This window comes from Amia ocellicauda, chromosome 11, assembly GCF_036373705.1.
Source record: "Amia ocellicauda isolate fAmiCal2 chromosome 11, fAmiCal2.hap1, whole genome shotgun sequence".
In the NCBI taxonomy this organism is placed as follows: Eukaryota; Metazoa; Chordata; class Actinopteri; order Amiiformes; family Amiidae; genus Amia; species Amia ocellicauda.
The window spans coordinates 1424968-1557196 of NC_089860.1; the positions used below are offsets into that span (position 1 = coordinate 1424968).

At 39.8% G+C, this 132229-nt stretch overlaps 2 protein-coding genes across 3 annotated transcripts in view; one reads left to right on the plus strand and one right to left on the minus strand.

The window, feature by feature from the left end:
- LOC136762822 (protein phosphatase 3 catalytic subunit alpha) overlaps window positions 1-32301 on the minus strand; it is a 237348-nt gene extending 205047 nt beyond the window's left edge. Inside the window, exon 1 of the mRNA XM_066716361.1 lies at window positions 31973-32301. Coding sequence (XP_066572458.1) covers window positions 31973-32027 — 55 coding nt within the window. The 5' untranslated portion in view covers window positions 32028-32301. The remainder of the gene's footprint in view (window positions 1-31972) is intronic.
- A 19408-nt stretch (window positions 32302-51709) lies between these two features.
- LOC136762823 (nuclear factor NF-kappa-B p105 subunit) lies at window positions 51710-111348 on the plus strand. 2 transcript variants are annotated; one of them, XM_066716362.1, is made up of 13 exons: window positions 51710-51822; window positions 53399-53442; window positions 53826-53913; window positions 55969-56015; window positions 56166-56264; window positions 61858-62006; window positions 65112-65233; window positions 67696-67854; window positions 69627-69731; window positions 76791-76882; window positions 86759-86897; window positions 101870-101947; window positions 110532-111347. In XM_066716362.1, exons 3-13 carry the CDS (start codon window positions 53874-53876, stop codon window positions 110609-110611), a joined length of 1110 nt encoding a protein of 369 aa, XP_066572459.1. In that variant the 5' UTR covers window positions 51710-51822; window positions 53399-53442; window positions 53826-53873; the 3' UTR covers window positions 110612-111347. The 2 variants fall into 2 exon arrangements, with proteins under 2 accessions (XP_066572459.1, XP_066572460.1); XM_066716363.1 differs by lacking the exons at window positions 51710-51822; window positions 53399-53442; window positions 53826-53913; ... (1 more) ...; window positions 56166-56264; window positions 61858-62006 and adding an exon at window positions 62035-63793 and having other exon boundaries at window positions 110532-111348.
- The last annotated feature ends 20881 nt before the right edge of the window (window positions 111349-132229 follow it).

A 132229-nucleotide genomic window follows, 5' to 3' on the forward strand; every position in this document is an offset into this window, starting at 1 on the left:
TGTATGTGTCATTTTGATGCAAAACAACATTTTGGAAAGAGATAAAACAGTTTTGAATGCAGTGTTTGCTTTTGCTAGAGATTTGTAGAATTTTGCATTTTGTGTTTGTGGTTTTGTGTTTTATGTTTAGAGTTTTGGGAAAATGAGCCAAAGATTCAGCAAATGTGTGTAAACAATTGGGAAAAACTGTAATAATGCATAAACCAACCAGAGACGCATGATTCGTAACACATAATTTATGCCAGTGGCGGAAGAAGCTGCCCGTAAGGAACAGTTAATGACAAACAACATTTCTATCCAATCTATATCATTGCATTAACTCTCCATCATCATAATATTGCTGTAACACATCTTTCCTTTCACGGAAGGTGAGCTCAGTCATCTTCTCATTGCTGCCATTTTCCAACTCCTAACGAATTATTGACCTGGTGAGACCATATTGTTACTAAAGTGTCTCTCTCTTTGACAGACCACTATTTGCTGCTGATTTCGCTAATTTTTAATCAAAATTCTCCTCACTGCTCACGTCTCTGCTGGAATTTTAAAAATGGCGGCTGAACTCCAGCAAATAACTTTTTGTGGAGACGACTTTGCCTCACCCCCCAGCCCCTGATGTCATGGGTTCCTTGGTTCCAGACCAGCAAGTTTTTGGTGCCCGAAAAGGCGGCTCCGTGCCGGCCTGGAACCAGTGTTTTTGCGGTGGAGAAGCTCGCAACGGTTCCAGATTAGACACCAGCTCCGAACCAGCACGGGCACCATGTTGGTGGAAAAGCGCTATGTGGGCCATCCCTGGTCTAGTATATCATATATAAGGGGGGTGTTTCCATGCATGACACATTTGGTATTAGTTTAAAGTTTTACACATAACATAAAGGTGGGCTGTGTTACCTTTCAATTTTAAAATGAGAAAATGCACTCACCAGTGAGAAACATCTTATTCCAGATGGGTTTATCCAACAGAAGGGCAAAGGTAATGCCGGCCAGTATCCATTTTTATTAGGGCAGCATACATATTGTTGTTAAAATATATCAGCCAGCAGTTCACAAGTTGCGCATTCACTGTCACTCACATCCAGATACAGCCTAGAAATCTGTGTAAGTATCTTTCTTACAGTGTTTCTGTACCCTAGAAGCCCGTGCAGTAATGCACTCACCACAGATTGAGTGTGTATCTAATGTATATCTAATGTGTGCATTTTGTAATCGAAGTTCAGTTTTCAATAATTCATGCATCTCTCTATATGGACTGAACGCAACTTTTAAGAGACAAACACTGCATCCAGTGACTGCTGTCAAAGCAGCTGTAGCGTAAACATACATTGCAATGATTAATATTTACACGGATAGGTAAAGCATGGAGACGTCTGGATGATATTTATGGAATATTGTTACAGGCATATATGGTTGCGTAACCTGCAAGCCAACACTTTCATTGTAAGAGGTTTGTGCACTGCACATTGGGTGGATTATATAAATAAATACATAAATAAATAATCTGTTGCACAACATAGTGGATACATTTAGGATTGGAAACAAATATAGTCTTAGAAGAAAAGTAACTATATATGAACAGATAGTCTTCTAGGGGGTGGTCACCGTTTTGCCTTTATCCCAGGCACATTATACGAAGTGGAAGTGATAAATATACATGTTACATTGACACACACACACACAGCCTCACATCTTACAAGGTGTATTGTAAAGAGTATTTATGTATGGAAATGCAATTTAGGGAATGGTACAAGTGTAAATATATCTGTGTAACACGATCATATATGAATGATCATGGCATGTAATAGGCATTTATATCACACCATCGTCTCCAGAAGTGGCGTATTTAGAGGGAGGAATGGTTGCCATGGCAATTTTGAAAAAATAAAGCGGATGGAGCTCCCCACTCTGGACTCGAATCAGAAGCTCAGACACTCAGAGCTCCGATATTGCACTCATGGTTACAAATGCTCAAGTGGAGAACAAATAATGATGGGGGCGATTTGACGCGGGGATTAACTGTCATGGGGATTAATTGTTGCCGGGGCGAATTGTCAAGGACGAACTGACGTGCTCCCCCCAGAAATAAATGGATCATATGGTCATTGTTGTCAAAAATTAGGGCACAGATGTTACTGATCCCCCAAGAATGTAGGGATCATAATAGAGGGGGTACAAGTCCTCCAGGAGCTCCAAGGAGCTTGTGCCCTGCTGTTTGGGGTCATCTATGATTTGAACTTGAGCTACCCATCAGACCTTATGTACACTTTTGAATTTCTTCAAAAGATCCTGATGGAAGTCGATGCACACAGGTTTTCAGCCAAGGCCCAGATGCTCAAATACAAACGTTTGGAATGAATGCATCCATCTTTATTCCTGAGCCATGTCAACTTTCTGATGTGCTGAAAAATGTGGCTTTGTTTACTTGTTTACATAAGCTGTTGCTAAGCTGTTTACTTGCAGTAATTGTTGAGAAATGTTTGCTTTTCAAGGCAACAAATAAGTGTTAAGTGCTTCTAAGAACAACTGAAGTTCTCAAAGCAATAGCCATGGTTAATATTGGCTACAAAGACAAGACATTCATTAATTGGGTTGATAGTAAGGAACACAATTTTACTGTGATTGGGGTTCTAGTTGACAAACAAGACAGCCGAGAAAAATATGCATGTACAACATAAGAAACTAAATTCAATCCATCTGTCATTGCTTGGAGTGACCATTACTTTATTGACTCAAACTCTGTTTAAAATTTGTTTAAGCCTGAATAAATCCACTGGATTTTTTTGGAGAAAGTTTTGTGATCTTTTTTATTTATTTTTGTTTCTCGAACAACAACATTCTCTATTTATCAGTATCAGGCATTTTCACAAGACAAATTAAACTCAGTTAATTAAAACTAACGTAACTAGATTAGATAACTTTAATGTATTAACTGTTGCATATATATATATATATATATATATATATATATATATATATATATAAACTTTAATAAGTTGAACATAACCATATTAAGTTAGATGAACCTACACATAATGGGTAAACCTGAATGAATCTGATTAATTTGCAGTTATTAAATTCACTGTTGTATAATTTATTTTAATTAATTAAGTACATTATTAAATCAAGTAATTTATAAGTTACACACAGTTCCACGTAACTTTTTTAAGTAAATCTTTATTTCATCCTTTTAAATATTTCATTTTTTTGAGTATATACATTTGTCACAATGTAAGAATCAAATATATAGTTTGTATGAAAAGCTAAGAATCATTGTAAAAGGGAATGCAAGACTGTTTTCTTAAAATTAAGGTGGCACTATTTAGATTCCTCATACTTTTGAAAATCAAATGTTATACTGCAGTTGTAAAATGTGTACAAAGGAAAATTCTGAAAAGTGAAGAAATTAATTCTCTTTTACCACTTTGACTTACTGACACAGTGATTACATTTGTTTTTATTAAGTCAGCTGATACATTTGACAGCCCTGATTTGATCAGCTGTGGAGCTGTACTGCGAACTGCTGTATTTAAAATGTTACTCTTCATATTACCTTATAGTATTTTACCATAAATGTATTAATTATTAATAGTTTTTAATATAATTCTGAATTTAAATATTGACCTCCCCCTGCCACAAAAAGACGCACAGCCTACTGCTGTGCCTGTCCAGTGATTAATTGACTGCCCAGCCTGATAATGTGGGAAACTGTATGGTTGGTTAATCAGTATTATCCCCCTTATCAGGACACATACCCTTTTTAAAATATACCTTCCAGCACTTTTAGAGGAAGGGTGGAGATCAGGACCAGAGAAAAAATACTGTCTGCCTGTTTTGTATTGTTTATAAAAGTAATGGCAATTTGACCCAGAATTAAAATAAATAACATACCTAAACTACTTTTTTTTACAGAAGATAAAGTCCTTACATTGAGAATTATATGATAATTGTGTGCTTGTATGGTTTTCAAAATTATTTCAAAATGCTAGAAAAGTATCTTAAAATGTTTTGGGATATAAATACACCCATAGACATAGAAAGTTTTTTTAGACTGATCAGCTAAATTACATAAACACATAAATTACAGCATATTCAGTCAAAAACAAAAATATTCACCCTCTTGCAATATAAGATTTAACATATAAGTTGTCATAATGTACTACACTTTAGCTCAAATGCATTCCAAAACCCTAATCTCCAGCATGAACACAATATAATGGGTAGACAGTCCAACAAAACCAAAAACCAAATTTGTTATTATATTTTTATATATTTTATATATTATATATTTTTTCAAGACAAGATGCCAATCTTTCTTGAATAACAAAGTAATTGTCTTGAAAGTATTGAAACAGGGTTCTGAAATAGTTACAAAGTCACAAAATGAAACTTATGTAGTTTAAGTATTTCTAGATAATGGACCAATTCACATTTTTGTATAAAGGCTTAATTTATATCTGTTTGTGTTCCCCTGCATATTTTCTGGGGAAATCTGGTTTTAAACAATTGTCGTGTAATTGAGGAGAAAGGGTTAATGTTAATATGTAAATGATCTCTGTCTATGGCCAATTTTATTTCCACATGTAGCTTTAGTTTCAAAGGCAAATAAATGTTGTTTACACAATGGCATCCCGGGGAAATCTCTATCTGATTTATTAGTCCATTATTCCAGTATTTCCAAAAGCACTGTGTAATGTTGTTCCCCACATATATATTCAAACAGATGGCAATTCGTCTCCTAATCAGTTCAGCATGCATCGCTTAGACATAACTAGCACAAATGGCATGAAAATAACGTTATACATACTTCAATCCCTACTTTAGTTTCAGTACAATATATCTTTATTGTACTTTCCAATACATGCCTTTTGAGAGGTAATTTGGAAAGATGTCCAGGTCATAGCCGTTTCTAGGCATATGCGACATAAGCGTCCGCTTAGAGACACTGTCCGCTAGTGGGCCCCCTAGCAAAAAATAATAAATAAATCAAGTGATTCGGGGTTGCAATTTAGACAGGATGCATAGGATGGAGACCTGTATGGACATGACAGTGCCGGTGTTCGTACGAATTCAGTGACCACTAGGATTGTTGTGACCAGGTGGATGTGCGCATGCGCCGGCAGCAATCCCCACCTATCTGCCTACGGGAGCGTGTGATCACTCGCTCACGGGACAAAGCGAGTCATTGTAAACAGTGCATGCGTGCTGCTGCAAACAGCGAGTTTAGTGCTTCTGTTCTCTGTGCAATTGTACACGCTGAATTGTTTAAAAACAACAGCAACTATACAGATTGTTTATTGAGATGTGTACACATTAGTTACACTTACTATAGGATGTAAGTATATGTACTCTTACTGTAGGTTATCGAACTGTATATACATTTAAAGTTGCACTTCTTAGTACTGAAGTTAATCTGTATTTGATCTGTTCTTACTGTGAAATATATATTTTGTGTAAGTCGCCCCGGGTAAGGGTATCTGCCAATTAAAAAAAGAGAACCTAACGCAACGGATTCATGTAGGTAATTAAATTTATGTATTGTACGATTTACGTGAATTTTTCACAGACCACAAGAAACGTATTGAGACACTCTCGTTTATATTAGTTTATTATTACTACACAAGCAATACCACTTGTAAACGTATGCAGACATCATACTTCAGTGACATGAATGCAGTATGATCTTCTAAATGTTTATTTACTTATTTATTTGTAAGTAATTTAATTCCTGACAGCTATCACACACACGTGAAGCAATAACATAAACTTTTAACTTTAAAGGAGATTATAATGGTAAATTATTTGCCATCTGTATGCATAATCAACCACTTTTGGTGTGTATTTGCTGTCACTAAGGAAGGGGTCTCCATTTTTTCCAAGGGGCACACATTCTTACAGCCATCGGAAAATTTGGTGACCCACCTTTCTCCAAAAGTGCCCAAACATTTACTGCTAGTATGTCTCTCTCTCACCTGAATAATCAACAACTTTTTTGTGTGATCAAATATATTTATTAGAGGAACAAATAATGAAACATGAACAGGAACTTTGCCCTTTTCATTCCCCCATAATATCATGACTAATTAGAAGCTTCTGTAGTATATATGATAAAATGGGATTCAGGCCAAACCAATAAACACTACACACAATTTAATACTCTTAGACCTGTCCTCTATCATTTATTTATCTTCTGCCTCATATGATAGATGTGTAAATTCATCATGCACATTTATTTGTTCTTAAACATGCAACTAATCATTATTTGGTAAACAATCATTCCAGAGAACACTAACCTCTTACTGGCCATCACATATTGCAGTCTCTCATTTGAGAAATAGTTAGAACATCACCACCAGACTGTTTCACTACTGTAGATTATGTAGTTTGTTGTTCATGTATGCATTTAACTTAAATATTTTGCTTCATAAATATATATATATATATTTTTATTTTATTATTATTATTTTTTTATTATTGTGTCACATCACTATATTGTACTGTGGACAATACAAGATTAACATGGCAATGATGCTGCTCACCCAAAAAAGCACAATTAAGTGATCAATTCATATGCAATAAACATGGTTTAGATTTAACAAACTCACACAACTTTAACTGTATTGTCAATTTTGAGAATTTGAGCTAAACCTAACTTTTTAAAGGCAGCTTCATGAACTGGCCCCTAAATTAATTTGTGCAGTACATTACAGATTCATTATCACTGCCTGCCTCACAGTTCCAGGTCGAGTCCCGGCTTGGGGTGCCTGTCTGTGTGGAGTTTGCACGTTCTCCCCTTGTCCGCATGGGTTTCCTCTGGGCACTCAGGTTTCCTCCCACCGTCCAAAGACATGCAGGCTAGGTTAATTGGCCATGCTAAATTGCCCTGTAGGTATGTGTGTGTGTGTGTGTGTGTGTGTGTGTGTGAGTGTGTTGCCCAGCAATGGCCTGGCGTCCCGTCCTGGGTGTATTCCTGCCTTGTGCCCTATGCCTGCTGGGATCGGCTCCAGCTTCCCCGCGACCCTCACCAGGATAAGCGGTTTCAAAAATAGATGCATGGATTATCACTGCCATCTGTATTAACTTTCTCATACTGTCCTATTACCCTATATACCTGATTCTTCTACCTGATGGCTTCCAGATTATGGTGATTATATATATATATATATATATATATATATATATTACACTGGAAAATTTGGTGACTGTAAGCAGATCAAATACAGATTAACTTCAGTACTAAGAAGTGCAACTTTAACTATGTATATAAAGTTTGATAACCTACAGTAAGAGTACATATACTTACATCCTATAGTAAGTGTAACTAATGTATACACATCTCAATAAACCATTTTTATAGTTGCTGTTGTTTTTAAACAATCCATTCAGCATGTACAATTGCACAGAGAACCATGCGCCGTGCAGAAGTATGGGCTCAAATTAGTGCCATAAGTAACAAATTCAAAAAAGAAAAATATTGTAAACAAAAAAAACTAAAGTTGAGAAAAAATTGATGTTCACATTTTGCTTTTTATTTTTTTATTTTTGATCTGAACATCAATTTTTTCCTCAACTTTTGTTTTTTGGTTTACAATATATATTTTTTGGAATTCGTTACTTATGGCGCTAATTTGAGCCCATACAGAAGCGCTAAACTCGCTCTGTTTGCAGCAGCAAAAAAGTTATAAATTGAATTGCATGTTAATGAGGGAAATAAGTATTTGATCCCCTATCAATCAGCAAGATTTCTGGCTCCCAGGTGTCTTTTATACAGGTAACGATCTGAGATTAGGAGCACTCTCTTAAAGGGAGTGCTCCTAATCTCAGCTCGTTACCTGTATAAAAGACACCTGTCCACAGAAGCAATCAGATTACAAACTCTCCACCATGGCCAAGACCAAAGAGCTGTCCAAGGATGTGAGGGACAAGATTGTAGACCTACACAAGGCTGGAATGGGCTACAAGACCATCGCCAAGCAGCTTGGTGAGAAGGTGACAACAGTTGGTGCGATTATTCGCAAATGGAAGAAACACAAAATAACTGTCAGTCTCCCTCGGTCTGGGGCTCCATGCAAGATCTCACCTTGTGGAGTTTCAATGATCATGAGAACGGTGAGGAATCAGCCCAGAACTACACGGGAGGATTTTGTTAATGATCTCAAGGCAGCTGGGACCATAGTCAACAAGAAAACAATTGGTAACACACTACGCCGTGAAGGACTGAAATCCTGCAGCGCCCGCAAGGTCCCCCTGCTCAAGAAAGCACATGTACAGGCCTGTCTGAAGTTTGCCAGTGAATGATTCCGAGGAGAACTGGGTGAAAGTGTTGTGGTCAGATTAGACCAAAATCGAGCTCTTTGGCATCAACTCAACTCGCCGTGTTTAGAGGAGGAGGAATGACCCCAAGAACACCATCCCCACCGTCAAACATGGAGGTGGAAACATTATGCTTTGGGGGTGTTTTTCTGCTAAGGGGACAGGACAACTGCACCGCATCAAAGGGACGATGGACGGGGCCATGTACCGTCAAATCTTGGGTGTGAACCTCCTTCCCTCAGCCAGGGCATTGAAAATGGGTCTTGTTAAATTTGTTAGAAACTCCTGTCAGTAATGAAAGATTACACAGTGCTGAAATAGCCTACAGATGTCTGCTGTGAATTTGTTTATGACTTAATCGTTTCTCAAGATAGGCAGAAATTGTTTCTGTTAATGAGCGATTGACACTAGGTAAATGACGACCATGGGATCGCATCTTCCTAGTGCACATCAAAGACAGACATCTGCTTTTTGTATCCATCACCTCTTCATGGGAGGACAGATCGTAAACGGACCTGGACCTGTATCTTCTGATTGGATGAACGGCCATAAGATGTTACGTCATTTTTCCTATAAAGCTGCACTCATGTTGGTAAACATTAAGTTCTCACTGATGGAATTATTCCTGACGTGGGGCTTCCGAGCGGCTTGATTAAAGTTCTATTTGCTATATCTCCACGACTTCTCCACTTATTTCCGAGACGGTTCTACAGTGTGCGTTTATATTATTATATATATTTGCATATAAATGATAACATTTTTAAAATCCTTTTATTATTGTGAGTGTTATTTTATTATTACTTTTAATTGTTCAATGTTTTCTGTGGTATTTCCGTTTTCTTGTTTTACTCTGATATTATAGTTATTTTTCTCCACCTCTCTCCCTGCATAGTTTTTTTTAAGCCTACTGCATTTTTGTATTTAACCATTTGGAGAAAGGTTAAATACTTTTTTCTGTAGTCCTATTAACAAAGATACCTAAACATATGTTATGTAATGCATGTGTGAACCTGTACTGTAAGTGTTGCTGATCACTGTTAAAAAATAATGGTACATTAAAATGTACATTGGAACAACGATAACACTAAGTACAGTTGTTAATGACAGCATTTATTCTATTCAAACTGTAAATACATAAAATTGTATATTTCACAAAATTCCAGCATAACGCTCGCGTTATTGTAGCGCAGATCTGTAGAATCCCACCACTCCTATTGGTGGAGCTGCGCAGATCCGCGCAGAACTGCGAAAATCTGCGCAACAAGAATTCGACCTACTTTTTCCAAATAATGGAGAAATCTCTAAAATAATTCTAACCTGTCAAAGGCTCTCTATGGTCAATCTGTTTAGTCTCACCTTCAACCAGAAGTAAATGACCCAATCAATGAACTAAGGTTTTGAAAACTTCTCTGGTGGCAGAACGTATGATGCGTGTGATTGGTTACTTCCCTTTAGGAGGCGGGACATATAAGACGAGACCTTCATTTTGAAAGGCTAGAATTATTTTAAAGAAAAACCTGTGATGAATAATACTGTAGTTATGCAAGTAGGCGATTTGTTGTAAGATCTTCATCATCAAACAGTGAAATATAACAGAAGAAAACACTGAACTATCTAAAGTAATAATAAAATCACAATAAAATATGGAGGACAATAAAAAAAGGTTTAAAAAAATGTTAGCATGTATGTATCTGTGTATATATGTATAGACCTATAGGTGTGAGTGTGTGTTTGTGTATAGATAACTGATCAAGTACAATCTGAATGCTGTGCACACCATTCAATGTGTTCATTATCACCAAATGGATCCCAGAGTGCTCCAGCTAACAAATGTCTTGTAAAAAGAAATTACAGTACACAAGGCTACCTAAACTAATTTGCTAACTGAAAGCTAATTAACCATGGTATCATTTTCCAGTCATGCTGATAGCTCTAGCTATAGTTCAAGTAGCCATGTAGACTGTTAACTTTATGGGGTGTAACTGCAACAGTTTGTGCAGGACAAATAAAATCTTGACTTGAGAAAATGGCTAACTAGTTAGCTTAATCACCTGTGATTAATTGGATTAGCCTAGTGACTAGTTTTTCCATGTGGTTAGCTCATAGCCACATAGTTCAATGTACACACTTACTTGTATTTAATATTATTCATGCATTAAGCAGAGTCTTTATTTTTGTTCACATCTGCATATTATTTCATTACATACTATATATATATATATATATATATATATATATATATATATATATATATATATATACAGTGAGGGAAAAAAGTATTTGATCCCCTGCTGATTTTGTACATTTACCCACTGACAAAGAAATGATCAGTCTATAATTTTAATGGTAGGTGTATTTTAACAGTGAGAGACAGAATAACAACAAAAAAATCCAGAAAAACGCATTTCAAAAAAGTTATAAATTGATTTGCATGTTAATGAAGGAAATAAGTATTTGATTCCCTATCAATCAGCAAGATTTCTGGCTCCCAGGTGTCTTTTATACAGGTAACGAGCTGAGATTAGGAGCACTCTCTTAAAGGGAGTGCTCCTAATCTCAGTTCATTACCTTTATAAAAGACACCTGTCCACAGAAGCAATCAATCAATCAGATTCCAAACTCTCCACAATGGCCAAGACCAAAGAGTTGTCCAAGGATGTCAGGGACAAGATTGTAGACCTACACAAGGCTGGAATGGGCCATCGCCAAGCAGCTTGGTGAGAAGGTGACAACAGTTGGTGCGATTATTCGCAAATGGAAGAAACACAAAATAACTGTCAGTCTCCCTCGGTCTGAGGCTCCATGCAAGATCTCACCTTGTGGAGTTTCAATGATCATGAGAACGGTGAGGATCTTGTTAATGATCTCAAGGCAGCTGGGACCATAGTCAACAAGAAAACAATTGGTAACACACTACGCCTTGAAGGACTGAAATCCTGCAGCGCCCGCAAGGTCCCCCTGCTCAAGAAAGCACATGTACAGGCCCGTCTGAAGTTTGCCAATGAACATCTGAATGATTCAGAGGAGAACTGGGTGAAAGTGTTGTGGTCAGATGAGACCAAAATCGAGCTCAAGAACACCCCAAGAACACCATCCCCACCGTCAAACATGGAGGTGGAAACATTATGCTTTGGGGGTGTTTTTTTGCTAAGGGGACAACTGCACCGCATCAAAGGGACGATGGACGGGGCCATGTACCATCAAATCTTGGGTGAGAACCTCCTTCCCTCAGCCAGGGCATTGAAAATGGGTCGTGGGTGGGTATTCCAGCATGACATTGACCCAAAACACACAGCCAAGGCAACAAAGGAGTGGCTCAAGAAGAAGCACATTAAGGTCCTGGAGTGGCCTAGCCAGTCTCCAGACCTTAATCCCATAGAAAATCTGTGGAGGGAGCTGAAGGTTCGAGTTGCCAAACGTCAGCCTCGAAACCTTAATGACTTGGAGAGGATCTGCAAAGAGGAGTGGGACAAAATCCCTCCTGAGATGTGTGCAAACCTGGTTGCCAACTACAAGAAACGTCTGACCTCTGTGATTGCCAACAAGGGTTTTGCCACCAAGTACTAAGTCGAAGGGGTCAAATACTTATTTCCCTCATTAACATGCAAATCAATTTATAACTTTTTTGAAATGCGTTTTTCTGGATTTTTTTGTTGTTATTCTGTCTCTCACTGTTAAAATACACCTACCATTAAAATTATAGACTGATCATTTCTTTGTCAGTGGGCAAACGTACAAAATCAGCAGGGGATCAAATATTTTTTTCCCTCACTGTATATATATATATATATATATATGCATTTTTTAACCCCTACTTACATAGTATTCTTGTGTATTAAATTGTACACAAGGTTAAATTGGGTATTTATGTGGCTAAATACACAATTATTTAAATTATATAGGACCAATAACTACAATCAGAACAAAACAGACTGATTAAAAAAGGGTTATGTAATTGGAGTGGTTTATTGTCCGAAACGTATAGTAGCTTATATATTTAACAAATGATGGGGCACTTCGGTCCAGGGGGTTGGGGGGGGGATGTTGCTGACGAAGTGCGGTTTAAGGTATGCATGTATATGAAGTGTGTTGGTTTTGGAGAAGAAGATTTTTGTAGCATTTCACAATTTCGCCAGTAATCGCAATATGGTGATAGCACCATGTGACCGTAGTTTTGACTGCATTTGTAGATATAAGTGGTGTCTACAACACTTGCGAGTTTCGTGAGTTTTAATGTATGTATGAGCGTTTTGGCGGAAGGAAAAAAATACTAATAATAACTAGAAGTTGCATGCAACTTTTAAGGCTTCCATGTTGTATCAGTAGGTTTCACATTTGAGGAGGCATTTGTAGTTTAAATGCATGTGTTATTAAATCTGTAATTTTCAATTTCAATCCACTGTAGTACAGATTTGCGGTTTTCATTTTTTTCACTTTAAGGATGTATTCTAAGTCAGTGGACTTTAATTTCAATTTACTCATTGCTTGCTTCAATGATTTAAGGTACCATTGTATTTTTCACTTAATTCTAGCATATATTTTAAGTTTTCATTATTGTGTCATTCAAGATGCAGAATGCAATTCCCAAGTTTGACCACATGATGGAGGTAGAGGTCTACATAAGGAAAGTCATGATGTGGCTGACATGTGAAGCTTTCATTTTGGTTGGCGTACAGCAGCCAGGTTTTGTGTCTTATCAACTTGGCTTCATCAACATTGACAGATCTTTCTACTAGTTTAATCACTGACAATTTAATTTCATTAGGCTATAGGTCTGAATATATTTGCTGTCATAAGTGACATATTGTAACACAATTTGGTGAGTTTTTGAATTTTGCTGATAGGTTTTTCTGGGGTCAATTTCATAATAAATTTAATAAATATGCGTATTTTGGAGAAGAAGATTTCTGTTGCATTTCACAATTAAGACTCCTATCACAATATTTAGCAACACCATGACACCAGCATGTGCAGTTTTCACTGCATATGTAGGTATACGTGGTTTCTACAACACTTGCGAGTTTCGTGAGTTTTCATGCTTGTATGAGCATTTTAGGGACATTTTAAAGTTTCAAGTTTTCTGCATTGAAGATAAAGAATGCAAATTCCAAGTTTGTCCACATGATGGAGGTAGAGGTCTACAAAACAAATGTCAATATAAGGATGATACTGTCATTTTCATTGGTGTACAGCAGCCATGTTTTTTATCCAATCAACTTGGCTTTTTCAACTTTGACAGATGCTTGTCCTAGTGTTAATTTCTGAAAATGTAAGCGCCTTAGGCTTGACAGTTCTTTAGATATTCACTGCTGCATGAGACATGGCCTTCAGCATCGTTACCACCACGCCATGTCCCCGTTGATGACAAAACTCACTACAATCAAGCATAACATTGGCATTTATTATTGTACCAAGTTTGGTGAGTTTTTGAATATGGCTCATGGGTTTTTTCTGGGGTCAAAATTCATGCGTTTATAAATACGCGTATTTTGCATACATGCACAGTCATTTGCTTGTGGCTGCCATGTCTTTGCATGCAGTCACTTCCCTCTTGCACATTTGATAGATAGCAGTGTTTATGTAATACATGCAAAGCTTCAGGGCACTGGGCTTTATCGTTCCGGAGTAGTAGCCATTTTCATATTCGGATGCTGATTCATGTTAATTGCAACATTACGGCTTAACCGTGTACCCCAGAAACATCATTTTCTAGTTGTATGTTCAAGGTATAGTCTTAAACATATGTGCAGAGTTTCATGTGTGAACTGCATTCCAGTGTGCAGGAAATGTGTAACTTGTCTGAAGTGGTGCGTAGGTTTTTTTTCATTGGCCCACAGCACCCATGTTTTTCACTGGGGCAACTCGCCTTTAACAACCGTCATGCATACCAATTTGTGGCACAGTGGGTATAAGTGGCATGGAGTAGAAGGCACTAAAGCTTGAATCAGAAAACGCAGCCTGGCGGACAAAGCGTGAGACAGAGCAACTTCTGATGAACAAGCATAATAGTGGGGCATAAGGTATGCATGTGTATGAAGTGGTTTTGGAGAAGAAGATTTTCATAGCATTTCACAATTTCACCTCTAATCGCAACATGGCAGCGGCACCATGTGACCGACACGTGTAGATTTCACTGCAATTGTAGGTATAAGTTGTGTCTACAACACTTGCGAGTTTCGTGAGTTTAAATGCATGTATGAGCGTTTTAGGGGCATTAGAAGTTTTGGCGGAAGGAAAAAAATAATAATAATAATAATAAAAATCCTTACAACAACAGTAGGCTTCCAGGCATCCTGGACCTGGAAGCCTAATAATAAAATACCTTACAACAACAATATGCTTCGAAGCATCCTGGACCTGGAAGCCTAATAATAAAATACCTTACAACAACAATAGGCTTCCAGGCATCCTGGACCTGGAAGCCTAAAAATCCTTACAACAACAATAGGCTTCCATGCACTGGACCTGGAAGCCTAAAAATCCTTACAACAATAGGCTTCCAGGCACTGGACCTGGAAGCCTAATAAAAATCCTTACAACAACAATAGGCTTCAGGCACTGGACCTGGAAGCCTAATAAAAATCCTTACAACAACAATAGGCTTCAGGCACTGGACCTGGAAGCCTAATAAAAATCCTTACAACAACAATAGGCTTCCAGGCACTGGACCTGGAAGCCTAATAATCTTAACAATTACAATAGGGTTCCAGCAACTTCGTTGCTTGGCCCCCTAATAAATAGTCATGGTGTCCCCACAGAAGGACAAGAATTTTTGTTAAACATCATGTTATGGACAAAGTCAAATTAAAGGAAACAAAAGGCTGGAATACACATGAGCAGCACCAAGCACAGAGACTGGTGGCTTTACAGCCCTGACAGCCTGTGAAAACAGTAAGTATGAGACAGACAGCCTGATGTAAAATCCAGGCAGGAGAATGTAAACAGTTTAGTGACATATTATAGTCTTTCAGAAAATTTTTGGTTATTGGTGCCTAGCATAAAATACCTGAAATAAAAGTTAAATTAGACCCTGGTTTTGAGATGAGTGATGTAGTAAAAGGGTAAGAATTTTAAGGATGGCATAGAAGCATAAGATTACAAGTTTAGAAAAAGTGAGCTCAAATAATATTAAATAATTTAAAGGAGAAAAGTAAGGGAAAAAAATGAAAATTGTGTTAAGACAAATTAGAAACATTAGGAATCTGAGGAAACTGCAATAATTCAGAGAAGAATTCCTAGAAATATGGGAATCATTATTGAGATCAATAAAAAGGCTTTCTTTAAAAAAAAGTGAATATTTTAATTCATAAGCTAAAATAGTGGTGTGAAATATATGTATAAATAGTAATAATACACATAAATTAGGGGAAAATGCATTTCCCATAAGACATTAGGGATAGGAGAAAGAACAGCTGTTGGGATGACAGAGTGATGTTAACCACGCATGCAGTTTACGAGGGTTTGAAAATTGAAAAGGCTTAAAAAGCTAAGAAAGGGAAGTTTGGTATGTGTGAAAGGATTGTGCTGCCACGTACACACAAACACATGTATATTCACTTTCTTGCTAAAATCACTATTTACTTTTACTTTTGGTACTTGAGTACACTTGAAAGTAGATACTTTTAATAAGTACTGTTTGAAAGTTTTTGATAGAATATTTTTACTTTTACTCAAGTATGACTTCCGACTACTTTTTACACCTCTGCAACTGTGTCACTGTGCAAATATTTATGGGCTTAACTGTAACATTGTAACATTGGTTCTTTACATGACACTGTTCTTTGAGCTATTACAAATATTTGTAGGTTTCTCCCCAGTTTATCCCTTCTCATTTCCCCTGATGGGACTAAACAGATGGGCAGGCTGGCCACACATCATAGTCCTGAGGCTTAAGGCAGACAGTGCACTGTGCTGAAGCTATCGGAAAAGACAATGATGGCTACCACACCAAAGCAGAGCAGATCGACAATATTGTTTGTTAAAAGGACATCCTATTTTTAAAAATAATTGCAACATACTGTCTGTTCATGGTAAGAAGCCCTCCAACTACATGCATCTGGACACAGAATTCACTGGGACTTTAATCTGACAGCAGAACCATTCTAAAGCATACTGTATTTGGGGCTTTACCCCTAAGGGCCATGATAATTTCAAAATTAAATTAGCTTGGTAAAAAAAAAAAATCAAGACCTGATTTTCAACCTGCCCAATTCCCCTCATTCACACACCAGCTTTACTATATTTTCCTCCATGGAAAATATGTAATTTTAAAATTCTCCAATCAAGCAAAGCTCTTTTGAAGTGCCATCCTTAGGAGTTTTTGCTCAGTCTGAAAAAGCACATTTCTGATATGCTCACAGATGATCTACTGTGCTGTTTTCACATTTATTCCAGACAAAATATTTGATTCTGACAGAGTATTTAATAAACTAGAACATAAAATCCAAAATCTCATAATCTATGGATTTAAGTGTTTAAATTTGGCTGGAGTAATTGGTTTGCAATACAAAAAAAGACCTGAATAATCTTACATTCTCTTATTTGAACTCTTAAATTATTTAAAAACTGCTAATGGCAAACTACAAACCTGTACATAATAGTGGTTACATTTATTAGTAGAAGAAAATACAATTTTACTAAAAATGAAGCCGTCACTGAGTACAGTATTGCAGTTTTATATTAGTGAGTGGGTCAAAGTGCTAAATCAAGACAAAGGCTGTATAAATAAGTTACTCAAAAGTAGTATTGATGGGATTAGGTTGCCTTGTGACATTGAACAAATACCAATCCTATGTAATCCTGTCCTTTCTTACTATATCATTCTGCATGAAACCTCTACATTACAAGGTATACATTATTACCTCCATTATTTTTCAAAAAAGAAATAATGGTTACTTATTTCTTATTTCCTTCCCTGCTAACACACAACGTTGTCGCAATGTACTTTACGTATTGTTTCAGAATTTTAGTAGATATATACACTCACCTAAAGGATTATTAGGAACACCATACTAATACTGTGTTTGACCCCCTTTCGCCTTCAGAACTGCCTTAATTCTACGTGGCATTGATTCAACAAGGTGCTGAAAGCATTCTTTAGAAATGCTGGCCCATATTGATAGGATACCATCTTGCAGTTGATGGAGATTTGTGGGATGCACATCCAGGGCACGAAGCTCCCGTTCCACCACATCCCAAAGATGTTCTATTGGGTTGAGATCTGGTGACTGTGGGGGCCAGTTTAGTACAGTGAACTCATTGTCATGTTCAAGAAACCAATTTGAAATGATTCGACCTTTGTGACATGGTGCATTATCCTGCTGGAAGTAGCCATCAGAGAATGGGTACATGGTGGTCATAAAGGGATGGACATGGTCAGAAACAATGCTCAGGTAGGCCGTGGCATTTAAACGATGCCCAATTGGCACTAAGGGGCCTAAAGTGTGCCAAGAAAACATCCCCCACACCATTACACCACCACCAGCAGCCTGCACAGTGGTAACAAGGCATGATGGATCCATGTTCTCATTCTGTTTACGCCAAATTCTGACTCTACCATCTGAATGTCTCAACAGAAATCGAGACTCATCAGACCAGGCAACATCTTCAACTGTCCAATTTTGGTGAGCTTGTGCAAATTGTAGCCTCTTTTTCCTATTTGTAGTGGAGATGAGTGGTACCCGGTGGGGTCTTCTGCTGTTGTAGCCCATCCGCCTCAAGGTTGTACGTGTTGTGGCTTCACAAATGCTTTGCTGCATACCTCGGTTGTAACGAGTGGTTATTTCAGTCAAAGTTGCTCTTCTATCAGCTTGAATCAGTCGGCCCATTCTCCTCTGACCTCTAGCATCAACAAGGCATTTTCGCCCACAGGACTGCCGCATACTGGATGTTTTTCCCTTTTCACACCATTCTTTGTAAACCCTAGAAATTGTTGTGCGTGAAAATCCCAGTAACTGAGCAGATTGTGAAATACTCAGACCGGCCCGTCTGGCACCAACAACCATGCCACGCTCAAAATTGCTTAAATCACCTTTCTTTCCCATTCAGACATTCAGTTTGGAGTTCAGGAGATTGTCTTGACCAGGACCACACCCATAAATGCATTGAAGCAACTGCCATGTGATTGGTTGGTTAGATAATTGCATTAATGAGAAATTGAACAGGTGTTCCTAATAATCCTTTAGGTGAGTGTACAACACCATTACAAACACATCAATACAATAACATATGACAATACTTCACGAGCTGACAGAGACACAATTGCCAAATGCAATTTTATCGATGTATGAAAAATAAGTAATGAGAATTGTTGCCTTCGTTAATAATAACAATGTACTGAGTCACACACTATAACAGATTTTTCATTTTATTTTTATTATGAAGGCAATGTAAAACAATACAGAATAACAGGGACGAAAAGCACCATTACATTATTGCTCTGTAATAAGTGAATGGTTACAAATGCTCAAGTGGTGATCATATAATGATGGGGGCGAATAGTCGTGGGTTCAAATTGTTGGCCAGTGTGAATTGTTATAGGGCGAATTGACGCGGGGACCAATTATTGCAGGGACGAATTGTCACCGGGACCAATTATCGCGGGAGCGAATTGACGGGGACGAATTGTCATGGACCCCACTGCTAGGAGATCCTTGTTGATAGGCTGTCATTTGTCCTGATTCTGTAAAAATACACAAGGTTTTACACAACGTGTTCCAGACTGTGAGTTGAGCAAAAAGTTGATCATCTGGATTAAGCACAGGATTAAAATTCAACCAATACAATCATGCACAACATACACCTCCCAAAAATAATATGCATGCAGCCCATACGTATTTGCTAGACAGGAGGAGCTAAATAGAGGACATATGTATCATAGAGGTTAAGCTTAACAATATCCATGCTTCACTCAGTTTTCTAATAACATTTTTAACATAGCATTCATTATATTTATTTTACATTAAATATATGTGATGTCCTTGCAATAATAAAGTTACATATTATTTTACTATAAAGCAAGATTTTGTACATATGCAATACAAGTACAGATTAATGATTTCTATGTGAATGCATTCTTATTGCTGCCAAAAAGCTCTAGAAGATGTAGGGAGTTAAATAAATAAAGGTGGAATACAGAGAAAGCCACAAATGTCAAACTATTATTTTATCTCTCTTTCTGCCTTTCTACCTTTTTCATTGGTTTCAGTCCTTTAAAAAGTGCAGAATAACAGCTGTGGGTTGGTCCCCAACAGCTGTAGGCTGTTTTACCTTCCTACCGGAGACATATGTTTCACTGCCTCTATCACAGGACTGAGTGTTTTTGTTTTGAGTGTGAATTGGAGGCTGTGAATTAGTAACCTCTTTCGCGTTCGATAATGATGCTTGATTTAGTCTAGCTCAAAATCTCAACATGCAAACTAATTCTCCAAATAAAGAGTTTCCAATTTTCCCACTTTGTAAGTGCTCATGCTAGTAGTTTGTAACATAATGTCCAGTTAATCAAGCAAAATGATTTTTTTAACATTGTATAGTTTATAATGAGTCTGCTACCCAACTGAATTTTCAACGGTATGCAAGTCCCTGAATCTGGGGTTTGATTCAATATGTTACACATTTAGAGTCAATATCATTTTTTTGACACAATATATAAATATATAGAACACATCTCTTTTGAATATTAGTCAAATTAAGCATGATTATGTACTAGGAAAGTTCATGCAGCTCATTCCACTACACGACAATGCTGTCAAGACACTACATCTCCAATTCTGGTATCTTGTGGCCCCAGAACTATCATATTAGAATAAGCAAATGTGATATTCTCAGATATTCTAAAAAACACAAGAACAAGACTAGATAATATAGAAATTAATAGTGTGCAATAGGGTTGTCTGTGTTTATTTATTGAAGAACAAGCACAGAAATAACCTGAATGTAGAAACAGATCTGATGGTGAAAATGCAAGTTGAAAGCATTTCCACAAAAAGTGATATATAATCACTTGTTGTTTAAGGATAGGGTGCTTCATTTTACTTTATTTGGTTTCATACAATGATTAGCAAGCACTTATACACAAACAATGCATTGTCGTCATAGATGCTCATTAGAACCAATAAATGCAAAGCCCAGTCCACTGACACAATTTTCAGTATCTTGACAAGTTTTCATATACATCTTTGTGGACATTTTCCATTCATATAATATGACATGGTTTACATATATCCTTAGAGAGAAGAATGTTCACTATTGTCTAAGAAGCACCACAAAACATATACACTGAAAACATATAACTATAGAACCCTGCAGGCATCTTAATAAAATGGTACAATTTGAATAATCGACTGCTGCACTTAGGCCCACTAGTACTAACACAGATACTGACCCAGAATCACAGTTAGAAAGTAGGCCACTGACAACCTTGACTGTTCTGCCTCTCCTGAAAACTAGCCTAGAATTTATCAAGGTTATTCTGAGTATGCAGAATTATCCAGCATTTCGGAATCAGAAAGTCCACATACTCATCCCTTTCACCCACCCAACACCATTAAACCACATACAAACAAAGGAAAATGAACAAATGTTCATTTTCAGAGATGTTGTCAAATGCTCGTTGGCCTGCATTCCGTCAGTTAATTGCAACAGAAGAGCCCAGAGAAGATGCATGGAAAAGCCAATGCCACTGCCACTCACCTTATATATATATTACAAGAAAAGTGATCAACTTTCACATCACTCAATCTGTGTGTTATATATTTACTGTGGTCTCAATGTTTTTAGGGCCAGTTTTTGATATGTGTAACTTACAAACAAAGGTATAAATATGTCAATGTATGTATATATAGATAGTTCACTATCTGTTAATATAGCTATAACTGGATTGTGAATACTATAAATTGAATCAATAATTCAAAAAAAAGTTTAGGATTAATATAACCATAACCTTGCTTTTAAGAGGTAATCAGTTCAAAAATTAATAGTGTGACACTTACTATTTATACTCTAAGTAAGTATTTAAAAAAGACTAAGTAATTATTTAAAATGTTTGCATAGGGTAATGGTAAATCATACCATTTAAGTCAAGAGTTGAATAAGTGTATATACTTTCTATTATTAAAGTCACTGTGGGGAAGAAAAAGACATTTACATTTAAAATGTTACCTACTACTACACCTACAATTAATACCACTACTACTACTACCACTACTAACGCAGCTATGAAGCCTTAATTCATGATTTACATAACAATAACAACCATGAAATCAACCAGCCTGGCATTGAGCACTGCCTTTCGTGGAACAATAATCATAATCATTGCGCTGTTGACCTCACAAGATCTGTATTACAGGATTGCTTAATGTGTAGCTTTTGCGCACCTGAGGGGTGATCCTGCTTATTCACCATCTGTCTCTCCTAGGAGAGACGATATTGCGATTTTATGAGAGGAGTGATATTGCTGACCTGACGAACATCACTACAGTACTGAAACGGCTTGCAGTGCCCCACTCTGCCTCCATGTCTGACCACAGACTGACCCTTTGTCAGCAAAGTCTACTTTTGCCTAGTATAATAGTGTCAGATCCTGAGACAGCTATGGACCTTTTTATTATTATTTTTTTTATTTCTTGGCAGACGCCCTTATCCAGGGCGACTTACAACATAAGTGCAAAAATACAGAGAAGTACAAGGCATCAATCATTACAAAAAGAGAAAATGACACCCGGCCTTGGGGCAGAGAGAGGGGAACAGGTAACACAGCACAGGCACACATGCACCACAGGATGTTTCTGCCTGGTTTCAAACCAGGGACCTTTCACATGTGAGGCAAACATGATAACTACTACACTACAGAAACTGACATACCAACACCTTGCTAAGAGAGCTACTCGCTACCTTGGGGTATATTGGTCTGCTTAACCAAAAATTAACTATACATAATACAAGCTTTTAAGAATAGTTCACATTTGTGTCACCATCCCAGATCACCTTATACTGTGGTTTACATTTCTGGTGGTATATATATTAAATATATACTCTTTTGCAAATGATTAACTGAAGTCACACTGAACCTTCATTACAACTGATGTATGGATGTCAAATTACTGGCAGGTCACTCTGCTTGACAAAATTAACAAAAATGCCAGTGTGTATATCTACTGGAAAGAAATAAGGATAGGGTATTGTTCAAAGTTACTACATAGGAAAGTGTGATCTGTTAAATACAGTCTAGGTTTAATTTGAGTTAGCAGGAACTTGCGCTGGTCTGACCTATATGTAATGAAGGGGGTTTCTAGAAAATGTTTTTTAAAAAAAATAATATATATATATACACATATTCTAAATCTAATGCCTCTACATATTCTAGCTTGGCCAACTCTCCTTATGACCTACATTAACTACAGTACGATCTAGAAAAAAAATAAAAACACAGTTGAGACTGCCAAACTCATTTAAACTAATTGAAGCCTAAGCTCTAGCTAGTGGCCTCACAATGAAAGGTACAAAAGGGAATGAAATGATACCTGACTGGCTCGCAAATATATATTATTTTCAGTTTGATGTGTATATACCTTATTTGCAAGAATATCTACTGTAAAAACTACTGAACTCATACAATTTTGTTCTGTGTTGCTTTGCGGCTGCAACTGACCCAGATATGCTTTTCAATTTGGCGTGTCTTCATAGAAAGGTTTAAAAAGGCGTTTGAAGTTCTGCAATTAATGCAGGCTTTGCTCATGAAAGATCATCTATACACAAGAAGGAAAAACAATGAAATACCCTTGACAGCTAGTCCTAATTAGGAAGACTGCATGGATGAAACCAGCAAAAGATTTCATTTAACTTAGATCAAACCTATTCCTGTAGATGGAAATATAAAGAAAAAAAAACTAAAAATAAAATCTTGCCTTAATCTGACACTGCAGGAAAATATTATGAGTAAAATATTATACTCCATGCTCAGCAATTTGTTTGTTTTACGAAAGGGCCTGTGCAAAAAAATAATTATATTCTAAAAATAGAAGCAGATGGTGTGTGGTAAAATATTACATATAGTTCCTGTCTATGCAATATTTATTTCTGTATATTGACCAATGATGGTCAAATACATAGGGCAAAATGGTAAAATAGGCCTCAATGTGGATCATTGTGTAACAAGGCTATTTAGATTATTGAACAGTAGTCTGGTAAATTATTTGAAATAACATCAAAATGTATTCTCTACTGGTTAATTATAGCTGTAGTTACTATACACAATTGGAAATCAAGTAAATATGATGGGAATTACTCAGTAACAACCCTTTAAGAAGTTAGATACTATAGTATTTGGTCTCAGGAATGGATTTCCCTATACTCCATTACTGATTTTATTTTTTAGTTCATACATTTAATTGGAAATACTGTAGCAGTATCTTTGTATTTTACATGTTTCTTATGTTCCTAATAAAGAAAACCTCTTGGACTGTGGAAGCTGACTGCTGTCTTTACCCTGGTGACATCTGTTACTGTCATTCAGAATCAAAGAACAGGTCTGTGAAGCTAGCAAAATGAAAAAGGAGCATGTATTTCAAGTCACATTTACTCCACATGGGCCTGAGCAATAATGAAAAAATCATTGTGGAGTAAATTTACACATTTAAAAAAATCTAAATTATGATGTCCTGCTTCATTCAATTTCTGAAAATAATTAAAAAGACACCTAGAGCATGCCAAATAATTCAGGTCAAAATTACATCACTTTACAAATTACAGATATTTGTCTTGATCTTCACCCCCCTCAGTACTTGGTAAAACCACCTTTGGCACCAATTACAGCTGTGAGTCCTTTGGGGTAAGTCTCTACCAAGTTTACAAATCTGGATTGTGCAATACTCACCCATTCATCTTGGCAAATATTTCAAGCTCCATCAAGTTGGATGGATATCGTTGGTGGACAGTAATCTTCAAGTCTTGTCACAGATTCAAGTCTGGCCTTTGACTGGGCCACTCCAGTGTCGCTTTGGCTGTGTGCTTGTGGTTATTGTCCTTTTTGCAGACTGAAGCAGGTTTTCATTTTCATTATTTAAATAATAATAATCATATTAAATCATATGGAAAACTTGACAAGTTTGCAAAGGTACATAATATTAAACTGACAGATTTATATGGACTCTTTAATACACTTATAAAAATTAGATTGTAAGCAAGTCCCCCAAATCAAGTTGAAAAAACAATCCACCCTAGTCATGACTCAGTACTCAACTACTGGGTGAGGTAAAGAGGTCTCTTTGGATCCAGATGACATGCAGAATGGTAATGATGCAGCACATTGTGCTTTTGGATCTGCCTCTGCTGGGTCTGCCATTTTATAACAGCTCTAAACCATCTCCAGAGGTAGTTTTGTCGCCCTGGATAAGGCGTCTGCCAATACATAAATAAATAAAATACAAATAATAAATAGTTAAGTGCCTTATCTGGGCCACCACAATGTGGAAAGCTATTATTGTACTGCTATAGTGGGGGTGTGAAAAAGGCAATCTCTCCAAACAACTGCACTACTTCTATTTGTGTAACTGCTGATTATTTGTTTAAGGGCTCAAATGTTTCCAATACCATTATCTGAAAATGATGTCCTGAATGTATTTACATTGCATTTAATCAAGGGCAACAAGTATGATACCCAGTAGTTCTTTAGTCTACATTAATAGCTTCTATCTCCATAAATATAAAACATTGTTTTTGTTTTTTTAAACTCAAAAGCTCACTGCACTAAAACTTGCAAAACAATTACATCTTGGAAAGAGAGTTATAATTACATATTTTTTCAATGCAATAAATCACAATAAGTTCATATCACTAATTAAACATGATAGTAATCAAGTAATTAAATGTTTTCACCATATTAAGTATACAGTATCTGAGCCAGTTTGTTTATAATAAATAGCAGATTTCTTGTATACACTTCAAAATACAGGTACATTAACGACACTGTACTTCCACTATTTAAAATAACTCTAACCTGTCACAAGCTCTCTGAGGTCTGATTGGTTACTTGCCTTTGCAAATATTGTATTGTACTATCATGATGATACACATTGTAATTACATTAACAGATGTCTATCCGTATGGGGTACTGCTGGTGTGTAGCTTTTGTAGAGGAATATGCTTCATATCAGTGCATTACACATCCACACGGGCAGCAGTGTGCAGAAGCGGTCAGGAAATTTACCTAGATTGCTCCAGTACAAACCCAGCTGTATAAATGGGTAACTAAGTATAAAACAGTGGGATATAGTGTAAGTTGTGGATGAGAGCATTTAAAAAGAATCATAATAATACAATTGAACAGAGGTTAAAGATACAAGGTTTAAATTAAAATGGGGTTAAACAAGTTTTCATCGAGAGGTGATATACTTTTGCATATAATCTGAGGACATTTGAAAAGTGGAATTCAATATTGTTCAAATCACTAATTAAACATGATGGTAATCGTGTAATTAAATGTATTCACCACATTAAGTACACTGTATTTACAGTGTACCTACACCAATTGTTTTTTAAAGAAATCATAACATAACTAAGTGTAATGTCATGTTGTTATATGTAGTAATAGTACAGTGTAATTACTGGCCTGGTTATATGATTTAAACGGTACTTACATGCATACACTATGTATTTAATAATGTAATCAGAGTGTAAGTACAGTGTAGTTAATGTACCTGTATTTTGAAGTGTATCCGATTTGTCATAAAGAGAGAATCAATATTTGCTAATCAGATGCAATTTGTGTTATTATTATTACTAGTAGTAGTGGTGGTAGTAGTATTAGTAGTAGTATTTTTTGTTGTTGTAGCTGTAATTGTAGTATTGTATGTATCTTAGCTTTTTTCAGTACAGATCTTTATGTAACACTATTCCTTAAAAGATTCATCATATAAGATTTGTCTCCACAAAAATTGCATAAGTCTGAAAGTGGCACGTATATCAGTAACTTACAAAACAGAAGCTGGCACTCACTCAAAAAATTCCTTCAGGCAAAAACCTATTTATTTATTTGGCAACTCAAGTATTCAACAGCATGTTGAAATATCAAAGCCTTTCTCAGTGTTCTATATACCTATGCATTAGGCTATACGTTATTGACTTGAATGCCATGCTTTTGTAACTAGAAGACTCTAGAACAATACCCTTCTGATTTAATTAAACACTTGCACCTCACTAGTAAAGCGGTGTCTCAATAATCTCCTATCATTTTCCAAATTATTTAAAAGCAGTAAGAATCATATATGACAAAGTGGGAAAAGCTCCCACACACTATGAGAAGCATTATGGCAGTTTAAAAAATAGCTTTCTTTTTACATAGATTTTTGCTTTACTCAAGATGCTTTGTCAATGTTACACTTGATTTGAAATGTATATGTACAACGAGTGCTGTTTAACTTGTGCTTCTTTCCCCAAAGAGTGGAAAAGAATACCACATAATGTTTCCCCCATAATGGTAGTATCTGCAGATCATAGATGAGTCTTACAGCTCACAACTTCAATACATTTTCATGTGTTTCAAAAACACGTATGTGAAAATACAACTTAACTAGCAGTGTCCTTTAAATTATAAATGGATATACATGGCTAAGGCACTTTTGAAAATTGTATAAGTTGCACATTTTGAAAACAAAATAATTTAAATACTGACAGATAAGCCAGAACGTAAGTGTTAAGTGTACGTCTGCACCTAAATGCATAATGTAAGTACAGCATTCTTTATCCATTTCCAGGAGGTTTCCAAGCTGTTGAATGTTGATGGTCTGATCATAAACTCACATAGAAGTTCAATAACTACTGGAGTTACGATGCTGGTAGGTCCTGAAGTTATTGACTCTGCAGCAGAAGCAGTATATTCTGTGCATAGTGCCTCAGGGTCCTGAATCCTGATCCTTAGGACCCACTGTGTGTTCTGGTTTTCATTCCACCCCAGCTTGATCACTACAGATCAGACCTAAGTGCTATTTTAAACCAATAAGATAATTCTGCATTAGAAAATAGCATTAACTCTGTACCAAATGATGGGATTTATAACTGTGCAAATTATGATGAGTTGTGTAGGATGCCTACAATTTAACCAGCTGAGCCCAAACAATGCTTGTATTGGGACTGTACTGAGACGGTACTTACATCATGTTGTAATCTTAACTTTAAAACACTTAAATTCACATGTTTGAATTGCTAGCTTCATCAGTGACATGAAAAACCACTCGGGAAAGATTGGTAAAAAAAGTATTAAACCACTTTACGTGAGGCACACGCCACAGCTGCACACTGTTAAATTTGAACAAGTTGTCATATGACAGCCATGGATTCCATGATGAAATGTCTTGAGTAAATGCATGTAACCAGCCTCTCTGGTATTTTCCTGCAAAAACTGCATGAGAGCTGTACTAGAGTAAGGTTAAAACACACAAGTGAACTCTGCCATAGATGCCACCAGCAACACTGAATATACATTCACCTTGCAATATGAACACACGTGATCTGAGTCTGAGAAAACACAGAAGTGAACCACGAAACAAACCCAAGTTCCAACTCAGCGTGTTTGTACACAAGGCAAATGTGAACAGCGAGCACACTGATACATTGTTTCAAAGTAAACGAACCGAACCCAGTTTGTTTGAAATAAACCCAGTGTGAATAGGGGCCATGTACCGTCAAATCTTGGGTGATAACCTCCTTCCCTCAGCCAGGGCATTGAAAATGGGTCGTGGATGGGTATTCCAGCCCAAAACACACAGCCAAGGCAACAAAGGAGTGGCTCAAGAAGAAGCATATTAAGGTCTTGGAGTGGCCTAGCCAGTCTCCAGACCTTAACCCCATAGAAAATCTGTGGAGGGAGCTGAAGGTTCGAGTTTCCAAACGTCAGCCTCGAAACCTTAATGACTTCTTCAAAGAGGAGTGAGACAAAATCCCTCCTGAGATGTGTGCAAACCTGGTGGCCAACTACAAGAAACGTCTGACCTCTGTGATTGCCAACAAGGGTTTTGCCACCAAGTACTAAGTCGAAGGGGTCAAATACTTATTTCCCTCATTAACATGAAAATCAATTTATAACTTTTTTGAAATGCATTTTTCTGGATTTTTGTTGTTGTTATTCTGTCTCTCACTGTTAAAATACACCTACCATTAAAATTATAGACTGATCATATCTTTGTCAGTGGGCAAATGTACAAAATCAGCAGGGGATCAAATACTTTTTTCCCTCACTGTATATCAAAACTAAGTTGTTTAATTAATAATCATATTTACTGTATGGAACTTTACCGATTTTATAGTTCTCACACTGGTGCAGGTCGCCGAACATGTCGAACAATCATTGCATCAATGAACGCCATCTCTAGGGATGGCTTATGAGCTATGTAACTGTCCAGCTCATGCTTGTTTGTGAAACACATTAGGTCTGGTGACTGAATATCATCACACATAAGTTCATGCTCTTTGCAGTAAATGCATTCATGGTAATTTTTTCACTAAGTGAAGTGATTCAGTGACACAAATCAGGCTTTACATATCTTCATGACTGATTTCTTATGTTGAAAATCATACTGTTAATAAGAACTACATATGTGCTACATTTTGCCACTTAATGCAAAAAAGATACAGAAACTGTGGACGACACGAAGGAGCATGGAAAGGTGTATGCTTGGAATAACAAGAACAGATAGAAAAGGGAATTAATTGATTCAAGAACAAACCAAAATATGTGACATAATTGAAAGAGTAACAATTTTAAAATGGCAATGGACTGGACACATTGCAAGAAGAACAGATCAAAGATGGACAAAGGAAGTTATTGAATTGATCCTAAGAGATGAAACAATGAAAAATTGTGTAGAAGATGACCATATAGTAGATAGGAAAATGAAATCATACACCTTGTAGGCGTGAGATAGAAAATAGAAGCTGTAGATCGAAGCAAGAGGAAACATTAAATATAAATGCAGGGCAAAAGAAAAACTGAGCAAGCAAATATAAATTAAGTGGGAAAGAAAGAGCACTGAAATTGAAAGTCTGTAATGTCTACCACCAAACAATGAATGCTCTGCAGCACTGAGTGGTTAGAATGAAAACAGTTATTCAAACAAAGTGGATAAAATAACACTTGGACTTTGAGGGCTCTGTAGCTCCTATCATATCACTTAATGTCATTATGGAACAGCATCATGACAAATGGCCCTGTGCTATTACATTTCATTAATGAAATTGCAAGACTAAAGAGATCTGTTATTACTAGTATTACTATTGCAATTGCCAGAATAGTGTTAATAGTAGTAAATTAGTTCATTTATAATGGCAGGTATATATTCCAGAAACAACCTTCAGAATGAGTTACCTCAAACAGCCATATACGTAACAAAGAAGCAAGGTAATCCAAAAGAGTGTAGAAGTAGCAGAATATCTCCTAACAGCTAGCACCAAAGATTCATTGTTCCAGCACAATAACCACTGAAAAACTTTCAGGTAAAACTAAATAATGTTGATTATTGTTTTAGGAATAATTTTATGATAATATATGCCTTATATTCAACACAATATATGTTTTACATACAATCGGGACAGATATGTTTAAATCTCATGTTGCTAATATAAATTATCTCTGTGAAATATATATGAAATGTCTGTTTGTGAATATAAAATGAAGAGTAGCTGAGGCTGGTACAACATAAAGAACAAACACAAAAAATTTACATCAGATAATTTATTAAGTTATGACCGTAACATATGTTCAGCAAAGTCTAATGGTATTGATACCTCCTTCGTTTCTACATTGTAACTACATCTCAAACAAAACATAAATTAAAGCTTTTGGACATAAATACATTTTCCAGAGAACAAACAGTTAACATCTTGCCTGAAAGGATGGTCTTCAATGTGCATTGCTGCTCCATTTAGTACACTGTTCAGTTGCTTTGTTAGTCATGGCCAATATACTGTATTTCAGTTACATGGATTATTCTCCAAATGCAGTAAGAAAGAAAACAGAGCCAATTACATTACACCACTACCTCATATACTATATTTATATATGTATCTCTCTCTCTCTCTCTCTCTCTCTCTCTATATATATATATATATATATATATATATATATATATATATATAGTATACATACATACTCGATGTGAATTCTGCTTTCAATAATAAAAATAATAAAAAAATAATAATAATAATAATAATAATTATTATTATTATTATTATTATTATTATTATTATTATTATTATTATTATAAAAATAAACATAGATGCAATACATATCTGATGCACAGTATGTGCTGTATTGAACCTCCGCCATACCCCCTTCTTTGCCCACCCACACATATGCATAGGCATATCAAATATTCCATAAAAAATGCATTTGGAATTGCATTAACAGCACTGTACTCGGCTTCAAATACTGGGCAGTGTGCAATATGCTAATACTTAGCTTAGTATCTGAAACTCCATTTTCCATTGAATTAGCAGTCAGTGTACTGTGGACCTAATAACTTATCATTGTCTACGTTTTAATAGATGCACCAGTGTCGTTTAGGCTGAAATATGTCACTGTTGCTGAACGTTCGTGGGCTCATAAATAAGTCAAATAAAGACCGTATATATAAAAAGAGAGAGAGTGTGTTCAAATCTCAGTTTCAAAATCAGAGGTAGCCACTGTATACCACCGAGGCCAAGCTAAAAATCAATATTAGGATTACCCCCATTAACTTGTAACCTAGGAACATAAAACATACAATAAATTATACTAATCAGATTTCAATTAACCCTGCAAATCCATTTTGTTGCTTTCCATTACACGCTAGTATAGCCTACCATCAAATCCCTCTCCGGTGTAGGGATCGCTTCGACTTGTTCTATAGGCTGTAGCAGCTCTTTCAGCGAATTACATTGTTTTGCTTAGTGTGCGTCCGTGCATTTATAAAAAGAGATCCCGATAATTAAAGTCCAGCGGGTATGCGCAAAGCTTCACCTGAGTAAAACATCTGTTCATGTCTGAAACTGTTTTTTTTTTTTTGTTCTTTTTTTTGTTGTTGTTGTTATTATTGCATCTCAATACTGTCGGTAAATTCTGGATTTGACATGCTGTGGTGAGAGCGCATCCTTCCGCAATCGCAGGAAATTCCTATTAGGAATCCAATTCCCCTCCATGGAAAAGCTGCTGTCATTGTCAGCAGACACAAATATGTCTAATCACAACAAGATGCCAGCTGCAGCTCTCCCCTGCCCAGCGCTGCTCGGCGGATCTCCATGGCATCAGCTCATCCAGTGCCATTCTGGTTAAATCGTGCTGCATCACTGCCAGCGCAGCGGCCGGAAAGGACCCCCCAAACAACCATTTGCTTAATTGAACATATATATTCGTCGGGGACATAAAATCGGTAAATAATGAAAATGGAATGTAACAATTAATACCATAATATTTAAATAAAATCGCTTCCCTTATTACACCCATTTTGCTTCTGGTCCACTAAATATGCAGTCTGTAGGCATGCCATGTTTATGCTTATTTTCATGAGGAAGAAGGAGACATGGAAGCAAACCCTCAGACTGTTTATCTTTCCAAATCCACGAAGCATAGCTACTCATGTCACAAACATCCCCCCCCCCCCAAAAAAAAAAAATACAATCAAATGTGAATAAATGTACTTACATTTGACCACCCTGTCGGTGGTGTTTATGACCATGTCAACGTTAGACATCTTCATGAGCAGGTTCTGTGTTTTATTCCTATGAGCAGCGTGGTTGTGGTGGAGGACGCGGTTGGTGCAGGAGCATCACTCGGTGCGTGTCTCTGTGTCTCTCCGCCTGGGCTGCTCTGCTACCCGGAGCGGGGATGGATGCTGCCGTGTGGGGGAGGATGGATGGATGCTAGGAGATCCTCAGCCACTGCGCCACCCTGACATGGCGAAGGAGGGAACTCCCACGCAATCGCTTCCAGGGACTGCCTCATACTGCCATCAGGTGGAGGCAAAGCCGGGGTTTCCCAAGCAACGCGACTTGTTTTCTGATTGCATGCTGCTGGCAGTGCTGCCCATCTGTGTGCTGCAGGAGCAGGTTACAGCTGGAGGATCCATTTGTATGAGGGGCCATTCAATTAAAAAATAACAGAAAAAATAAATCATATACCAAAGTGGATATATCATATGGCAGAAAAAATAATTTATATACCAAAATGGATACATCATATACCAAAGTGGATATATCATATTAGTAGAAAAAATAATTTATATACCAAAATGGATATATCGTATAGTAGAAAAAATAATTCATATACCAAAGTGGATATATCATATTAGTAGAAAAAATAATTAATATACCAAAGTGGACATATCACACAACAGAAAAACAAAAACATCATATACCAAAATGTATATATCATATGGCACAAAAATATAAAGGATATACCAATGTGGATATTTCATATAGCAGAAAATAAAAATCATATACCAAAGTGGGTGTATCATATACCAGAAAAAATATGTCACTCTGCAAAAAATATATATACCAAAGTCACGTTTTGGAGATGGGTTTGGTTGGACATGCGCAGTGTGTCCAATTGGTTAGAGATGAGAGGATCCTTCATGGGTCACAGGCATTAGAGCTGAATGAGGGAGACATCGATGTGGACATTCATGTGCAGGCATTAATCAAGATACCACTCATGAAGCCTAAATTAAAGTTTACAAGTGTACACTCTGAGGCTAGTGTATATGTTGTTTGCTATGTTTTATTGTATGCTGTAGTTCTTATTAATAGATTATGTTTTTATCATGTTGGCATTTTCAGAAGAAGGGTCATTATTACCTAAGGTGGCGGACTCAAAATGTCACTCACATTGAATTCAAGATTCATGATAGGACATCTAATGCATCAATGTGTTCATTTCTGTGGTGTAGGGCCAGTCCCTGAACCATGATACTGACACGCCATTGTAAGAAAGAGAAGCTGTGTAAACGCTTTATTAATCCCATTATAATTATACGTTCTACTCTGTTACCATTAAACACAGGGAAATATATACACCGATCAGCCATAACATTATGACCACCTGCCTAATATTGTGTAGGTCCCAACACAGCCCTGACCCGTCAAGGCATGGACTCCAATAGACCTCTGAAGGTGTGCTGTGGTATCTGGCACCAAGCAGATCCTTTAAGTCCTGTAAATTGCGAGGTGGGGCCACATCAACATTGAGGACAAAATGTTCACTTGCTGCCTAATATATCCCACCCACTGACTCACAGCGCTGTTCATAACCGCCGTGCCAACAGACATGAGGATTGATTAGTTGTATATTATTGAATTATGGGAATCTCCAATTAATGTATTAATTCAGAAAAAAACTAAATATGTGTGTACATATCTATATAGCCTACCTATATGTATATGTACTCTATACACAGCTATTGCGTAGATTGAAGTAACTATAGTTAATTCAATATAGACTATAGCTGTGTATAGAGTACATAAACACAGCTATAGCTATAGTGGCAGACACTTAATTGACAGTTTGATCAAAATACCTATGCAAGGGCAGTAGTGTACAGTCATGAAACTAGATTGGTTTCACTATTCGGATTGGCTTGCCTTGATTTTGATTATAATTAGCTGATATGTTTTGTCAATGTGATGCTGCCTCCATTTGATATGCACTTGAACAGCATCACATTGGTCATACATCGACAATTCACCACCAAATTACATTAACATGACAAACAGAGCTATTAATACATCATAAATAACAAATACAGTTGGTACAGGGACCTGAATGTATGCCACTGTTAACATTCTGTATATCTGAAATGTAGCTAAGCATGTCAAGGTTTTGAGTAGTATACAAAATGCATTACTTGACAATTACTTAGAAGTCAATATTGTGTGAGTGTGTCGTGTGTGTGTGCGTGCGTGAGTGCGTGTGTCTATATAAGCTACTGGATGGACTGATTTTGATACTCTATTTACTTCTTTACAGACATTTCACAATCAAAAGCGGACAGGCCAATGCAGCCTCACTAGAGGATCTTCCCCAGAACAATGTGTGGAACCAGGAGGAGGGCATTTACTGAGCTTACAGGGCATCTGCTAAGAAATAAATAATAATAATGAGTCCAGGTACAGAGACAATTTCTGGCTTGAGTGCTCTATAAGCAAAGACTTATACGCATGCCATCACTTTTCCTTTCCCAATGTTCCAGAATCTCCTTTCATGTCCAAGTCAGGCTCCTGTAACTGGAAAAAAAGCCTTGTGTCGGGATGGTGGCTTTAGAGATAATTTTAAATCTGAGCACCAATGCAATTTTTGCATGGAAAGTGCACCAAATCCATGAGCAAACCAGTTTCTCCATGCTCAATTAAATCAACAAGGAGAGGGAGTGGGGGAAAACTGAGAACCGTGCATACATCAAAACTATTGCAGATGTTCTCCTACTAACCGCCACACAGAATATTGCACAAAAAGGTCTTCAAGAATGTGAGGAGTCTCACAACAAAGGGAACTTGGAAATAGTTAAACATAACCATCTAATACAGAAACAAATGGTTGGGTGTGGTAACACTAAGTACACTAGTACAATAATCCAAAATGAAATACTGGATTGCATAACAGAGATGGTGCAGGGTGAGATTATTAAAGAGGTTAAAGAGAGTGAGGTCTTCAGTGTTATTGCTGATGAAACCAAAGATCTTAAAAAGTGTTCTTCAGGAGAAGCTCGGGGACTGCTCGCACAAATTTATCTGAATTTCATTGGCTTCTGTAGTGTGCCAGTCCAAGTTATTGTCGGATATGCTACAATCTCCTTCATTGATCTGACTTACTGACAGACAGGAAACAACATGTGTGTCTGGGTAAGCACAAATCAAATATACTGTCCCTCAGCACTGGAGTTGCGTTCTCTCTCCCCTGCTCTACTCACTCCACAGCAATGACTGCACCTCAAAGGACTCCTCGTGATGCTCAGGTTTGCAGATGACACAATGCTGATTGGACTCATACACAATGGCCACGAGTCAGCATACAGACAGGAGGTTGAGCAGCTGGTGTCCTGGTGCAGCCAAAACAACCTAGAGCTAAATGCTCTGAAGATGGTGGAGGTGATAGTTGACTTTACGAGAAACCCCCCCTCAAGGCTCAACAGTCACCACTGTAGGGTCATTCAAGTTCCTGTGAATTACAATTCTCAAGTGTGAGGTGAACATCAATTCCAGTGTAAAAAAGGTACTTCCTGCGGCAACAAAAAAAAAATCTATTTGCAGCAGAATTTGATGGTCCAATTTTACACAGCCATCAGTGAGTCCATCCTCACCTCAGATATCACTGCCTGGTTCGGGTCAACCACCACATGGGACAGGGCCAGACATCAACGCATCATCCGGTTAGCAGAGAGGATCATTGGCTATAGCTTGCCCACCTTCCAGGACCTCTACAATGCACGGACTAGGAAGCGTGTTTCCAAATGTTATCTCAAATTTAATTTACATTAATCACAGTTTTATAGATATCTACAAGTTTGCAACTTAATTCACTCCAAGTTTGCTACCTTTCCTTCTAAGCCTCCTGAATCTACAGTTGAACCCTGATCTAAAAGGATCCGTTTCTAAAATGTATTCAATTATCTCTTCTTTAAATATTCCCTCTCTATCAGCATTAAAATGGTTGTGGGAGCAGGATCTTGGTTCACAGTTTTCAGAGGAGGAGTGGAAATCAGTTTTGTTGCGAGTCCACACTTCTTCCGTTTCTGCTAGGCGTGCTCTGATTCAGTTTAAAATTGTTCACCGCTTGCACTGGTCAGAGGTGAGGTTGTCAAAGATCTATCCTGAACTACACCCAATCTGTGATAGATGTAAGCAAGCTCCTCGCTCTCTGCTTCACATGTTCTAGTCTTGCCCAATGTTAGTTTATTTTTTGAGTTTTATATTTGATTGTTTCTCTCATGTTTTTAAACTCCATATCAAACCCTCCCCTCTGACCACTTTGTTTGGAGTAATGCCTGCTGATGTCCCTTTGCCCAGAACTCAATCTGATGCAATGGCTTTTTCTGCACTTCTAGCTGGACGATTGAGTTTGCTTAAATGGAAGCAGACTGCCCCACCCTCTCACATTCAGTCTATGATTATGTGTTGTGATACTATTTTATTATTTCACTAAAAACCAATACAATTATAATACAATACTGGTATGTCCCTTATGTAGCCAGACACAACGCCAGTGCATTTTTAAATTGTAACTACAATAATGGGTAGAAACGTTTCCCAAGAATGAATGTTTGTTTACCTTGGGAAGATAACATTTTAGCAGTTATTAATGTATGGTGGGCAAGTGCCACACAGTATCAATTGCATGGAGCAGTAAGACATTTTACAGTGTTTGAAAAGATCGCGAAAATCCTGCTGGAGAAAGGACTGCATCGGACTGCAATAGTGTGCTGTGACAAAATACATTCACTTTTGCTTGCTATAAATACACACAAACACGAAAGACTACGTCCTGGATTTCAATTAAATGTATTGATGTCTTGACAATTTACTCAAAATAGTTTAAATGTCCCAGTTTTTAGCTTTCCCCTGTGTACACTCACTTAAAAATAGAGGCATATTTTTATGTGATCAATCACATGAAGAAGTGAATATTTTCATTCTGTTGGTAAACCCTCATTACTGGTAACTATATGTAACTACTACTAGCATAATGGTTATCATAGTATAGATGCTTCACCGAATGCAGAAATACATCACTACCTTGAAAAACTAGCAATTAATACAACCCCTATCATTATGGTGTCAGGAGAAGGTATTTTTAAAGGAATCACATTAAAAATAAAAGTTGAGGGTTATGTAGGTTATACAGAAAAAAAATGCTAATGCTTGAGTTTACGTGTGTTGCTGATTCTCCCGATTCTCCCGATCCCGATCTGGAAGATCAGCAACCTGTTCGCATCCTTAGTGACACTGGTGCAGCGCAATCCTTTATAGTGACTGATATCTTTCCCTTGTCTGATGATTAGTTCTGTGGGTCAAGTGTGTTGGTTTAAGGCATTGAAATGGGTTTTGTGCTAGTTCCCCTACATTGTGTGCATTTAAAATCCGACTTGTTAGCAGAGTTTTCAAGGTAGGTGTGCAGCCTAACCTGCCAGTGCAAGGTGTCACTTTCATATTGGGGAATGATATTGCTGGAGGTAAAGTGCTGCCTGTATTAGAAGTATTAAAAGTCTGACTCGGTTCTTGCCCCGGTTTTAATAAATGATAGCTTGAGCTCCCCCTTGTGTTCTAATAATTAATCAAATGTGGAAGGATGGCTTGCTGAAATGAAAGTCACAGCTTTACAGTTGAATGTCACCCATGAACAGCTTGTTGTCTCACAGAGGGCGGATTCCAGCCCTGCTAAGTATTTTTCTGCTGCTGTTGCTCCAGAGGGAGTTATCAAGCAAAACATGGATTATTTTGTTGATGACAGTCTCTTGATGCGTAAGTGGACCTGCCACGTCACTGCAGAGTGATTGGACTGCGGCATATCAAGTCGTTTTCCCCACCGCCTATCATCAGCATGTTTTATCCCTTGCTCATGATTACCCATGGTCTGGTCATTTAGGGATCACGAAAACATATGAGTGGGTTCTTACGTACATACGTGCCTGTACGTGTACTTGTGTTTGTGTTCTGTTGTCCTCCCCATCCCTATTGTACGCAGGTGTCCGGCTGTGATTGGTTCACATCCATGTCACTCAAACTCCACTGTTTCGTGTTCCTGTCCAATCCAACATCTCTGACTACTGTTTAAATGCCCTGTCATTTCTCCATTTCCCCAGCCAACAGACAGCAATGCCATTTTATGTTGCTATGTTTGTTATTACCTTTGCTATTGATTGTGTTTCCTTTTGTAAATTGCCTACTGTTCTCTTCTCTGTTTTGTTTCATCACATTGTAAAACTGTTAGTGACTCTAAGGGGAAAACAGGTAAATAGGTGAGATACCCATGGGTTTACACTGTTGGACTTAGACTTATTTGTCTAGCACATTAGGTACAGTGAGGGAAAAAAGTATTTGATCCCCTGCTGATTTTGTACGTTTGCCCACTGACAAAGAAATGATCAGTCTATAATTTTAATGGTAGGTGTATTTTAACAGTGAGAGACAGAATAACAACAAAAAAATCCAGAAAAACGCATTTCAAAAAAGTTATAAATTGATTTGCATGTTAATGAGGGAAATAAGTATTTGACCCCTTCGACTTAGTACTTGGTGGCAAAACCCTTGTTGGCAATCACAGAGGTCAGACGTTTCTTGTAGTTGGCCACCAGGTTTGCACACATCTCAGGAGGGATTTTGTCCCACTCCTCTTTGCAGATCCTCTCCAAGTCATTAAGGTTTCGAGGCTGACGTTTGGCAACTCGAACCTTCAGCTCCCTCCACAGATTTTCTATGGGATTAAGGTCTGGAGACTGGCTAGGCCACTCCAGGACCTTAATGTGCTTCTTCTTGAGCCACTCCTTTGTTGCCTTGGCTGTGTGTTTTGGGTCATTGTCATGCTGGAATACCCATCCACGACCCATTTTCAATGCCCTGGCTGAGGGAAGGAGGTTCTCACCCAAGATTTGACGGTACATGGCCCCGTCCATCGTCCCTTTGATGCGGTGCAGTTGTCCTGTCCCCTTAGCAGAAAAACATCCCCAAAGCATAATGTTTGACGGTGGGGATGGTATTCTTGGGGTCATAGGCAGCATTCCTCCTCCTCCAAACACGGCGAGTTGAGTTGATGCCAAAGAGCTCGATTTTGGTCTCATCTGACCACAACACTTTCACCCAGTTCTCGTCTGAATCATTCAGATGTTCACTGGCTAACTTCAGACGGGCCTGTACATGTGCTTTCTTGAGCAGGGGGACCTTGCGGGCGCTTGCAGGATTTCAGTCCTTCACGGCGTAGTATGTTACCAATTGTTAAAATACACCTACCATTAAAATTATAGATAAATTATTTATTTGTCAGTGGGCAAACGTACAAGATCAACAGGGGATCAAATACTTTTTTCCCTCATTGTATGTAGGTAGGGGCAGTAATCTCCCTTCTGTATTAGTTGTCCCCCCTTCAGAGGTGTGGTGTGGACGTAAGTGAGGGACCCATTGCAATGTGTGGCACTTTGCGTCGAAATCGCCGCTCTCTTGGAGAAACACACGATCCGCGAAGTGCCCCTCTGGGGCAGCACGAGGGATTCTATTCCCCTTACTTCCTTGTAGCCCAAGAAAGATGGCAGTTTCCACCCCATCTTGGATCTGAGGTACCTGAATCGCCATCTCAAGGTGTTGCGTTTCAAGATGCTCACCCTGCGCGCCATGTCTCAGGCTATCAAGCCTGGAGACTGGTTCACCTTGTTGGATTTGAAAGATGCCTACTTTCACATCCCCATTGTGCAGGCGCACAGGAAGTTTCCCCGCTTTGCCTTCGAAGGCGGAGTGTTCGAGTTCGCTGTTCGGCCTGTCTCTAGCCCCTCACACTTTCTCCAAGTGCATGGATGCAGTGCATGTCCTCAATTATCTAGACGACTGGCTGGTCTGTTTGAACTCCAGGGAGCAGGTTCAGAGCCACACGAGCCTGATCCTCGACCGCATCTCTGAGTTGGGCCTTCGGGTCAACAGAGAGAAGAGCTGCAGGCGCAGTTCCTCGGACTGCACCTTGATTCCATTGCCATGCTGTCCACGCTGGTGCCAGAGAGAGTTGCCTCCATGAATGTGTGTCTCTCCCTTTTCTGGTTGAGAGCCCGTTTCAGGGTGCCCCTTTGCCAGAGGCTGCTGGGCTTTCTAGCGTCTGCGTCCCAAACCCTCCCCCTCAGCCTCCTTCATCTAAGGCCTCTGCAGTGGTGGTTCGGGTCCCGTGGGATGCCGCGACATAGCATGTTGAGTGCTAGCCACTCCGTTGGTGGCGGAGCCTTTCGATTTTAACCCTCGGTGTGCCCTTAGAGTCAATCTGCCACTGAGTGGTTTTGACAACAGACGTCTCCAAGCAGGGTTGGGGAGCTGTCTGCAATGGACAGGGAGTCCGGGGCAGTTGGACGGCACCCATCAGGGCCCTCCATATCAACACCCTGGAATTACGAGCTTTGCTCCTCGTTCTCTGTCACTTCATGCTGGCACTTTGGGGCAGTTATGTTTTAGTGCGGACAGACAACACAGCGGTGGTTGCCTACATGCCTACAACAGGCAGGGAGGTCTCCGGTCGCACACACTGTAATTCACCTCAATGTAGATGATGACTTTAATATCCGTGGCAACATCCTTCCTATCATTAAAGTGGTATGTGTTCAACTCTGCAAGACGTATTCTAATTATTATCATTTTCCTCCTGCCATTCCCCCTTATTGTTTTCTTCTTCATCGGTACATGGAGAGCCATCACTGTGTGCATGCTGGCCTTCGTCCTTGACACCTACACTGTACTCTTCCTCCTGTACAGCATTATAATTACTAATATTATTTTAGGAAATATAAATATAAATATGTTCATTGCATATATCGTTACATATCAAATGATTAAACAAAATGCCCTTGTGGACCCAGTGCTGTATATCCTCCTCAGGCCTCATGTCAGGAAAATACTGGGCTCTCTCCCCTGCTGTCAGAGGCTGTTCGCACTGACCAACTACTGGACACCCAGACCAGAGCAGGAGGAGACAGATAATACTGCCACAGTGTCTTGAACTGTCACCAGTGTCTGAGAGACACAGGGGTTTACAAGCTCTGCTGTCTCTGGAAGTCAGTTCAAGACAACAGATTTGTAAATGGTGCAGAAACCTCATTGTTATCTCTGCCAAGTACACAAGTCTCTTAAGAGAGAGACACAGGGGTTTGGCAAAGCACTGTAGTACCTGGAATCAATCTCATCTAATTTCTCTCCTTTATATCATGTTGGCTTCAGGAAAAATAAAGGGGACTATCATTTTGGAATCCAAAGCCAATACATATTCATATTTACATGCATATCATTATTAAAATTATTAAAATGTGTCAACCTTTATGCCATTGTTGTTATAACCTTGCATATGAATGTAATAACCTGTGCTTATGTTATTAATTACTGTTATAACATTATTCATGATCTGATATTGATAATGTATTTAAATTTGTATATGCTCAATGCTTGATAAATAAAAACACATATTTATGCATACTTATATTGGAAAGTAAGATTGCCTTCTGCTTTTTAAAGAGATGAATGATGATATGTAAGTATTTCTAGTCACTGAAATGGTCAACAATTCCTAGATTGAGTCAAACCTCCCACACATCAGTCAATCAATCAGTCAGTTCAGGACTCCAGGTCCTTCACTTTATGTTGACCAGAGACTCCTCCAGCTGCCCAATGGACAATGTACTGGGGCGGATGTGTGTGATTGGCAGAGGGAGAGGGGTGTGAAGTATTGATTTAGTCTGACCCTGGGTTTATTCTACTACTGTGTCAATCCTGTACATCTCCTTTAAGTTCCAGTGACTGATCAAAGTTATGTTGTGTCTGCCATTTATTTCTAAAATATTAACTAAACTTACCTTTGTATTAAAAAAAAGTGCTTACATGTCATTCGCAGAATAAAGTTATAAATCTTTCATCATTGCCTTGTCTCTGCTATGTGCTTTTCTTCTAACTGATACAGATTCATTCAGTCCAGTAAACTCTTTCTTGTGTCATCAGGGAACTCCATCCAGCCATTCATCAGCACCCCTGGCCTTCACAGTCTTGCAGCTCTTCCAGGAGACTAAAGGGTCCATAACCACAGACCTGGAGAACATGTCAGAGTCTGCCAGTTAAGCAAATGATTATTGTTGTGTTTTACTGTAACAATTATATTGCATATTATGTAGTTGGGCATACCACAATTTATCATACACATCTGGAATAAACCAAGTTAGAATATAATACAAGAAGGGCAGTGGTGTAGTCTAGTATGAAGTAGTGGGTATACTGTCCATTTACCAAGCCACCCTCCTATCTGTGCCCCCTGGCACACCCCCTCCTGCAAATGCGAGTGGCGCACATTATTATTATTATTATTATTATTATTATTATTATTATTATTATTATTATTATTATTATTTTTATTTCTTGGCAGACGCCCTTATCCAGGGCAACTTACAACATAAGTGCAAAACAAAGTGCAAAAATACAGTTCAATAAAGACATCTATCATTACAAATTCAATTTACATAAAACATAGCAATTCAAAATATAATACATTTTACAACTTCTAATTTACAATTTACACAGGCAAGTACAGTAAGTGAGGTCCTACATCCTGGATGGTAAAAGCTAAGTGCTGTCAAGATGTAGGGTCACAGTCAGGGGCTACGGGAAAGGGAGCAAGGAGGAAACAAATTACGAGGAGGAAACAAACACAAGAAGCATAATAACAATCTGTGAAGTGCTATCTGATGGGGGTTAAAAGGACTAATATTATAGGTACTGTTTGAAAAGATGTGTCTTGAGTAAGTGCCAGAATGAGGTCAAGGACTCTGCTGTTTTGTTTCGTTCCATTTGGGGGCCAGGGATGAGAAGGAGTGGGCTCTGGAGGGAGGGGAGCGGAGAGGAGGTAGAGTGAGTCTTCTGGCACTGGAAGATCACAGAGTTCTGGAGGGAATGTATGGAGAGACGAGTGTCTAAAGGTAGCTTGGTGCAGTGTGGTTGAGACAGCGGTAGGTGAGGGTCAATGTCTTGAACTGGATGCGTGCCGGTATCGGGAGCCAGTGGAGGGAGCGGAGCAGTGGAGTAGTGTGTGCGAATCGGGGGAGACAGAATACCAGACGAGCCACAGAGTTCTGGATGAGCTGGAGCGGGTGGGTAGTAGTTGCAGGCAGGCCGGCCAGGAGGGAGTTGCAGTGGTTGAGCTTGAGGTGGTGTGAGTGCATCCAGGCGGAGATAGCAGACAAAGCAGGAAGAGATGCGAGTGGGAATGAGAGGGTCAGAAGAGGGAAAAGACTGGAAGATCTGGGCATCATCAGCATAGAAGTGGTAGGAGAAGCCATGGGATGCGATGAGGGGGCCCAGGGAGCGAGTGTAGAGAGAGAACAGGAGCGGGCCCAGGACAGACCCTTGGGGTACGCCTGTGAGGAGAAGTTGGGGGGGGATGAAGAACCTCGCCATGTCACTTGGTAGGACCGGTCTCTGAGGTAGGAGGAGAACCAGGTGAGAGCAGTCCCAGAGATTCCAAGGTCAGCGAGGCAGGAGAGGTGGATGGAGTGATCGAGGCTGTCTAATGCTGCAGAGAGGTCAAGGAGGATGAGGACTGAGGAGAGGGAGGCCACCCGAGCACAGCTGAGGGAGTCAGTGACTGCCAGGAGAGCTGTCTCAGTGGAGTGAGCTGTGCGGAAGCTGGATTGCAGAGGATCAAGGAGTGAGTGTTGGGACAGAAAGTCAGAGAGCTGACGGTGGACCACCCGCTCGAGAGTCTTTGAGAGGAAGGAGAGTAGGGAGACAGGGCGGTAGTTCTGAGGAGAGGTGGCATCAAGGGTTGGTTTCTTGAGGAGTGGGATGACAGCAGCTTGTTTAAATGCCGAGGGGAAACAGCCAGAGAGGAGTGACGTAGGAGGAGAGTGGAAACTTCAGCATCTGAGAGAGGTGAGAATTAAGAAAAGGAAGCTTGATCGGTGGGAGGTTTGGGTGTGATGGGAGAGGAGGGGGGACTGTTGAAGAGCCTGTGGATGTCTGCAATCTTGGAGGAGAAGAAGGAGGCAAAATCATCAGCAGTGAGAGATGAAGGAGGAGGAGGGGGAGGGGGGCAAGGAGGGAGGAGAAGGTGGAGAAGAGTTTGCGGGGGTTGTTGACAGTGGATTCGAAGAGTGATTGGAAGTAAGACTTCATGGCTGAGGTGAGTGAGGAGGAGAATGTAGACAGTAGAGAGCGGTAGACTTCGAGGGCAGCTGGGAGTTTGTTCCTTTTCCACTTCTGTTCGGTGGCATGCAGACTAGTTCGGGTTGAGCGGAGAACAGCAGAGAGCCAAGGCTGAGGAGGGGAGGGACGGGCAGGACGATATGTGAGAGGACAGAGAGAGTCAAGGGAGGAGGTGAGGGAGGAGAACAAAGAGGAGGTAGCACAGTTTTCAGATAGATGGGAAAATCATTAAATGGAAGGTAAAAGAGTAAGGGCAGTGGAAGCAAGGGTGGAGGGGGAGACAGAGTGGAGATTACGGCGGAAGGTGACAGAGGGGGTGGGTGGAGTGGGGAGGGAGGGGAGGGAAAGGGAGAAGGAGATGAAGTGGTGGTCAGAGATGTCCATGGGTGTCACGTAAAGTGTCGAAGGGGAGCAACCTCTAGAGAAGATGAGGTCTAGCTGGCGGCCAGCCCTGTGAGGTGGGAGAGACGGGGAGAGAGAGAAGTTGAAGGAGTGAAGGAGAGGAAGAAATCTGGCACAGTGGGAAGGATTGGAGAGGTGGATGTAGAAGTCTCCCAGGAGGATGGTAGGTGAGGACAACGAGGGGAGGGAGGAGAGAAGAAAGTCGAATTCATCCAGGAAGGAGGCGAGTGGACTGGGAGGACGGTACAGAACTAGAAGAAGAGGTGAGAGGGAGAGGTGAGTTCCACTGCATGGAATTCAAAGCTGTGGGTCGTGATAGAGAAGAGAGAGTGGGGGACAGAGAAGAGGAGAGAAGGGGAGAGCAGGAGCCCTGTTCCTCCTCCCCGCCCGGTAAGACGAGGAGAGTGACTGGTGGGAGGTGAAGGCAGAGATGAAGTCGGCCTTGTTGGAAGCTGAGTGGCAGTTCCATAGGCCTCCAGAAAGGGGAGTAGAGGGGAGGGAGGAGGAGGGGAGAGGCAGAGAGATGAGGTTAGAGGGATTAGGGAAGCAATGGCATGCAGGTGCACGCCGAGAAGACAGAGAGAGCAGGATGGGAATCGGAGAGATCGTCATGGTTGCCTGTTGTTGCTGTGCGGCGTCTCCTCGCCATCTTCTCTTCACTGGAGACCCACAGCTAGAGTCCCTGCCCTTTGGAGACAGGGCCCTTCGTAAGGGGGGCACTGAAGGCTGCTGGCGCTGACTGCTGGTGCAGGGGTCCAGGGGGCTGTTAAATACTTCACCTGTAACTAATTACGTAGGATAGCGCATACCTGCATTGCGTTGAATGAGACTGGTCAGGATGGCCCTCCCTCCCATGCAGGACTGCTAATAGCACAATTAATGTCCGTTTAATATCTGAATACAGACAAAGACAGTGCCAGACACACACAGTTACACTGAACAATAGCTTGTAGCAATGCTAAATAAATGCTAAATAATCACAGCCTACAGTGTGTAGCGTTATGTTGGGTGTATTTGGATAAGAGCATTTGGGCTCTGAGCTGAAGCACTGATCTAAAGAAAACCTCTCCCCACCAAAGTTATCAGATTCCCTTAGCTCATCAGCTTGGAACTGGTTTGCATCAAAGTGATAGTTTTGGGGAGGATGGCACCAAGAAGAGGCCAAATAGTTTGGAATTCTGCTATGAGATGTCTGGAGAAAGCGGCCTGTAGGTGATAAAAACTCTTTGAAGTGGACGAGAGCCGAAATCCCGACATAGAGCTACGAACCCGGGCAAACCGGCATTTCCAAAAGATGGCATGGATTGACATCAGTCATAAATCAAGCCCCCCTCCAATAGGACACTGGGGGCTGAAACCGAAATCCAATCTCAAGAACTCAGGAACCAATCACCTATTGATCTGACAGACTATAAGGAACAGCGGACAGTCAGTCTTTCTCTCTCTCTCACCTGAAACAGTAACTCGCTGCCACAGCTCAACCTGTAGCTCTGTTGCCAGAACCGGAACCAGAAACCAACCAAGTCTTTGCCGTCAACAGAAGAGTTAAACTGGGAGAAGGAGATTGAGCCGTACGAAGAATTCTTTTAAAGGACTTTATTAAATAAAGAACTTTACAGACTGCGCTGCCCGCCTGTGCCCACCTGATCAGTGGAGTTTTACAGCTGGACAATTGACTAAGTCGACTGTATATGAAAGTGTCAGTCATTTAAATAGCTATTTGAGTCTTAAGAAACTTGACCCTTGGAACGAACAGGGCCCTGCTTTCTTCAAAGACTTTGTCTTCAAATAAGTACGGTGAGAGACCCTGCTTGCCAAGAAGATTTTGTGCACAACCTTGGAGCCTTCAAACCAGTGGAAAATCTGTTTGGAAACGACTCTACTTTCGCGAAACCCCAACTTCCAGGTGCATCGACTGAGTGGAAGTTCTTGGACAAAGCCGAACCGGACTGCCTTTGTTCCAAAACACACGGACCTCGTGCCGTGTGCTGTTATCTGAGCCCGAAGACAGAGAGGCCTCTCTGCGACGAAGTTCAGATAAGTTTAACAGTTTGGAGTTCATGATTCATGACATTTGAGAAATCAATTAGAAATGTTAATCTGTGATTCATAACTCTAGAATGTGTAATATCATTTAGTTTTCTTAAATATAAATGTGTGTTGCATTAAACTGTTTTGTTGATAATTTTAGAAATAAAATCTGTCAACGCCGAGAAATATCTTCTCATTCCTGTTTAACTGTTTAGTCTGAAATTGACACAAGTTAATAGACATTAGATTATTGGTGGCCCTGCCTATCCTTAATCATTGAATAATAATCAGTTAAGGGAAATTGTGGTAACAAGTAATGATAGGATCTTTCTCGGCACCTAAACGTGAATGAGACTGATATATATATAACGAGAAGTTACCTGACATAAATACTCACCTGCGTAGTTATTTAATGTCTGACTAATAATACTAACGAGAGACTCACCTTCGTCTTACTAACCAGTATTGTAGTCAATGTGTTTATAACCTTTTTTGTTTAACGATTTGTGTTATCATATGCGATCCCATGGTCTTTGATTTGGTCACGGAAGTGATTTGTCTTTGATTTGTTGATCTAGAGTTGAATTTTAATTAGTTTTTCCCTTTTGTATAATTAGTGTAGTGCTACATTTAGTCTTTGTTTTGAATAAATTTGACAATTTATATCTTTGGAATTGGTGTCTGCGTCCAATTATTACAGAAATTGAGTTTTACAAGATTCCAGGATTCGTGATAAGGTGATACTATAAATTCACTTCTTTAATTGAAATTTATAAGTGTACCTTACGCTACAAGTGTAATGCTTCTGGTTACAGACAGGGCGTGTCGAGTGTGCTCTGTAAGTTGCTAAATTAACTAACAAACAGTCGCTGCTCTTACTACAATACAGGTGCAAGATATATAATTTGTAGTTAAACAACTAACCACATAAACAATCAATGTAACTCTTAAGTAATCTAGGAAACGTGAGAGAAAAAGTGATACTTAACTGCGGCGACTTGTATTCTTTTTTGTATAAAGAATAAAGTTACAAGAACAGAACACCCATCAGTGCAGTTTCTTATTGGTGGTGCACTCTCTCTTCAACACAAAACATAAAACAAGCGAAATGTCTATAGTATCTTGCTCTTTTGTGTCGTCTCCTGGTAATGTCACCAGTGACACTAAACACCCTCTCTGAAAAGTTCTGCATAGATCTGCAGAATCCCACCAATTCCATTAGTGGGGCAGCGCCAATCTGCGCAGAACTGCAGAAATCTGCCCTACATGAACACAGCCAATGACTACCAATGAGTCTCCCTAAAGTAATTTACAACTGATAAAGTAATAAAATACTGATAATGTAATAACTCTACATTAACATAATAAATTGCAGTTTATAACATTATAATACTGATAACGTAATACATTTACAGATAACATAATAAAATGTCCCTACTGAAAATGTAATAACTTTTTACCGATAACATAATAACTTATTACGTTATTGACATTTATTATGTTATCTGCATGATTTTCATTTATAACATTAACATAATAATTATATTGATACTGTAATAGCACACAATTGCCATCCATTTACATTTTTATTATCTAATGTGCTACATGTGAAAAGGTTGGTCATTACTTTAAATAAAATTAGATGTTACCTGTTATAATCCAATTATCATTATTTGCCTTTGATGAATTATCAATATGTGTAAATAATTTAAATCTGTCTTAAAGAGAGGAATCCTATATAACTAGTTTACTTTCTTGGGAGGAAAAACAATTGTACATTATGAATAGTACAGAAATACATAACATTGTTCATTGATACTAGGTGTATTGCTATTTAGGCCTAAATAGGAAAGTATTTCTTCCTTGTCCAATATACATTTTCAAATGAATGCATGAATTCTTGATAGAGTGACTACAATCAGTTAACACAAGTTGTGTAGTTAACACAATTGTTTTATTGTTTCTATCTGAATAAGAAATATATTACAAACACAAATCATAAGGCTACAGCCCAATTTTCTGTAGAATCCAAAAAGAACCATATATTGAATACAAGCATTGCTTATACTAACATACCCCCCCCAAAAAAAGTTATAAATAAATATATCTTAAACATTAAGAATTAGAATGTTTTTAAACCTGCCATGCAATTGGTCAATTTCCATAAAGGAAAAAACAAATATATTGTTTAGCTCTGACAAACTACCAAAAAAGTATTTTGTCCCATAATTTAATCTGGAATTTGTGCCACTGATCAACATAGAAAATGTCCATAATGTCTAAGTGAAAAATATAATCAGCAACTTGTTCCAAATGAATTACAAATTTAAAACAGAAAATACTTGAATGCATAAGTAATCACCCTTTGCTATGACACACCTGATTGAGCTGTAGTGAAACCAATTGTCTTTAGAATTAGTTTAATGGAGTCCACCTCAGTTAAGGTGTGTCACATGATTTCAGGTTAAATACACCTTCAGTACGATTCCTAACAAAAACTAGATCACAAAGACGAAGGAACATTCAATGCAAATCTGGAATAAGGTTCTTCAAAAGCACCAATCAGGGGTATTAAATATCCCCCAGAGTACAGTAAAGCCCATTATTAAGAAATGGAGAGAATATGGCACAACTGTGAATCTGCCTAGATCAGGCTGTCCTCAAAAACTGAGTATCCAGGCAAGAAGGGCAGTAATCAGGGAGGCCACAAAGAGGCTTATGGCAACTCTTAAAGGAGTTACAGTCTTCCATGGCTGAGCTGGGAGACACTGTGCATACTGCAACAATAGCCAGGGTGCTTCACAAAAAACCTCACATCAAATCTCTGCTAGAGTTTGCCAGAAGGCATGTGGGAGACTCTGAGACCAAGTGGAGGAAGATTCTATGGTCTGATGAGACCAAAATAGACCTACAGGGCTACATTTGGTGCAAGCCTAATGTCACAGTGGGTGCCAGAGGTTCTGTGTGTTTCTCTAAATTTTAAAATCTTTTGTTTCTTAATTATGTTTGATTGTTTTTCTTTTAATTATTCGCTTTGATTATTATTCTATTATCACTGATTGGTTTATTTGATTGGTTTATTGTTTTCACTTCACATTCATGCGTGTTTCTTTGATTGCACGGGACACTGAGAGCCAATGTATCCCACCTGTTTCACAGCCATTACACCTGTTCGCATTTAACATGGACTTCCGGTATAAAAGCCTGCCCTGGTTAGATAGAGAGAGAGCGGCGGAGAGACAGAACTCGGCAGCATTCGATGGAGCAGGAGTAACTGTGCATAATTGGAGCCCGCAGGACCGTGGAGAAGGCAGCACGGTTGGGATGCGGATTACAAACAGACCGGATGTGAGGATACCAGCCAGTTGAAAGTCTGAGTGTGAAGGAGGGCTCCAGTGGTGGACTGTTGCATGGCGAACTTCTTTGTTTGACTCTGTTCTCCGGGTGCTGCCTATATGTCACCTGCAAACAACGGAGACAAATAAAAGGTTTACACTAACACTGTGGCTCGATTCCAGTAAATTGGGACTTACCTTGCAGGGCTGGTGTGACGAGGTCCCTCCGTGGCAGACAGCGTTCCAGGTTCTGGACTGGGCAGCAGTGAGACAGAGGAGCGCAGTACAAGGGTGAGGAAGGGATGTGTCAATGAACATCTTCGGAGTGTGTGTGAGTGATCAGCACTTACACTGAGCCCTTCCATTTCTTTCTCTTTCTTTCTCTCTCTCTCTTCTTTTCTGGACGGTTGGCTGCACTGACGATTAGGTCCGACTTGGGACAAGTGCTGTACAAGAGGATCTGTGCCCCCAGCCCAGGATGGGAGCCACAACAGGCCAGCACAAGCCTTTCACATTTCTAGCTGTTGGATCGCAGATTGGGACTATATATTTTCCTTTTTGTTCTATTCTATTGGGGAATACAGGTGGCTACAAGTCCCCATCTCGCCTTAATAAACGTGGGTGGCATAGTTTGGATCTGGTTTTGCGTTCAGTGTTCACCGTCACCTGTGACACTAACACCGCACATCATCCTGAGAACATCATCCTATTGGGATGCCTCAGGACCTGGAAACCTTGTAAAGATAGAGGGTTGTAAGATGGATGCAGCAAAGAACAGATCAATCCTGGAAGAAAACCTGCTGAAGTCTGCAAGAGACCTGGGACTTGGGAGAAGATTAATCTTCCAGCAGGACAATGACCCCAAACATTGGAGCTTGATCATTTTTTGAAGAATGTGCAAAAATTGGAAGGGTCAAAGTTCTAAGATTGTTGTTTCACAAGAACAAATCTGGCCCCTTATGGCATGATATATGATGACTGTGATTCATTTTGCAAGCTGTAACCCTGAAAAACAAGAAAATCACATCTGACCTAGAAGGAGAGGTAAGAGGTCAAGTTCAAGATTATGCATGGATAGAGCACATAGTTTCCTATATGTGTTCTATCGATATCAACATCTGCCACCCGTAACGTGTTATAAGCCGTCAAATGTCAATTCGTTTTTTGGCAATATCCCATGACCCATAGCTTGGAAAATGTATAGCATTTTTTGGAAACTTCATACAGTTTCTTATCTATGTTCCATAGTAAAATTGGTAGTAAAAGCATCCTGGAAGGAGTAATGAGATGTTCAATATCTGACAGTAAATTGCATCAGAATAAATGTACAGTGTAAAGGTCAAGAAAATGAAACTGAGTAAGAACAAGATCTGCATTTTACAATGCAGATAATAATACAAGGTTGCAAGCAGCACATTGTCACTTACAGTTTCATGAAAAAAATGCATTGCATTAAATTGTGATCAGTGGGTAAACCCTCCCTTCTGTCAGAGATTGATGATGTTCTATGAAAACTTGTTCATAAGAAGAAATACTTCTTTCACCATCTTCAGAATTTGTAACAGCTTACAAATATCTCAGTGTTAAATTGGAAAATATTTCTTCAGATTTAATTCAAATACATTTTCAACTTGTACATCTGTAATCAATTCCAAAATGTTATTTTAACAATACAGAATTTGTTGAAATATGCATTTCATTTTCCACAAAGCCTATGTCCTTCCTGGTTTACATATTACTCAAGCTGATGTTTCGGTTACAAGAGAACGTCAGTACTGTTTCTCTCAAATTTTAGTTTCACAAGTAGTAAGTTGGGTGAAGACGATAACCACTATACATTGGAACGAATGTAGGGAAGTTGAATAAGGTAGGTACTTTTCTTTCTTTTATCCTTTTGTTCTTTTAATGAGTAAACATTTTTCAAATAATAATCATCATCATCATCACCATCATAATCTACATCTAACATCATGAAAAATGAATACAATACAGATATTTCATAAAAGACTGAGTAACAATATCAGAAGCCTGAAATAAAAAATTAAAAAAATACAAGCTAACAAAGACATTTTGTAAAAAAATTTTTTTATGATAATAACTGTTGTTTATGCATTGTTTAATTGTTTATGGATGTAAAATATAGAGTGTGACATGCCAAATAAGTACTTACTAATTACAACTCCCTTTGTTTTGCATATTTTTTCCAATGGCTGATTTTGCTGTTGTGGCTGTTGAAGTGACATACACATTTGGCTCAGGCCTGACAGAAACTGCGTATGCCAGTAAATATACCTTTGACATTAAGCCACCTGGCATTATAAAAAGTCTATAGCTTTCTAACTGTGTAAGGCATAATTTAAAATAAAATGTATAATCAATAATTAAAAAATATATATAAATTAAAAACTTGACTTTTTGATCTGGTGATTTTAAAATATGATATTACATCCATTTAAAAAATATGTATAAATATCCTCGCTTGTTATTGGTTATAAAACATAATACAGGGCCATACTTGCAGTGTACACTTACCATTTAAAGGAGACACCTGAAAACACAAGCAACAGTACTGTTTAAAAACAACAGTTTCTTACAACAAAACAACTTCCTTTCTGTTGTGCGTTGCTACACAAGTTGCTTTTTTGGTCTCAATAAATAATTTCACAGATAGACTTTCATATAGTCAAGCTCCCTTGTGGCATACCAGGTGTGGGTAACTGCATATTTTCACTTCTGCTTTATTGGTCATATTAGAATTGTACACATTAACGGAATTCATCAGAGCTAAAGAGAAGCAATGCTGATTCAGTGGAGGGAAAAAATATATTATTTTCAATACATTGTTTCAGGCATTAAAATAAGGTAATGTTTTGTTTGCCATTTGTGGAATTTCAGTTTGCTCTGATACAGACAACAAAAAGGTAAAAACTAAAAAAGATAGACTTTGAAATCCTTATCAAATCTTGTTAGATTGAACCATCCACTCATCCCATCCTGTCATAGCATCTTGCATTCTGACCTTATTAGATCTTAGATATTAAGCAAAATACTCACTAGAAAGTAATAAATATACCTTTAAGAAAAACACAGACAATAAACCAATTGTTATGGTTGTTTTAAATATATAGTGATTAATATAATCATAAGTATTTCTGTCAATGTATGATCTGTGCTTTGGTTAAAATATTTTTATTTTGTTTCAGAACAGCTTTATTCTGGCATGGTACAAAGTGGAAATGAAAGACAGTATCAGACAAATGTTTGCAAATGAAAATAATATAAAACATGAAAATACATTCAAAATAATGTTCAACTAAGTTAAGCTGCTGTTGTTAACCAACGGTTGAATTAAATATGCATATTTCAAACCCATTTGAATAAAAATTTGGAGCAATTGCAATTGTTAAAACTTAGTACTGATGATTGATTTCTGTGTTCCACAGGCTTCTTTATTCAGCTTCTGTCAAATCCTGCCTTTGAAATTTGGGTAAGTTGAAGTTTTGGTTTATCCATTCCTGCTTCAATTAGTATTCTGTCAATAAAGTATTAGTATCTTTAGTACAAACAGGTAATACGATTTCCTGACTAGATTACAGTTACATTTTGAGATAAAACTATAGCCATCATAGTTGTTCTTGGTTTTCAGGTACATAACAAAGGTACTTACAACTTTTTAAATGTGACAAATGAAATATAGTATTTTTGCATATAGGTTCAATACAGTACTTTATTTTCTGGATATTGTCCTGTCTGATGTAATAAAATGTTATTGTTTTTCAATGACCTAGAACAGATAATCCTTCGAGTCTACCATTGTGATGAATCTATAGAAACTACTTCTGGGATCACATTTATCTTTACTCTCTTTAGATTCATTTTAGCCACAGTAGCAAACTGGACACTGATTTCCTTCTGAAGATGGAGAGAATTAATTATTTAGATATTACTCCTCACACAAGTAAGTTGATCTTATATAATACATACATATTTTAAATGGGTTGTAATGGTATTGAAATGTCTCTGTGAAATAAGAAGCATAACACCTAACATACCTCTTAATGAGCTTGTGCATTGCTAATTTTTGTAAAAACAGACCCACACATTTTCCAAAGGAAATAAACTACTACTCAACACAACACTACTTTAATTATGTGTGTATCTGACACATTCTTGCAAGTCACATAAAATAAATGTTAAAAAATAAAGTGGCTATTGTTGTGTGTTTGCTCAATTAAATATTTGAAATTGTAATGTCTTTGACTCCATGTTTAGATCTCTTGATGTTTCTTTTATTGTGTTGATTTCTTAATTGTGAAAGTTAGGGCATAGCACCTACTAATAAGATATTTAACAATAACATTACTTTGAATCTCTGCTGCTTTCAATATCTGCAATATTTTAAATAAAAAATGCATTCTGTTGTTAAACTTTTATGATTCATAATGTGGGAAAAAACATCCCCCTGCAGCTGGAGCGATACCACATGTACAAAGGTCTATAAAGATAATGTATGCATTTATTATTCACACTTAATAGATTCCCGTTGACAGAACAGACCGTGTATTTAATAGATTTTTAAATTACTGGAAACATGTTGTTTACATCATAATAACTTGCACAACCTTGGAACATGTATAATAAATGCACAGTGTCAGGCTTTACTAGCAATACCGTAATATACATGAACAATCCAGGTTTGATTCCCGGTTATGACTGCCGCCTCGTATTATGGGATATTCTTGAATGCAACAGGAAGTGCTGAAAATTCATAAATAAGCTGCCAATAGGCCTCTGTGTGATACCACTTAGATAAGCCCTTCCCTTTGCCATCTGCTCATCTAGAGAGTACACAGACTGCACTTCCTCTATTGTGACCTCGAAAACGAGGAGCTATGTATCTGCATATAAAACCTAATATTATCTTTCAAAAATAGCTCCCAATGGGCCTATGGGACACTGTGTTTCCAAGCAGTTGTGAGAGAGGACAATTGATAGAAGCCATGTTTGAGGCCTGTGGTCTAAAAGGATACAAGGCAACCATTTAGAAAAAAAAAGGACACAATCAGGAGCGAGAATCCTAGACTGCTTTCTGGAGCAGACAAACAAACAGCTGCTCAGTCTGATGGACACCTTCAGTGTGATCCAAGATCCCAAATAGGACAAAGCAAATGAAAATGGAACTCCTCTTGCAAAGAAAAAGGGGGAGGATAGAAAACCATCAACTAAACTGGCCAATTAACAAAGGGAGATGGCTTTGGTAGAAAAGCAAGGTTAGGCTGAAGGGAAGCTGTTGTCAGCACAGCGAGCACAAGATGGATGAATAGGCAACACATGTAACTGCTAACCCTTTTGCAGACAAGATGGACAGCAAAAACAAACACTTTAAGGAGACCAACTTCAATTCAGCAGGCTAGCTGGTTTCTTTGATTTCTTAGTTTTTGGTCCAGAGGGCAACTTTTTCACCAGGTTTACACAATAGATCTCGGCTGGTTTTCGTCTATGAAGTTGTGTTGTTTTGTAAGGCACCTCACTCATTTTCTCAATTACTTGATAGGGTCTCCTTAAGGTAGTAATAAACTTATTTTCCAAGTTGAAACTCCCCGGACGACGCACTTGTAAATGTGCTGCTGTACCTGTTGTGCCTGTAGCATATGTTCATGGTCCACATGCATTATGTCTCTATACGCTCTTTCATGCCTTCTACATGTTCTACTGGGGACACAGTTGTTCCTCAGTTGTCTCTTTGTAGTAGTCAGTGGGACTGCTGGCTGTATAGTAATTGAAAGGGGGAAAACCCAGAGGAGGTTTACAGTGCTTTCTTGATGGAGAACATTAAGTAGTGCAGCAATTGATCCCAGTTCTTCCCATCTGTGTTTTCTGGAGAATTCCTTTCATAGTTTTATTGAAACTATTGTTGGAAAAAATTGTCTACTACTTTAATAATATGTTGTCCTAGGAAATTGATCTCTGCCAGTTATTTTGCTGAAGGCTTTTTTATTATTATTTCTTCCAGCACAAGAACCTTACCAGTATATCAAAATTATAGAACAACCAAGACAGGTATGTGTTGTTTCTTATCTGCATGCTTAAATTACATTGGGAACCTAGGTTGGCTGCTGCAGAATGTTTTAATCTCAGATATGTGTTTTGTATTTTTGTAATGTATGTAAATTCTATATATGATGACCTTTTTTCATGGTGATCCTCTAGAGAGGCTTTCGTTTCCGTTATGGATGCGAGGGCCCAACTCATGGAGGTGTACAGGGAGTCTCCAGTGAGAAGGACAAAAAAACATTTCCAGCAGTAAAGGTATTCCTTAACAAGTACAGTGCACACAAAGAAACTCAGCTTTGCAGCAGCTCATAAACCATGCTTACAAACAGTTCATAAATGAAAGCCAGAGTTGTGGTATATATTCAAGCTGTTTAGGCCCAGATTTTAAATTCAACTCATTGCAATTTCTAAAACCAAGATGTTTACTGTTGGGTATAATCAAACAGAATACATGTATTAGCAGGTGTTGTAGGAATAATAGTTCCCTCAAACAGTTGCGTCTTATTACAGCCATGTCTGTAAATATTAAATGAGCATTTACACTGCTGAAGCAGCCAGCCAGCTTTTCAAGGTCACAATCTGCAACCACTATCTCCGACAAAGGACAAATGTGTGTTTGAATTTGTTGACCGACTGGAAATGGACACACACAGGCTAAGTTGAAGGATATAGAATATCAGGTCTGTGCAATAACACACAAAAAATAATATGTAAAATATAAAAATCATTCTTTCTCTCTTTCTTTCTTATATTTTTTGCTTATAACTATCTTTTATTGTTATTGTTAGGATTATTAGGCTTCAATGCATGAAGTGCTGGAAGCCTATTGTTTCTGTAAGGATTTTTATTATTATTATTTATTTTTATTTATTTTTTCCTTCCGCCAAAACTTCTAATGCCCCTAAAACGCTCATACATACATTAAAACTCACGAAACTCACAAGTGTTGTAGACACCACTTATGCCAACAAATGCATTGAAAACTGCACATGTTGGTGTCATGAATCCATGTGCAAATATGAAAACAGCTACTACTCCAGAACGATAAAGCCCAGTGCCCTGAAACTGCGCTTGTATTACATAGATACTGCTATCTATCAAATGTGCAAGAGGCAAGTGACTGCGTGCAAAAACATGGCAGCCACAAGCAAATGACTGAGCACGTATGCAAAATACACGTATTTATAAAAGCATGAACTCTGACCTCAGAAAAAACCCATGAGCCATATTCAAAAACTCACCAAACTTGGTACAATAATCATGATGTTATGCTTGATTGTGGTGAGTTTTGTCACCAAATGTGACACAGTGCGCTGGTACCGATGCCAGGCCATGTCACATGCAGCAGTGAATATCTACAGAACAGTGAATCCTAAGGTGCTTAAATTTTCAGTGATTAACACTAGTTCAAACATCTGTCGAAGTTGAAAAAGCCAAGTTGATTGGACAAAAAACATGGTTGCTATACACCAATGAAAATGACAGCCTCAACCATATACTGACATTCGTTATGTAGACCTCTACCTCCATCATGTGGACAAACTTGGAAATTGCATTCTGTATCTACAATGCAGAAAACTTGAAACTTTCAAATGTCCATAAAACGCTTATACATGCATGAAAACTCACGAAACACGCAAGTGTTGTAGAAACCACTTATACGTACAAATGCAGTGAAAACTGCACATACTGGTGTCATGGTGTTGCTAAATATTGTGATAGGAATCTAAATTGTGAAATGCAACAGAAATATTCTCCAAAACCTAATGACACATACATATGCCACTTCATACACATGCATACCTTATGCCCCACTGTTATGCTTGTTCATCAGAAGTTGCTTGGGCACACGCTCTGTCCGCCATGTAGTATTCTCTGATTCAAGCTTTGGTGCCTTCTAATCCAAGCCACGTATACCCACTGTGACACAAATTGGCATGCATGACATTAGTACAGAGTCCTACCAAGGGTGTTAAAGGCTAGTTGCCCCAGTGAAAAACATGGGTGCTGTGGACCAATGAAAAAAACATATGCGCCACATCAAACACATTACACATTTCCTGCACACTGGAATGCAGTATATACATGACACTCTGCACATATGATTATGGCTATGCCTTGAACATAAAACCAGATAATGATGTTTTTGAGGTACACGGTTAAGCCGTAATGTTGGATTTAACATGTGTCAGCGTGCAAAAATGAAAACAGCTGGTACTTCAGAACTCTAAAGCCTAATGAACTTATATTGTCAGTGATTAAACTTGTACAAAGTTCTGTCAAAGTTGATGAAGCCAAGTTGATAGGACACAAATCCTGGCTGCTGTACAACAACCAAAATGACAGCTTCACATGTCAGTCACATCATGACATTCCTTATGTAGACCTCTACTTCTATAATTTGGCCAAACTTGGGAATTGCATTCTGCATCTTGAATGACACAATGAAAACTTCACATATATGCTAGAATTAAATGAAAAATACAATGCTACCTTACAAAATTGATGCATGCAATCAAGAAATTAATATTATACTTCACTGACATTGAAATACACACTTCAAGTGACAAAAGATTGAAAACCTCAAATTTATACTACATTGGATTAGAATTGAAAATTACACATTTAATAAAACATGCATTTAAACCACAAATGCCTGCTCAAATCTGAAACCTACCAATGAAACATGGAAGTCTTAAAAGTTGCATGCAACTTCTAGTTATTATTATTATTTTTCCGCCGTTTTTTAAAAGCCTATAAAAACCAAACCGCTGGATGAAAACTCATGAAACTTCAAACAGTGATAGATGGCTGTGTAGTGCTATACCATATACAATATGGAGGCCATATGTCACATGGTCTGGTGACCATAGTGGCTTAAGTGACACATTTTGGAAAATCTACAAAAATCTTCTCCGAAACCGCAGACGGGACAGATGTGAAACTTGGTGTGTGAAGTTATGTTGTAGCCTATTTTTAGATTTGTTCAAGACAAGTCAATAAGTCACATGGTTTGGCAGCAATATTGGATTGGCCAATAATCTTCAAAGATCTTCTTCTCCGAAACGGTTGGTCCGATTGATACAAAAATTTCTACACGTGACCTTGGCTAGCTCCTCTATCAGATTTGTTCAAGGCAAGTTGATTGAGAAAACAAGATGGCCACCATGAGCCAATCAATTTTCAGAAATTGTCAAGTTTCAAATAAATGCATATGGTGCAGTATGGAACTATGTTACAATGTATTGGACTGATTGTTACTTGAGAGGATTGATCCCATAAGCAATGTGGTGGTCACTGGTCATTATTATTATTATTATTATTTGGTATACAGTATCTTTGGACTGTGTTCTATACATGTTCTTAAAAATAAGTTCCAACATAAAAAAAACATGGCAGTAATGAACAAGAGATTTTGACTTACTGTACATTTTGTTCAATTTTAAGTCTGCAATGACAAACTGTCACCACTGGTAGCAGCATATACCACAAACAGGACAGAGAAAAAATTACAAAGCCGCCATCTTGGGCATGTACATCGTAACAACAAAGCACTATCAGTCACTTGCAAAAGTATTAGAGTGGAAACTATTGTTTTAAACACAGAGACACGTCTGCCTGCAAATACAAATAGTGTAAACTGAGATGTGTTTGTAGTGAGGGTTGTTTCAGCTGTAGAGACCATGAAGGAAGGCGAGGGGGAAACCGAAAGTGAAAGTAAAAAATATTCTTAAATATGATTCTCAACACACTGTAATGCAAGGTATTAAAATAAATACATGAACATGAACAGTGGTACAACAGCAATGATGTTGCTGAATCTAGTGGTGGGTTATAGCTTTCAAATTAAAGTAATTTCAAACTGACATCGAGTGCCACCACGAGTGAATGACTTCCTGTTTAATGTTAACGATGCAACACGGGGGGCACGACTTCGTGCTCTTCTCTCTCAGTGAAATTGTAACTAATGGTGACATGTTATATACTGTACTGTGCAGAATCGCTTGGACTTTGCTGTAGATTTGAAAGAGTGAACATAAGACGTTTCCTGTGTGAGCTATACCCGAAAAAACGGACATACTCGGTCAGGCGCAATAGTAAAAACGCATTGCTGCTATTTGCCCCTTAGTGATATACATTGCTTTTCCAGGTGCAAGTTTATATAACGCACACATCATTAATCAATGTGACAACCAAATGAAACATCAAATAAACATCTAAATAAGGTTTAGAAGGTAACTACAAATGTATAAGCTGCAGCAGTTATGAGCTGCTTACAGTTTATTTTTATTTGCTTGGTTTGTTTTAGTACACAAACGAGTCAGGGATTCTTTCAGCTATAGTCAAAAAAACACCAGAGACAAACCGAAAGTGTAACAAAAAAACTATAATTAAATGTAATGAACAACACACAGCAATGCAAGATATTTAAATACACACAGGAAAATGAACAGTGGAACAACAGCAATGACTTTGCCGAATCTGTAGCGGTGGATTATTGCTCCCAATTGAAAGTCATTTCAAACTGAGATCGGTTGGATCCCGCATCACTTCCTGTTTAAATAGATAACGATGCAACACGGGGGACACGACTTTGTCCTCTTCTCTCTCAGTGAAATCGTAACTAATGGTGACATGTTATATACTCAACTGTGCACAATTTCTGGCTCTACACAGTAGAATTGAAAGGGTGATCATAAGACCTTTACTGTGCGAACTACACCCGAATAAACGGACCTACTCACTGAGGCGCTTAATATTAATAATTGGAAATATTTGCCCCTTAATGAAAAACATTGCATTTACAAGCTGGAATTATATATAATGTGCACATGAGTAATTAATTTGACAATACAATTAAACAAAGTAAGCAACTAAATTAGGTTTAGTGGTGGTAACTTTGAATTGAAAACCTGCAGCAGTTCTAAGCTATACAAGTTTTTCGATTGATGTACACAAACGAGACTTGTGAATAAAGTGTTTACTAATTTCTTATGATACCAGAGCTACTTATATTGTAACTAATTTAATTTAAAATGATACATTGAAATCAAATAATAAAAAGCAGTCTTGAAGTACATTATAATGTGTTAGAATGAATGATACTGTGTAGATGTGTACTTGGCCCCCTGCATTGCAGCTTGCAGCTATATTTATTATTATTATTAGTAGTAGTAGTAGTAGTATTAGTAGTAGTAGTAGTAGTAGTATCATCGTTTGCACACGTATTTGTAAACACATCGCCTCGTACTGTTTTGCACTGATTTTAGCTCTATAACGCCTAAAACAGAGGAGATAGATCTTTGGTCAATATAAAACTTCTGTGAGTTTAACGTCTGTTGTAAAAAGTTGGTCAATGGCTGCTAAACATTAGGTCAGTTTAGTGGATACTATTTTGTCCATATTAATTTTAGTTATTGTGATTAACCTGAAGTAAAATAATATTGTTATAATATTGCATATGAGCACGCTTGTTGAGAATAGAGTCAATTTAAAAGGAAATCTAGGTCAGGGTATTTAACGCACCAGTAAACTGGAGATCCTGTTGCTGTGTATTTATTCATTATTTACAAGCAGACATCTGGTTGTTACCTATTAGTTCAATTTCAGTTCCAACTGAATTAATTTTTAGTCAATTCCAATTCTGTAATTCTTCCCATTCCGGTTTCAGTTTCAGAATTGAACTCTAGATAACACAAGAGATAACTTGAGAATTTTAAGTAGCTCAAGCAATTAATGTTAATTAGAAACATGTAAACCTGTATGACAGGCATCAGACATAAAATATTTAACTGAGTGTAATTTTGAAGTGTTCTTTATATTTGTATTATTATGTTTATTATTTTAGGTATGTAATTACACTGGACCAGCAAAGATTACTGTTCAGTGTGTCACCATGGATGACCCACCACTTCTTCATGTGCACAGCTTGGTTGGCAAGCAGTGTGAAAACGGAATGTGTGTAGTGAACATCAATTCCACTGATATGATAGCAAGGTATGTATATACTTACTTTTCTATACTGTAACATTGGGAAAGGGCAGTGTTACCTTACGGGTCAGGTTTTCACACACCAGGGTCATATTAGATAGGGACCTGGCAGGAAACACTGGATAGAAAACACAACAAACAACAAAACTGTAGCTCTTTGTTGAGCCCACCTAAACTAGATAACAAATCCCTCCGTAAACATAAACTTCTAAACAAAACACTGACAATGACAAACAGCCTCCAATCCAAATCGTAATCAATAGAATAGTCACAGCTCACAGCAAAGAGTTAATTTTACCGGAGTCGGGCTCCCACACAATCGGGGTCAAAGTCATGGTGAGGGGTCATTGCCAAAGTGGGGGTAAGTGTATTTGTTTTGTTTTTGTTTTTCTCTTTCTCTCTCAATTCAACATCATTAAAATAATTGTTAGTAAATATGTTTCAATAATAAATACTACTACTACTTTAATACTATTACTAATAATAATAAATCAATTAAAAAAGAGAAATCTAGAAGAAGCAGAAAGGTAGACATTAATAAATCATGTTTCATTCCCATTAATGTCCCAGTAATCTTCCCTTCCTCTCCTAGAACGATGGGGACTTTTTCTTTATCTGAGTGTGAATTCTCTGATATGGTTCAGAAATATGGGGGTGTATTATTTTCTTATTTCAGTGTATTTTGAGCAGGACAGCAGGAATTGTCTCTGGCAACCCAGGACTGTGATGTACCTTGTTGATGTTTGCCTTTCTTTGGGGTTTTAGATTTTAGATTCGAATAACATTCAAGTTTATCTTTTAATTTTAATTTCATTATGTCTCCTTCAGGTTAAGGTCAGTTGTTTTAACGTGGAAACCTGGCTCTGGGGCTCTCTATGCAGCTCAGGTTTGGGTGCCTCAGAGCCGGCTGACCCAGGGGGTCTCACTCTAGGGAGAGCTGGGTGCTCAGTAGTGGTTTGTGGTGGTAGGACTGGAGGTCTGCCTGCTTTAGGTGGCAGGTGTGTTGGGGGATTCCTGTGGGCCTGCAGGATGTGCAGAATTTAAGTTACAGTTTTTCTATCAGGCTTTTTATAGTTGGGGTTTGTGAAGGGACCCCACACCTCACCAGCATGATTGGCTGGATTATTGAGTGGAACATTTTGTGCCAGATTTGTATGGGTATTGTTGTTTGGCTGAATTGTGTTTTTATGGCGTAGAAACTGCAATGTGCTTTTTCTTTTTGTGTGTTGGTGGCCTGAATAAAATTCCCTGACGCACTGAGGGTCAGTGTCAGGTAGATGTAGCTGGTGCAGTGCTTTTTGTACAGTGCTGCGCAGCATGAGGTGGAATCTGTGTTTGTGAGATCAGCTTTTTTCTGGAAAACCATTTGTCTTGTCCAGAGTGCCCATTTCTGACAGTACTGCTACAGCAGTGCCAAGCTCTGCTGCAGCCCCTGTTCTGTGGGTGACAGCAGCACCAGGTCATTGTAGAGCAGGAACTTGATCTCTTTATCATGTGGAGTGAGGCTGGAGGATGCAGACTCTCTCTCTCTCTCTCTCTCTCTCTCTCTCCTTGTTCTTTCTCCAGTGGATACTGAGATGCTCTCATAGGGTTACATGGAGGTTTATAGAAGGCTCCGTCCAGTTCGCACCTGTTTCCATTCAGAAAATCATTGTAAGAGTCCTAGCAGAGCCCTTCGAAGCAATGGGTTTAAGACCCACATGTCTGAGAACAAGCGAGCAGTCAAGACCTGGGAAACAGGGCAGTAAGGACAAAACAAGCAATCAATCCAGGGAACATGCAAACAAGTCAAGGTAGGCAATCCAGAGGTCAGTAAATGAGAAATCAGGAAAATCTTCAAAAATGTCGCAAAGAGAAAAATAAACTTGCTGCTGCAGGTGAGGTAGATGGATGGATTATTCCCAGTTCTAAGGCTTCCATGATATAATCCTCCATGGCTACATGGAGAGCTACATGAAAGGAGATCTACGGCCCTGTAACAATAGTTATTGTAACTGTGTTGTGTAGGGACAAAAATTAGTGTAACAGAGGAAGTAGAGTGGAGAGGAAATAAAGTGTGTGTTGATTGAGTTAATAGAATAATGGAGTCGAGTCAGTTATTACTTAAAAGTAAGCAGATAACATAACAGGCCCAGTCCCACGGTCATTGAGGAGGTAAGCGAGAAACCAGAGACTTGCTGAAGACAGAGGTAACAACTTTGTGCCCGTTAGGTATCATAAGGGGCTCTCGATATGAGTCGCTCTGCATGGGAGAGGTAGGCACTGAGCAAAGCAGTGACGACCCCCCTCGCCATCCTTCCATGAGATGGTCGGGTCCTGGTGGGAGAGTCATAGTAGTCCTAGAATCATGTCTGCACCTGTAGTGTTGATTACCAATAGCTGGAGTTGCTCAGTGTGAAGTAGACTCTCCTGGAGACAGAAGGGTAGGGTCATTTGGGAAACTGGGCCATAACCAATTGGTTGGTTGTTCACTGCTTTGACTCTGAGTGGAAGCACACAAGGAGACAGGGGAAGGTTGAGGCGATCCTTGTCCTGTTGACAAAATTACCTGCTGATAACAGCTCTAGAACCCAACAGGACGTTGGCTCTAATAAAACACTGGGATTGAGTTAGAAGGGGATATTTCCCTAGTCTGGATTAATATTCTGGGGAACCCCGGGGCAAACAGGACAAGATTCTCGAAAATGACCAGCCTGACCACAGTAGAGGCATACGTAATGTTTAATATAAGGGGGGGTTTGTATGATGTATCAAGCCCAAATTGCTGGTGAAAACTGGTTCTTATCAGACTCTGTTCTTATAGGTTTCAGGGTTCTTTAGGGTTGAACTATAGCACAGTACCATAACACAGTGAGAAAGTGAGACAGTGACCTTGTTTACACAGACACACAGGGAAAGAAATGTAGTTCTTCAGTTAGTGTTGGTTTTCAGTTGTTGTATTAAATTCCATATACAATATTATTTTTCTTATTTCCCCCCACTTATGATAAAATTCATAGTTTGAAGGGGCAATGCAACAAAGAAATGTAATTTTCCACCCAAATGTACTTTGGGAAAATTTCCTGGATAATATTCACTGGTGAAAAACTGTGAATGTTTTTTTTTTTTAAGTTTTCCAAATTTAGGAATTTTGCATGTCCCAAGAAGAAGTGTTCTGGACATTGTAGAAGAACGGCTGGTACAGGTCTGGAGAAAAGAAAACTGCAAGGATCCTCAGTACAGGGAGCCTACAGGTAGGAAGCTATAACTGACACAGATTCCATGGAGCATAATTAGAATGCCAGTGTAGAGCATAAAAAGTGCATAGCATAAGAGATGCAGGGTAAAGCAAATATAAGACAAGCAGCAGAATTTGGAATAAATTGAAGAAGGACAGCCAGAAGAGAGTTGTAATAGTTTGGTCTTAGTATGTTGCTCTGAAAGAAATTGCCAGCATGCACCATGGAAGACATGTCAAATCTGAAAAGCACTGAAACACAGCTCTCATACATTTATGGTAATGACAGTTCTGAGTTTATTTAAGAGAAGAAAAAAAATGTTTTCCAAATGCAGACAACTTTATTACTAACAAAATAATGGCATTTACTGAAAAGATGTTGTGTGAATGAACAGGGGTTTGTATGAGATGTTATGCTGATGATAAAAGAGTAAGCTACCTCACTCTGTTTAAAACTATTCATGCTGCCATTAAGAAGCTAGAAATTATAATAAATAATAATAATATAATTCATTATGTTATTACTATTATTTTTATGATTAGTTGTTCTAATAATGGTAAATGAAGTATGTCTACAAAAGCAGTGTAAGAGAATTTGATAGGCTTGGTTTTTCAGTCAAGCTAAATAAATAGTTGAACTGAAATTGGTTTCTCTTTTAAGATTATTTTTAGAGGGAATACGCGGTCAAGTCACAGATGTGCAATAATCATTTATTTGTGACAAAAATAGAAAACTAATATTCAATTATATTACTAAATAAGTAATATTAAGCTTCTGCTGGATTACAGAAAGAAACAGATAATACCCGATTATATACCTCTTCACCTCACAGGGCAGCTTAGGTCAGTCTGGTCAGGCAGGCAGCTGGTGTCTCTTTCTCTTCCTCCTGCTCTTGTCATTGTCTCCGTATTATTCCATCTCCATCTTCTCAACGAACTTCTCTTTGTTCCCCCTTTATAAGGTTTCAATTTAACCAATCACATTTTGGCAGCACGACACCATGAGAAGGGTGCCTGATACATAGGGAGCACTGTGGAGTAGTAGTTAGGGATCTGGACTCATAACTGGAAGGTTGTGGGTTAAAACCCGGGTGGGGCAATGCAGTTGTTCCCTTGAGCAAGGTACTTCACTTTGCTCCAGTGAAATACCCAGCTGTATAAATGGGTACAAATGTAAGTTGTCCTGGATAAGGGTGTCTGCTAAGTGATGATAATGTTAAGTGCTGCCCCTTGACACTGAGCAAAACGTTTGTACTTATTGCCTCTTACAGTAGATGGCATTGAGTGATATTAAAATGAACACACATCACTGTTCAGTTTCAAACAATGATTTGACATTATAATAAAGACGTTTATATCACAATACCATGTCCATGGCTTGGATTACACTCTGACACACGCAATAGAAACTTACACAGTTGCGGCTTATTTTTTAGTTGCTAGTTTCTTCTAATCATAAATGTAACCACTATGATGTACAGTTTTGTAGCTGGTGCCTCACTTAGAATTTAATCTGCACCGCTACACATAAGTGGATGCTGAAAAAAATATTTACATTGATCTGTTATTGACATATGAGCAAACAATCACACCTGATCAGCATTGATCCATATATAATAGATAACACCTAGATAAAGGCATCTGGCAATAACAATAATAATAACTACACAGATTTCATCAATGGCAGCTTCGGGTTTTATTTTATTATGTTTTCTTCTACTTATATTTGTAACCGCTACGAAGTATAGGCTTGTAGTTTTGTATCAGCGGGGAGATTAATCGTTTCAAATCGAGTGCCAGGTTTCTGTGTTTTTATCTCTATATCCGTTCTTGCAGGACCATCTTGCTCTTCCGCTATTCTGGCTTCTCTTCAATTTTAGACACTGTGATTGGCTCGCGGTGCCTCTCGTGCTGCCCGCCTATCTCAGAAGCCACGCCAGCAAAACATGTCTCCTCCCTGTTCGCAGGTCCTAGAATCTTGCGAACATTTTAGATTTCATCCTGCCCTAGGTCAGGAAGAGTGTGTATATTTTATACCAGCTATTTTCTTTATAGTAGCTTCTATAAAGTATTCAATTTATTAGTAGTAGTTATGGATAATGAATAATAACAAAAATACCTTAACTCTTCTAATTACATAATATCAATCACTTAATGTTATGTTTGTTTTCTGTGACAGGATCATGCTTCTATTAAAAATAAAAATGTATAACTATGAAAAAGACTACTACAATTAAACTGCCTTCTGTTATGTGTGTGTGTGTGATATAAAAGCTTACACCATAATTACCTCTGCTAGTCTGCTAGATAGAGGACAGTACTGCAATGCTATGTTTCACGCTTTACATTAAAACATATATAGCTATACATATAGATAGATTTACATATATTTTTATTTATGTCAGAGTTTCATTAATTATTATAATTAATATGAGGGATCACACAGTTACCATTGACTATATGTATATATATGTTTAGAGAAAGAAAGACAAAAACTACATGAAGCAGCACAGCAGTGTGCTAAAGCGATGGACCTTGCTGTAGTGCGTCTGATGTTTACAGCATACCTACCAGACAACAATGGGAACTTCACACACAGTCTGCAGCCTGCTCTATCAGGACCTATTTTTGACAGCAGTAAGCAACCATCTTCACCAACTATTTGTATTTGTATTTGTTACCAATTTAACATATAGCTCTGGAAAAAATTAAGAGACCACTCCAAGTTCAGAAATCAATGTTTAGTGGTCTCTTTTTTTCCCAGAGTTGTATTTAACATTGTTTGAAAGTCTCAATAATAATAATAATAATAATAATAATAATAATAATAATATGTATTTCTTATCCAGGGCAACAAAATATAAGAACATTACAAAAGTAAAGAAATTAAAAGACTATTCTTAGGTGAACTACCTATAACATAACACCATTTTTTGTTCCTGGGTAGTAAGTGTTATTTCCTAATTGCCTCAAAAGTATAGAAAATGGCTATTATTCGCCACAAACGTTGCATTTGTGACCAGGACAGTGATATTTAGAAATTTAACTATTTTCCAGAACATTCCAGATAGATTCAGTGCTGAGTAAACTTGGATTAACTTCTAGAACTTTCTAGAACTTTCCAGTAATATAAATAGTAGTATAAATACAGTGGCCTTAAGCCCACCAGTTCAGTTTAGTTCCAGCTGCCTAAGTGGATACATATCTGATCTGCATTTTTCTGAGATGGCATCAAGAGGCTGCAAAGCATCTGGCAGACGCATTTTGCTATGCCAAATTATCAAGACAAGAGCGAAAAAGTACTCAGTGGAAGCATCTGCTAAGGTGCCACACTGCCATGAGTTTCCTGTACCCATTCCTCAGAGATAGAGCAGCTGTCTTTAGAAAAGAGCAGCAAGTCAGAGAGCGAGGAAGACATTGTAGATCCAGATGATAATTTTAGAGGTGTAGCTGAGGAGAGAAACCCATACAACCCCAACCAAAAAGACCTCAACAACTTGATTAGAGATCTTGGTCTCTCCAAGTCCAGTGCCGAGCTTACAGAAGTAGAAGCTCACTAGTAAGGAGAAAGCGGCTTGGAACAGCTTTGTCGCAGTGGTTCGGGGCTTCCTGGGCAATCACAAGGCCAAAAACTATGTGGAGCTGGCTGAAACTCTGGTGAAGAACGACTGCACAATGGGCTGTAGGATGTCCCTCAAAGTCCATATCCTTGATGCTCATCTTGATAAATTCAAGGAGAACATGGGAGCGTACTCGGAGGAGCAAGGCGAGTGCTTCCACGAGGATATGCTGGACTTTGAATGCCGCTACCAAGGACAGTATAACGAGAACATGATGGGAGACTACATTTGGGGGCTGATTCGTGAAAGTGATTTACAGTATAATCGTAAATCTCAAAAAACTACTCACTTCTGAATCTTTTGTAGTCATTTTGTATTACTTTAGTATAAATACGTGTTAATTTGGATTCATATGTTTTTTTTTTCTGGCTTTATGTGAATGAAAAGACACAAATTCCTCCATTTTCTCATTGGAAATAGTTAAATTTCAAAATATCACTGTCCTGGTCACAAAAGCAAAGTTTGTGGGGAATAATAGTCATTTTTTATACTTTTGAGGCATAAGCAATAAGGAAATAACACTTACTACCCAGGAACAAAAATTGTGTTACATAGTGTAATTAGCAGCCTGTAGAAAACTAAGACCAATTAAGAAACTGGGAACTTGGTTTGAAGATCTGTGCCAGAAGAAAATGTGTCCCTCCAGATTTTGAGTTTGATAAACCTGCTTTAAATGAACAATTATATTATTTAATTAAAGTTGCAGCTTCCTTTTTGCATGTGGGTGTATATGTGCCTTACTGTATTTTCCAGAAACTGATGATATTGTTGTTTTTCATTTGTTCATAGAGGCACCAAATGCATCCAGTTTGAAAATTTTGAGAATGGATCGAATGTCTGGCTCTGTAGCAGGCGGTGAAGAAGTTTTTCTGTTGTGTGATAAAGTACAGAAAGGTAAATAATGACTAAACTTATTAGTGTATGCTTGTCTATCCCATCAAACAGAAATATAGGCTTTTAGGATAATCAGGACTTGCAGAATGGAAATTATCTTTCAAGTTGAGAGTACTACCCAAAGGGGGAGGGGTTAAGTCTGTTAGTATATAACCTCAAACAAACACTCTTAGACATCACCAGATGCTGGGTTTCTTCCCTGGTGATGATCTGCCAGGCCTATACTGCAGCTGTCTTCAGTTCCTGCTTGTTCTTGGGGCGTTGTGCCTTTGGGTTTGCCTTTAGCAAGTGAAATGCATGCTCAGTTGGATTCAGATCAGATGATGGACTTGGCCATTGCATAACATTCCACTTCTTTGCTTTAAAGTCTTGTGTTGCTTCAGGGCATTGTCCATCTGCACTGTGAAGTGCTGTCCAATGAGTTTGGAAGCATTTGGCTTCATCCTGCTGCTTTTGTCAGCAGTCACATCATCAATAAGTACAAGGGAACCAGTTCCCTTGACAGCCATACATTCCAATGCCATAACATGCTTCACAGATGAGGTGGTATGCTTTGGATAATGAGTATTTCCTTCCCTTTTCCATACTCTTATCTTCCCATCATTCTGGTACAAGTTGATCTTTGTTTCATCTGTCAATAGGATGTTGTTCCAGAACTGTACAGGGTTCTTTAGATGTTTTTGGCAAACTCTAATCTGGTCTTCCTGTTTCCTGTTTACATCATATGGTAAACCCTCTGTATTTACTCTGTATTTATGGTGAAGTCTTCTCTTGATTGTTGACTTTAACACAGATACGCCTACCTCCTGGAGGGTGTTCTTGATCTGGCCAACTGTTGTGAGGGGGTTTTTCTTCACCAAGGAAAGAATTCTTCTGTCATCCACCACTGTTGTTTTCCATGGTCTTCCGGGCCTTTTGGTTTTCCTAGGCTCACCAGTGTGTTCTTTCTTTTTAAGAATGTACCAAATAGTTGATTTGCCAGAAATAGTTAATAGTTGCCACACCTAATGTTTTTGCTATCTCTCTGATTGGTTTGTTTTGATTTCTAGCGAGCGAGGCAAACTGAAGGCAAAACGCCACAAGAACAAGCAGCAACTAAAGACAGCTGCAGTACAGGCCTGGCAGAGCATCACCAGGGAAGAAACCCAGAATCTGGTGATGTCTCTGCGTTCCATACTTCAGGCAGTATTTGAATGCAAAGGATTGTGCAACTCACAATTTAATTAGTGATTATGTTAGTTAAAATCGGGAGGAACACATATACAAATGGGTGTAATTCCTACACTGTTCTCCCAAATTAAAAATGAAAGTCTACACTTAAAGCACATCTTGATTGCTTCCTTCCAAATCCATTGTGGTGGTGTACAGAGCCAAAATGATGACAATTGTGTCTCTGTCCAATTTATTTATGGACCTAACTGTATACATATAATACAGTGAGGGAAAAAAGTATTTGATCCCCTGCTGATTTTGTACGTTTGCCCACTGACAAAGAAATGATCAGTCTATAATTTTAATGGTAGGTGTATTTTAACAGTGAGAGAAAGAATAACAACAAAAAAATCCAGAAAAACGCATTTCAAAAAAGTTATAAATTGATTTGCATGTTAATGAGGGAAATAAGTATTTGATCCCCTATCAATCAGCAAGATTTCTGGCTCCCAGGTGTCTTTTATACAGGTAACGAGCTGAGATTAGGAGCACCTAATCCTAATCTCCTAATGCTTCTAATCTCAGCTCGTTACCTGTATAAAAGAAACCTGTCCACAGAAGCAATCAATCAATCAGATTCCAAACTCTCCACCATGGCCAAGACCAAAGAGCTGTCCAAGGATGTCAGGGACAAGATTGTAGACCTATACAAGGCTGGAATGGGCAATAAGACCATCGCCAAGCAATTTGGTGAGAAGGTGACAACAGTTGGTGAGATTATTCGCAAATGGAAGAAACACAAAAGAACTGTCAGTCTCCCTCGTTCTGGGGCTCCATGCAAGATCTCACCTCGTGGAGTTTCAATGATCATGAGAACGGTGAGGAATCAGCCCAGAACTACACGGGAGGATCTTGTTAATGATCTCAAGGCAGCTGGGACCATAGTCACCAAGAAAACAATTGGTAACACACTATGCCATGAAGGACTGAAATCCTGCAGCACCCGCAAGGTCCCCCTGCTCAAGAAAGCACATGTACAGGCCCATCTGAAGTTTGCCAATGAACATCTGAATGATTCAGAGGAGAACTGGGTGAAAGTGTTGTGGTCAGATGAGACCAAAATCAAGGCATCAACTCAACTCGCAGTGTTTGGAGGAGGAGGAATGACCCCAAGAACACCAACCCCACCGTCAAACATGGAGGTGGAAACATTATGCTTTGGGCGTGTTTTTCTGCTAAGGGAACAGGACAACTGCACCGCATCAAAGGGACGATGGACGGGGCCATGTACCGTCAAATCTTGGGTGAGAACCTCCTTCCCTCAGCCAGGGCATTGAAAATGGGTCGTGGATGGGTATTCCAGCATGACAATGACCCAAAACACACAGCCAAGGCAACATAGGAGTGGCTCAAGAAGAAGCACATTAAGGTCCTGGAGTGGCCTAGCCAGTCTCCAGACCTTAATCCCATAGAAAATCTGTGGAGGGAGCTGAAGGTTCGAGTTGCCAAACATCAGCCTCGAAACATTAATGACTTGGAGAGGATCTGCAAAGAGGAGTGGGACAAAATCCCTCCTGAGATGTGTGCAAACCTGGTGGCCAACTACAAGAAACGTCTGACCTCTGTGATTGCCAACAAGGGTTTTGCCACGAAGTACGTATGTTATGAAATGTTATTCTGATTTTTTTTTGTTAATTTGTCTCTCACTGTTAAAATACACCTACCATTAAAATTATAGACTGAACATTTCTTTGTCAGTGGGCAAACGTACAAAATCAGCAGGGGATCAAATACTTTTTTCCCTCACTGTATGTGATGCTCCACCACATCGCAAGCCGCTTATACCATATGGTCAATACAGGGAAAAGTATGTAGTAGTTCATATACTAGATCATTTTAACTTACAATTTCAGTTTTAAAAGTTGTTTATAATGTACCAACAGCATAGATTTAGGTAGGGATGGTAAGGACATGTCCCTACCAATGTCGAATTGATGTTGAAATCAACGTTGAATTGTCCCTACCAATAATTGTGAGAAATCTGAAATGTTGAGTAATTTTATCCGCTCCAGAAAGAGTTAACTCTATCCTCAGTTGCTCCTACTGCCTGAAACCCAAAACGCAAATTTTATTGTCTTTGGCTTTAGGTTCTGAAGCCTGGGCACAGTATACGTTTCTCCCGATTTCTCCCAATTTCATCCTGAGAAGTGCAGAGTTATTAAAGAGAGAAATAATGTCCTGGCGCTTTAAATTGAATGGCACCCTGGGATTTGTAGGTGTATGGAGTTTTGGCAAAGATCCATACCTTTGGCAGTCAGCAGACAAGAGAACTTCAAATCCCATAATGCATCTCTTATAGCATGGCTGACATCGGCACTATATCACTTTGTTGGGTGCATCATCCCAAGCCCCAACTCTTAGGGCTTCCAGCCTCTGGCTCACCAGTATACCCCCCAGCAACTCTCCAACATCCGTTGGCTACTCCCTACAGCCTCTTTCTGGGGTGTGGCATGGATGCAAGTGAAGGACCTTTTGGGTGCAGCACAAGCTTTTCTATTCTCCCTACTATTCTCCCTACTTCCTAGTGCCCAAGAAAGACATCAGTTTCCGTCCCATCTTGGAACTGAAAACACTAGACTGACAAGCTGCAAAGAGAATAGAATAAACATCTCGATGTATGCAGGTACAGCATGGTGCTGGGTGAGGGTTATCATTTGATGTGCGTGCTGAAGTGGTTAATTTCCTATTGACTGTATGTAAGTTCCATTACAACTTTTTATAGAAACCTATGGTCAGAAATAATGGGCACTTAACTTTCCACTGTGTGCACATCAGTCTATTAAACAATTATATAGGTTTTTATTGTATTAAGATTTGAATAGAAACCTGAATTTTCTGAAATAGGAACTATAGGAGCTTGAGTGGATTAGAAACTTTTATCACTGACACCCCCTAATGGTGAGTAAAGAGAAGGAATTAATTTCGCCATTCGTTGCTCAAGTTGTGCATTACCTCCTTGATACAGTGTCCTCTCATCAATCCTTTTCCTTTTCTATTATTTTTGAAAGGTGGGGACCTTCAATTCAAGGCTACCTTAAATTTAAGTTAAGGGATCATTATTCATATTTAACTTTCAATGAATACAAAGTATGATAATTTTGAAATGTGCAAAACAAATAGTCTGTAAGGGCAAGTCTTATAATCAAAATGCCTAATGTCTCAGTACATACTTGAAATTATCTGCATCCCTGAATTTGCATAATCTTCAAACATAAGCTCTAGAATGTGAGAACATGTAGCAGCAACCCAGGATATGAAAACATAAGGAGGTTAGACCTGACATATTGTGACATAGTGAGAGGTTGTCTAAGCAACATGTAGGCAGGGGTTGCAAGCAGAGATTCATAGGGCACAGAGTTCAAGGAACTATAGCACTAATGTTGGATTTATTTTGACTACCAAAAAGCTTCGAATTAAAGATCACTCACAAATACAAAAAGTTAAACCTAGCTCTTTGAGCTCCATCTGCACTTTCGTAAAGTCCCTCTCTAAGTCTGGGCAGCTAAGCCATAGACCAGTTCAAACAAAGGAAGAGAGTCCTTTGTTGAGGATTCCAAAAAGTCCATTTACCAGGGGAAGTGTTCATCAGCCAGTCCAGGGTCTATTCCAAAGGTAGTCCATAACCCTAAGTGAGTAAAATCCAGGTGATCTTTAGTTGCACACTGCCTCTCAGCTACCCTAATTGGCCCTATCCACAAGTGGTATGAGACAAAGAGGAGTGTTTGTGTCCTACCTTTATAGAGGCAGGTCCTGAGCCCACCTGTTCCTCAGCTGACTGCTTGTGGAGGTCAGCTGACAACCAGCAGAAAGTTAAGTATTTGGGCTTTTGGGAGCTGTAGTTTATATTCCTGGTGTTGTAGGCCTACAAGTAATACATTTAAGCACATGGGCAGGTATATAGTGATCCTCTATAACCCTGCCTCACACTGTGTTACAGTATTTACACTCAGCCTCCCTTCCCAGTGTTAGCAACCAGGAAAATGTGTTACCACTAAACCTACGTGCACACTGCCTGCTCGATAGCGCTACAAAAGAGGCATGCTCCCATTCATTTCCAACGAGAGCCAGCAAGCGGTCATTGATAGAGTTTGGTGACTACCAATGGCAGGGTAGATGTTCTCTGCATCTTGAAGTCCCTTCTCTTTTCTACTCGTTAGCTTAAAACTCGCTTGCTAGCTTAAAACATTGACGAGAAACGTATTATTGCGGTGTCCAGTTTCTCCATTATTTATGATGCGTCTCTGGCTTCATACAGAGATATCATTCTAAAAATGGATGCATGGAAGAATGTTTCAGAGATCAACGGGATCACTGGTGAGTGATACATGCATAACATAAAAGTAAGTAAATTGCAATTTGAACATTGACAAATCATTGACTTGGCATCGTGTTGATACGTAATACATTTTTAGTAGTGGAGTCACACAAATAATAAATACTTATTAATAATTGTGGCGACTGATGTTTCCCCTATATTTGCAGGTAGTAGTGGAAAATATAACCATGAAGAGTACATCCCTACTTGATCCCTACCTGTTATTGCACAAATAGGATGGTTAGACCACATCAATGTGAAATGAATTAGTAGAGCTGCTATACCATTTTATTATGTGATACCATTTTAGTTTCCAAGAGAATGTTTGGCCCCTCTATATGTAGAACTACACACAAACACTATTATATTGACATTACATACAGAAAGCAATCTATATAAAGTGCACAATGTTTTTGTTTATAAAAGTTGAGGAGAGCAAGAGAAGATACTGTTGACATAACAAAATAAAACGCTCAACTAAATTAGGAAGTGTGCAGTGTGCACGCAAGGGAGGGCGCAGGTACAGCTCGCCAGAGATTGAGCGATTTGCGAGTTGAGCGAGCGGGCAGTGTGCACGTACCGTCAGAAGGCCCAAACTAACTTTACTAATATTATTCCTCGGTCAGAATGTTACAATTAACTTATTAAAATGATTAAAACACTCAATAATGATTTATTATTGTTATACATTTTAAACAGATCATAATATTGCAAGTTTAATTTGTGTTCGGTCATTAAAAATAAAAACATTACATGGAGGTAGTCAAAGTAGATCTTAACAACTGTTCACTAGGCTGGATGATAGCTGAAAGATCACAAGTCACAGCTTACGGTCTCATCCTGATCAAATGGGAAACCTTTACCAATACAAGTTAAAGAAAAAAACAAAGAAACAAAACTAACATTTAATCTGTACAATAAACTACTCATTATGGATTGGCAAAGTAACTAACTATAGTACATTATAAGTTTTACCGCAAATATGAGTGGTTGTTCCCGAGCTGTCACGACAGGGCTCCTAGAGTGTCAGCAGGAAGGTGAACCCAAATGTGGTAGAGGAAGTTAGCAGTAGAGGTAGATTTAGTTAATGATGAGAGAATCTGAAGAACAGAGCCAAGGGAATAAGGCAGTAGTCGGGGTTACGGGCAGAGTTTCAAACAATTGAACAAACGGAGCAAACCAGAGGGTCCAAAAGGCATAGAACAAAGAGCAGACGTAGGTCAAAACACAAGGAAGCAGCGAACAATACTAGAGAAAGCTTGGTAATGCTGCGATGGGGCAAATACTTTGCATTGTGGGAAGGGAACAATGGAGTATATATTTTAAGGCTAATGAGCAGGGGTAATGGATACAGGTGGAGACAATTAATCAATCAGACAGGGATTAAGGGTGAATAATGAGAAGCGGGGATCCAGGAACAGAGTCTGATTAAAGGGAGATCTCTGGTGGCGGACTTTGGGAAAGTAGATGTAACACGAGCCTTCAGGACAATATTATTTATAAAGGTATCACAACATATTTTATGTTTTCAGATGACATTCAAGTGCGCTTCTATCAGGAGGATGACATTGGAACCTGCTGGGAAGCCTTTGGAAAATTTGGACCTACAGATGTTCATAGACAGGTAATAAATTAAACATAATCTTTGAAAGTGTGAAATGAGACATAGGCCCAAACTAATTACAAACCCCGTATACAATTAAGCTGGTTCCCAGACTCGGGGGGAATGAGTGCTCTTACAGGGCTATGGGAGTGATGTCACTGTAACAGGCACATGCACACAGTGACCCTTAATACATTTCTTCCTCTAAACTCCACACCAATCTAAGTGACTAAACAGCACCAATTTGATTGATCCAAGTCACTGTACTAGTATGTCATGTGCATAGAAATGAATGCGGCAAGATAGTGGGGTGGGGTGAAAAAATGAGCAACAGCTAGTAGAGGGAGGGAAGGGGGAAGGAAAAAAAGGATTTCTGTTTTTGTTTGGTTAATGAAGAGGCACAAGCAGAAAGTTCTGTGGTAAAGAAAAGAAAGGGTAAGAAAATTCAGGTGTCAGCAAAGAAATGGTGTGGGAAGTAAAAGGAATAGATGACAGGATCTAGGGCTGAAGTGTGTAGAATAGCAGGGGGCTAAGGAGAGATCCTTGAGGTTCAGAAACTGTAAGAGGGGAGGGTGAAAGGAAGAAATGTTTAAATAAATAAGCCAGAACATGACATTTCTCTAATAAGAAGGCTGGGCATCATTAGTATCATCTGAGAATCCAATTAATTCCTCATCGCTATCTTCTGCAAAGATGTCCAGAACCCTCTGTCATTCAAGAGCCTCAAGTTCGGCTGCAGTAGGGAAACATGTATAGTTCATAGATCTTCTCCAGTCGCTTCCATAACGATCTGATAATTTATAGGTCCAATTTGTTGAACAACATGATATGAGTCTTTTCAAGCTTAGCTGCAGAATGTGCAGATGCTTTACAAAGAACATGATTATGAATCCAAACATGATCATTAACAGCAAACACCACCATTCTTCTCTTTTTATCATAATTTTGTTTTTGTCTTTCTCAAGCCTTCTTCATGTTAATGGTCACCATTCCCCTCAATTCTTCCATCCTGGCGACAAACTCATACTTAGGATGATCTGGAGATATGTCTCGACCCTCCAGTAAAATATGCAGGGGGCTATGAAGAGGTCTACTCAGGTTTAACTCAGCCGGAGAGAAAACTTTGGATTCATGAACAGCAGAATTTAAGGCAAAATGAAAATTATCAAGAAAATAGTCAAATGTTTTGTGTTGCACTCCAAATGTAAGAAGAAATAATTGTTTTTAAACTTAAATTTACTTGTTCAGTGAGATTTGTCTAGGAACGATAAGCACTCGTCATCTTATGTGTTATGTGCCATTGCGCACAAACTTCCTGGAAGATTGAGGAAATTAACTGTGGTCCTTGATCTGAAAGAAGATATACAGGGGTTCCCCTCCTTGTAAAGATCTCCTTGATCACCATGTGAGAGATAATATCAGCAGATGCTTTACAGAGAAGAAACAGTTCAACCCACTTTGAGTAATAATCTACAAACAAAGTAAACATTATTCTGGGAACTTCCTTGGAAAAGGTCCCATTAGGTCTACTCTTTGCAATTCCCATGGTCTCTCTACAATGGTTTGTTGAAGTGTTCCAGCAGGTTTCCTTGTCTCAGGCTTATGAAGTTAGCATACCTTAATGTAGTTCATTATGTCAGTACACATTTGTGGCCAATAAGCCACTGCTGAATGCATTTGCAAGTCTTAAATCTGCCCAAATGTCCACATCATGATAAGCCTGCAAGATATGTGGACATAAGCAGTCTCGAATGTAGATCTGATGTAAGACTGCACAAAGTCAGAGTTTTCCTGTACACATTATTTTCAATGATTGTAAAGAAAGATGAAGCAGAGGTGTAATCACAATGTCCTCTTTTTCAAGGATTTCTTGATGGATTTGAGAATAATTGGTGAAGTATCCAGTAAAGAAGTGGGGCTAGATATTCATAGGGTTTGTGCACCACAAATAAATAAATAATAATGATTACAACAACATTAATAACAATAATTTGGACAGTAATGTTGCACTGTACACCCATAACAGCAACACCGACACATGTGAAGATACGCTGCAGGGTGACCGGGCTCACACAGACACAATTCGCTACCCTCATACGTTCATTCACTTATCATAGTGTAATGAAGCACTGCTGTGGAGGGGAACCCAGGTGTGGAGTGAGAGGTAGACAGGAACAGGCTGGGGTCAATGCCAGCAAGCAGTAATGTCCAGGAGAATCCAGAAGTCGTGGTCGATAAGGCAAGCAGGCGGCCAATGATCAGGCAAACAGGCTGGTAGGGAGAATCCAGGAATCGGTGGTCGAGGTACACTTGGAGGTCGTAAACAGGCAATCAATAGGAGAATACTGGGAAATGCAACTGGACAGAAGACAGGACTTAGCATTGAATGGGAGTCACAGAGGGGATTATATGTGTAGCAGAGGGAAGCAGAGTGCTGGTCCAATGGGTGTTTGTGGATGATACAACAAGTGCACATGGTCCTGAGGAATTTTAAGTGGCTTATTGCTGGGGAATATGAGGGTTTAGTATTCAGGTGATGATGACCTCTGTGTTGAGCTTGTGAATTGCGGGATGTGTGGGATGAAACAGTGACAGAAACCCCATCCTCACGAGCGGTTCCTGATGCAACAGGGGCTCGGCGGCAAGGGCGACCCCGGGGTCAGGGAGCTGTAGCCGTGGGATGATCACGGTGGAAGTCACTGAGTAAGGAGTGATCCAATATATCCGAGGCAGGGACCCAAGACTGCTCCTCAGGACCATACCCCTCCCAGTCCACCAGATACTGGAGACCGGTCTGCCAATGACAGGAGCGAAGGAGAGTCTGGGCGGTGTAGACAGGACCGTTGTCCAGCAGCATTGGAGGCAGGGGAGGCACTATAGGTGAGGCTGAAGAGACATGCGCAGGTTCAGAATCCTGATAAGGACTGGGCACGACAGGCTTAAGCAGGGAGACGTGGAATGTTGGCGAGATGCAATAGGATGGAGGCAGCTGCAAGCAGTATGCAAACGGGTTTACCTGGTGAACCATTTTAAAGGGCCCCATGAACCAAGGTCTGAGTTTCCGACAAGGGATATAAAAATGGATGTCCCTGGTGGAGAGCCACACCTCCTGTCCAGGAAGATATAGGGGAGCAGGCCGATGACAGCGATCTGCCTGGACCTTCTGACGGCAAAGAGCCTGTTGGAGACGGTTGTGCGCAGCTTGCCAAACCTCATCACTTAGTTGAAACCAGTCATCAACTGCAGGAACTTGTCATGTCTCCCCTGAACCCGGAAAGAAGGGAGGGTGATATCCCAGGACGCACTGGAAAGGGGTGAGGCTGGTGGAGGAACTGGTGAGGAAGATTTGCACATATTCGTCCTACGGCAAGTATCGACTCCAGTCCAGTTGAGAGGCGCTGCAGTAGGACCGAAGGAACCTGCCGATCTGATTCAGTATCTCCGTCTGTCCTTTTGATTGGGGATGATAGCCTGATGTGAGACTGAAATTAATTTGGAGAGACTTCATGAAGGCAAACCGTAAGGTGAACTGTGGACCCCGATCCGAGACGATATCCTCTGGTATCCCGTAACCACGAAAGACCTGGTTGAAAAGGAACTCTGCAGTCTCCAGGGCTGTGGGAAGTCCCTTCAAAGGAATGAGCTGGCATGCTTTAGAAAGCGATCCACAGCCACAAGGATGGTGGTGTTTTAGATTGTGCATACATCTGACATGCTGCCATGAACTGAACCACCTCCTGTGACAGTGCTGGCCACCAGAACTTCCTCTTTATTAGGGATATGGTCCGATGAACCCCAGGATGTTCAGATGCGGGAGAATAGTGGAGCCAGTGCATCAGTTGGGACCGCACCAAGGTGGGGACATAGGTTAGATGTGAGGGACAATTGGGAGGCACTGGGTCGGTGGACAGCGCCTGTTGAATTTGGGTCATGATGTCCCATCTAATAGGTGCCACAACACATGCAGGTGGTAGTATGTGGAAAGACAAACAGTGGCAGCATCGTACAACCTGGAAAACGCATCTGTCTTGGTGTTCTTGGATTCTGGTCAGTAGGTAAGGGTGAAATTAAAGCGTGTAAAGAATAGTGCCCTGTTGTGGGTTGAGCCATTTCACGGAGTGTATGTACTCCAGGTTGCAGTGGTCAGTAAGGACAAGAAAAGGATGATGAGCGCCCTCTAGCCAGTGGCACCACTCCTCAAACGACAGTTTGACAGCCAACAGTTCTCGGTTCCCGATGTCATAATTTCTTTTCGTTTCCTAGAAAAGAAGGCACAATGAATTAGCTTTTGTGGCTGGCCATGATGTTGTGATAAGACAGTCCCAACCCCAGAGACTGAAGAGTCCACTTCCATGACAAAGGGAAGCGAGGGGTCTGGATGCTTCAGGATGGGGGCTGTGGTGAAAATGATTTTGAGCTGTACAAAAACCAAGCGAGACTGCAGACGGATTCCCTTAGGAGAGAGGTTAATGGAGCACCAACTGAAGTGAAGTTCCTTATCAAACATGGATAGAAGTTGGCAAAGCGCAAGAATTGTGGCGTCGGGGTTGGGGCCCGTCCGTGACCACTTTCACCTTGTGGAGGTCCATATGCACACCATCGGCATCAATGATATATCCCAAGAAACTGACCCGCTCACGGTGGAACTTTTTCAGCTTTCACGTACAGGCCATTTTCAAGTAGGCTGCGCAGCACCTGGCGAACATGAGAGACATGAGAGGACAAGGTAGGGAAGAAGATAAGAATATCATCAATGTATACAATCACAAAGAGGTTAAGATAACTTCTCAGGACATTATTGACAAATGCCTGGAAAACTGAAGGGGCTTTGGCCAAACCAAATGGCATGACAAGATATTCATAATGTCCACTGCTGGTCAGAAAAGTAGTCTTCCACTCAGTACTTTCCATACTCTGATCAAGTTGTATTAATGAATGTGTGGTACAACATTCTAAGTACTAAAACAATAAAATACAAATAAAATAATAATTAAATCAGGTAACTGGCCATATTTACAAAGGGACAACCAGGCTATCAGTATTAGTAGAGCGTAAATTATATGTGCTGCTACTCCTATTGTGTTCTAATTCAGCCAGGTTGGGTGGCAAATTCTGTAACGATTTTGCATTAGGCTATATTAAATAGTTGGGTGCCAGGTAGGATTAGTACTACCACAACTTATCACACATACTTGGAATGAACCATATAAGAATAATATAATATAAGAAAGGACATACAGAAATACAAGACTACTGTAATTATGATGTGTGATTATGATGTTGTAGGAGTGACAGAAACATGGCTTACAGAAATTGATGGGGATGAAAGTTGAAAGGATACACACAGTTTAGGAGACAGGCATAATCGTGATCATAAAGGTGGTGGGGTAGCATTATATATCAGAAATGACATTGAGGCAGAAAAACTCAAATTAGATCATGCTAATGAAATGGTTTTAAACTTTTAAATTTTTGAATAAAATATCTGGAGGATTAATGGTAGGAGTGTGTTACAGACCACCCAATACAGATATTCAGAAAGATGTTGCATTGTACAATATAATCAGGACTGTATGTAGCAATGTCCTACTCGGAGAGACTGAGGGAACTGAACCTTTTCACCCAAGAAAAGAGGAGACTACATAGGGACTTGATTCAAGTCTTCAAAATCATGAAGGGGCATCCACCACATCAAACCAGAGGAGCTTTTCCAGATCTGCAGGGACACAATTGGAAATTGGGCTTCAAGGCATTCAAGACAGAAAACAGGAGACACTTCTTCACACAGAGAGTCATCACAATCTGGAACAAATCAGCGATGTAGTTGAAGCTGAAGACTTGGGAACATTCAAAAATAGACTGGATAGCATCCTTGGATCACTTAGTTATTAATTGACACCAAATGAGCATGATGGGTTGAAAGACCTCCTCTCATTTGTAAAGAGTCTTATGTTCTTATGTTCTTAAGGATATGTGTGTTATCCACTGCATGAGCACTTCCAAGTTCCACCACCAGAGGTCTCTCTTGCCCTTTTATTTTTTCCAGATCTCCGCTCCCCATCATTCAATCCTTCTGTCTAATTGATTCATTATCTCTGCCTGTCCATTGTTGCCCTCATTCAACCACCACAGTATATATAGCCCATTGTTCCATTTCCTCCTTGCAAAGTATTGTCTGTCAGTCCATTGTCTGCTCCATTACCAAGCCTTTAGATATTTGTTGTTTCCTGTCGAACCGTGTTTTTGACCCAAGCCTGCCTCCTGTTACCTGCCTTTTGGATTACCCACTCTAGTTTGCATGCCTGATCGATTGACCCTCTGCCCGTGACTACGACTATTGTCTTTTTCCTCTGGCTGTCTTAACCGGAATCCATATCCACACCTGAATCCACATCCTAACTGTATTCCCCGGTACACCACTGTTACAATATGGCTGTTATAATGGGGGATTTCAGTTTCCCAAACATAGACTGGGAAAACCCAGTTGGGACTACAGAAGCAGAAATATAAATGGTTGAGATGGTAAATGACTGCTCAATTTGTCAGGGAACCAACCAGAGAGAGTGTATGCATTGATTTCACATTTTCAAATGATAAAGATAGAATCAGAAGGGCATTAGTTAAAGAACCAATGGAGAACTGTGATCACAATATGGTTAGCTTTGAGGCATACTTTCAAAAGACAAGGAACAAGTCTAAAACAATGGTCTACAATTTTAGAAAAGCAAACCTTGAAGGTATTAGAAGAATTAGACTGGGGCACACTGGATACAAATTCAGTCAAAAACGGATGGTTATATTTCAAGAATATACTACTATAGAGGCTCAGGATAAATGTGTACCAAAACTTGAGCAAACAGGACCAAAAAATATTGGCCAAAATGGTTTAATAGAGGTATGCAAAACAATATAAAGAGAAAGAAAATAGCACATACACAAGAGAGTATATAGCACTATAAAGAGATGTTAAGAGAGGCATCAGGAAAGCAAAGAGGGAAATTGAAAGTAACATCAATCTAAAAGCATAGCTAAAATGAATGCAAAGAGATTTTTTCAACTATGACAGCTAGAGGTCAATAAAGGAGGAAGTGAAACAGCTAAAGGCTCAAAATGCATGTATCTTAGAAAACAAACAAGATGTTGCAAATGTTTAAATGAGTATTTCACAGAGGTTTTTACAAACGAAAAACAAATAACATGCCACAGGTTAACAATCAGTCCAGTCAAACTCAGATCAGGATAAGTGACAGATCAGGATAAATGATGAAGAGGTACTAAAGGGATTAGCAGAATAAAAAATGAACAAATCACCTGGGCCAGATGGTATATTCCCAACAGTACTTAAAGAAATTAGGGAAATTATTTATTGGTTGATAATTAAAATATTCCAAATGACACTTAGAACATAGTATGTGCCAACTGATTGGAAAACTACAAATATCATGCCTAACCACTAGAAGGGGACAAAACCGACCAATCAGTCTCACCTGTATTACTTTAATACTCCCATGTAGACACCTGGTCTGCACATCAACAACAACCCCCCCCACGCCCCCAGAACGCACTTCGTTGGCTCCCAGAACTGCACTACCCCCCGGACCGTACTTTATTGGGACCCAGACTTCACCAGCCGTCACCCCCCTGGGTAAAAGTCCAGGGCCGTTTTTTGGTCCCAGTCTGCCCCTGGATACGATATACTTTGATTTTCAGAAAGCTTTCAACAAGGTTCCGCACCAAAGACTGATCCTAAAATTGGAAGTTCTAGATATTCAGGGTAATGTAAGTAGAGGATTATGAACTGGTTGATGTAAAGGAAACAGAGGGTATTGATAAGAGGAGCTTCTTCTAACTGGAGTGAGGTTGTTAGTGGAGTTCCACAGGGATCAGTACTTGGGCCTTTGCTTTTCATAATCTGTATTAATGATCTGAACTCTGGAATAGTTAGCAAACTTGTCAAATTTGCAGATGATACTAAAATAGGTGGCTCAGCAGATACAATCTGGGCAGCACAGGTTAATCAAAGGGACTTGGATAATATTCAGTTGTGGGCTGACAGCTGGCAGATGTAATTCAATGTTGACAAGTGCAAGGTATTACATGCAGGTAAAAAAAATGTCCACTATAATTACACCATTGGAAGGATAGAACTGGAAGAAGTAATGCATGAGAAAGACCTAGGAGTTTATGTCGACTAATCACTTTCCCCATCCAAACAATGTGGGGAAGCAATAAAAAAAGTAAACTAAATGCTAGGGAATATTGTCAAAAGTGTAGAATTTAAAACAAGGGAAGTAATGTTAAGACTGTAGTTAAGACTAGTTAGAGCTCATCTGGAATACTGTGTACAGTTCAGGGTACCTTCAAGAAAGATATCGCTGCTCTAGAGGCAGTTCGGAGTAGAGCAACCAGACTTATTCCAGGTTTGAAGGGAATGTCCTACTCAGAGAAACTGAGGGAACTGAACCTTTTCACCCTGGAACAGAGAAGACTACATGCCACCCCCCCCCACCCACCCCTCGACTTGTTTTTAGTGTTCAAAATCATGAAAGGCATAGACCACATCAAACCAGAGAAGTTTTTCCAAATCCAGGGACCCAAATGGAAATTGGGCTTCAAGGCATTTGAGATAGAAAACAGGAGACACTTCTTCACACAGAATTGTTACAATCTGGAACAAACTCTCCCCAGCGATGTGGTTGAAGCCAACAACTTGGGAACATTCAAAAATAGAGTGGACATGATCCTTGTATCACTTAGTTATTAGTGGACACAAAATGAGCATGATGGTTTGAATAGCCTCCTCTCGTTTTTAAACTTTCTTATGTTATTATTATACATAAACCAATTTCATAAATATAACAGTTGATCATTTAGGTTTTAAGTTCCCCGCCCACCCAGAGTTGGGTCAATGTCCATTTAAAGAATGGTTTGAATAAAGTCACTCCAACCAAATCCTGGGTTTTCAGTTTTCCTCTTCAGAAGACTTTGTTTAAAACTCAGTTTAAGACTTCTTTATCCAGTTCAGGAACATTCAGAGTCCATCTTCTGTCACCAAAAAAAAAAACAAAAAAAACTGCTTTGCTCTTAAATGACAAAATTGTTTAGAAATCCATTTAAACAGTTTTGGTAGTTTTACAATCCATAAAACCTGCTTTGCATTTTCTCTCTCTCATCTCTATACATGCTTCAGGTGTGCGTCTCTCTCTAGGTGTATCTGCTATGCCATTATGCCTTCAAAAGTGCCCCGGAAGAATAGGAAGTCTTAAAGTGGCAGCCCCCTTAGCGGACCATCACAAGATATATGAGATGGGGAAAGAAGCAAAACCAAAGTTTAATTTCATTGATGAAGTGCTCATCGTAACTAAGTCCCAGCAAAATAAATAAATATTGCCTAATTGTAGCATCTGTCATACTAGAGCAGATCGGGGTGGTGTACCCATGTGCGAGGCAAACAGGTGAAAGGGAAGGAGAGGATAGGATACAATACTGGTAAGCTAGTTAGAAGGAGCATCCAGGAGTTGGGTTCAAAAGGTCAGTCAATTGGGCAAACAGGGCAGGGAGGAAAATCCAAAAAACAGCAACGAAGAACAAGGCAGGGTCTGGTACACATGTACATATAAACACTTGGAAAGGCTCAGAGTTGTCACAAAAAGTTGGGAGAAGGAGGTTTAAATACATGGGTGAATGAGGAAGGAGACAAGGGTCAGGTGAGAACACTGATTCAATAATGAAGAGAAGGGAGACAGAATCAGGGAGAAAGCTGGAGCATCTAGCAGAGATGCTCAAGCTGAAGACCTGGCACTAACATTTATTGACTGGAAAGAAACTGCCTCTGAAAATAAGGTGTAGTCCTGTTATGACTGTTCTTCATACAAAAATGTATTTTTTTTTTTCCAGTATGCTGTTGTTTTCAAAACGCCCAGGTACTTTCACCCTTACATCAAGCAGCCCACCTCTGTGTTTGTGCAGCTGAGGCGGAGATCTGATGGAGAAACCAGTGAACCCAAACCTTTCATTTATTTCCCACAGAAAACAGGTAAAACAGTTGTATAAGTCAGGAAACCCCTTAAAAGGACTATGGGAAGTTGCATAAGCAGTGGATTGTGTGAATAATTTTAAACAAAGCTGCAGATAAGCCCCTGTGCTCTGTCACTCAGGCCAGCCCTCCACCTTGCATGCTACCTCAGTACTCACAGATTCAGTCTCTTGTCTATCACTGGATGTGTGAGTAATCAAATTGTATGCAAAAGCTCTCTACATACTGCTTAGAAAAATATTTATTTAAATACTAATTTTTAATTATATCAATTTTATTATTAATATTTTTGTTTGTTCATGGGGCTCTATGATTTTTCTTTGGAGACATATTATTATAATACATATATAGACGGGTGACAAATTAAAGGAACAACCTGAATAAATGAGTGGAGGAACATAGCAAATGCAGATACCTCCAAACAGGTGTACTGCATGATTCAATTAAGCAATTAACATCCTATCATGCTCTGTGGCATGTATAGAAATGCTGAGCAGGCCCAGTTGACCTTGATTTTGCATCAAGATGGCAAGAGAAAAGGATCTAAGTGACTTTGAAAAAGGGGTCATTATTGGAACATGAATGGCAGGAGCTTCAGTCACAAAGACTGCTCAACTGGCTAGTGTTTCAATAGGAACAGTGACTAAAGTTACATCTGCCTTTAGGTCTAAGGGAAAGACATCAGTTAATAGGGTTGGAAATTGTTGTTGAGAGCACACATTTGATGATCGTGATGCTCGTGCATTACTCTGATATCTAAGGAAAAACTCTTTCCCAGGTGACTGAGAATGTCAATGCAGGACCATTGAGAACTACACAGAGAGGGATATTATAGTAAGATTGCAGTGCAAGTGCTGTCACTAAATGTGGACATTCCGGTAGGCCTCGGTGTGTAGTCCCCACGACCCCGGTGATGGTGCCTCAATGCCTGATGCTTGGTGCTCAGTGCAATCAGGGCTGCAGTAGTGCTCCACAGCCTTGGTGGGCGGTGCTCTCATTGCAGGGATCCAGTGCATTGCTGTATCATTTAATAATATTATAAATATATAATGTTTATATATTAATATGTATTCCTATATCTCTGTATCTGTTATTATTATTATTTATTTATTTATTTATTTATTTATTCTTGGCAGATGCCCTTATCCAGGGCGACTTACAACATAAGTGCAATACAAAGTGCAAGAATACAGTTAAGTACAAGGCATCAAACATTGCAAATTCAAATTTACATTAAACAAAGCAATTCAAGATATAATACATTTATACAGTTAACTACAGTAAGTGCGGACATACATCCTGGAAAGTAAAGCTAAGTGCCGTCAAGATGTAAGATCACAGTCAAGGGTTACGGGAAAGGGAGCAAGGAGGAAATCAATCAATAATGCAAGAAGCATGATAAAATGCTATGAAGTGCTATCTAGCGGGGATTAAAAAGACTAAAGTACTGTCTGAAAAGATGTGTCTTGAGTAAGCGCCGGAAGGAGGTTAAAGACTCTGCTGTTTTGACTTCGGTGGGAAGGTCGATCCACCACTTAGGGGCCAGGGTTGAGAAGGAGCGGGCTCTGGAGGAAGGAGAGTTGAGAGGAGGCAGAGTTAGTCTTCTGGCACTGGAAGACTACAGTGGTCTGGAGGGGATGTATGGAGAGACGAGTGACTGAAGGTAGCTTGGTGCAGTGTGGTCGAGACAGCGGTAGGTGAGGGTCAAAGTCTTGAACTGAATGCGTGCCGGTATCGGGAGCCAGTGGAGGGAGCGGAGCAGTGGAGTAGCGTGTATGAATCGGGGCAGAGAGAATACCAGACGAGCCGCAGAGTTCTGGATGAGCCGGAGTGGACGGGTAGTGGATGCAGGCAGGCCGGCCAGGAGGGAGTTGCAGTAGTCCAGGCGGGAGAGGACCAGTGACTGGACGAGCAGCTGAGTCGAGTAGTCTGTGAGGAGGGGACGGATTCGGTGTATGTTGCTCAGGAAGAATCTACAGGTGCGTGTACGCGTGGTGATGTGCTGGGTGTAGGAGAGCACAGGATTGAGGGTGACTCCTAGATTTTTAGTGGAAGAAGAAGGAGAGAGTGTGGTGGATTCCAAGGGGATTGAGATGGAGAGATGCGATTTGGAGAGATTGAGCTTGAGGTGGTGCAAGTGCATCCAGGCGGAGATAGCAGACAAACAGGAAGAGATGCGAGAGGGGATGAGAGGGTCAGAAGAGGGAAAAGACAGGAAGATCTGGGCATCATCTGCGTAGGAGTGGTAGGAGCCCAGGGAGCGAGTGTAGAGAGAGAACAGGAGGGGGCCCAGGATGGAGCCTTGGGTTACGCCTGTGAGGAGAGGTTGGGGGGTGGATGAGGAACCTCGCCATGTCACTTGGTAGGTCCGGTCGCTGAGGTAGGAGGAGAACCAGGTGAAAGCAGTCCCAGAAATTCCAAGGTCAGCGAGGCAGGAAAGGAGGATGGAGTGATTGACAGTGTCAAATGCTGCGGAGAGATCAAGGAGGATGAAGACTGAGGAGAGAGAGGCCGTCCGAGCACAGCTGAGGGTGACTGCCAGGAGAGCTGTCTCACTGGAGTGAGCTGTGCGGAAGCCGGATTGCAGAGGATCAAGGAGTGAGTGTTGGGACAGAAAGTCAGAGAGCTGACGGTGGACCGCCCGCTTGAGAGTCTTTGAGAGGAAGGTGAGTAGGGAGACAGGGCGGTAGTTCTGGGGAGAGGTGGCGTCAAGGGTTGGTTTCTTGAGGAGTGGGATGACAGCAGCTTGTTTAAATGCCGAGGGGAAACAGCCAGAGAGGAGTGAGGAAGGGGAGTAGATCAGGAGCGGTCGCTTGGAGGAGGCAAGAAGGGAGAGGGTCCAGGGCACACGTTGTAGGTTTGTGACGTAGGAGGAGAGCGGAAACGTCAGAGTCCAAGAGAGGTGAGAATGAAGAAAAGGAAGCTTGGTCGGTGGGAGGTTTGGGTGTGATGGGAGAGAAGGGGGGACTGTTGAAGAGCTTGTGGATGTCTGCAATCTTGGAGGAGGAGAAGGAGGCAAAATCATCAGCAGTGAGAGATGAGGGAGGAGGAGGGGGAGGGGGGCTAAGGAGGGAGGAGAAGGTGGAGTAGAGTTTGCTGGAGGTTGTTGACAGTGGATTCAAAGAGTGATTGGAAGTAAGATTTCTTGGCTGAGGTGAGGGAGGAGGAGAATGTAGACAGTAATGAGCAGTAGAATTCGAGGGCAGCTGGGAGTTTTGCCCTTTTCCACTTCCGTTCGGCGTCACGCAGACTAGTTCGGGTTGAGCGGAGAACAGCAGAGAGCCAAGGCTGAGGAGGGGAGGGACGGGCAGGACGAGACGTGAGAGGACAGAGAGAGTCAAGTGAGGAGGTGAGGGAGGAGAACAAAGAGGTGGGAGCACAGTTGACAGATAGATGGGAAAAACATTAAATGGAACGTAAGAGAGTGAGGGCAGTCGAAGCAAGTGTGGAGGGGGAGACAGAGCAGAGATTATGGCGGAAGGTGACAGGGAGTGGGTGGAGTGGGGAGGGATGGAAGGCAAAAGGGAGAAGGAGATTAAGTGGTGGTCTGAGATGTCCATGGGTGTTACGGAGAGTGTCGAAAGGGAGCAGCCTCTAGATAAGACGAGGTCTAGCTGGCAGCCAGCCCTGTGAGTAGGGGGAGACAGGGAGAGAGAGAAGTTGAAGGAGTGAAGTAGAGGAAGAAATCTGGCACAGTGGGATGGATTGGAGAGGTGGATGTAGAAGTCTCCCAGGAGGATGGTAGGTGAGGACAACGAGGGGAGGGAGGAGAGAAGAAAGTCGAGTTCATCCAGGAAGGAGGCGAGTGGACTGGGAGGACGGTAGAGAACTAGAAGAAGAGGTGAGAGGGAGAGGTGAGTTCCACTGCATGGAATTCAAAGCTGTGGGTCGTGATAGAGGAGAGAGAGGGGGGGACAGAGAAGAGGAGAGAAGGGGAGAGCAGGAGCCCTGTTCCTCCTCCCCGCCCGGTAAGATGAGGGGAGTGGGACAGGACAAAGAGAGAGGCTAAGGCAGGGAGTGGTTGAGTTGTCCGGGGAGATCCTTGTCTCTGTGAGAGCGAGGAAATCCAGGGAGTGGTGGGAGGCGAAGGTGGAGGTGAAATCGGCTTTGTTGAAAGCTGAGTGGCAGTTCCACTGGCCTCCAGAGAGTGGAGTAGAGGGGAGGGAGGAGGGGAGAGGCAGAGAGATGAGGTTAGAGGGATTAGGGAAGCAATGGCATGCAGGTGCATGCCGAGAAGACGGAGAGAGCACGACAGGAATCAGAGATCGTCATGGCTGCCTGCTGTTGCTGTTGCTGTGCGGCGTCTCCTCACAGTCTTCTCCTCACTGGAGCTAGAGTAATTGCCCTTTGGAGATGGGGCACTGAGGCTGCTGGCGCTGACTGCTGGCGCAGAGGGCCAGGGGGCTGTTAAATACAGTACTTCACCTGTAACTAATTAGGACAGCGCACACCTGCGTTGCATTTGAATGACACAAGGCTGTCAGGATGGCCCTCCCTCCCATGCAGGACTGTTAATAGCACAATTAATGGCCGCTTTATAACTGAATACAGACAAAGACCATGCCAGAAACACGCAGTTACACTGAACAATAGCTTGTATTAATGCTAAATAAATGCTAAATAATCACAGCTTACAATTTAACACTTCTGATTTACAGAAAGTGCATGTCAAGTGTGCTACGTAAGTTGCTAAATTAACTAACAAACAGTTGCAGCTCTTATTACAATAAAGGTGCAAGATATATAATTCGTAGCTAAACAAGTAACCACGTAAACAATTATTGTGTGCATCCACCACTGTAATGCTGGACCTTTCACCTCTGGCAAAGAATACAACCCCAGCCTGCCTCCAGATGGACTCATTGTGGATGCAGTAATGGTGTCTCTCCCATCGATGTTGGTGGAGCCCCAGGATTTTACCTGCCCCAACAAGCAGTGCAAGGTCTCTGAGGATCTTCTGCAGAAGGCCTACTTCACATAGGCTCAGGCAACTAGGCTGTTGAACACCAGCAGCCTGCTGGCCCTGTGTACATCAGGCACTAGCACCAGATACAGCCCCTCACAGAGATCTGACGTCCGCAATGGACACCCTGGTTGAGCCTTAGCCTTTCTGATTGCAGCAAAATGCCATTTCTGATTGACTCAGGCCAAGTATGTACCTAACTGGATAGGGCCTTACATATTTCATCTTATATTCATCGCTTTTTCTGAGGCCATGGTTTAGGCCCTCTAAGCTCAGGAGCGGTCTCTGTATCCAGGACCTCGCCCAGGGGCATTCGAGAAGACTTCGGCAGTTAATCCAACTGTGTGGCCAGCCCGGGCTGCAGGCCCAACCACATCCTTCACCCCTATCTGCCCCTAGACCCTGGAAGCTTCTAGTAACCTCTGACAGGATGCCTGGGTGCTCAAAATTATACAAATCAGCGATTCCTTGTGTGATGAAACTCTGTTTTGCTGCCCTCTTTTGGGTGTATTGGTATGTTTTGTGTTCTTTCTTTTTCCTTCTCACCCAGGTGAGATTCCTAAATGAGATTCCACCCATCCGTTGATAAGTTGATGGTGTACACCTGACCAGCAGGGATATATGCCGAGATTGAGGACTGGAATAGAAGAGGCCTTTGTTTTGTTCCCAATACTAGAAAGATGCAGTAATTGTTTTTTTGTTTGTTTGTCATTCTTTGTTTTTGCTCTCTCCTGTTGGCTCCATGGCCTCACTTTTTGTTTTGTACACTGTTTGCTTGCATTAGAGGTATTTTAAACAAAACTTGAACATATTGTAGAGCATTACTTAGCAAATATTACTAAATATTTTTGTTTATGCTGCTGTCGTTCATTGTCGACCTCTACCTTTGTTTGTTTGTGTTTTTTATTAGAAAGGCTAGAAGAGTAGCCAACCCCTGGAAGATTATACTTTTACCATTTGTTGTTTTTCGGCATCCTAAGATAAGAAGCCTTTTTTTTGTTTTCTCAGCTGAGAGGGCCCTCCATATTCTCTGGGATTTAGTTTAACATACAGTGAGAGAAAAAAGTATTTGATCCCCTGCTGATTTTGTACGTTTGCCCACTGACAAAGAAATGATCAGATCACACAGTGTGTTCTAGTGACAAGGAGACCCGCATGGTATCTTGCCTGCCTGGTGCTCAGGTTGCAGATCTCCCTAAACTAGTAGACGGGCTACTGGCCAAAGCCGGGGGGAATCCACTGGTCATGGTCCACATTGGAAGCAGTGACATAGGAAAAGGTATGACAGAGGTTCTGCAAGACAAATTTAAAGAGTTAGGAACAAAACTAAAGAGCAGAACCTCAACGGTAGTTTTCTCTGAAATACTTCCGGTACCACGTGCCAGGCCAGGGAGACAGGCAGAGATTAGAAAGTTTAACACGTGGTTGAAAGCTTGGTGTACGGAAGAGGGGTTTAGGTTTTTGGAGCATTGGTCTTTCTTCTGGGATAGATGGGACCTGTACAAACTGGACGGTCTACATCTAAACAGAAGGGGGGCTAATGCATTGGGAGAGCGTATGTGCAGTGAAATTGAGAATCATTTAAACTAGGAACCAGGGGGGCAGGGAGCTCTGACAATGGGAGATGTTCCAATAAGGAAAGAAAACCAAGGGAAACTGCCAGTAGGAAAGTCCTGAAATGTTTGTACCTCAATGCCAGGAGTATAAGGAACAAGATGTTAGACTTGGAAGCCACAGTGCTGGCGTGTGACTATGATGCTGTAGGAGTGACAGAAACATGGCTTACAGAAAATGATGGGGATGAATACAAGTTGGAAGGATACACACAGTTTAGGAGAGACAGGCAAAATCGAAGAGGGGGTGGGGTAGCATTATATGTGAAAAATGACATTGAGGCAGAAGAACTTGTATTAGATCCCAGTAACGGAACAGAATCTTTGTGGGTGAAACTTTTGAACAAGAGATCTGGAGGATTAGCGGTAGGAGTGTGTTACAGGCCACCAAACTCAGATTTTCAGAAAGATGTTGCATTGTACAGTGTAATCAGGACTGCATGTAGCAAGGATGTGGCTGTTATAATGGGGGATTTCAATTTCCCAAACTTAGACTGGGAAAGCCCAGTGGGGACTACAGAAGCAGAAATAGAAATGGTTGAGATGGTAAATGACTGCTTTCTAACTCAATTTGTCAGGGAACCAACCAGAGAGAGCACATGTATTGACTTTTCAAATGACCAAGATAGAGTCAGGGGGACAGTAGTTAGAGAACCAATGGCAAATTGTGATCACAATATGGTTAGCTTTGAGGCATTCTTTCAAAAAACAAGGTCCAAGTCTAAAACAATGGTCTACAATTTTAGAAAAGCAAACCTTGAAGGTATGAGACGGCAATTAGAAGAGGTAGACTGGAGCACACTGGATACAGAGTTAGTTGAAAATGGATGGGTATATTTTAAGAATATACTACTTGAGGCTCAGGAGCAATTTGTACCAAAACTTAGCAAACTGAGGAACAAAAAACACTGGCCAAAATGGTTTAATAGAGGTATGCAAAAAAATATAAAGAGGAAGAAAATGTTGTATAGCGCATACAAAAGGGATGGTGACGAATCAAAATACATAGAATATGTTGAGCTGCAAAGAGATCTTAAGAAAGGGATCAGGAAAGCAAAGAGGGAAATAGAAAGAAACATAGCTTTTGGAGCTAAAACCAATGCAAAGAGCTTTTTTCAATATTTGTTCAATGTAAGTAGATGGATTATGAACTGGTTGATGTATAGGAAACAGGGTGTCAATTAAAGGAGTCACTTCTAACTGGAGTGAGGTTTTTAGTGGAGTTCCACAGGGATCAGTACTAGGGCCTTTGCTTTTTCTAATCTATATTAATGATCTGGACTCTGGGATAGTTAGCAAACGTCAAATGATACTAAAATAGGTGGCTCAGCAGATACAATCTTGGCAGCACAGGCTATTCAGAGGGACTTAGATAATATTCAGTTGTGGGCTGACACTCAATTCAATGTGGACAAGTGCAAGGTAATACATGCAGGTAACAAAAATGTCCACTATAATAACACTATGGGAGGTACAGATCTAGATGAAGTAACGCATGAGAAAGACCTAGGAGTCTATGTGGACTCCTCACTTTCTCCATCCAAGCAATGTGTGGAAGCAATAAAAAAGGCAAACAGAATGCTAGGGTATATTGTCAAAAGTGTAGAATTTAAAACAAGGGAAGTAATGTTAAGACTGTACAATGCACTAGTTAGACCTCATCTGGAATACTGTACAGTTCTGGGCACCACACTTCAAGAAGGATATTGCTGCTTTAGAGGCAGTTCAGAGGAGAGCAACCAGACCTATTCCAGGTCTGAAGGGAAAGTCCTACTCGGAGAGACTGAGGGAACTGAACCTTTTCACCCTGGAACAGAGGAGACTACGTGGGGACTTGATCCAAGTCTTTAAAATCATGAAAGGCATCGACCACATCAAACAAGAGGAGCTTTTCCAGATCAGCAAGGACACACGCACCCGGGGACATTCAAAACAGAAAACAGGAGACACTACTTTACACAGAGAGTAGTCACAATCTGGAATAAACTACCCAGCGATGTGGTTGAAGCTGAAAGTTTGGGAACATTTAAAAATACTCTGGATAGGATCCTTGGATCACTTAGATATTAATGAACACCAAACGAGCACGATGGGTCGAATGGCCCCCTCTCGTTTGTAAACTTTCTTATGTTCTTATGTCTATAATTTTAATGGTAGGTGTATTTTAACAGTGAGAGACAGAATAACAACAACAAAAATCAGGAAAAACCCATTTCAAAAAAGTTATAAATTGATTTGCATGTTAATGAGGGAAATAAGTATTTGAATCCTTCGACTTAGTACTTGGTGGCAAAACCCTTGTAATCAATCACAGAGGTCAGACGTTTCTTGTAGTTGGCCACCAGGTTTGCACACATCTCAGGAGGGATTTTGTCCCACTCCTCTTTGCAGATCCTCTCCAAGTCATTAAGGTTTCGAGGCTGATGTTTGGCAACTCGAACCTTCAGCTCCCTCCACAGATTTTCTATGGGATTAAGGTCTGGAGACTGGCTAGGCCACTCCAGGACCTTAATGTGCTTCTTCTTAAGCCACTCTTTTGTTGCCTTGGCTGTGTGTTTTGGGTCATGGTCATGCTGGAATACCCATCCACGACCCATTTTCAATGCCCTGGCTGAGGGAAGGAGGTTCTCACCCAAGATTTGATGGTACATGGCCCCGTCCATCGTCTCTTTGATGCGGTGCAGTTGTCCTGTCCCCTTAGCAGAAAAACACCCCCAAAGCATAATGTTTCCACCTCCATGTTTGACGGTGGGGATGGTGTTCTTGGGGTCATTCCTCCTCCTCCAAACACGGCGAGTTGAGTTGATGCCAAAGAGCTTGATTTTGGTCTCATCTGACCACAACACTTTCACCCAGTTCTCCTCATTCAGATGTTCATTGGCAAACTTCAGACGGGCCTGTACATGTGCTTTCTTGAGCAGGGGGACCTTGCGGGTGCTGCAGAATTTCGGGTCCTACACAGATCAATAACAAGATCCTCCCGTGTATTTCTGGGCTGATTCATCACCGTTCTCATAATCATTGAAACTCCACGAGGTGAGATCTTGCATGGAGCCCCAGACCGAGGGAGACTGACAGTTATTTTGTGTTTCTTCCATTTGCGAATAATCGCACCAACTGTTGTCACCTTCTCACCAAGCTGCTTGGCGATGGTCTTGTAGCCCATTCCAGCCTTGTGTAGGTCTACAATCTTGTCCCTGACATCCTTGGACAGCTCTTTGGTCTTGGCCATGGTGGAGAGTTTGGAATCTGATTGATTGATTGCTTCTGTGGACAGGTGTCTTTTATACAGGTAACGAGCTGAGATTAGGAGCACTCCCTTTAAGAGAGTGCTCCTAATCTCAGCTCGTTACCTGTATAAAAGACACCTGTGAGCCAGAAATCTTGCTGATTGATAGGGGATCAAATACTTATTTCCCTCATTGACATGCAAATCAATTTATTTTTTTGAACTTTTTTGAAATGCGTTTTTCTGGATTTGTTTGTTGTTATTCTGTGTCTCACTCTTAAAATACACCTACCATTAAAATTATAGACTGATCATTTCTTTGTCAGTGGGAAAATGTACAAAATCAGCAGGGGATCAAATACTGTCTTAAGTTGTCTATCTTATATTTCAGTAATGACTTGCTGTTGTTACAATTAAAACTTAAAATATAATTTTGTAAGTACTATGAACTCGTCTGTTTTTTTTTTTTTTGCCTATTGCAAGCGATCCTAGCCTGGCGACGTTTGTTATTGTTGGTCCCATTTAGGGCTGTGTTCCTAACCCTAGGGGAAGTTTATGAAGGACAACCAGTAGCACAAGGCCCTCCTTGAGGAGATCTTGGTGTAGCAAGAGAAGCATCCCATTCGCAAGGTTCCCCCCTCACTGATGCACAAAGGGTTTTATTCCAACTACTTCCTGGTGCCCAAAAAAGACTGAGATCTTAGATCTTAGACTCTTGAACCAACATCTGAAGGTGCTATGGTTCAAGATGCATCATCCAGATTGGCTGATCTGTGTGCGCTTACGAGAGCTCATGTGACACACATGGCATTGGTTCTCATACATTTCCACAAGTTGGGCCTGCTGGAGAAGATGGTTGCCATTTTCGCCATATCAATATTCTGTGAGTGCATCGATGACATCGTGATGGAAGGCATTCTTTTGGTGTTGGAGCCCTTCAAACCTAACCCTCGGGGTGGGTCAGCAGGAGAATATGTCATGACAGATCCCTGCAACAATGCGTTTCTGCATTGTCTAGACAATGCCTATCCAACTGGATTGTGAATACGATTGCTATGGCCTATGAGTCTGAGTTCCTGGGCACGTGCTGGTACCTTCGTCCTAGACACTGTTTCAAGGAGCCACTATGACTAATATTTGTTCTGCCCAGTTTCCTCTTTTGGGAACACAGTGTTGACTTCAGTTGAACTACAGTAACCTATTAGGCTAAGGTTCCTGATTATTATCATACTGTTCCTTTTGGTGGAGTCCAGTTCTCCGTGACTCCCACCTTACTTCTATGGTGTCCTTCGTCCTGGTAGGCTGTACCCCTGGGATGTTGCTTCCTTATGCCAGTTTGTTCCCTTCGGCTATTTTCTTCAATTAAACATGACCTGTGATGTCAATCTCTTGATTGGCTGTGTGCAGGGGCCCCTGGTGGCTCTCTGCCTTGTATATGACATGATTAATTTTTAGTGCCCAGATGAGGCCTTGAATCCATTTAGGCTGCTGGTCTTGGATGTGACTTCCTTGGCTCTGTCAATAGCCTTCCTCATGACGGCTTGGGGACATGGTATCCCATAATCCAATTTGGATGTTATTCTCGATTTGAGAGAATGACAGGTTGTGTATGCAACCCCAGTCTAAAAAAGATGATAATACCCAAAGTTATTAGGTTGTACCTGAATCTCTATTTCTGGGCAGAGAGGCAGGGTCTCTGTGAATTGTGATAGTTAAAAGTATGACCTTAACTGGGTGACAGCACATAGGGGTCTATCGGCAGCTTTGTTATAAATTATTCTTAAAGCTCCTTCTGACATAACTTCTCCTTTGGGTGCAATTCTCTTTTTCAAAGAATGCCTTTGCAGATGCAGTCTATCAATTTTCATTGTCCAACCTTAATGTCAAATAAAATTGAAATTTCAAAATAAACAGGGATACACCAACCTGTATACACTCACCTAAAGGATTATTAGGAACACCATACTAATACTGTGTTTGACCCCCTTTCGCCTTCAGAACTGCCTTAATTCTACGTGGCATTGATTCAACAAGGTGCTGAAAGCATTCTTTAGAAATGTTGGCCCATATTGATAGGATAGCATCTTGCAGTTGATGAAGATTTGTGGGATGCACATCCAGGGCACGAAGCTCCCATTCCACCACATCCCAAAGATGCTCTATTGGGTTGAGATCTAGTGACTGTAGGGCCAGTTTAGTACAGTGAACTCATTGTCATGTTCAAGAAACCAATTTGAAATGATTCGACCTTTGTGACATGGTGTATTATCCGGCTGGAAGTAGTCATCAGAGGATGGGTACATGGTGGTCATAAAGGGATGGACAAGGTCAGAAACAATGCTCAGGTAGGCCGTGGCATTTAAACGATGCCCAGTTGGCACTAAGGGGCCTAAAGTGTGCCAAGAAAACATCCCCCACACCATTACACCACCACCACCAGCCTGCACAGTGGTAACAAGGCATGATGGATCCATGTTCTCATTCTGTTTACGCCAAATTCTGACTCTGACCATCTGAATGTCTCAACAGAAATCGAGACTCATCAGACCAGGCAACATTTTTCCAGTCTTCAACTGTCCAAGGTTGTACGTGTTGTGGCTTCACAAATGCTTTGCTGCATACCTCGGTTGTAACGAGTGGTTATTTCAGTCAAAGTTGCTCTTCTATCAGCTTGAATCAGTCGGCCCATTCTCCTCTGACCTCTAGCATCAACAAGGCATTTTCGCCCACAGGACTGCCGCATACTGGATGTTTTTCCCTTTTCACACCATTCTTTGTAAACCCTAGAAATGGTTGTGCGTGAAAATCCCAGTAACTGAGCAGATTGTGAAATACTCAGACCGGCACGTCTGGCACCAACAACCATGCCACGCTCAAAATTGCTTAAATCACCTTTCTTTCCCATTCAGACATTCAGTTTGGAGTTCAGGAGATTGTCTTGACCAGGACCACACCCCTAAATGCATTGAAGCAACTGCCATGTGATTGGTTGGTTAGATAATTGCATTAATGAGAAATTGAACAGGTGTTCCTAATAATCCTTTAGGTGAGTGTATATTCATGTATTTATATTAACACTAATATTGTTTACTAACTGACCAACCTTTTGGAGAAAATAATTAAAACAAAATGACTACATCTATTATGAATTTGAGTCACAGCTTGGAAACCAGCTGTTAAAAAATGCATATTAAAAGTATGACACTACCCACCTGTTTCCTGAAAAACGCCCTTGGTGGCAGCACTAGGAGCAAGCAGAAGAAGCATCTTCAAGCCATATCTTATAAGGATTGGATAAATAATGTTGAGGGCAAGAAAACACTGTTTAACAAAGATCAAACAACAAAAAATAAATACATTAAAATGAATAGAGCATACATGACTGTGATATACAAATACAACATTGCTGTGGACAATGCATATTAACCTGCAATTTGTAATGACAAAATCATTGGGACAATTAAAATTCTACCACCAACATAAAAAACGCTTAACAAATATACCCCTTCTAAAACTTGAACGGAATACTCATTGAAGTGCAAAATGACTACATACACACAACATCAACAATTTCAGAACAAAAATATTTTCACAATGGAAATGAGGTCATGGAATAGCAAGGGCAGAATGCCAGTTGTGAGATGCAAATGCTCATGTTATAATACTGCACATGTCCATAGCACACAAACTGAACATTTCAACTTTTGACAAATTAATAGCAAATGTCAATCTCATATTGAAACCATGCACACATTTTGTAGTAATTTAAGGATGTAAATTGCTGAAAATGATGGAATTATGTAAATGTTAACTTAAGCACTAACAAAATAATTTTGAATTTGAAGCATAACAAATATTACACCATTTCGAGAATACCTGGAACAGAATTTGCCTTCAATCATAATTTGGGCCCACAACATAGTGCTAGTATATGCTAATGCATGGTATTTAACTAGATTCTAATTTTGTGTTTTATGAAGATCAAGTATTATTGAGATTATTGAGATAGATGGATATACATAAAATGAAGGAAAGAAAGAAAAGAAAAGAAACAAAGAAAAATGATTTCATTGTTATAGTATAGTTTTATAGGCCTTCAACTGTTAGCAAACATAATTATATACATATTCACTAAGTTCAAAGTTCTTTATACAAATTAATGGACACAATTGTCACTTGTACAAACTATTTCTATCGGAAAATATACTCCTCATTTGAAGGAAATGAGGAAAGATTCACTCTCTTTTTATTTGTTTTTTATTTCAACTGAGACAACACTGGCGAAACAATTTTGCATCCAGACTACAATGTCAACAATCACTTGTTCCTGTACATATTTTATAGAGTGAGCAATATTACAATTTTCCAGAGGATTTGACATTATGCAAAAGCCATGATCTGCACATTTAAAATTCAAATTTAATGTTAATGTAAAACAGTTAATATACGCAAATGTAATAAAATACAAAAGCAAGGAGTCTTTTTACACATTAGTCGGGGACAATTCAGATTTATTTTGGATCCAGTTTGGAATTTTTTAATTCAATTGAATAGCACCCCCAGTCCCAAAAAATATAAATTACTACAGATAATGACAAGACAACTTGAGACAGCTGCACAGTATGTATAAAGTGAAATACTTAAACATAGCTTGTTAAAGGAAGTGTTTGAAAAATAATTGGAAAAATACAGTAAAGGTTCTGCATAAATAATCATTGTTCCATTGTTTAAAGTTTTACTCAGGTCAGGTCACTTTAATTTAACTCAGGTCACATTAATTTAACTTTCCATACTTCACAAAATGCAACACTTGAAAGAAGAATTTGAAGGGGATATGGACTAGGATAGACTAAGGCATATATCATTTTTTCCTCGTGAAGTTCTGAATGTTTGGGATTAAAAAAACAACATATCTGTTCTAATAAAAGACAAGGTAAGCTGTTTAACAGAGAGATAATAGGTCATGCTCCTCATAATTCATATACATGAAGCCATGATATTACAAATCTTCAGGAGACTGGATCGTTGCCAGTGTAGCCTTCTGTTATTTTTAGAAACTCTTCTTGCATACAATTCTAACAGCCGAAATGTGTTAAACATGTTTTTCCCAACTCATAACGGCACAGTCAACAGTTTCATATATAAACTTTGGTTTTAAAATCTAAAGACAGATCCTGCCTCAAGAGGAAAATGCCAGACATGGCTGAAAATAATAGACATCGAGGAACAAATGGACATCTGCTAGGTGAGTACTTCCCTTCTTGCAATCAATAGCAGTCTTTCTTTACTGAATGGCAATAAAAAAATCAATCAATAAATAAAAATGGGAAACATGGTTTGTAGCATGCAGCATGTTTGTGAACATTTGGACAGTAATGCTGCACTGTATGCCCAGCAACAGCAACCCTGACAAAGATATGAGCACACATACAGATGTGCTCAAATTTGTTGGGTACCCCTCCAAAAAAAATGAAGAATGCACAATTTCCTCTGAAATAACTTGAAACTGACAAAAGTAATTGGCATCCACCATTGTCTATTCCATATTTAATAGAAATCAGACTTTGCTTTTGATTTTGTTTTTCAACATAATATTGTAAATAATAAAACAAATGAAAATGGCATGGACAAAAATGATGGGACCCTCAACCTAATATTTTGTTGCACAACCTTTAGAGGCAATCACTGCAATCAAACGTTTTCTGTAGCTCTCAATGAGACTTCTGAACCTGTTAACAGGTAGTTTGGCCCACTCTTCCTGAGCAAACTGCTCCAGGTGTCTCAGGTTTGATGGATGCCTTCTCCAGACTGCAAGTTTCAGCTCTTTCCATAGATGTTCGATAGGATTCAGATCAGGACTCATAGAAGGCCACTTCAGAACAGTCCGATGTTTTGTTCTTATCCATTATTGGGTGCTTTTAGCTGTGTGTTTTGGGTCATTATCCTGTTGGAGGACCCATGACCTGTGACTGAGACAGAGCTTTCTGACACTGGGCAGTACGTTTCACTCCAGAATGCCTTAATAGTCTTGAGATGTAATTCAGTTTAATTCTTGAGATTCAAGGCAGTCTGTGCCAGATGCTGCAAAGCAGCCCCAAAACATAACCGAGCCTCCTCCATGTTTCATTGCAGGTATGGTGTTCTTTTCTTTGAAAGCTTAATTTTTTCATCTGCGAACATAGAGCTGATGTGACTTGCCAAAAAGCTCCAGTTTTGACTCATCTGACATTCTCCCAGATGGATTGTGGCTTGTCCATATGCATTTTAGCAAATTCTAGCAAAGTCTGTGTTTTTATGTTTTTCTTTCAAAAGTGGAGTCCTCCTGGGTCTTCTTCCATGGAGGCCACTTTTGCTCAAAAAGCAATGGATGGTGCGATCAGAAACTGAACTTCACCTTTCTGCCATTTGCACTATCCTTCTTTTAAATGTGTGGTCGATTTTCCTCTTGTGGCTGCGTTCAGGGAAGGTTGGCTACAGTTCCATGGACCTTGAACTTCTTAATAATATTTGCAACTGTTGTCACAGGAACAACAAGCTGCTAGGATATGGTCTTCTAGCCTTTACATTTACCATGCTTGTCTATTGTTTTCTTTTCTTTCTGATCTCCTCAGACAACTCTCTCCTTTGCTTTCTCTGGTCCATGTTCAGTGTGGTGCACACAATGATACCAAACAGCACAGTGACTACTTTCCTCCATTTAAATAGGCTGAATGACTGATTACAAGATTCAAGACATGTGTGATACTAATTAAAAAAAACAATTAGTTTGGAATATAACTATAATCCAATTATTTATTATCTTTTCTAAGGGGTACCAACAGATGTGTCCTGGTCATTTTAGAATTTCTTTGTAGAATGAGCAATAATTAATCACTTGTCACAGCTTCTTTGCTTTATTCTATGACATACCAAAGGCATACAAGTATACATGATGCAATAGCTTTTAATTTAATCACTTTTAAGGAGGAATGAAGCATTATTTCAATTAGCTGTAAGGGTACCAAAAAATGTGAGCACATCTGTATAAGGAGCTCAGCAATGAACAAATTGTATCCAGGTATCGTCTCAACCGAGAGATGCTGAATTATCAATGTCATGCTGCATAATGACCTGGCCAGAACAAACCTGCATAGTGCTGCATTATCTGAATAGCTGAGTGTCTGTCTGTATGTATGTCCTGGCTACAGGGACAGTAGCAGGTGATACAGTGGGGATCACCCAGTTGGCTGCCACCTTGACTGGTTCTTAATCATGTTGCTGTGACATACTGAGGAACACATTCAATTCCCCATTACCAGAGCAAACAGAGAAGAGAGAATGTTTGGGTTTTATGATGTCAGGTGTCATTGACTGCACCCATGTCACAATCCAGGCACCTACACGGGTGGAAGCAGCTGCTACTCCCTCAACATACATGTTATCTGTGACGTAACAGGTGTAGACCTGTGTCTGCTGCAGAGGGGGCATACAACGTGGCTCATATACATAGTATTGCAGTACAAACACAATATTGTGGATGCAGTAGTAATAAATACCACACAATACCCATAATTGTCTAAATGTTTGGAGGCTGTCTTAGTTTCCCTACCTCAGCAGTCATTGTCACATTAGGACTATGGGCAGGATTTAAAAAAAAATGTTCGCAAAGTGCGAACACGAAAAGTTGCGGAAGAGTCGCAGGATGGATTCTTGCAGCTCAGCTCCTCCTGAGTTTTGTATTAGCGGGTAGGTCAAAGATTTGATTCAATATGGCCCCTAGTCTGCCTGCATAATGTCGGTTGATGTGTAATTGTTCACTGGATGTGTCCCATTGTGATATGTGGTTGTGAAGCAAATATATATTTTATGGAGATATTGAGTTGTTCGACTCCGAAATGACTCAGAATCGCTGGTGGGGGACCCCCAGACCCCCGCTGTGAATCCCTCATTATGCCTCGCCCTCATTTTCCTGGCTACGCCACTGATCCATATAAATATTCTTTACAGTACACGTTGTAATATGACAATGTAATATAACTGTATATATGTCAATCTACATCATTGATTTTCCACAGTGCCAGCTGTGATAGCGTTGCTGATAGTGGTTGGCGCTACCACCACGTCCCCTACTGTAGTTTGAAAGGAGCCTGTAGCATAATAGGCTAACACGGCACATAATTGTCTCCACAGTGAGAGGATGGTTGCGTGCAAATCTATTATTCAATTTATCCTTCAGCAGGTGACACAATAACGCTATGCTGTGTCTATCAACCCGATAACGTGTTATTAATAGGTGATCGGAAGGTCCAGAAAGTTCCGATGGATCTGAAAGTGTAGGGCTGGCATCGTCTTCCACGCCTTCAGGCAAGGAGAAGGACGCAGGCATCGATATCTGCCATTATAATTTTAATTGTCATAATAGTCCACTTTCTCTTGTATAGATGGCAATATGGTGCGCATTCAATCCAATTGCGTCATGCGTGTGTGATCTGTGATTAGTAATGAATGATTGACTGATGTGACAGTATTACAAGTTTCATTATGCTGTTGCGTAAATGTTATATACACTCACCTAAAGGATTATTAGGAACACCTGTTCAATTTCTCATTAATGCAATTATCTAACCAACCAATCACATGGCAGTTGCTTCAATGCATTTAGGGGTGTGGTCCTGGTCAAGACAATCTCCTGAACTCCAAACTGAATGTCTGAATGGGAAAGAAAGGTGATTTAAGCAATTTTGAGCGTGGCATGGTTGTTGGTGCCAGACGTGCCGGTCTGAGTATTTCACAATCTGCTCAGTTACTGGGATTTTCACGCACAACCATTTCTAGGGTTTACAAAGAATGGTGTGAAAAGGGAAAAACATCCAGTATGCGGCAGTCCTGTGGGCGAAAATGCCTTGTTGATGCTAGAGGTCAGAGGAGAATGGGCCGACTGATTCAAGCTGATAGAAGAGCAACTTTGACTGAAATAACCACTCGTTACAACCGAGGTATGCAGCAAAGCATTTGTGAAGCCACAACACGTACAACCTTGAGGCGGATGGGCTACAACAGCAGAAGACCCCACCGGGTACCACTCATCTCCACTACAAATAGGAAAAAGAGGCTACAAATTGCACAAGCTCACCAAAATTGGACAGTTGAAGACTGGAAAAATGTTGCCTGGTCTGATGAGTCTCGATTTCTGTTGAGACATTCAGATGGTCAGAGTCAGAATTTGGCGTAAACAGAATGAGAACATGGATCCATCATGCCTTGTTACCACTGTGCAGGCTGGTGGTGGTGGTGTAATGGTGTGGGGGATGTTTTCTTGGCACACTTTAGGCCCCTTAGTGCCAATTGGGCATCATTTAAATGCCACAGCCTACCTGAGCATTGTTTCTGACCATGTCCATCCCTTTATGACCACCATGTACCCATCCTCTGATGGCTACTTCCAGCAGGATAATGCACCATGTCACAAAGGTCGAATAATTTCAAATTGGTTTCTTGAACATGACAATGAGTTCACTGTACTAAACTGGCCCCCACAGTCACCAGATCTCAACCCAATAGAGCATCTTTGGGATGTGGTGGAACGGGAGCTTCGTGCCCTGGATGTGCATCCCACAAATCTCCATCAACTGCAAGATGCTATCCTATCAATATGGGCCAACATTTCTAAAGAATGCTTTCAGCACCTTGTTGAATCAATGCCATGTAGAATTAAGGCAGTTCTGAAGGCGAAAGGGGGTCAAACACAGTATTAGTATGGTGTTCCTAATAATCCTTTAGGTGAGTGTATATCTATATATACTTATTTATATATGAAATTGGCCATATCTCCCTTTCGAAAAACCTAGGAAACATTACATTGAATAGTTGTATGGGTTCTTGTGGCAATTAAATCAACCAATTAGTGGCAATTGCTATTAACATTGCAACCTTCTTTCTATATTGTGTGTGTGTCAATGTAATGGTGCAGAGCAGTACAGTAGTGTATCGTTATCATTTCCGTGTTATATAGGCTGCTGTGTCTAGGATAAAGGCATAACGTTGGCCACCTGCTACTAGATAATTGATTGTTCAGATTATTCAATATAATTTTTTTATGGGGGGGTTTTTGCACCCAACGTGCAGTGCACAAACGTCACACACTTGTATGTGTACTGGCTTGCAAGTTATACAACCATATGTGCCTGTAACAATATTAGCGGGCGGGTAACAGTTTTGATTTTATTGACGCCTCGCTCTTCTCGCAGCCCGTCCTGCTCTCGCGCCCCCGCTGTCTCCCAAATTTCAGACACTGTGATTGGCTCGCGGTTTCTCTCGCGCTGCCCGCCCATCCTGGAAGCCACGCCAGAAAATCCGGCTCCTCCTCGTTCGCAGGTCTTCATATTTTAGATTTAATTGAGCGAGGAGCTGAGCTGCGAGATCCCCTCCTGCGACTCTTCTGCGACTTTTCGCGCTGGCACTTTGCGAACATTTTTTATTTAATCCTGCCCAAAGTATGCATACAGCTATTGTCTTTACCATTGAAGAAATTAAATTGGTAAGAATGAGCAAAAAAAAAAAAAATACACACAAAGTTTTGAAGGGTTAAATAAATCTACCATCTAAGGAGCAACCAGACCCCCTTGAAATACATCTGTTTTCCAATAGATTCAGAGGGCAGGGTAGCTCCCTGCATGCAAAGTAGGCCTAATTCAAATGTGGCAGTAAAATAAATACAAATCTGCTAGCAAAGCAGAGAAAACAAGAATTTATTAATTATTATTCGTTAAAATAAGAGCTAAAGAATGCAATATAACAAACATGCTACATCATCTTAATGCTAGTAAGGTAACAATGTTTTTAGTTGATGTTTTCATTAGATACTGTTTAGTTGACCTTTTAATACCAGTATTGTGCCAGTTTAAAATTTGAATACAATGATTCACGACTATCAGAGTTACAGGTGCAGTTCTTATTACCTGTGTTTAGTTTTAACCAGCACCTAATAAATGAGAAACATTCTTTACAGCTCTAGATGCCATGTGATTACATGCAGCAACTTGATAAAATATTTAGTTGTTTTATGTCACAGATTACTACTGCAGTGTCCCTGGCTTTTTTTAAATTTATAACTTATAACTTATATAACTGTTGTAGCGTAAGGTACACTTATACATTTCAATTAAAGAAGTGAATTTATAGTATCACCTTATCACGAATCCTGGAATCTTGTAGAACTCAATTTCTGTAATAATTGGACGCAGACACCAATTCCAAAGATATAAATTGTCAAATTTATTCAAAAACAAAGACTAAATGTAGCACTACACTAATTATACAAAAGGGAAAAACTAATTAAAATTAAACTCTAGATCAACAAATCAAAGACAAATCACTTCCGTGACCAAATCAAAGACCATGGGATTGCATATGATAACACACAAATCGTTAAACAAAAAAGGTTATAAACACATTGACTACAATACCGGTTAGTAAGACGAAGGTGAGTCTCTCATTAGTATTGTTAGTCAGACATTAAATAACTACGCAGGTTAGTATTTGTCAGGTAACTTCTCGTTATATATATATCAGTCTCATTTACATTTAAGTGCCGAGAAAGATCCTATCATTACTTGTTACCACAATTTCCCTTAACTGATTATTATTCAATGATTAAGGATAGGCAGGGCCACCAATAATCTAATGTCTATTAACTTGTGTCAATTTCAGACTAAACAGTTAAACAGGAATGAGAAGATATTTCTCGGCGTTGACAGATTTTATTTCTAAAATTATCAACAAAACAGTTTAATGCAACACACATTTATATTTAAGCAAAACTAAATTATATTACACATTCTAGAGTTATGAATCACAGATTAACATTTCTAATTGATTTCTCAAATGTCATGAATCACAAACTCCAAACTGTTAAACTTATCTGAACTTCGTCGCAGAGAGGCCTCTCTGTCTTCGGGCTCAGATAACACCACACGGCACGAGGTCCGTGTGGTTTGGTACAATGGCAGTCCGGTTCGGCTTTGTCCAAGAACTTCCACTCAGTCGATGCACCTGGAAGTTGGGGTTTCGCGAAAGTAGAGTCTTTTCCAAACAGATTTTCCACTGGTTTGAATGCTCCAAGGTTGTGCACAAAATCTTCTTTGTAAGCAGGGTTCCACCATAGTTACTTGAAGACAAAGTCTTTGAGGAAAGCAGGGCCCTGTTCGTTCCAAGGGTCAAGTTTCTTAAGACTCAAATAGCTATTTAAATGACTGACACTTTCGTATTCAGTCGATTTAGTCAATTGTCCAGCTGTAAAACTCCACTGATCAGGTGGGCACAGACGGGCATGCGCAGTCTGTAAAGTTCTTTATTTAATAAAGTCCTTTAAAATAATTATTTGTACAGCTCAATCTCCTTCTCCCAGTTTAACTCTTCTGTTGCCGGCAAAGACTTAGTTGGTTTCTGGTTCTGGTTCTGGCAACAGAGCTACAGGTTGAGCTGTGGCAGCGAGTTTCTGGTTCAGGTGAGAGAGAGAGAGAGAGAGAGAGACTGTGCGCTGTTCTTTATACACCTGTCAGATCAATAGATGATTGGTTCTTCAGTTTTTCAGATTGGATTTCGGTTTCAGCCCCCAGTGTCCTATTGGAGGGGGGCTTGATTTATGACTGATGTCAATCCATGCCATCTTTTGGAAATGCCGGTTGGCCCGGGTTCGTAGCTCTGTGTCTGGATTTCGGCTCTCGTCCATTTCAAAGAGTTTTTATTACCTACAGGCCCCCTTCCCCAGACATCTCACAGCAGGATTCCAAACTATTTGGCATATTCTCTGTGCCATCCTCCCAAAACTGTCACTTTGATGTAAACCAGTTCCACACTTTAAGGAAATCTGATAACTTTGGGGGGGAGAGGTCTTCTTTAGATCAGTGCTTCAGCTCAGAGCTAAAATGCTCTTATCAAAATACACCCAACATAATGCTACACTGTTGATCGGTAAGTTTACCATTATATAATGCTAATATAAATTTAAAGTTAAAAAGAAAAGAGATAAATACAATGCAGTGATTGTACCATTTTATGTTTGGTGTCAGTAAAAATTTTGATGTTACTACTTAATTATTAGTTAATTCTAGGTTTCCCTTAAAGAGATGAACTGCCTTTATATTAGATATATTAGATAGTGTTCGTCTACACAAAAAGAAAATAATGTATGCTCCTGCTTAAAATATGCAATAACAGGAAAAATGCAATAATGTATTTTAAATGTAAAAAAAAAGTTATGGTTATGAATATAGCTATGAGTAGTTCAGTTACAAAAGTTGTCAATACATTGTGATTTTCCACATTTTATTCCACTTAGTACAGTACTATCCATAGTTATTTCATAGGTGGAGGAGGTTAGTCCCGTACTGAGGGCCACAAATGAGTACAGTTCTGTAGTTTTCTATTAGCAGGTGGGTCAAAGTTTTGATTTAATCAAGCCCTTAGTCTCCTCTAGGGCAGCAGCAGTGATTTTGGTGTTTGTTGCAATGGAGACCTTTTTTAGTGCGCAGATGGAAACTAATTTCAGCTGCAAAGTTTGTTGCAATGGGTATTTAAGTTGTGAACTAGTTTAGTACGGAGCTGTGTACTAACCACGGGAGCATCCCCAGGTAGTCCGCTGCTTTCAGTTAATTGGAACTGACCCAATATGTTTATGCTTTTACTTTTAATTTCGAATTTCACTTATGTTTCTTTTTTTAATCTTATAATTATTGATTCATCTATTGCAATTTGTGTTCCTTATATCTATTTACATCCTCTGTTTTCTTAATATAATCTTCATAATTGAGATCAATTGCTCATTATGCTTTCTTCTCCTCTTTTTCCAGGTGTGACCACTCTCTCTATAAATCCTCAACATTTGGCAGCTGTCGAGCAGATTTCATACATGCAGCATAAGGATTTGTAACATTTATGTCTCTGACTTGAAGTAATATTTTATTCTCTGTCTCCTTCTCTTTCTCTTCCTTCTAAGCTTTGAGTCCTGATTTTAATATTGTGTGAATCGTGTGACTTAATTGTTATTTATTTTGTATTAAAAAGGCATGTGTAGCTTACAATCAGTGTAACTTACAAACGGTGTTCAGCTCATGACTTGTAAAATACCAAATGTATTTATATAGTTGCTCCCTCTGTTCCTTATGCTGTGTGTCTCAAATAGAAATTCTCTTGTTATATTTTAAATGTAGGCTTTTTATTTATTTAAAATTAACTATTGTATTTATTTGCATATTAGGAATAAGTAAACATATTAGGAATTAATTATAGACCTCTTTTATGTGCGTCCCTACATGGCACTGTAATGATTCCCAAGACAGAAGGGGTCACCAAACTTAAAGATAGGGAGGATAAGGACTGCAGAATAAATGTTTGTTTGTAATTAACAAACCCAAGTGTATTATTCAATGATTGTGCACATATATTCATATCTAAACACCATTCCCCTATACAGACACAGCAAACAGTAAATGAAGGGACCTTAATTATCCCGACCATGCCCCCCAGGTCTGCACTTCGCCAAACCATCCCCCTACACCAAACTTCCCCCACCTCCAGCCCCCCCCCCCCATGTTATGTCTATTGTCCAATGAGTGAGAGTATGGAGTTCAGCGGTATCGGCAAAGTGAAGGCAGGTGCTTGAATGATTGAGGTTGATCAAAGCCTATAATAAATAATATGTTTTTGTAATGATTAAGGATTATAATGTGATATGTTTGATTAAGTGTGTGGCTGTAACTCTCTTCGTTATGTATTTCTGGGACACTACAACAAAGGAGACATGCTGGATTCTTGGTGCAGAGGATATAATGCATTGGAAATAAAAGCATTGACAAGTAGAAATACCATGAGACAAAGCAGCATAGGAATCTGAATAGTCCACCATATGATCAATGCAGACTTCCCTCCACAACCCCTCCAAGGGTGTTACAGGGCTTTTACCCATGCTGCCCCGGGCTGCACCTCATATTGTCCATGCTTTTTTTCAATCTTGGTTTTGAGCAAGGAGTCGTGAAGGGTCTTTAATGTGTCAACAAGCATTGTGTGTGCCAGGGCCACAGGTGTTTTGTCTGTTGCTAAATGTCCATGCCACCAAGGTGTGCTCACCATGCTGTTCAGGATGTCCCTGGGGATGACAAGGTCTCCATTGATCAGTGTGTCATTCACCTGAAGACACATTGTTGGTTTTGCAGGACATGTCAGTGTGCCGAACCTGTATGTGGGCAATGAAGTCAGGAAGCGGCATTGTGTAGTAGACACCTGTATAGCCTCCTCGGCATCTTTCAGGGCAAGCATGGTGATGATGGCAGAGGATGTGTTGCGGAAGGGTTGGAGAGTCGAACAAGAATAATGAAAGACAGTTTCAGTGCAACAGTCAGTAGTTGTTGTCATAATGTCTTGTGGGGTTGACAACATGTAGCCAGTAGTTCACAAGCGATCTCCTAAGGATTTCAACTTAAAAGCATTTGGAAAGGTTTGGGGAGTTGTAGCTGCAGGGTTGACAAGGAGAAATCAGAAATGATGATCATCAACGGAAAGGGACAGAGATAATTGATTGTGTAGATATATCAGCAAGGAAAGCCAGAGACAAATCAGTAGAACTATATGTGGCACTGTTGGGTCCAGTGTGCCATGCCCTGTCTTATTCCAGCCCACCACCATGGACTTGCAAGTTGTGCTATCATAGCTGTACGCCCCATGTGGGAGGAACCATGATACATTAAAAGCAGGGTGAGGCAAATGCACCAGTGTGGTGTGGTGTGAGAATTGAAGTTCCATTAGGGCCACGTCAGATGCCAACAGGGTGCTATGGTGCTCCTCCTCTTCGCCCATCCATCCATCCATCCATCCATCCATGTATTTGGATTATGTTCATGGGATCAAAGGGGGCAGCAGAGGCCACTGGGACAAGTGGTGGTTTGTCTGTCTCCGCAGCGACCTTCGCTGTAGCATCAGATAAAACATTGCCTCTCTGTAGACCATCTGACATTTTTTGGTGGCCTTTGATCTTGATTACTGCGACCTCTGTACAGAAAAGAGAAGCATCTAGAGCTTGCACAAACTGTTGTTTTTTAATGGACAGATGCAAGAGTGAGGGCCTCCGTAAGAGCCAAGATTACCTGGCAAGGTGCTGAAGCACAGCACATAGCCAGTAGTGTCCACTACTGCCCAGCCTGTGAATGGAATAGCATCTTTATACTTACGTGAGCTGTCAACAAACAGTGTCAGATCAGGGTGGAGCAGAGGCATGTCCTTAAAAGTTGCTAAATCTACCTGTTGAATAGAAATTAGACAGTCATGAGGCAGGCCTTCCCCCAGCATGCCAGAAGCGGTGTTAGCACCTGTGTCACATATAATCTGAATTGATTTGTCTTTGGGTAGAAGAAGCGCCTCCCACTTAGCACATCAGCTGACAGCGAGACATGCCTGATGACATAGGGCAGTGGTTCTTAAACTTTTTTAACCAAGTACCACCCCTGATGAAACCAAAGCATCCAAGTACCACCTACAAATCACCTTCTCATAGGAACCACAGAAAATCTCAATGACCAACATGAGCACACGCACGCACATGCACAAATAATACAAATAGCACTGAGCACTTTTAGTGAGAGGGGTGAGCCTGTTTAGCCGAGGAAAGCCTTGCAATGTCAGGGACGAGGGCGTGAGCTTCAAACGCAGATCTGGCTCAGCATTCATTTTGTTGCGATACTTTGTCTTGATTGCAGTGAGATCAGAGCAATTCTTCTTGCAAAGATAGGTAGTAGCAAAAGGCATAAAAAATCTCACAGCCTTTAATGAGAGGCCGGGGCGTCGCTAGACTTCATCTCACCCAGGGCTGACGGTGATTTCTCCAGTAGGAGCGGGGAGGGGGGGAGGTGTTGTTGACAGTGATTTCTCCGGTACGAGCGGGAGGGGTGCTGATGGTGATTTCTCCGGTAGGAGATGGGGGGAGAGGTCAAAAGATCTGGGGCTATTACTAAGAGATCCGGGGCTTAAGCCCCGGAAGCCCGGGTCTAACGACGCCAATGATGAGAGGGCTGGGTAGTCACTCTGTCTTTGGATCCAGAAGTTCAACAGTGACAGTTGTTTAAATTCTGACATCAAAGTATCATCAGATGTTAACTCGAGCAACTTCTCCTGCACAAGACAGATCCTCGGGTATTCCCGTGACATCAACAGTAAAGGGGTTCCTGATCCACTTTGGTGTGGCCTCTACTGGGAAATACTCTGAGAACTGTTCTTCCAATGACAAAAGTTGCAGAACAATCACATCACAAACTGCAGCATCAAGTGCCACACCATATGTGTGCAGATGGTTCTTCAGTGTTGGGAAAGCAGAGACATTGCCTGCCTTGATTTTATTAACAAAAGCTGCAGCTTTTACTTCATAGCAGTGATCTTGTCAGACACATTAGAAATTGTTAAAGAGAGCCCTTGCAGTCCCATATTCAGCTCATTCAAATATTTTGAATATATCAGCCAGGTAGGCTAATTGTACCAGCCATACTGGATCATCAAATAGACTTGCCAAAGGAGATTGCTGGATATGCAGAAACATCTGGACCTCAGAGTGCAGAGCCCCGTGAGCCTCAGCCCCTTGATAAGCATCTCACTTCAGTATGTAGCAAAAGCTGCACATGTTCACTGCCCATTTCATTACAAAGCACACTGAACAGAAATTAATTCATTGGTCGGGCTTTGATAAAATTCACTACTTTGACAGCAGAGTCTAGCACAGATTTTAAATCAGGCATGTTCCCGACTGCCAGTGCCTGGCCGCGGTGGATGCTGCAGTGCGTCCACTTCATATCCAGAGCGACCTCTCCAATCCAGGCAACTACACCGCTGTGTCAGCCTGTCATCACTCTGTACAAACTCCAACACATGTTTTCCAGTCGATGCCATTCTCTTTGATAAATTAATTCATTCAGAAGAAAAATATGCTCTCCTGTATAGTTCTTGTTGGTAGCGGCTTACAGAACAGAAAGTCCTCATGGGACATGCCCTCAAACCCATATCTAATATAAACCTGCAAATTGGCCAAATCAGCGACATCAGTAGACTCATCTAATTGTAGTAAAAAGCATCTGCTCATCTTAATGCGCTCTTTCAGCGCACTTCTGACATCATGTACCATATCAATAATTTTGCGAGTGAAAGGGGCACCAGGTCGAGCTTTTTAGCAGCTTTTTCTCCACACATAATACGTCAGCTCTTTTGCCAAAATGGTTCGTTCGTCACCAATAGTGTGGGCTTACCTGCTTTAGCAATGCGCAGACTAGCATGGTAAGAAGCTTCTTGGGCTTTGGAAACTGCAGTAGCGCTGTTCCTTATGGTGGACGTGCACTGCTTCAAATCGTTGAAGTTTCCTCTGAAAAAATCGACAGGCTCAGATCCTTCAAGATCGCAGGTTTCGTGGTGAAGTGGCACCTCAGATGCGCTGCTTCATGCTCTCATATGGAGGGTGATCAGTGCCAAAATTAAGATGAATGTGATTATGAACATGAAGATGAACATGAAGATGATTATGAACATGATTATGAAGATGAACATGAAGATGATTATGAAGATGATTATTAACATGATTATGAAGATGAACATAAAGTTGAACATGAAGATGATTATTAACATGAAGATGATTATGAACATTAAGATGAACATGAACATGATTATGAACATGATTATGAACATGAAGATGATTATGAAGATGATTATGAACATGAAGATGAACATGAAGATGATTATGAACATGATTATGAAGATGAACATGAAGATGATTATGAAGATGATTATTAACATGATTATGAAGATGAACATGAAGTTGAAAATGAAGATGATTATTAACATGAAGATGATTATGAACATGATTATGAACATTAAGATGAACATGAACATGAACATGATTATGAACATGATTGTGAACATGAAGATGATTATGAACATGAAGATGAACATGAAGATGAACATGAACACAATTATGAACATGAAGATGAACATGAAGATGATTATGAACATGATTATTAACATGATTATGAAGATGATTATGAACGTGAACATGAAGATGATTATGAGCACTGGATAGGACAATAAGCGCACTGGCTACCGCCCACTAGCTCTAACTGACAGAGTTCAATGTTTTGTCACATTGAAAAAAAAAGAAATACAAGAGACACTATGAAATGTAGAAGCGCACTGAGACAAACAGGAAATAAGTATATACATGTTGAAACTAATGAATGTATAAATAAATGATTAAATAAATAAACAAATAAATAGATTAATAAATACATAGATAGACCTAAATGCCCATGTTTAATCGTGTATTTATTTTCTCTGTGTATTTATTTTAAATTTCAGTTTGGAAACCTTGTATCTCCATGAAATTAAATGTATATTTAAAAATGTATATATATACCTAAAAAATATCATCCATACATTATAATTCGGATCCAAAAAACACCAGTCTCACAGTCGTGCGCCTTAACCATTACATAGTGCAGCGCTCTGGCGACGTGGGAGAACGGGGTTCGAGTTCCCGCCGCGGCCAGACCACCCCCGAGTCATTACATTATGAATAAAGCCTTCCTATCTGTATATGTATGTGTTCTATAGCTCCACAATACATTGTATAAAGCCTAAAATTAATGCAATAGAGTACAATGTAGGACTTAATTAACACATCCCTCTATCTATAGATAACGTGTGAGCGAGTAGATGTGTCTCTGTACATTTTCCCGAATAAAATCAAACAAAATACAATATGGAAACTATTAAGTTTTAACTTCCATCGCTCTGCGTCTGACTTCCGACCACTTTCTATGGCAACATTGTAAAAGCGGACAGTCTGCATCTTCATCTTCATCACCATCACTGGGATTTGTTGGGTCCGAATTATGATGTATAGATGATATTTTTTAGGTATGTATCTATTTATTTATTCATCTATTTATTTGTTTGTTTATTTCAACATTTATTATACATTCATTAGGTTCAACATGTATATATTGATTTCCTGTTTGTCTCTTTGCTATTTGCATTTCTCAGTGCGCATCTACATTTCGTAGCGTCTCTTGTATTTCTTTTTTTTTCAATGTGACAAAACATTGTCAATCAGAGCTAGTGGGCGGTAGCCAGTGCGCTTATTGTCCTATCCAGTGCCCATGTTCACGTTCATAATCATGTTCATAATCATGTTCATAATCATCTTCATGTTCATCTTCATCTTCATAGTCATGTTAATAATCATCTTCATGTTCATAATCATCTTCATGTTCATCTTCATGTTCATAATCACGTTCATCTTAATTTTGGCACTGATCACCCTCCATACTCTCACTGCTGAGCATCTCACAGACATGACACACCGTGGTCTCGGCTCTTCCTCCTTCCCGGTGTAAGTAAATCCCAAACTTAGATAATTTTGGATCGTAGCACCTTGTTGCCGTTTTCCGACACTTGCTAACACCAGCAGTGCTGTCTGTATCGGGTTCAGCATCAGAGCTAGTGTCCATGTATTATCCTCCTCCTTCTCAATGTGTGCATCTCATCTATCGGAGCTGGGATCAGTCCTCTTGGAGTCTTGTCCTCTTGCACTTTGTGAAGGCTGGCTTTAATCCAGCTTTGCTGAAGAGCCTCCAAGACCAGAATAAAAGAATCCAAATGTGAGGTTTGGTCAGGAGAAGCGATGAGAATATCATCAACATACTGCAAAATGGAGCTGTTGTGATAGCTTATATCAATGTCCTCCAATGCCTCTGAAATTTGTTGTGTTGTGAAATCCTTGGGGGTGATTCCGAGTGTACCGTTTGTCTTCAACAGAGGTGCAGATCCCTCCAAGCGGCACTCCTCCCCGATTGTCGTTGCAGCTAATCGTCAAGAACAAAGAAGGAGAGAGAGAAAGAATGGACAGGGCTCAGTGAAGGACACACACACACAAACACACTGGAGATGTTCTTAGATAAGTTCCTTTATCACCCTGTACTGTGTTTCTCTCTCTCTCTCTCTCTCTCTCTCTCTCTGAATGTGCTGCTCTGCTCTGCTCTGCTCTGCTCTGAACGCCTCTTTGTTGCTGTCTCTCCACTGCTCTTCTCCTTTCCCACTGACCCGGGCAGGGATTCATGCAGGAAGTCTGTGCTGAGTGCTAACAGGTGTGGTGGCTGTGAGCAGGATTGGGGACTAACGGAAAACATGTAGCGATGTTACATAGTCAGATTACAGAATTTTGATAACTGTATTCCGGTTACAGGTACTCCTGTCAGATGAGTATTCTGATTACTAATACTTTTTCAAATTAGATTATCTGATCAGATTACTGAATACTTCTAGATCATTTACATGTAGTGTAGTATTTTTGCAACATTGTTTTTATTTACGCTTCTCTAGCCAAAGAGCGGATGATTTGGCACCATTCTACAACAGCAGGCAGAATGGAAGCTGCTAGTAAGTCAACATTTAACTTGTGGAAGTACAGGGAATTGTTCATTTTTAAAGATGACGTGCAATCCAAGATGTGCCTACCGATCTAAAAAAACACCTGGAGGTAAGATTTTATGTTTTAAACGTGTGCAGCTACCTTAATACAATTATGCTTGACATGCAAGTAGAAAATATGCATTTGAATTAAAATGATAATAAATATGATTTAATAATTACATATTTTTATGAAATAATTATAAGCAAAATTGCAGGCATACAGTATAACCAAAAAACTTTATCAATAGTTTGTATTTGCAGTAATAAATTATCTGTTCTATCTAAATTTAAGATAAATCCACGTAAATTACAAATAGTTCCTGTGCAATCCTAGCTGGTTCTGTGACCTTAACCTTAATACCAAAATAACAACATAAAGCGTGTGGCGTGGTGTGTGCTTTTTAACAGAGTATGCGTTTAGAGGATCAACTTTTACAAACTGATAGATATCACTTAAAATAAGGTGTTAATTCCAGAAACAAGATGCATAACATTCCTCACGCATTGATACTGCCCTAATTGCATTGATTTCAATCTGTGTTTTTGATGCTGGTGAATTGGTGACTGCGTGAAAATGGGGGCTGCGTTTCTCATGGATAGAACAATATATTTCATTTAAATCCCCTTTAGCAAGTTGCTTGAGCAATGTATCTTCACAGATAGACCAAAATAAACTGCAGTCTTTATAAGCATTTACCATACTTACAATTTACAGATAATGTAACTATTTAAGTTTTCAAGACAGTTCTAGATATCAGTGATTAGCAGAAAATTGAACTTTTTAAAAGTAACCCTCCCAACCCTGGCTGTGAGTGAAGAGTGGGGCGCCGTTGAGTGGAACAGATGCGCTACTGTACCTGCGTACATCGAGATGTTTATTCTATTCTCTTTGCAGCTTGTCAGTCTAGTGTTTTCAGTTCCAAGATGGGACGGAAACTGATGTCTTTCTTGGGCACTAGGAAGTAGGGAGAATAGTAGGGAGAATAGAAAAGCTTGTGCTGCACCCAAAAGGTCCTTCACTTGCATCCATGCCACACCCCAGAAAGAGGATGTAGGGAGTAGCCAACGGATGTTGGAGAGTTGCTGGGGGGTATACTGGTGAGCCAGAGGCTGGAAGCCCTAAGAGTTGGGGCTTGGGATGATGCACCCAACAAAGTGATATAGTGCCGATGTCAGCCATGCTATAAGAGATGCATTATGGGATTTTAAGTTCTCTTGTCTGCTGATTGCCAAAGGTATGGATCTTTGCCAAAACTCCATACACCTACAAATCCCAGGGTGCCATTCAATTTAAAGCGCCAGGACATTATTTCTCTCTTCAATAACTCTGCACTTCTCAGGATGAAATCGGGAGAAATCAGGAGAAACGTATACTGTGCCCAGGCTTCAGAACCTAAAGCCAAAGACAATAAAATTTGCGTTTTGGGTTTCAGGCAGTAGGAGCAACTGAGGATAGAGTTAACTCTTTCTGGAGCGGATAAAATTACTCAACATTTCAGATTTCTCACAATTATTGGTAGGGACAATTCAACGTTGATTTCAACATCAATTCGACATTGGTAGGGACATGTCCTTACCATCCCTACCTAAATCTATGCTGTTGGTACATTATAAACAACTTTTAAAACTGAAATTGAAAGTTAAAATGATCTAGTATATGAACTACTACATACTTTTCCCTGTAGCATCCTCAACGTTCTCATGATCATTGAAACTCCACGAGGTGAGATCTTGCATGGAGCCCCAGACCGAGGGAGACTGACAGTTATTTTGTGTTTCTTCCATTTGCAAATAATTGCACCAACTGTTGTCACCTTCTCACCAAACAGCTTGGCGATGGTCTTGTAGCCCATTCCAGCCTTGTGTAGGTCTACAATCTTGTCCCTGACATCCTTGGACAGCTCTTTGGTCTTGGCCATGGTGGAGAGTTTGGAATCTGATTGATTGATTGCTTCTGTGGACAGGTGTCTTTTATACAGGTAACGAGCTGAGATTAGGAGCACTCCCTTTAAGAGACTGCTCCTAATCTCAGCTCGTTACCTATATAAAAGACACCTGGGAGCCAGAAATCTTGCTGATTGATAGAGGATCAAATACTTATTTCCCTCATTAACATGCAAATCAATTTATAACTTTTTTGAAATGCGTTTTTCTGGATTTTTTTGTTGTTATTCTGTCTGTCACTGTTAAAATACACCTACCATTAAAATTATAGACTGATCATTTCTTTGTCAGTGGGCAAATGTACAAAATCAGCAGGGGATCAAATACTTTTTTCCCTCACTGTACATCTGGTGTGTGCGGTCCAGCTACAGCTTCTGGCTGACAAGAAGGATATTCAGCGGAGAGGCCAGGGGCACCCGTAATGACCAGACAATGAAAGCGAGGCTGCACCTGAAGAGGCCTAAAATGTGTCAGGATAAAGAATGGGGCAATAGCATCCTGGAGCAGCAGAGACAGGTGAACGCAGAAGTGAATGAATATCAGGAGCAGGTGATGCAGTCACATTTTCCGCTCAAGGAACCGGGCGATGAGAGGCTCCACTCTGGTGGCAGATTGAATGTGCCTGAGGAGGAGGCATGGTGAAGCAGTGGATGGGTGGTGGTCGATCAAAAGAATCACCCCAGCGACAGATAGAGGTATTTCTGCAGTTAGTTCAAAACGCTGCTGCCAGAATCTTAACTAAAACCAAAACAACATGAACACATCACTCCAGTATTAGCTTCTCTTTACTGGCTCCCAGTGTGCGACAGGATAGATTGCAAAGTTCTCCTATTAGCATTTAAAGCAAGGGTGTCAAAACTACAAAACTATGGCCCGTGGGCCAGATACAGCTCGATTATCATTTCTAAACGGCCCATGACTTGGTCTGTAAATTAATGTTAAATGTGGCCGGCGAGAGAATTTTCCTCCATATGGGGTAAAGTTAGGCTATCGCCTACCCTTTCACAAACTTGCTAATGTCACTGGATGAAAGCGATGCAGTTTACCCAATTAACACTGGGTGTCTGTCTCATAATGCAACAACTTGGTGATTTATGGGTTTCTCTTCGGCCCGTATTTGGCGTCAGTATAATTTAGGTCACACAATAGATACCTAGCAAACTAGATTGTGCACACCTAACAACGTTGTACATTTTAAACATGGCCACATCAAAAAAAGTCAGAAAAGTTGACAGTGAATGCCGGCAATTTCAACAACGCTGGAGGGAAATGTCTGTGTTTGATTTGTGGCAAGACAGTTGCTGTCATGAAATAATACAACATGAAAAGGCAATATGATGCAAAGCACAACAAATATTTCAAGTCATATAGTGGGACAGAGAGGCTAGAAAAGGTAAAGCAGCTTGAGGCTGGTTTATCTTTTTAGCAAGCACTGCTTTTCGAGCAAATGAAGCACGAGAGAGCTACGAGAGCTAGCTACCAGCATGGAAAAACGTTTCCAGGGGTGAGTTTGTCCTGAAATGTCTCACTGCAGTAGTTGAGACAATGTTCCCAGAGAAAAAAACAGGACATAATGAATATAAGTCTGTAGCCCGTAGCCTGCAGAGTGGAGGACTTGTCAACCAACATTGAAAATCAAGTCACTGTCAAGGCACAAAAATGTGACTTCTTTTCAATTGTATGTGACGAGACCACAGACATATCAGACACTGTGCAGCTCTTCGTTGTTATGCAAGGAGTATGTAGCGTAAGGTACACTTATAAATTTCAATTAAAGAAGTGAATTTATAGTATCACCTTATCACAAATCCTGGAATCTTGTAGAACTCAATTTCTGTAATAATTGGACGCAGACACCAATTCCAAAGATATAAATTGTCAAATGTATTCAAAACAAAGACTAAATGTAGCACTACACTAATTATACAAAAGGGAAAAACTAATTAAAATTCAACAAATCAAAGACAAATCACTTCCGTGACCAAATCAAAGACCATGGGATCGCATATGATAACACAAATCGTTAAACAAAAAAGGTTATAAACACATTGACTACAATACCGGTTAGTAAGACGAAGGTGAGTCTCTCATTAGTATTGTTAGTCAGACATTAAATAACTACGCAGGTTAGTATTTATGTCAGGTAACTTCTCGTTATATATATATCAGTCTCATTTACGTTTAAGTGCCGAGAAAGATCCTATCATTACTTGTTACCACAATTTCCCTTAACTGATTATTATTCAATGATTAAGGATAGGCAGGGCCACCAATAATCTAACGTCTATTAACTTGTGTCAATTTCAGACTAAACAGTTAAACAGGAATGAGAAGATATTTCTCGGCGTTGACAGATTTTATTTCTAAAATTATCAACAAAACAGTTTAATGCAACACACATTTATATTTAAGAAAACTAAATGATATTACACATTCTAGAGTTATGGATCACAGATTAACATTTCTAATTGATTTCTCAAATGTCATGAATCATGAACTCCAAACTGTTAAACTTATCTGAACTTCGTCGCAGAGAGGCCTCTCTGTCTTCAGGCTCAGATAACAGCACACGGCACGAGGTCCGTGTGGTTTGGAACAAAGGCAGTCCGGTTCGGCTTTGTCCAAGAACTTCCACTCAGTCGATGCACCTGGAAGTTGGGGTTTCGCGAAACAGAGTCTTTTCCAAACAGATTTTCCACTGGTTTGAAGGCTCCAAGGTTGTGCACAAAATCTTCTTTGTAAGCAGGGGTTCCACCGTAGTTACTTGAAGATGAAGTCTTTGAGGAAAGCAGGGCCCTGTTTGTTCCAAGGGTCAAGTTTCTTAAGACTCAAATAGCTATTTAAATGACTGACACTTTCGTATACAGTTGACTTAGTCAATTGTCCAACTGTAAAACTCCACTGATCAGTTGGGCACAGGCGGGCATGCGCAGTCTGTAAAGTTCTTTATTTAATAAAGTCCTTTAAAATAATTCTTCGTACGGCTCAATCTCCTTTTCCCAGTTTAACTCTTCTGTTGACGGCAAAGACTTGGTTGGTTTCTGGTTCCGGTTCTGGCAACAGAGCTACAGGTTGAGCTGTGCCAGCGAGTTTCTGGTTCAGGTGAGAGAGAGAGAGAAAAAGGCCATGCGCTGTTCCTTATAGTCTGTCAGATCAATAGGTGATTGGTTGTTGAATTTTTGAGATTGGATTTTGGTTTCAGCCCCCAGTGTCCTATTGGAGGGGGGCTTGATTTATGACTGATGTCAATCCATGCCATCTTTTGGAAATGCCGGTTGGCCTGGGTTCGTAGCTCTATGACGGGATTTCGGCTCTCGTCCACTTCAAAGAGTTTTTATCACCTACAGGCCCCTTTCTCCAGACATCTCACAGCAGGACTCCAAACCATTCGGCCTCTTCTCGGTGCCATCCTCCCCAAAACTGTCACTCTGATGCAAACCAGTTCCAAGCTGATGAGCTAAGGAAATCTGATAACTTTGGGGGGGGAGAGGTCTTCTTTAGATCAGTGCTTCAGCTCAGAGCCAAAATGCTCTTATCAAAATACACCCAACATAACGCTACAAGTAGATGAAGATTATTCAATCACAGAGGAGCTACTTGACCTCAAAAGCCTGCAGGGAACTACGAGAGAAGTGGACATTTTCGCCTCCGTATCACAGTCCTTGGAAAACATGCAACCCCCACAAAAGTGTGTGGATTGACTACAGACAGAGCTCTAGCTATAGTTGGTGTGCAGAATGGACTGGCTTCTTTCATTTGCAGGAGTGAGGTTGGTTCAAAAGCACTTAACCACAGGCAGAATACTTTGGGTTCATGACCAACATAACGTGGCATCTAAATTCGCTCAACACCAGTTTGCAAGGCAAAAATGCTGTTGTTTCACAAATGCATACAAACATCAAAGCTTTCATTGTAAAATTGAGGCTGTTCGAGAAACAGATGATGGAACTAAATGAATCACACTTCCCCTGCCTGTGTGAGGTTCTGGGCAATGCAAATATTGCCGGCAACATGGTGAAATATGTGAATGTGATTGGATCACTGAGAGCGGAGTTTGACCGGCGGTTTCAGGATTTCTCACAAATTGAGAATGACATCCACATATTCTCATGTCCTTTCGCTGTCGACGTCAACAAAGCTTCTGCCGATCAGCAAATGGAACTGATAGAGATGCAGTGTGATGAGATGCTTCACAGTTGCCAACAGAGTTCTACCACAGCCTGGACCTGACCAGGTTCCCTCATTTAAGAAACCATGCAAAGAGCATGCTGTTTGTTTGGCTCAATGTTAATTTTTGAGCAGACATTCTATATCATGACTCTCAACAGAATTTGTCTGAGAACCAGATTGACTGACTCCCATCTTTGTGACATTTTCTGAGTGACAAAGACCAACTCACCTGACTATAATGAAATACTTGGCACCAAGTCACAGCTTCACTGACCACAGTAGTTAGAACATAAGAAATTCTACAAACAAGAGGAGGCCATTCAACCCATCATGCTCGTTTAGTGTCCATTAATAACTGAATGATCCAAGGATCCTATCCAGTCAAATTTTCAGCTTCAACCACATCGCTGGGGAATTTGTTCCAGAATGTGAGAACTCTCTGTGTAAAGAAGTGTCTCCTGTTTTCCATCTTGAATGTCTTGAAGCCCAATTTCCATTTGTCTCCCCGGGTGCGTGTGTCCCTGCTGATCTGGAAAAGCTCCTCTGGTTTGATGTGGTCAATGCCTTTCATGATTTTGAAGCCTTGAATCAAGTCTCAACGTAGTCTCCTCTGTTCCAGGGTGAAAAGGTTCAGTTCCTCAGTCTCTCAGTAGGACATTCCCTTAAGACCTGGAATAAGTCTGGTTGCTCTCCTCTGAACTGCCTCTAGAGAAGTGACATCTATCTTGAAGTGTGATGCCCAGAACTGTACACAGTATTGCAGATGAGCTCTAACTAGTGCATTGTACAGTCTTAACATTACGTCCCTTGTTTTAAATTCTACACTTTTCACAACCCTAACATTCTGTTTGCCTTTTTTATTGCTTCCCCACATTGCTTGGATGAAGAAAATGAGTCCACATAGATTCCTAGATCTTTCTCATGCATTATGTCATCTTGTTCTATTCCTCCCATAGTGTAATTATAGTGGACATTTTTGTTACCTGCATGTAGTCCCTTTGAAAAACCTGTGCTGCCAAGATTGTATCTCCTGAGCCACCTATTTTAGTATCATCTGCAAATTTGACAAGTTTGCTAACTATCCCAGAGTCCAAATCATTAATATAGATTAGAAAAAGCAAAGGTCCTAGTACTGATCCCTGTGGAACTCCACAACAACCTCACTCCAGTTAGAAGCAACTCCTCTAATCGACACCCTCTGTTTCCTATACATCAACCAGTTCATAATCCATCTACTTACATTACCCTGAATGCCTACAGCTTCCAATTTGAGGATCAGTCTTTGGTGTGGAACCTTATCAAAAGCTTTTTTTAAATCTAAGTATATCATATTGTACGCTTTCACATGATCTACAGCTGCAGTTGCATGTTCAAAGAATTCTAATAGATTAGCAAGACATGATCTGCATCGTCTAAACCCGTGTTCATTATCCCCAAGAATATGGTTTTCAATATGATGCTGTCTAATCATTTTTTCCAACATTTTACAGGTGATGCAGGTGAGACTGATTGGTCTGTAATTTCCTGGCTCAATTTTGTCCCCTTTCCTGTGGATTGGTATAACATTTGCCATCTTCCAGTCAACTGGCATATCTCCTGTTCACGGTGTCATTTGGAATAGTTTAGTTAGCGGCCTATAAATAATTTCCCTAATTTCTTCAAGTACTGTTGGAAATATACCATCTGGCCCTGGTGATTTGTTTGTTTTTAATTCTGCTAGTCCCTTTAGTACCTCCTCCTCATTTATCCTGATCTCTCTTAGGGTTTGACTGGACTGATTGTTAACCTGTGGCATGTTATTAATTTTTTCTTTTGTAAAAACCTCTGTGAAATACTCATTTAGAACATTTGCCACATCTTGTTCGTTTTCCAAGATAATTAAATTTTTTCCCTTTATCTGTTTCACTTCCTCCTTTATTGACCTCTTGCTGTTGTAGTATTGAAAAAAGCTCTTTGCATTCGTTTTAGCTCCAAGAACTATGGTTCTTTCTATTTCCCTCTTTGCTTTCCTGATCCCTTTCTTAAGATCTCTTTGCAGCTCAACTTATTCTTTGTATTTTGTTTCGTCCCCATCCCTTTTGCATGCGCTGTACAACATTTTCTTTCTCGAAATTTTTTTGCATACTTCTATTAAACCATTTTGGCAGTTTGCTACGTTTTGGTACACATTTCTCCTGAGCCTCAAGTAGTATATTCTTAAAATATTACCATCCATTTTCAACTGAATTTGTATCCAGTGTGCTCCGGTCTAACTCTTCTAAGTGCCACCTCATACCTTCAAGGTTTCCTTTTCTAAAATTGTAGACTATTGTTTTAGACTTGGTCCTTGTTTTCTGGAAGTATGCCTCAAAGCTAAACATATTGTGATCACAGTTTGCCATTGGTTCTCTAACTAGTGTCCCTCTGACTCCATCTTGGTCATTTGAAAAGATCAAGTCAATACATGTTCTCTCTCTGGTTGGTTCCCTGACAAGTTGAGTTAGAAATTGAAATCCCCCATGATAACAGCCACATCCTTGCTATATGCAGTCCTGATTACATTGTACAATGCAATATCTTGTTGAATATCTGAGTCGTGTGGTCTGTAACACACTCCTACCACTAATCCTCCGGATCTCTTGTTCAAAAGTTTAACCCACAAAGATTCTGTTTCGTTACTGGGATCTAATTTGAGTTCTTCTGCCTCAATGTCATTTTTGACATATAATGCTACCCAACCACCTTTTTGACTTTGCCTGTCCCTCCTAAACTGTGTGTATCCTTTCAACTTGTATTCATCCCAATAATTTTCTGTAAGCCATGTTTCTGTCACTCCTACAACATCATAGTCACATACCAGCACTGTGGCTTCTCCCAATGCATTAACCCCCTTTCTGTATAGATGTAGACCGTCCAGTTTGTACAGATCCCATCTATCCCAGAAGAAAGACCAATGCTCCATAAACCAAAAACCCTTTTCCCTACACCAAGATTTCAGCCACTTTCTAATCTCAGCCTGTCTCCCTGGCCATGCACGTGGTACAGTATTTCAGAGAAAACTACCGTGAAGGTCCTGCTCTTAAGTTTAGTTCCTAACTCTTTAAATTTGTCTTGCAGAACCTCTGACCTGCCTTTTCCTATGTTATGGGTTTTCAAACCGGTCCTGGAGTACCCCCTGCCCTGCTGGTTTTTGTTCCAACCTAGGTCTTAATTACTTAATGGTATATTGCTTTGTTAGGTCAATTAAGGATTCAATTAAGCAATTAAAGCCTCAGTTGGACCAAAAACCAGCAGAGCAGGGGGTACTCCAGGACCGGTTTGAAAACCACTGTCCTATGTCATTGGTTCCAATGTGGACCATGACCAGTGGATTCCCCCCAGCTTTGGCAAGTAGCCCGTCTACTAGTTTAGGGAGATCTGCAACCTGAGCACCAGGCAGGCAAGATACCATGCGGGTCTCCTTATCACTAGAACACACTATGTGACCTACGCCTCTAAGGATTGAGTCTCCTACTATAACTATACCTCCCTCTTCTGGGGGGGGAGTGGGCACCATCGTGCTCTGGTGCTCAACTGCCATCCCATCACCCTCTGAGCTGTCACTGTCCAATTCAGCGTCCAGCAGTTGGAACATGTTGGCAATTCTAGCTCTTGGGGTGTCTCTAGGGGTTGTGCGCGCCCTTTTCTGCGGTTACGACCTACTGTAACCTAGCAGTTCTTTACTCTGTCCTGCTCTAAGGTCTCAACTCTCCTAGGTTTTAGCGTGCACACCATTGCTCTCATGGGCTGATTCACCAATTCTTCTCGATCACCAACACAGCGCAGATCAACAATGTGAGACTCAAGATCACGGACCTTGATCTCTGGGATTTCAACATGCTGACAACATTCACAAATGAAATCTTCTTGGATGAGTTCATCCAGGAAGGCAATCATTCTGGAATCCTGACGCAGTAGTGGCCGCATGCTTCTGAATGTTAGTTTTTTCTTTTTTGCTTGTTTTGTTTTTTTTGGCTCTTGGTACCTGTACCCTAGTCAACTGCTCAACTTTTTGTCACCAAGAAACAATACAGCTCTTTCTCAACAGCTGCTTTAAGTAGCTTTTGTCTACCTGCCACCAATTCACACCTAATAGGCCACACCTGGCTCCTCCTGCAACAGAATTCCTGCTAGTCCTTGACTAAATCACCTTTCTACAACCTATTTACTTTCACCAAATCAGCAGCTGAACTGAATTGACTTCAATTAAGGCAAACTACAAACAATGCTAACTTCAATTAAGGCAAAGTTAAAACAGAATGAGGAATGCTAAGAATGGTCTGAAACTAGGAATACAACAAGATGGCTGCCTCTCACCTCTACTCAACGGTGTCTGTCAGTGTCAACTTGTAAATGTGATACCAGTGGGTAAGTCTTTTTTTTTTCAGCCTATAGTGAGGATAATTCCTATGCTGTTTTATTTATTTATTTGTTTGTTTGTTTGTTTGTATGCTATGATGATTCTGATGCTATGATTAGTCTTAATTGTCTTACTTTTGCAATATGGAAACAAGATATATATATACACCGATCAGCCATAACATTATGACCACTGACAGGTGAAGTGAATAACACTGATAATCTCGTTATCATGGCACCTGTCAGTGGGTGGGATATAGTAGGCAGCAAGTGAACATATTGTCCTCAAAGTTGATGTGTTAGAAGCAGGAAAAATGGGCAAGTGTAAGGATCTGAGCGACTTTGACAAGGACCAAATTGTGATGGCTAGACAACTGGGTCAGAGCATCTCCAAAACTGCAGTTCTTGAGGGGTGTTCCTAGTCTGCAGTGGTCAGTACCTATCAAAAGTGGTCTAAGGAAGGAAAAGCGGTGAACCGGCGACAGAGTCCGATCCAACAGACGAGCTACTGTAGGTCAAATTGCTGAAAAAGTTAATGCTGGTTCTGATAGAAAGGTGTCAGAACACACAGTGCATTGCAGTTTGTTGCGTATGGGGCTGCGTAGCCGCAGACCAGTCAGGGTGCCCATGCTGACCCCTGTCCACTGCTGAAAGCACCTACAATGGGCACGTGAGAATCAGAACTGGACCACGGAGCAATGGAAGAAGGTGGCCTGGTCTGATGAATCACGAGTTCAAGGTGTTGACTTGGCCTCCAAATTCCCCAGATCTCAATCCAATCCAGCATCTGTGGGATGTGCTGGACCGATCCATGGAGGCCCCACCTCGCAATTTACAGGACTTAAAGGATCTGCTGCTAACATCTTAGTGCCAGATACCACAGCACACCTTCAGAGGTCTAGTGGAGTCCCTGCCTCGAACGGGTCAGGGCTGTTTTGGTGGCAAAAGGGGGACCTACACAATATTAGGCAGGTGGTCATAATGTTATGGCTGATCGGTGTGCATATATATATATATATATTTTTTTATTATTATTTATTTATGCCTACCCATACTCTGTTCACTCTGCCTCGGATACAGAGTGTATAAAGTTATTGTATCTGTGAGCAGGTTTTCTAAAAACAATGTTTTAGTTGCATTATATTCTGATTGTACTTTATTGTACTGTTGATGTTCCACCCTCCCCTCCGAACTCTTGTGAGACTACAGACAGAAGCACAGATTAAGAACTTTCGCAACTTCTTTCTGCTGTATCATAGAATTGTACTGCCTAGAGGGGAGGCAACCATTAAGCCTAGGCCTTAAGCCATGGACCACGAGAGATTTATTTTCTCATATAACAACCTGCCATCCATAGGCATTTGTGTTTTACCCTCCTCTGTACCTATTGGTTTATTTTAATAATTGTTTATGGTTTATTTATTTGTTTATTTTGTGCTGGTCTGTAACTCAATCTGTGAAGTGCGCTATACTAAATAAAAATTGATTAATTAATGCAGAAAGATGCATACACACAGGCCCCAGCGATCTAAAGGAAAGGAGGGGCCAGAGGTTAATCAATGTGTTATTTCAGTTCTGCCCCGCAGGTAGAAAAGTTACTGGTAAGTTCGTAGTTGAAATACTGAGTTGCCCTACCAGCCAGAGATAGCTGGAGGAGAGCTTTTTCAGCTTCGGTGCTGTGAGTGGAGCTATGTTTGTCGCAGGTCATAACTCACAGAAACCCATAAAGTCGGGGCACTTAAGGACATTAACAGGGCCTTGGGGGGATTTTGTGTTTAGAGGGTGAAGTACTGGGAGGGGAGCACAGCGTAGCGATCTTGGACTGTTACATTGAGGGGCTGAAGTATGTTGTGTGTTGTGTGTCTGCCTGATTCGGGAGCCGGTCATGGCGAGAGCAAGGAGATATATATGGTTGCCCCCTATATAGTTTTAGAGTGATTCCAAGTTCTTTGTGCTGCTTAAAAATCTGTTCTGAAAATGAAGTAGGCGCATTAACCCCGACTCACCTTTCATATTATTATTTGTTGTTTTGGTCTGTGTTGAATCCAGTAGTGAAAAGGCTGAAACGCTAAAATATTATTTTCTCATTTACCTCAGAATTTAATGTATTATTATTAATACTAAGTATATATTAACTAAAACATTTAGAACTAAAGTCGGGCTACCACTTATTTATGACTGTCGTAGCTGCTAAATATATAATTCAGACAATAATTATGTACAATAAAAATAAAAATAAAATGTACCGTAAAACTTCAATTAAACGCCAACGTCGTTTATTCCAAAAAACTGCAAGTAGCCTCTGGCGTCAATTGGAGACCGGCGTTTGTATTAAACATTCATGAATAAAAATACAACTAATATAGGGTAAGAAGAGCCTGGAAACATTGATTCATTGTAGAAATAGGCAAATAGGCCAGTCTTTTATTTTTTATGTATTAATATTTATTATTAATTTGCTTTCCAAAGATACAAACAAATCACATTCAATGTGTGGTGAACTATACACTGGATTGAAAATAAGATACCAGTAATTCTGTTAGCAGTCTGAGAATCGATACACTGTGAACTCTCACCAAACAAACATAAGACACTTCAACAAAACTGTGGAAGTGCGCTTTAAACCAAACCATCACATTATACTTCATTCATGCATTATGTTGCAATTGACAGTTCAATCACTGCAATTAACAGCAAATATATGAATACAAACACACGTGATGTTTTTTTTAATTAATATACGGTATATATATTTACTGAAAACAAGAAAGATGCAAAAACTAAAAATAAGAGTTTAAGTAAATATATTGTGGAAGGTTCTTTCAAATGTGTTAATGCATCTTTAGAAACTGTATCGATTTCCCTTTTCTTTATTTACAAAACATGGTCAAGTCTGTTTTGTAACCCGGCGTTTATTAGAGACCGGCTTTTGTTTACATGATTATGCAAATCAACCCGGCGACTATTGGAGACCAGCTGCTATTTGAGACCCGGTGAGTATTGGACGTTTTACGGTAGTTAGCTATATTCCTCCGTATTTTTTTTTCTAGGCTTCTAGGCTTATGTACACTGATTACATTTATCCACATGAGCCATTATCACAAACATTGGTTTTAAAGAAAACCGTGATTCATCGGGGGAAAAAGCTAATAAATCATAGATTCTAATATATGTTTTAAATCGTATTAATTTCATCACAACATTGACCCAATTAATGTGGGGGCCGCTATGTAATGTTGTCAGATAAAGCAAGGGATTCATTCCATTGCATTTTTTTTATAAACATTTTAATTATGCCGTATTAACTTCACTAATGGAACAGTTAAGTTTTCTTTTATCACGCTTTCTACAATGTAACATAATAAATACATGTTGATTTCAATACCAACATTAAAAAGAATCATTTGTTCAGCCAGCAAACGGCTCATTTCCTGATTCTCGCGTTAACTCTGCATCAGGGTAATACGTGCAGTGTATCCATCCGCTTCTGCTCACTGTTTCAAACTTCCTCTCGTACTACATATTCTGGACGCTTCTTTTGCCAGATTAGAGGCCGAATAAA

What these genes read in the sequence shown, in the direction of transcription:
- LOC136762823 (XM_066716362.1), top strand. Translation starts at nt 53,874, where the DNA reads ATGGAGAGAATTAATTATTTAGATATTACTCCTCACACAA. An exon ending in AAACATTTCCAGCAGTAAAG is followed by an intron (nt 56,265 to 61,857) that starts GTATTCCTTAAC and finishes TTATTATTTTAG; the next exon opens with GTATGTAATTACACTGGACC. An exon ending in AACAAATGGACATCTGCTAG is followed by an intron (nt 101,948 to 110,531) that starts GTGAGTACTTCC and finishes CTCTTTTTCCAG; the next exon opens with GTGTGACCACTCTCTCTATA.